Consider the following 124,728-nt stretch of genomic DNA (forward strand, 5'->3'; position numbering starts at 1 on the left):
ACAAATTATGCCATATTCATGAAGTGCGTTTACCATTAGGAAGCCGCCCACTCGCCCGACCGGCAACTCCAACTCGAAGGTGCACATGAGCAGTTTCACGAATGCACACAAGCATAAGAGCACTAAAGCTCAAGGCACGCAAGGGAGGAAATAATGGTTGCAATTATTTTCGGCCACCTTTAATTTTGTGCATCATTTTCAATTTGTTCGCTGCTCCGACTCTCGTTTGGTGCGCTCGGTTCGGCTTTGCTGCATCTGTTGCACCGTGGAGGAGTCGAAAAAAACGCTTCTGCACTGTGTCGATCGTCTGAGGCGGCGAAAAGTAGCGCACCTAATTGGGAGAGTCAGCTTCTATCCGGCGTTGCACAACTTCGAACCGTTGCGGCGACTACTGCTCTGAAATCGGCGATCCATGAAACCTTGGTGGAGGATGCACCTTTCCGGACAAGGACTGCCCCCCCAGGGGCTGTCCGTCTGAATGGATGGATGAACGGACGTTTCTGCATCGTCCTCCTTTCAGTTGCTCTCAAGGAAGATCTCATCCGTGAATGCCATCTTCGCGGTCACCTGTCGGTCGGCAAAGCCAAACTTCTATGTTGTCTCACTAAATTAGAATGTAGCAAGATATTTGAGGCGCGAAGAGAGGAGACGATAACGAAGAGCAAGGGAAGGATGGATGGTTTGAACGGTTCATTAAGTGCGACTGTTTTTGTACAATGAACTGTACTTTTAATTTTTGAAATGTGGTTAATATTGTAATCTGTGACGTTTACGAATCGAGAAACAAAAGCTCAGTGTCATGGAAAACGTAAAAGTGATAATATGTTCATTTGAAGAACAGGTTAAATTTTATTTAGTTTAGTTTAGAGCCTTTCATGCTCTTCACTTGATCATGCCTACATTTATTCCAATATGGAAGCAAAATTAGATGTTCTAACCATGCCACTCACTTACGGGTCACGGTTTTAAGCAGCCTAAGAAAGGATTTGCTGGAAGAGAATTTACAAATCTGTCTACATTTAAACCATCTCTTTCTTCTTGTTAGTAAAAACAACAGGGTCATCTGTAACCCTGTCCCAAGTGTTCACCAATGACGCAGATACATTTTCCGAAATTCTACGTTCCACGTGATATGAAGACAACAAAGCAGATTACTTTTCATTTGTCCCACATAAAACTAGCCATAATCGCCATCCACTAACCAACACCCTCGGTTGTACATAGACCTAGAAAGGGCAAACGTTCGATGAGTTCGATCGGTTCTTCCATCAAAGCTATCTCGGCTCGTTAAGCTCCACACGCCACTCTTGGCGATCCGGTTCGGTTTAACATAGCATAAGTAATTTCGACGAACGGTTAACCATTGCAATGGAGTGGTTGCTGTTGATACGGGGATGATGATGCTGCTGCTGCTGCTGTTGCTAATGTTGCTGATGGTGCTCGCCAATAAATAACTCATCGAGAGATAGATTACTAGCGGAGGCCCACGATGGACGATAGAGATTTTGCCTACTGCCAAAGCGGAGCAGCGAAATAGACGAAGCAGAAAAATATCGAGGAACCGTACGTCAGATCCTCGAAGGGGGAACTTGAAGGAACGGGGAGTGGTGCTGCGGTTGTGTTGGGTTTACTGTGCTGATTATTATTACACACGGCCCGGCAGAAAACGGGTTGCGGCCGCCGTTCCGGAATGTGAACCCTGGTCTAAATGGTGGGTGCTACCACGGCCAACTTCCAAGGCCTCCCCTACCTACGAGCAGGCTGCGGATGTCGATGGACGATGTGCCAGTCTGCAGCATAAGATCCGACACTCGTGGGGGGATCGAATCGAAGGAAAGAATCACGACAAAACGATCCTTTCATACACAGCTTCGTCGAGCCAGTGGCGCGTGAGGTTAGGGAAGCGAACGGAGGCTTGGCGAGGGTGCCTTGCCAGCTCCGGCTTCTGATGTAGTATTCCTGCAACACCTACGGCACTAGTAGCTCGCCAATTTTGCCAGCACGGAAATGGGCTTTTAATGCACCATGACGGGGTGGTGGCGGGTGGATGATATGAATATGAGATGATCGGAGCATCGTTCCCTCATTCGCTCCGTCTAGCATAAACGCCTTGCTGTAGCGTGCCAAACGTACCTCATCATCATGCTCGGGAGACCCGTGGTCACCGTCTGGAGGGTACTGTTAATGCCTTTTAATCAATGCGCTCTTTTGGTGGAAGTAGGACGGACGTCGCAGACCGGAGAGGTGTTCGATGAGTTGGAAGGAGTGCATGATGAAAGCCATGGTCTACCCGGTTAACTGATTCTAAGCCACCGTGAAACGAACCTATCTATCGGGAGTGAAGTAAATCCAGCACGTTACGAGACAGTATCGGATGGAAAGAGAATGATTTAATGAATAGCGTCGCGTAAGTAGCTGAACAGAATTTGAAACCATCTTCTCACTCACTTTAAATTATTTTTCATATGAAATCCTTAAAAACTTGCTTTTTTATGTCAAAATTTCATTGAGAAATTGGAGTTTTGCAAATGAAACTTAAAACATCCGATAATTAACAATCGTGTTGTCAATCAAACATTTTATTTGAGTTTGAGGATATCATAAAATATAGAGCTACAAACATAGACTCTCGGCGAGATTGATCCATATGAATCGTGCAACAAAAACAGGTGTATGCCTTTCTCATTATGACGACTTTGGGTGTATCAATAATCTTTTTCTTTCAACAATCATGAACTTTTATTAATAAATCTCCCATTTATATTACTGAATCTCATCAAAATCGAAGCAAAATGTCATTCAGCTTCATGAATCTGAATCTCTACTTCTCAGCTCTAGTTTTAAAGCAAAAGTCTTGGAATGTCCCATTTCATTACCAACGAATACACTACATTCAATCCAAATTAATTTTTGCGAATGCTCAATAGCGAATTTTTTTATGCGTGCTTCATAAAATAAGAAACAGTTCAAATTATTTAGGCACTACAGAAAAACCAGAATGGGAAGAATTTGATATTTACATGATGCTAAAACTTTGAACTTTGTTATTTTAAAATTGGCACAATAATTGATTTTTTTTGTAAATATTTGTTAGCTAACCTAGTCAACAAATTAAATTTCCTTAAATTGCGATTTCAATCATTAAAAAAACTAACTAATTTACGAAAGTCCCTCTTTCAATCAAGATATCACAGAAAACGATAGTAACCAACTCGCTTCAACCATTCACGATGTCCGAAAAAAGGATTCTTCAAAAGGATTCACCGCACGCTCGCTACCTTTTTACGAGCTACAACATTTGTGCTGATGTTTTGCGTCTCTTCAGTCCTTTTTTGGTCGAACTGAATGTCAGAGATTATTGCCGACCGAGCGAGACACAGCAGTGGTGTGGAGTATTTTAACCTAATTGGCTGCCAACTCGAACCGTAATGGATGGTGAGGTCTGTTCTTCTGCCGTGAACATAAGCGTGACATACATAAGCCGGCGTGATTAAAATCTTACTATGGAACCATTTCCCCCAACATTGGCTGATTGGGGCGGTGGGGGATAAACACTAAAAAACCATACAACGGACTGCATTGTGTTGGAGATCTTGCTTGTTGCAGTGAAAGGGGGAATGTTACCAGTTTTGTATGCGGACTTTATAGAGCTTTCCAGCCGATGATGATTTACTGAAAGCATACCAGCTGTAGAACGAATGGTCGGGCATTTCGTTACGCACGAACGCACAGTTAAAGTCCCCATTTTACTGCTTCGTCTTTTTAATTCTCGGTCCGTTTGTCATTCTTTATCCATTGGACCTTGGTGCACTTGAACATGGCCATGACAGAGAGCCACAATCGTTAAAGTTCACAACAGTAGAATCCAAAATAATCAATAGCAGGCCACTGAAAATGGTTGATCCAACTACAATATGCTGGATCAGCACCATCCACCACGCACGGTGCATAAACATACTTTGCATTCCACGGAGCATTCCTGCCACAAAAAAGGGTTAGATCATGATCGAGAGCCCATCAATAGAAGCAACCGTTCGGGGTTTCATACCGGCGCAAACAATAGTGAGCATCCCCCAAAAAAGAGGTGCGCATTGGAACACATCGTAAAGCTAATGGAAAATGCAACAGCCGCACACGGTTGTGACGGAAACGAACCGAAGAGAAACAACAAAGGGACGGACGTGCAAGTGATCGAAAATGATGGGTTCGATTGGATTGGGACAAATCGTTACGGACAGAAGTAGGACTACTTGCCTATCCCTTCCTGTTTATCTCATCCCTATGCTCAACTCCGTAGCTAATGCAGGCTGTACGGTCGGAGTTGCCTACGGTCTAAGCGCCGGGGAAAAAGGGAGAAGCAGAAGCAAAAAAAGGGGCGCTTCGTGTACGCCCGTCCAAATGCAAGCGCCATTATTGTGACCGCTGTGAACGTTTCCCCAAACCAACCACGAGAAAGAGGCCAGCGCGCGGTCCACACTCACACAAACGAGCGGCAGAAGTGCAGATGAACGGCTGCAGTAGCGTCGAGGGATAAAAAGAGGCGACTGCACCATGGGCAGTTACAATGGAAAAACGCAAGGAAAGTCTATTTAACCTATCAAAACTCCTGGATCCGTTTGAATCCATTTTGAAAACATTATGGAGGAGGTATTAAAATTTCTTATAAATTAATAATAAGATATTTTTTCTTAAAAATAAGGACTTCCAATTAAAACAACATATTCCAGTTGAACCGGTTCAGTGAGAAAGTTTGTAGTAGGCGTAGAATAAACTCACAAACAAAACTCTGGTTTCAGAAACCAATCAACTTGCAAGGAAAATAATAATAATCGTATCTAAAGCCAAACCACAATTTTGTAGCAATTGTGTGTAACCAGAAAAAGTCACATCGAAATTTGTCGACAGTGTGAGAGCAATGAACATAGGAGATAGGGAGAAGATTTCCTTATCTATAGCCCCAGAGTGATAATGTTCGGCGTTTGCTGCTTTTTGTTTTCCTCTGACAGCGGACCCACTGTGCAGAGACCGGGTAGCACTGGAAAAAATACTCGCTTTTGCAATTTGTTTGTTGTTCGTTGTCCGTCGAGCAACTCCACCTCAGCATCCGGAAATTAGCAACCGGGAGCAGAGACGAAAAGGCACTTTACAACACGCTAGCAGTCTCATCCTAATTGCACGAAGTAGGCTGATGATAGCTTCGCAACGAGAACTATCGCCAATGCCTGCCGACGTGGTGGAAGGAAGCTGTGTGTGCAGCAATCGATTATTCGCAATTTATCACAAACACGCGCAAACGTTCCTGGTTCAGCCACCCGAGGGAGGGAGATTTCTAGTTTGGGAACCTTTTTTTCATGGTCACCAGCGTTTGCAAAGGGGGTGTTGCTCCGCTGTTTTCCGGAGGAGATAGAACCGGGAGGGTGGTCGAATGGTTGGGAAATTGCTACTTTCCCGACCCTTCGTCGAGCGGGAAGATACGACCCATAGAGTGGATGTTGGAAAGCTTACCTTGGATCGCTATTCCATTCCGCTTCATCGGACGATACTCTTGTTCTACTTTCGTTTGCAGCTCCTTTAGCATTTGGGCATCATTTCATGCCACAGAACACATTGAACCGACGCCGATCTCCTCCATCCAATCATCCGTCAATTGCACGCTTTTCATCTTGAACTCGCTTGACGATGGCATCCTACTCTCGCACATATGATCCTTTTTCGCCTTTGCACAAACAGCACGCAATATTGCGATCAAATCCATCCGACGCAACCGAGAAAAAGGATACACGTCCTGGTTCCGTCGAGTGTGTGCGTGCTTTGATGCTAGTGTTTGTGCACTATTGCGTTACGATGATGTTGGTGTCGCCTTTCCCGATCCTGTGGGCTGCGCTTTGTCTTTTATCCTTTCCATCATCGTAGCAGCCAGCAAGCTTGATTGTGTACAGGCGAGTTGTGTGTTTTTCATCCTCACACCCGTCCTAATAACCCGGTGCGCACAAACGTGTGCGTAGGACGCGGTACAACACACTCCATCATTTTCGTCCATCCATGTTCACCGTTCGCTGCTGTCTCACTACAGTTCAGCTGCCGTTTCCCTTTAAGCACACTACCTGAAAGCACAAACACACACTCACAACACGGCACACGTCCGCTAGAACACACAATGCTTCGCATCGAACATTTGTTTCTTTTGTGTGTAGACGACTTTTGACTTCCTGATTTCCAGTAAAAAAAAACCATTGGACGCCGGAATATCGGTTTCCTTATTTCTGTAGATGCAGTTCACTAAACACTTCGCAGATTATTCAAACACCATGCCACCAAGCTGAAGTCATGCGTTTGTTGGTTCCGTTTTCTATTCCACGCAAATCAGCATTTTACCGCACCGAGGGGTCAAAGAGGCATTGGAAAACGAAGCGGCATTACCGTAGGAGAACTTTGCGACAAGAGAGGAATGGAGGAAAGTGTACGCAGTTGTCTGGATGAATATTCGTGGCAAAACGTCCCTCGGGAGAAGCTTTTAACAACAGTTTGCGTCGCTTCAAAAGTAACTGCACTTTAAATGGAAGTACACAGATGAACTCAAGAATAAAGCAAATTCTAATAGCAAACCGTGTTTCACTTCAAGCTGCTCCGTCGTCCAAACGTGATCTTACACCGTCGACATTCCGAACTGTACTGTTTCGGTAATCCAAGAACTACTTGCGGATTAAAATAGTTCCTGAAAAAAGAATCATGATTCCAGTTCCTGCGTACCGACTGAAAATGATGTTTAGTTCGTAAAAACATTCTTTAAATGAGGGATAACAGATATAGTATCATTCCACATGTGTCTCTCGCTCTGCTTTAATTGTTTTCTCTGTGAAATAAAACGGTACAAAACTATATTTTGATCTAAACTTTTTCTAGTTTGTAAACATTCGGTCTGATCCGAATCCGAAAAATGTTCTCCATCTCTAGTTTTAATTCGAACAGTAATCCACGCGATAATTACAATACTTTCGAAAATAAGTTCGAAACATTTTAACGAATCCCCCTTGTTTTTAATCATCTTGGTCGCCCAAAGACGTTTCAAAACAACATTCGAAATCGGTATTGGTTGATCAAAAGACTGTAAAGAAGTGATGATTTTTAGTATTACTTAGGTTCCCATTCTTCAACTGAAATACGTAAAACAACCAGTGGAATAAGTGCATTAATTGATTCACCTGAAAGAAGTCGTGAAAATTACAATCTTCAGGAACTAGGTACTTCGGTTTACTCGGTATATGGTTCGAGAATAAGTGGTTCCTTGTAGACGTGGTTCACTATCTCGAGTTCACAAATCGGTTGAAAGAATACAAAAATATTAATAAATGTGTCATTCCATTTGAAAATACCAACCAACTCGATTCCCAATAGAATCAAATCGTTAAATGGGATTCTATTCTTTAGAATCCGTCAAATGGGATTCGAATCTTTGGAATCCGTCTTAGGAGTGAATCTTCGAATCTTCCGAATCTCGAGTCTTCCAACACTAGTCTGGTTTGTTTTGTTTTGAATCCATCGTGGTACTTATAGGATCGTCATTCGCTATTTATATTTCTTCTTCTTCTTCAATTCGGCGAGGATTTACTCCAGTACGGCTATTGAATCCAGCTTCCTGGACTATTTATATTTCAATTTACATCGTTCAAGAGCAGCGCGCGGTTGTGCGGAGCTCGTGTCTCCGGAGAAAAGTTAAATCGTTCTACTAAGCCCACGGACTATCGCAGCACATCGCGGTTGGCACATCAAACCAAAACGTATGGAAGCAAGAAGCAAAATTTAAATAAAACTTGTTTTCAGGAGAGATTGGGTGTGTTTTGGTTTTGCGCAAGGCAATCGAAGGTGGTCCGCAGCTGATGTGCATCAAGTGAACGTGGCTTATCGTGGAAAAATATCAACGATTTCGAGCCCTTTACCTAGTTTACGTTTTGGTGACAATTTCAGGTGCAACAACTGTGCAGCAGCAAATAGTGTGATTGTGTGTTCATAAGTGGAAAGTGCAACCAAGTGTACCCTCAGTGCAAGTGCAGTAAGTGGTGCGAGGAGAGGTTTTCCAACAGCGAGGTGGTGCACCAACCGAACGAAATCGGTGTTTTGCATGCACTTCCAATCGTCCGAGTGCACTTCGATTATTCCTTGACCTTTGCTGCCTAGGCGCGCTTTGTGTAGTGACCGGTTTCTCGTTTACCCGTGGAAAGCCAGTTCGCGGCGCAATGGAGGAGAAAAGCCTACTGCTGAACGTGCACAGCAACCTGGAACCGCCGAAACCGGACGGAAGCACCTATCTGATGCGCGGCAACTATCACTACTACCATTACGGCTGCGATGGATTTCAGGACATGGTAACGTACCGCTTGCCGAGGGGCTTTGGGGTGGAGATTGTTTTCTGTGTTTCCTGTGGCCCAGTTTTCCTAAAAGTACTCCAAATGCGGAACGCTTCAATAACAGGTTTTCCACCACCTGTGCTGCATAAAACTTACAGTGCCATCCCGTTTTCGACAGTATCCATGTTTTCAACGCTTTCGTGGTACAATGTAGTTTAGTTTTACAAACAGCTTCAATGTATGTTTCATTGGTAATTGATTAAATTGTATGTTATGCTAAAGCATCATACACATATTAATATTTAAATACAGTTTGTGAATACATCTAAACATATAAACGGGCAAATCGAAGAGTATGGAGTCGAAGGTGTTGTCGAACAGGTTTACTAAATTGTTTATTGTACTGTGACTGGATAAAAATTTGTTCAATATGATCTAAGAAGAAATTCTTTCAGTGAGAGGTGTTAGTTTTTTAATTCGTATATGATTTAAATGATTTTCTTACACAACTTTTGTATAAGGCTTGAAAACCCTGCGATATAGATTTTCTATGATTTTCTCCAAATGAATAAAAGTTTGAAAATGTTTTACACGTACCAAATTGTTAAAATAGCATTACGAAACATAAAATTATTAATGGGTCATGCTCTCATGAAATAGTGCCAAAACGGAAAGGAAAATTTTTCAAATGAAGGTAAAGTGCAATGAAAACTTTTGCAACGGCGTATTGCGTTCTACTACTTCTTCTGTCTTTGATATTAATGTATTTGCATTCGATCTTTCGGGATTGAGAAACACAACTGAACCAAGCTGTGGGCAGAAACAGGGAACAGCACTGTGCCATTATTGTTTCCACTTCGGCCGGCCGACTGTTTGTGTTCTACATCTTGCGCCGTGTGGGCGCAGAGGACGTGCTCAAGCTTCGAGAGTGCAGTTTTTCTTCGTTCCGTTGTCTGTCGATCTTGTGTCCTTTCCATCCTACCCCTTTTCCCACCCGGACGTTGTGAGAAAGGTAGATACACAGACAGAGAGCGAGATAGTAGCATTTGTTTTCCACTGTTTGGATTTCCTATTAATAGAAAATCTCTTCGGACCCATGTCCGTTGATTACTGATTTTTCTCCGCTCCCTGGCATTGTACAACGGAGGCCTCCTGCAGGTTTTGTTTCACTTTCTTCCCCACTATCTGCTTCCTCCCTCCAACCGAGCCATTTTTCATTGTGTCCCCGTGGCTGGTAGCAAATTTTCCACTGTGAAGTCATAAATGTGTTTCCCACTGGGGTTCTCAGCTGGCCACCAAACACCAGTGAGTCATACGCCAGGCAAGGCAGAGGCAAGGCACCATAGAGTGTGACCCTTCCACACTCCTTCTTGGTGCTGGTTCAACGAACTTGTCGCTGTGTCGTGCAATTTTTCCAGGTCGAATCCTGTCTTGCCTGGCGGACTAGTAGCCAAACACATGCAGGCCCTTCCTAGGTGTAAGTAGGTCGGTGTTGTCCTCGCGAGCATGTGCTTGGGTTGGTTTTTCCTACCTAATATAGGGGAAGGGTGACAGGTGGCTGGGGGCGGGGAAATGCTTCCTCTGCACCACTTGTTTATACCTGTCCAATGTAGTCCAATGTCACTGCAACATCACCACCACCACGACTAAAGTCGGTGAGAAAAACCTACAAGTTTCTATGTGTCCGGTTGTTTTCTTTTCCCTTGGGACCAACCGCGGTTTTTCTCTCTTTTCCAATTCCTTCCCTGTGAGCCGCGGGGTTGGGTGTTATAAACAAAAATATGGATCATTTCATAATTGGCTTCTTGCCCAGCCACACAACGCCATCGAAATGTCCAAAGAAAAGTGCCTTTCGGTCTTTTACAACCAGCATTATTTTGCTTTAAAATATGATAATTTCCCCGTATCATTGGTCAAATAAAAAAAGGCAAAAATAAAAAAACAATATTCGCCTCGAAACATTTCGTTTTCTCCATCCAGTTTGTTTTGTAATGGTGCCAAAAAAATAAAATTTTCTCACAGCGGAAATCTAAACATAAAGCGCGTCGCAATGGAAATGGTAGATAAATGTAGAACCGGCACAAAAATAAACCTTTCCAACATTTTACCGTCTAATTATGATGTGGGTTTCTGTTGTTTACACGCATGTTCAGCGGGAACGCGAATTATGGTGTGTTTAGAAAAAAAAAGTAAGCGATGTTTTCCACGTATGACGTACGTACGCTACGTGCGCCACGTGCAGCTCTATCTCTATGTGTGTATTTTATTTTTCCATCCCAGAATTTCACCTTCACATTCGAAAAATGTGAAGGTTTGGCGTGCGCCGCCGCCGGGGGTTGCGATTTTTGCTGACCTCGCGTGGAGGTTAATGATTGACCGGTTGCTAAAATTATGCTCTACGGCCTGTACGGCGAGGTGTATATCACCCCGTGCTCTAACCCCGATCCGACGATTATGTAAACGTTAGGGGAGGAATAATGAGCTCTTACCTCGAGCCCCGCCACGCGCAGGGGATGAAAAATGTCTTTCTAATGAATGGCTACACATTACTGGTTGCAGTGTAGCTGCTACAAGGGGAAATCATACGAAATAGCAATAATCACACTACCTTCAACTACCCAGCATTCCTTAACAACTGTAGTTTACTCATGTTGGTGAATTAAGTTCACTTTTCTTCAGCTTGGTTTTACTGTACAGTTCGATTGTACCTTAATCTTTGATGTTGTGCCATTAAATTGCTTTACTGTTTATTTAATTCATTGTTTTGTTTGAAATTTATTGAACTGGTACTTTCCGGTGTTTGACAGAATTATCTTGCAAACCATTAAAGTTCGAACAAGTGTAGTGTTTGTTCCCATTATTTTTACTTTCTAACCAATTTATGTCCAGAAAAATTAGTAGGTAAAGCGAATGTTTTTTTTTTCATAATAATTCAAAGAATCAAAAGAAAAGTGTAGAAACAAGAGATTGCGTATGACCCCATCAATTACTCACTAAACAGTTTACATTCAGTCTCGAAAATGGGATCAATTGGAAGAGGTTAAGTTTGTTTGAAAACAGAATTGATAAGGTGTGCAAAGAACAAAATATTCAATGTTGAAACCCTTAATCTAAGCATTATCATATACATAACAAATAAAATCGCAATTACGAATGTTTCCATCATTTCAATTTATGTAACAAATTATGTTCAATGCAGAAAAAAGATTCATATCGGTGGAATATAAGGTTGTTTGAACAATAACAAACGTTATAAAGTATAAGTATTTATACCAGATTACGCATGTCCCCGTGAATAACTTACTAAACAGTTTACGTTTCGGTGCAGGAGCTGGGATCAATTGGCAGAGGTTAAGTTTGTTTGAATTCCAGTTGATAAGGTATGAAATGTTGAAAAGTAGGTTCGATTGTAAAATCTATGAAATAAGGGTGTTGTTTCGCACGGTGAACTCCTTTGGTTTTCTCAGAAATATAATCAACGCGAACATCAGGCAATATTTTTGTTATTTACATGATTGCATGCAACTTAAATCTTTAAATAATTTGTTTTACCAAATGTCTATTTTGATATTTAAATTATTAGCAATTTACTTGTTGATTTCATGCAATATTTGTTTCAACCATTTTCTGTTTTGGAAATTAAAAGAAAAGTTTGCAGTATACAGTATGGAATTCTTTACCTATTTCATTTTTTTCTAATTGTTGCAACACTAATAGTTTCATCTACCTTGATTTTAAAGTGTTTGTTTTGCTACGCATTGAAACCCCCAAACCTTTTTCAAAAAAATGTTTTCAAAAGCTAGTTTTTTTTTAGTACGAGCTTTCTCCTCTTCATTTCAGTGTTCAACAATCCACTTGCTAAATTAGCTGTCCTTTCGTTTTATTGTCATTTGGTCAGTAAATTAAAATAAAGGGCAAACCCGTTGAGCCGACAGTTAAACTGGCACTTGAACAGATCGATTCGATCGATCGGTTTAGATTTAAACCAAAGGCAAATGCAGTTCCTCTTGCCCCCCTCAGTGGTAATCAATTTCAACCGTTTGCGCTTGACTAGTCGCATGCGAGGCGTATCGTCGTAGGAACCTTTCCTAGTGACGGTCCCTAGAAGCCACCCTAGTGAAACGCCGTTTGCACCGAAACCGGGCCACAATCTTCCACTTAAACCACCGAGCTCGATCGATCGATCCGGAGAGGGAACGAATCGAAATTGAAATACGCACGAAAGCACAACCGGTGTGTTGTCGGTCACGGAATCATGGCTCGAGGCAAACCTTCCCTCCGTCCCGGAAATTGGGAAGACATGTATCGACGTCCCCGGTGACATTGAACCACTTACGAATGGTGCATTGTTTCGCGGTGGTGTCGTTGAAGCTGCTGCAGAACTATTGTGTTGTCCGCCGTTTTCCGTTTCCAGCACACACACACACACTAAGGGCCCCGTTCCGATTGTCAGGCAAGAAATAATGCTGCTGAACGGGAGAACATGTGCCGGATCGATCAACTGCTGTCTTAAGAAAGAAGGCGCACGATGGCGTGATTTACTTCCGGTCGTTTCTTTCTTCAACCGCGCGTAATTTTCCATTATTTATCGCCAACTGAAGAGGTTGCCTGGGCAACTGGGGAACTTATTTGTTTTTCTTTTTTATTTCTTCTAAGCGTGAGTAATTGTCGCTGCGAAACTTCATTTCCTCATTTTCCGCCGCTGACAGTTTTTGCAGCTGCAGTCTCGGTTGCTTTCGCTCTGGAATGCGCTTTTAGATGACAAGGCAAGGTGAATAATTTATTTCAAGAGAACTGGTTCCTCACGTTAACGGGAAGCCTTGATTGATGGTGTCAAGGTCAGGCTTTTACTGATGCTGCCCGGAAATGGATGAGTTTTGAAGAGGATTCTTTGGCATTTGTCTATCCTTACACTGTTTTCAGGGCCAGTTTGTTCGCATCAAGCTGCTCTTTAGTAGGCAGTGCCAGTAGTAGGCAGTGAATTACACGAGCAAGGTTTTTGTTTGGCATCGTTAGGAACCAGTTTGGGTTTGTTAAGTTTAACTTTGCCGTTATCGGTAGCAACATTGGCGCGACAACAACGCGACCTTTTCTCGTCGCACCAATGTTGCAACCGATAACGGCAAAGTTAAACTTGACAAGCCCAAAGTGCTTCCTAACGAAACCAAACAAAAACCGTGCGCGTGCAATTGACTGCCTACTACCAACAAAGAGCAGCTTGATGCCGACGAATTGGCCCTGAAAACAGTGTATAAGCTGCTGAAGATAGCTTTGGCCAAATAGATAGATTTATTTTAAATTTTAAATTGTATTACTATGAAATGAGAATTGTTATTTTATTTTATTTACGAAGACAACTTCAAAAATTCAAGGAAATCTTCAAACATCAATAAACTGTATTGCTAAGGTTGGACGGTTTGTTGTACAACCGCTCATATTAAACATGCGCACTAAAAGTATTTAGAAGCAAAACAATATTTTACAAGCACCAAAACAAAGTACGAACACTATCAAGTTGATGGAGAATTTGCCAGTTAGCGGAACAAAGGCCAATTTGACTGAAGAATTCCAAAATCGGTTGACAGTAAATAACTATCCTCATCTAATAAGGCATAAATTCGAAGACGCATAAAGAAACATGTATGTACTCTAGCATCTTCAAGGCGCGCCAGTAGTTGTCAGTGGACAGCTGGACAGAACCTCGACCTTGACACCCCCTCTAGGGGGATGGGGGGAGGCTAGACTGGTATTTCATGTGCGGACAGGCGAAACATTTCACGCCGTCAACGATTGTCACCGTTCGCGTCACCAGCATTGTCACGGCGTTGTGCTCCGGCTGAAATGTGATCGTGAGGGTATAGTTTACACCATCTTGAACATGTTTGTTTACAGCTTCTTGTTCCTCGAGCAATATGAATATTTTCCAAAACATGCACCAAAATATCGAATTTTAAAAACATGTTTTTACTACGAATTGATTACCTTTATGGTTTAATCATGTTGAGAAAATGTTACAATGTGGTTTAATAACTTATGTGTATTTTTCAAATATTATAAGTACGCTTTTTAATTATCTTAATTTATTAATTTGTTTTAATTTGAATTATTAATCTGTTTTAATAATTCTATCTTTTATGTTACACCTTAAAAATTTTGTATCATATCACTGTGACTTTTCAACTTTAAGCTTTTGATTGTTTCCCATGCGAGCACAACATCTGTTGACTAACCAGTTGACAAAACCCGAACTCCCCGGCACACGTACCTTTGTGATACACTAAAATAAGTACGAGTCAGCTTTCTGCAGAAAAACCTCCCTTTTCCTGGTTTTTATCGCTCATATTGTGCGAAACTACAGCGTTATCTTTTGCGCGAATAACCTTCTCGATCGTTGTTTCTTTCGCGTTACCGATTATCTTCTTCGTTGCATGCGATAAGATTGACGAATAAAATAAACACTTCCATAATTGCGGTTGCATAACACATCGAACGTGAGTGCATCTAATAAATCCACCGCAAGTGTTAATGAATCACTTCCGAATCGTTTGATTTTGTCATTTAGAGAGAGGTTCAAGATTTGTTTGTTTGCCTGTTTGGCAATTTCTCTTCACCATTGTGAGTCAAGGTGGGATTTGGTGCATTATGGGTATGCTTTGGATTGGATCTTGAGAGAGTTTACATTAGTCATTAGTAACGTGTCAACGTGTCGTCCGTTAGCTGAGACGCCGGAAACAAATACTTTCCCTTTTTATTTTGAAGTGTGTTTACTAAGAAATCGTATTCTAATAAAGCTTTGTCAAACAGTAACAGCTGTTGATGGTAATATTTGATGTAAAAGACTATAATCCCCGTATCTGAAGGAAAATCTCTTTTTCATCGGAAATTTGATATGACGACGGAAAAAATAGTTTCACTTTTTATTTTGAAGTGGGTTTACTAAGAAATCTTATTCTGATAAAGCTTCGTCAAACATTATCGTTCATGACAATATTTGACGTAAAAGACTATAATCCCCGTTTCTGACGGAAAATCTTTCTTTCATCGGAACTTTGATAGAACGACGGATAAATTAGTTTTCCGCTTTATTTTGAAGTGGGTTTACTTAGAAATAGTATTCTGATAAACCTTCGTCAGACAGTATCGTTAAGGGCAATATTTCATGCAAAGACTATAATCCCTATATATATAAAGGGAAATCTGTTTTTCAACGGAAATTTGATATGATTGATTTCCTCCAGAGCGGTATTCTTTAATCATTCGTGTGTTTATTTATCTTCTGATTCATTAACGGGAATTATTGCTGGCCGTGTTGTTTCCTTCTGATGGCAGTCTTAGTACAAATTTCCTACGTTTCCCCGGCGAGAAATGGCGTGCACTATGGGATGTTTTCTTTTCGAACAACCCGGAAAAGGAAACTAACGCCACTTTCGGTAGGGCCATGCTCTTGCGTGTGTTATCATCGCCGTTCGACAACGATACGTGATTTACGTCGGTTGATTGAAACGTATCCCTTTAAAAAAACCCTCCACGCACAAACCAAACACACCCGGTAGCCACGCGGCTTTTGTGGCCAATTACCATCATCCGGTGGTGTTCCGGGAGACCGCGACGACCCGGCCTCTCCAGTGCGCGGCTAGGCCAACTCCCTTCGTCCAGTTCTGGGTCATTCAACCGCCCGGCAAAACTCGCCAGTGACGGATGATTACGACGACGACGATGATGATGATGATGGTGGTGACGATATCGCGATGGTGTGTCGCAAACCGGGGGACGGGAAAAAAAGTCATCCGTCAACAGTATCCACAACATGAATGAGTAGGTTTGGTCTTACCCGGACCCGGTCGTGAACATTGTGCGTCCGAAGTTGCGTCACGGCTTGGAGTTGGTGGCAGCGGACGGACGGCGTCTGACACGATCCGAGGGTTTTGTGGTGTTGTGGTAGGCGAAAAAGCGTGGCCCCAGGCGAGCTGAACGTGGTGATGAACGAAATGTTTTCTCTAGGACGATCGCCGGACACCCCCCGGGTTGATTGCAGCACGATGAGGATGGGAGCGAAAGAACACAAACATGGCATGGATGGACGAGATATTCATTGGTTTATTTTAGAATTGATTGAAGGCGATTCCGGCACGATGGGATGCATGTTAAACCCGTTGTCACTCAAAAGTGGGTAAACATTTTCCAGTGTCCAGTGAGTGTGTGTGTATTTTACTTTCTTTTTATAATTTAGTTATACGTTGATATCATTTTAGAACATCGCAATCAGAACAAAGTTGATCGAACGTTTCACCACGTATTCCCATTTTTTCTTAAATTCCTTTCAAGTACAACCGTTTTTCTCGCAAAATTTCCCTTCAGTACCACTTCAGTCCTCCCCTCCCACAACGGGTGCGTCGAATGACGACCGCGGATGATGATGTCATGGTGGCTAACGCTAATGTTTGTTGATTTGGCTTTGCTGCGTTCCCCGTTCCCCCGGACAATTTCACTGTCGCGACGAACCGTTTGCTTTTTGATTTTTATTCAGCTTTTTTTTACATTTTGCCAACGATGTCAGTAGCCTTGAAAAGTGGCAAATTGGTGGATACGAAGGGAAAGATTAGCGTTAGGTACGTCGTTTGGCAAAGGCTACAATCAATATTGATATGAGAAACGCCAACCAACTGGATCGGGAATCTTTTCTATTTATATTACATATATGATATTTATGTTTTGATAATGTTCTAAAGAAAATATTAACAGGTTTATGATAATAGTTTTGTTGCACTACTGCGCGTGGTCACAAAATACTGTGTGTTGCCAAAATCCTCAAAATTTTTATGGTTTTCCTTTTTACTCGACGGCAACAGAAATTGATATTCAACATTGCCAAAATCAGCCTTACGGGTTTGTGAGTGCACCCTTTTGAGCGATCGACGTCTTTTGGGGACAACATGCTGAATCGTGTAGTGGTGATTCCATTTTCGATTATATTTTCTACTAAATCCTCCTTCCTGGCTCCTTTTCTATAACATCACGTGTTGCGTTTGTAAATTAATGTCACAAATCGCATAGTTTTTGTTACATCCACATATTGATGATCGTTTTGAAATAGGTTAGACAGACTTATTGTGCCACTTATCTAGTACACATGATGAGTTCTTGTGAATAAATGGTACGTGATAAGGTATTCTTAATTTTGTTCATGATTTTTGAAATAAATGCGATATTTAATAGAAGACTTCGATCAATAAGAAGCTCAATCAACTCATTAAAACTACATCAGTTATCTTTTAGTGTTTGTTTGAATTTACCATCAAAATATTCAGATTTTGAAAACGCCTCAAACGATCGTTTCAAAAACTTTCGTTCGTTTGAGGACTGGTATTATTATTTTATCAAAATACTAAAAACTACCTTATCATTTTCAAATATTCAATCCGCGGGATTGTTTGGCGTAATAAAGTTTAACGGATTAAATTTTGTTGAACTATTGTGTGGTCACAAGATACTGTGATCTATCAGATTCTTCAAAATCCTAAAAAACCTTTTATTGTTTGCCTTTCGAACGGAAAAATTGCCTTAGTAGTATTTTTTTAAATTATTATTTGCTTTTTGAAAGGTAAATTAAATAAATGGAAACAACCAAAATTTGTATGCTGTATTGATGCCAAAATTAACCTCATAAGTTTGTAAGTACATCCTTTGGAGTGATCGGTATGTTCTGGGGAAACATGCTGAATCGTGTAATCTTGTTTAAATAATCTTCTTTCTTGAAATTAGACATTTTCTTTTTGCACAAAACTTACCCTTTGGCTCTTTTGTAATAAATTCACGTGTTGCGTTTGTAATAAAAGTAATATGTCATCTAATATTTTTAATTTTGATGGTGATTTTTAAGATGACTACCAGTTGACATAAAGTTGAAGAAGCTAACAATGATGTCAATGGTTTATGGATACAACAATCAAATACCCAATGGATCTCGCCACCATGACAGATTCATATACCAGTGATAGGTTGTTTCCTTTAAATAATACTCATAACACATGTGTTTTGTATGAAAGCAATGATAATATTTCCTACACTCTATTGTTTTCGTATAAGCTTTTCTGTAGCTAATAAAATTAACGTGACCAACTGTTTATCACCAGTTCTCCTACCGGGGATGACTTTCGATGCACATTAGTGTAGCAGAAAGTTGGCTTTCCCCGTTCGCCATCAGTTCCGGAGGTGTCGGTACATTACCGTTTCCCACGAGAAACGACAGTAGGCCACATTTTCCTATTTCATCCCCATGACGATCGGTCGAACAGTCGTGTTCTGCCTGGAGCATCCCACGAAGCAAGGCGTAGCTTTCAAGCTCTTTCTTTAAAGTGTGTGGAAATTACTTCCATATGTTTTTTGGAACGCAAAAATCCAGCCATCGAGACTCTGCTTAGAGGATCTTATACCTTCTACCGCATTTCGCAACAGTTTTTTCTTAAAGAGGTAATCCCGACTACGTTCCTGACTCAAGTTCGTACGTGAAACCAGACGCGAAATACCACAGTTTTTGTCATTCATTTAAACGGAACTGACGACTCGGTCAGTGTGAATCAGCGCGAAATAATTACTTAATTACGTTCATTTAGCAGCACAAACCTACCGTCCCGCTTGCCAAGACCGACACCGGGACGCCGGAAGTACGACGACGGTGTAAAATTCCGTTCGGAATAATTCCGTATCGGAAAAACGACGATTTAACGACTATTCCGAGAACCGCCCTGACGTTGCCGTCGATGCAGTCCACGTGAGGTCTGTCTGCTGGTAGTGCATTGGGCTGTGGTGATTTAGCGGTGGCCAAGTGGTTTTTTTTCGCAAACCCAGAACGGGCAATGTCAAGAAGGGAAACCGAAGAAGGTATAATTACTGCATTAACGTCGATCGCGCGGCCACCGGTTTCGAGTCGTGCAAAGGCCCTCCCAAAGTGCAGCGAAATGATGTTTCCCTCCCATTTAACTGCAGCCCGCCCCCCGGGGGACACCTTATTCGGTCGTCGATGGTGGCAATGGATGGGAACCGGGTGATGGTTTGCGCGAGCCAACCGAATGTAATGAAATAAAATAAACTCCGCCGGGAGACGGATTAAATGCTTCTCTCGGGGAGGTGTGGAGAGGAGGGGCTGTTTCAAGGAAGGGTAAAAGAAGGTAAAAACTGGGATATTAAATTTCCCTCCCATTTGCTTCGACTACTCGGGGTTTTTTACTTCTGCTTTGCCAGCTGATTGTTTCAACATACTTCCACCAAGCATGACCTTGCCACGGACTTACAGCTGTAAATTACGAATGCTAGACATCGGTATCAACAAGCAAACAAATGGCTCAATACGCCGAGCATTACACGCCAAAGGCACGACGTGATGGACATTGTCGGTGTTGAGTCTGGTACCATGACAGAAAGCATTAATTAGAAATTCTCATTTCTAGTTCGACGCGGACGGTCTGGGGGTGGTTTGAGGGTAGAAAAAGGGTCACAAAGAATGCATTTTCCTGGATTGGAGCGCTCGTAAATGATGCTCGAAACTGCCATAACATGCATGGCTGGATGCGCACAACAAAGCACGCAGATTGTTTGAGAGACGCAGTTGCAAATTGTGTAGACAAAACAAGAAGTCGCGTGTGAGAAATGCTTTGCATTGCTTTGCGATAGAATTGACTCACAAAACTCTGTCTGGAGCAGTGCTGTGCGTACTGAGTAAGAATGAGTAAGTGAATGAAATCTCACTAGCAATCAAAACTTTTTTAATCTCAAAAGAATGCACAAGTAAGAAAAGGAGTTATTAATCAATAGAGGATATTTAAATAATCTAGCAGGGATTTACATCTCAAACAGGGAAGCGAGTATGAAATAGAAATTCCATTCCGAAACTAATATGGATAGGAGACCGAAGGGTGAATAAGATAGTTTAAGAGCAAATGAACTGAAGAGTCATTGGGAAAATTTTCTCTTTTCTTGTAAAAGTGAGTAAGTTTGTACATTTTACCATTTACTTTCACTTGTTCATTCGGCATCCAAATTCTTATTTTGGTTTCAAATCGTTTGGGTTATCAATTAAAATTTTTGTTTCCAATCATCTCAAGGACTTTTAGCTCGTTTTGCGTGTGTTATGATTATTCAGTCTAATTTCAATCCATTTCAAATAACTAAAAATACTTCTTCCTGTTCGTATATCCGTCTTGAGGTCTGTTAAAACAATTGTAACACTTTTTTTTTCGATCGGATCAAAGATCAGATGTTAGTTGTTTTACATTATTTTGTTTATAGCTGTTATCTAGAAATCATGCAGTTTATACATAAGTAGCAAACATAGAGAACATCATTTCTTTAAAATCAACTTTCTAATTTTTATCAGAAAACATCGCACAAAGCCCATTTATGAATCAATATTCATGGTGGTCAGCTTTACCATAAAGTAAAGAAAAAGATCGTTCAACCTGATCTAAATAATTTGAAACACATATAGGGAAATAATAAAATAATATACAAAAAATACTTAACACAACAAGGGAACAAAAGACATTGAACTGTAAAAAAGAGATCAAGTGTTGTAATAATAAATCATTTATATTCAAACTTATTATTCGAAAAAATTCCTAAAAACTTATTTAAATTTAGCCTTTGCATTCCAACTGATTAATAATTTCACACTGATAAACATCCATTACAAGTATATTAAAAAATACAATACAATAAACTCAATCCGGCCAACGGCAATCTGAAGCGCGTGGGTTCAATATGTACCGATGACGCGACGAGTGGCCGTCTTCATGTGCCAAAGCGAAGAAAAGAAAAGCCTCCCCCTTTTCTCGCCACCCATCAACCGATTCGAAGATGTGCATGAGAAATGCGCCAACGGGCGCGGCTTCGTACTTTGAGTGGAAAATTGATCTCCCCTTGTCCGGCCGCAGGGTAAATATCCAACATCAACCGTCCATACACGCGCACCGCCAATCCCCGGAGTGGCTCACCCTGAGGGAAATGAGGGTTTCGCTCGTCAACCGGGCGCCAGCGAGTGGGAAATGGATTCACTCAGCTTAGTGACGTACGCTGACTCGCCAGGTTTCGCCTGGTTCCGGCATCGATCGGAACAGCAGAACCGAAACCAAAACGCGCGCGTGGTTGGCAATGATCGCATCATGGGCGTTCGGCAGAAAAAAACAACAACGCTCGGGAAAGACGGAACCAAGAAAACACGGTTGAAGGGAAATATGATGTTTTTCTTTTGCCAGAAAGATTGCACTTTCATCACATCGAATAGGGGGGGTCTTCTGGTTTGTGGTGTTTTAATTTAGCTCCGTGTCCGCTCATAAGCACCGATCTTAACGGTCGACTTATCGAACGTTCTAGCGATTGGCTTTCATCGGTTCTATTACGGTCGTATGATGGGGTTTCAATTGTACGTGAAGGAAGTAATTAAAAATGAAATCCCTGGGGGGGAAACGGGATTGAGATCTTCTTATTTTGCCATAAGAAACTAGACCATAAGACTGAAATTGTCTATCCCATCGATCAGCAACAAGAAAGCTTGCTGAAGTTAGTAACAAACTTTACCAATAAAAGTTTAATTTAACCATCAAAAAGAATGAGTTATAAAAAACATCAGAAATTCAGATACTGAAAATATCAGCTGTACTTACTCGTGTATTTTGATATTTTGCCAATTTACTTCATGGATATAATTTTGAGAGCCCTGAAGTGACGCAATCTTCAGGAAGAAGCATGAGTTTTACTTTTTATTTCAAAAATAAACATTCTTCTGAAGCACATCCAAACAGTTATGGAAAAAAAAGGATATGACATAAACGACAAATAAAACTGTAAGTAATTTCAACATTTTCAGTGATCTGTTACGGATGAAATGAGGTTTTTGTTGACCTTTGTTTTTGAGATGCAAAAATGAGTAGTCACTCCCGAAAATTTTAAAAAATGAGCAATGGTTGATAGCAAACAACCACCGCATTTTCGTATTTATAAATATACTCTTGTGTAACATCTCCTCAGTAATTTTCATTCCCTTTAGCTAAAGAACGAAGTGTTTAGACACCATTTTTCTTTTTAAATGTTTTCTATACATAGTGGGTAGGTTATTTTGATAAATTTCTTTCTTTTGTACATATTTTCAACTATTTAAAAGCTTTGTTTCTCGTAAGTACTGAATAAAGAATTAATTTGCGAATTTTCCCATAAATTATTTTTATGAAACAGACACACACAGGCACAGTATTGAAAAATAACCATAAAACTCCTTTTCCCCCAACTAATATGAAACCATTTGCTAGAACAATCGAAAACTAAATGGGTTTCAATTTATTGCAATTAAAATATCTTGATCTGAAAAACATCTCCATTGTTTTTAATCGTTTATTACTTGAAATAGGGAATTCTTACAAATTAATTTGACTTTAACAATTGATCATGTTGTGAACAGTGTGTTCATGTACGTTCGTTACACGTTCGTTAAAGTTCACTATCGTTTATTTTTCCTATCAAAACAATTAGTGGAAAACAGTTAACTGTAAAAATTACAATTTTGGTGCCACTCTTATGCGAATCGATTAAATTTGGAAATCAAATGGAACGCCGCTGGCCAATTGTTTATTTATTGTTTGTGGCCGTATGAACGGGAATTTTCATGTCTGCTTTCCTCTTTCTCTTTTCGCTCCAGGGCTGGGGTTGCGGCTACCGCACGCTGCAGTCGATCTGTTCGTGGATCCTCCAGAACGGCGTCAGCCCGAAGGTGGCGGCAGATGGGACTGCGGGCAGCAGCGACGTGCCAAACATTCCCACCATCCAGCAGACGCTGGTCGAGATCAAGGACAAGCCGGAGCGGTTCTTCGGGTCGCGCGAGTGGATCGGTACGCTCGAGGCGATCTACGTGATCGACACGCTGTACGACGTGTCCTGTCGGGTGCTGCACGTGGGCCGCAGCGACAGCATCGCCAAGCATGCCGACACGCTGCGCGACTACTTCGAGCAGTACGGCGGGCTGATCATGATGGGCGGCGATCTGGACGCCGCGGCCAAGGGCATCGCCGGGATCCACGTGAGCGCGGACCAGGCCGACGTGTACCTGCTGGTGGTCGATCCGCACTACGTCGGGAAGATCCGCACCAAGGAGGAGCTGTACACGAAGCAATACGTCATGTGGCAGAAGGTGGACGACTTCGTCGATAGTTCGTTTTACAACCTCTGCCTGCCGATGGTCAAGAGCCGGGAGCTGGCGGCGTAGATAACCCCTCCCTCACACCAGCAGCCGTTCACATTCGCTTCCAGTATCATATCATCCGTGACATGGGAATGAAAGGAGTCTTTATTTTAAACCGTATTTAATCGACCCTGGTTTTGGTTGCCTCCAGTGTAGAGCATCCTGATATTTACCATTCGAGGACTTGTCGACGCTCTTATATCCAGCGTATTGAACGCCTCCATGGCAGACTCCGCGAATCGATTTCGAATTGATCAAGTTAGGCAAAACAGAAATTACATTTCGAAAAAAGAAAGTGTATTTATAAGGAAACAGTTCACCCAAAAAGCAACGCAGCAAGACGATGAAAGGAAAGGATATAACGAAAAGAGATTTTATTTAATATTTTTTATCATTGATGAAAAGCAACGCGTTGTTGAAACCTCATAAGCGGGTTGTTTTCGTACGTCGTCTTACCAAATAATGCAGCACAACATCTACGAAGGTCGCCAAACGAAAAAGCAAAGTCCTTTGCATCACAACACATTCACATTCACACTTAGATATTGTAGTAAAAATGTATTCCTCACCTTTCTCACACACGATCGATCGAAAATCCCCTCCTTACCAACAGGGACCAACGATGCAAGGGTGAAGGAAACACAGAGCAGAAATGGACAAAGGACCGACGATTGTTGCCATTAATGTGTACGAAACATTTAACTGTATCCTCTCGAAATGTAGCGTAAAAGATTAGTGCGTTAAAATGTGAACGTGTCATACAACAGCCAACAAACGAACTCGTACATGCGACAAACTTACCTACTCTTCTCTCCAGTTGTGATCCAGCTGTGTGGTGTCAATCGTTTTTAAAAGAGAGCAAAACTATAGTTAGAGGATCTCCTCCCCTGGTAACGTGTCCTGGGCAGATGGTTCTGCGCTACCCGGAACGAAACGCCACTGCCATAAAGTCTTTGCCCTTCTATTCGAATTGGCACAAAACTACCAAAATGAACCAAGGGAAGCTAGGGTTAAATGATACCTTCTCACATCGACTAAATGTGTAGGTGTGCGTTTGTGTGTTTGTATAACTGTGTACTAATTTAAAGCAAGTTAATTAGAAAAAAACATTGGCAGCCAGGCTCAAACTAGGGAAAACGAAACATAGTGAACTTAACTTACAACTGTAGAGAGCTTGTGAAAAATTGTGACACTACTATTGGATGTAGAGGAAAAATCCACCCCCACGACACTGTATTAGATAGAATTACCGCCCTTCCAAGAGTAGTAGTCGGGATTGTCTAGTGGACGTAACCGGTTCATTGTTCGATTGTGTTGTAACGTCTAGCGAAACGTCAAACGAGAGTTTTTATTTTATTTTACAACCCGTATTCGAAAATGTACCAAAACGAGCGCCGTCAGTGAGTGTAGCTAATTTATCTATTTACGTTGTTATGTATTTATAGATTTTAAGTGCCGTTTGGACAGTGGAAAATGATGAAAAATAAATATTTACTCTTTAATTGAAAAAAAGAACTAGAGCTACATTATTTTAGGACATCGTAGTGAAATGGTCACTAGATTGATAAATAACAAAACCGAAGCGAACGATAAAAACAACACAGTAGGCTTATTCTGGCATGGTGAGGGACTTTTTATTTCCGTTGTTAACCAGGGAAGGAGGTGTATAAAGTTTCATTTTAAAAGTATGTGTATCTGTGTGCGCGTGTGTGTGTGTGTGTGTTTGTGAGTCCGGTCAAACCTCTGTTTCTCAAAACCGTTTTTCGTTGCATCTGATGCGTCTGTCGTTCACTTCTGTTCATTTGCACTGCTGCTTTCTACTTATGTTTTGTTTTTCCTGTTTTTGCTTAACGTTCTTTTACGCAACCTTATCGCCGACGAAGCGAACTAGTGTTTTTCGTTTAGTTTACATTTGCTGTGTACGTTTCCTTTCGTGGGGATTTTGATGCACTACTTTGTCTAACCGTTTCCATAACTCTCAGCCCGTGGTGTTTCGGTCTGTGTTTTTTTCAGCTACTTGAGTAGATTAGTAAGTATAATAGAATATGATTGTGAATATTTGTTGATATTACACAATGCTTTCTCATCAACTTTAACAGTGTGTGTTTGTCGCGTGGGTGTTTTTGTTAATTTAGTTTAGTGTGGTTTTGCATTAACTTTAAGGTCCATGCGCACGGCGTACTGGAAATATGCGTAGGGTATGCTGTACATTCCCAATTTGAACAGGCTATCCAAGGTAAGAATCTTTCGGCTTATGCAGAACTTGTGGTATATGTGTTATTCTCTCTTTTTAATATTGTATCATTGTATTGTTTGTTTTCGATTTCATCGGTAACGTAATGCGTTGCTATGTTGGTATAAGATTTTCTTCTTACTTTATCTAGCGTATCGTTCGTTTCGAGTGATGTTCAGTATAATGGACCTGTTGCATGCCTGTTTCGCGTTGCTGCTTTTTGTTTTGCTATTTTTTTCTATTTATATTTGTTTTGAAATTTACTTGGCTTTCTATAACAAGCGCATCAAAGTACGAGAGATAATATGTTGTTTCATTGTGTTTTTGTTGTTGTCATTTTATTCTCCTTGTTGTTTGTTCGGCATTTTGTTGTAACTCTTTCGCGCAATAACGCCGTGCAGTAACGCGAAGCAAACGAAAGAGCTCAAAATATGGGTTTGCCTTTATATATATATTTTTATTATATAGGTATATAAATGTTTACATCCGCTCTACTCATACGACGATAACAGTGATGAATGACCTTCGTGGGCGTTGGTGTGCGATTTTTTTACTATGAATCAGGAAAAAACAAGAACCATATTCTACCACCTTTCTTGTACAATCGTTTGTTCAGCGTTAGAGCATGTTGTTTCACTTAAGACTTGTTGTTTCAATAGAAAATATGTTTGCTGTTAACAAGTACGGGGTCATTATCGTCTTTCTCTTGGGGTGTTTTTTCCCCCTTATCAGATCAGATCTCTCAGAAAACTCAATAACTGGCTATACATATTTTGTATCCGTAGTCCAACGTTCGTTTTTAAGTCAAGTTGCTACCCAACCAGTTTGCGTATCGCAATCGATTTGTAGCTTAACCAAACCATTCGGACAGATTAGATGTTGGTTGTATATCTTTACTCTTGCCACGGTTTAACAACTCTTTTGTTTGCTTCACTAACAGGCGTGTGGCTTATCCTCTTTGTATTCATCTGTTTTCCTCTTTCTCTCTCTCTGTATTTCTCTCCGTCAGTAGATCGCCCTGGACACGTAGGTTTGTTTCGCTACCTCATGTTTGTTTCCTGCTAAAGTTTTGCTCTATGTTATTTGTGCATATCACATTGTTTTGTTTTTTTTTATTGTTTTTCGTACTTTTTTTTCTTTTGCTATAACAACATTAGACTAAAACTGAGAACTTCAACATCATTTTCGACCGTTTCCATGCATTTTTGTTTTCCTCGACCGATTACTTTAAACGATTTATGAAAATCCTGTTACGAAGGAGATTATTGATGGGCTTATGTGCAGTGCTTGAATGAATCTAGAAACAAAACCAAGGAGATACTATCAAATGTGGTACACACCGTTTGCAACCAATCATTCGACCATTCGTCTGTCGCCCCCAAAGATGAATTTTTTCTTACGTACCGAGTATATGTTAGTGAGAATATAAACCCGACAAGTCGCTACGGGCAAATTATACGCTGAGATACGACCGATCACAAAAGCAAAACCATAACTGTAGTATAAAATTAACATAAAATGCCATTGTTCGAGGAGCGTTAGAGTTTAGAGGCTTCCGATTTCTATTTGCAGCAGGAAACGGGACGCACAGTTTGATGCAACTGTTTATTAATGTTCGTTCTAGTATCGTTTAAGGTTTCTTTTGCCCCTCATATATGTTTTCTACCGTCTCTTTTCTTTACCCTTATCTCTAGGATAACGTTTAAACTGGCAGCAATATGAGAAATTAAATGAAGAAAACAGAAAATATATTTTGTTACACTTTCATCATTCCGAAGACTTTTCTGCTTATCTCTAGTTTCTACTAATCCCTATCTTCACCTCAGTAGCATTAAATTATTGAACATTGCATGTATTGATTTTGTTTGTAATAGTAATAGTAATAATAGTAGTAATAGTAGTCTGCGTTGAGTGTATATAGATATCGGTATATCTTCATATATACTTACGATTCTTATCTACTAAGTGTTGCTACCATTGTTGGTGGTGTTATCATATTCGTTCGATTGCTATCTTTTACTATCCCGTTTCTCCAGCGTTAACCTATGCAGCAGAGGATTGGTGTAGATCCACGACTCCCCTACACCCTTGAAGTACTGGCGAAGGTAAAGAAAAAAAGAAAAAATGCTCATTACAGCCTGCGTTCCGTCGTCGGTAGCTCAGAGTTCCCTTTGCTTACCTTCGTTTCCCATTCGCCGTACGTTTCCTTTCGCTCTTTGGCTTCCTCGCGTTGCTTCTGCTCCACCTGGAACTTTGCATTCGTTGCCTTTTCGATGTCGTTCATCCTGAAAATGGGTGCAAAACGCAAAAATGAAACCAACTGGCGATAAAGATTCACCATCCGAGATCCGAGCCACTCACTTCAAACCGGCCGTCACCTCACGCCACACCTTCCGTGACTCGTTATCGTTCTGTTCTGCGACCGGGCGCACCTTCTTCTTGTAGATCGGTATGCTGTTGACATCGACGAACGTTTCAAACTTGGAGGGTTTACTACCGTCGTTGAATTTGTACTCCATTAGGCCGCTCCATTCGCCGCTAATGCTTAGGAAAGACTTTTTATCATTCGGTCCGTAGATCTGTGCGTGGCGGGAAGAAAGAAGGAATGATTGAGAATTAGTAGTACTGTTTATAAAAAAAGAAAACAAAAACACATAGATGATCACAAACCTCGCCCTGTATTCGATTCTTTTTGCCACCGTAGAATGGTTTCGTGATGAAATCAATGTCCGCCCGGTAGCCCGTCTTCGGGCAGGTGATGGTTATCGTGCCACCGAGCTCGATCCAGGGTATCGTCAGAATGGACCTGTACCAAACAACAACCAAAAGCAAAGAGTTAGATTGGAGTCATCATCGCAATCGGCCAGTGGAGTTCCACCGATTGCACCTACCGTCCATAGCCGTTCGGAAAAGTGACGATATAGTCTTCGTTGAGATCGCAAAGCGTTACCGTGCCCTGGCCGATGTTGTGCACGCCTATCGAGAGCCCGAGAAATTTGGACTTGGTCCACACGTGCGCGGAAAAGCTGATCTTCTTATCGTAGTGCTCAGCATAGAACGCTGATACTGGTGGACAAAGAAAACGGTTGGTAAGGCAGGGGAGTGCTAATGAAAAGCGAGCGCAGTAGAGACTTACTGGGAGGATGGTGCGAGACCTGCTCGGCTATAAACGTAAGTTGGTCCTTGCGACACCATGGTATGGGTCCTTCTTTTACCTCGTCATTCTGTGACTCATCGCTGGTCTCTAAGAATGGGAAAGAACGTGGCGGAGGACAAACGCATGAGAACTTTTTACAATGAGCCTCCCAACTGGCCGCCCTGATCGACACCTACCGAACTCCGGAATATCCCAGTGGCACTGGAAGATCTCGCCCAGGATCGGATTGTACGGCTTCTTGGCGACGGAGCTCTTACGGCCGGCATGGTACGCGCTCAGGTACCACCGGACGACCTGTATCATGCGCTCGCGCGGCTCCTTCAGGTCCGCTATCCGCAGAAACAGGTCCGGATGGGCGAAGTAGTCGGCGTACATCTCCAGCAGCGAGCGCCGCTCGAGTATGAACGTCGGCAGCACGACCTTCGTCAGGTCCATGCCGATCTTGACCTGTGACAGCAGGTGCGTCACCACCGAGCCGTGCGACTCCATCGACAGGTCGTTGTCGGACTCGTCTTCGTATAAGGCATCGTAGTCGAGGCTGCCATCGGTGCGGATCGGGAGGGCACGCGAGTCGTACGACTTGCGGGGCAGCACACTGGAGGAGGCCACCCCCGGTACGATGGCACCGCCGCCGCCCGCCCCGATCGGCGATGTGGACGGTGAGCTGCTGCCGGCGCTGACGTCCTGCTTCTTGAGCGACGCCGCCACGCTGCTGCCGGTGCTATCCTCCGCCGACGCATAGTGTTCCTCGGTCGACAGACGGGCAGTGTGCTCGGAGAGGGTGCGCGTGTTGCTGGAACGGTAAGAGATGGCGCAAAAAGAGATGTTAAAACATTGTTCAATTGCGAACTTTTACCCAAACTTTTACTCCCAAATTCTTCTTCAATACTTAAAAATCTTTATGCAACTTCGAAGGCATCGGTAGTCTGTAGGTAATATAAAATTTTCTATGAAAAAGTTCTATGTTGTTTAATTTGCTTATCTCTGGACTCTTAAATTGAAGAAATTATACAATAGATGAAAAAAGCATCAATCTCACGTCGCTCAATGCTTTGGAACTTTCCATAAATATTGTAAAATATTTTCTTCTTTCATTCTAGTAAATGATTGATAATTTAGAACGTAAAGATTGATATTTTAGAACGCCGATAAATTGTGAAAAAATTGTGTGTTAAAGAATGATCGCTTAATCTGTCGTCTAGCGATCATATTTGATTCATTTATCAATCGATTATCCAAAAATAATCGATCGTATAATTCAGAAAAAACGATCGTTTCGCACTCAGGATAATCCCAAAGTCTCAAGTCAATGGAAATTTATGATCGTATAACCATCGTTCAATTTAAACGATGCAATTCTGATGATTGCATTAAGAATTACAATTTTTTTCAAACGCTGAATTATATAGAAAGTTTTTAAAATGTAAGAAATGTTTTTAAATTTTAAATATGTACGATTTAATGCTTTTTCGATCTTGTAGTATCCATTCAAAAACCTCCAGACAACTTTAGCACGTGAGTATCGCTTTACAAATAAAAATAAAGACGTATACCATTTAGTTGTTGTTCGCTAAATGCGGTACAATTGAAAATGAACGGCCAGAACTGACCCCGCACAAGGTACTGGAGCGCCGGTGGACAGATCGACAAGGCCTGGAATCCATTTTAACGATTATTATAAAAAAAGCTTTTTACTACATATTTACGTGTTGCCTGTTCTTATACTTTATTAAGTTTTTTTTTTTTTTGAAAGAACGGCCTGGCGGAGCTAAAATATACTTTGATTAAACGTAAATATTGCAACTTAAAAGCCATTTCATTAAACTTTACATACAAGCATTTCACCTCGCAGGGGAATAAACAATAATTTTAAACCATTCTCGAAAAAAAAAATAAAGTTCGCCTTTTTATGCAACCGGGAAAGGCGACCGATTGGACTGAAAATATACTCCCGACAACGTTTGCACGTCCTCTGGCAATCAATAATAATCCGGTCGCGTTTTATTCCGCTCACGTGAACCAAATAATTGACCGCCGAGAGGAGGCCGCGCTTGCATAAATCCCTCCCTTTTTCGCGATGACTCGGTCGGTTGGTGCAAAATCGGAGAAAAGCTGCGAAACATGTGCGAATCTACTGCAGCGATAGGAAAAACAACAAACCAAAGCAAAGCGGGGGGTTAAAAAACAAAACCTTTAGAGAAAATAAATAAATTCCGATCTGCAGTGCTTTCGAATCACAGCGATTTATATGCCTCCCCGCGTTCACAATATATATTATGGATGAAATATATCGAATGTACTAAACAAATACCGAAGGAAGAAGGCAAAATAAAAGTGGACTTCACTCGGGGTCGATTTGGGAATCGTGTCTGGGGCGAAAATACGCCACTGCCGGTCTCGGGGAAAGCCCGACTGGCAGCGGGTGAATAAATGGCCAACTTAACACACCGACCGTTACAAGTGCCTGCGGCGGTTTGGCGATTGAAATGGGCCAACAACGAAAGAATGGCAAAAATGAGGTCGGAAAGCAACCAACGTCGGAGAACGTGTAGCAAAAGGACGAACCGAATAAGCAAACCTTTTGACCCAACCCGGAAGGAAAATGGTCCGCTCGGGTGTACGTGTGCACCGAGTTTTTACCGCCAGCGTTTGCGTGGATACAAACGGCACTCGGTTGCCGTTTATGTTTTATTCTGCTTACATTATGCTACCTTCTCCTGCCCCAGCATGGTTATGGGACCCGATTTGCAACGAGAAAATCGATATCTTTTCCTCCGAGATTTGCATCTACGGCGCTTAACGACGACGACGACGAGGACGACGACGAGGACGACGACGACAGTTTGTTGGGTTGCGGTTGAGGATTTTCCGCGAGTTTTCCCGCAAGTCAACATACGAGAAAACCCTTTTTTTGCGGCATCAAACCCCAAACAAGGTAGGCAGAGGGTAGGGGAAAGGGACATAAATCATACAACATGAGGTCTGTCGGAAATGAAAAATGTCTCGCCATAATTTTATATTCAAGGATTATAAGATTTGAAAATAACGAAACGTCAGGGATGGTAATTAACACGGCATTTAAAGAAAAACTCCATGCAAAATTCAGAACACACATTTGAGAACAAAAACCGTTTATTATGCTGTGTCATGCTTGTCAAAACTGTGACCGTCAGCGGTTAAACAGTATGCTTTAAGAGAGCTGTATAAAATGAAGGGTTTTTTTTTTTAATTTTTCATCATGTCAAAGAGACTGTTAAATTTGGTTTATATTTTTCATTTTCTATTTCAAATAGATTACCCTGGTTCACTTTTGTTTTTCTTTATAAGTTTTTAAAAGCAATAGTTCTATGTGTATTTTTTTATTGAAACCAACATAAAAAATCCAGGTTTAATACGTTTGTTCCACTCCAAACGCCTGTTGAGAAAGCTCAACAGAATAATGTAGAAGTTTTTAATGAACAGGTACAATATAAAAGTAGCACGACAAAGTGTACAAAAGGAAAAATTATGTGTCTAAATCAGAACTTCAAAAGCATAATTAATTAAAAAAACGAAAATATATAAATTAACCGAAAACTAAAAACATGAATTCTACAAAATAATTCATTGCTGTGATGTATTTTTTTTCCTCACGTTTACGTTTACATTCTCAATGTCTTACGACAAGGGAAAATTCCTTCAAGCGAAGTAAAATTGTTGCAAAAACTAAAGCATTAAAATATGCTTAGACATGTCGCTTTGCAGATTGTTTTTGGAAGCGATAAATTTAACCATCAAACACCCCGGGGAAGATATCTGCTTTTCGAATAACGTCGAAAGAGAAATTCCCCTGAAGGCACCCGCCAAAATATGGATTAATAAAAAATAATAAAAAATTTGATGAAAATTACGTGGCATTTCCATCATTTCGATATGCTGCCCTTTTGCGAACGTAACGTTTTTCCGTTGCCCAGTTCGCTGGTGCCGTGCAAGTAAGAACACGGTTTAGAAATACTTTCCCCCCCCCACAGCAGAGCATGTTCCGAATTGGTAGCAAAGTGCCGTCCTATCGAGGGTTATAAAGTGAAACCAGAACAAAGTGAGAAAAAAACAGAATAAAAACGTTGAGAAGCATGCATGTGGTGCTTGCAAAAAGTGCCATAAAATGTTGCCATTACTTCGGAAAAGCGGCACCAACAGCAGAAGGTGGACGCTGCGTGGAAAAAGTAAACATTAATGGCGACGTGGCAACAAGCATGCCGAGTTGAGTAAAATCTCGTGCGTATATGCAGGGGGCGACGTACGGCCCATGTGTATAGTGCCGTGTCGTTGGTTTCACGTGTTGTTTCATAGGGTAGGGGCCGTAATATCTTAATCCGCGCCACGGAGCGCTCCCCAAAAATGCACCTCCAAGCTGGGGTGGAAATTTGGAGAGGGCGGTCCTTTAGGGTCGGGCGGTGTGGGGGGGACGAAAAATGATAGCAGATGTCGACTAAAAATATAGCTAAAAACACACACAGCTGACCGACCGACCGACCGCGACCGGTCCCCGCCTTTCGAGTTTTCCAACTAGCAACAGGAAGGCAGAGGTAAACAAGGAATATGAGAAGGTGTGTGTTGGGGGGTTTGGAGTGGATGTTTGGATCGTCTAGGACGCCTCCGGTCTCTTCGAAGTTCGTGGAAAAATCGTTCCATTTTCCTTTTCATTCGACAACAGCATCCCCGCACCCGGCGGGAGGTTTATTGTATGGGAAATATTGAATAGACCCTCCACTTGAGGCGGGGTCAAGAGAAGTGGCTCATGTGGAGAGACGAGTAAAGGTTTATGGCGTCATTTCGTCGTTGCCGTCGTCGTCGTCGTCATCGTACTCGTCGCCCATCTACTGCAGTGGACGCCGGGCCAAGTATAGATGGAAAAGTTGCAAGGGTTTTCGATAGCGCCCTACACAGAACACACACAAACGAGTGTGTGTGTGTGTGTTCGGCACAATGCACCACAGAGAGAGCGAGACAGGGACGCGGTCCTATGTAGACGACGATGTGTATTAACCCTGAAAGGCAGAATTTTGTTTTCAAATAGCATACCGTTCACGTTGGGCCATTTTATGGGCTTTAAGTTTAGGGATAAATAATCCATTACAGTGATAATCTATGCTACTATTTACGACCCAAAAACTATAAGGATGGACCAACACACTCGTGAAAATGTGATACATTTTGTATGGAAAATGCTGGATTTTTGTGTTTAAAAATCTGAAACAAAATTTAAAAATAAGTTGAAAAATTGATAAAAACAGTTTAACTAACATATTTTAAATTTTTTAAAATGTGTTTTAGTTCAAATTTTCAAAATAAATTTGCGATAAAAATAAAATAAAAAAAAATAAATAAAAGAAATACGTTACAAACGGGTAAAAATTTTTGTTATTGTTTGTGTTGATGTTGATTAGTATCGATAACAAAAGGCCAAGTAATATGAAAATTATTTTAATACTAGGTTTAATGATTTAAAAACAATGAAACTAAACTACAACATAAAAATGTCTTCCTTTTATATCATGTGTGTAATGACTAGCTCGTACGAAAATAGTATAAACTATGCAAAAAGATTTGCACAATTCACCATATCGTTTTCAAAAACACTTGTAGAGCAACTACGTAAGAGAGTCGTTCATTTAATTAACTTTTTTATAAACGTCATGGTAAAGTATTGTTTACAAAACAATGTACGCATTTGTCTTGCTTCAAAAAAGTGCTTTAACATTGTGTTCCTTGAAGGGTTTAGGACGTCCTTCGGGGGATAAATTGTACGGTTCTTTCCTATTATTTCGTGACCAAACTTTTCTGAGTGCGTTTTTGGCAGACGGAAAGGCCGGATCGTAAAACCTTCTAGAAGCCAACCCGCGGCCATTCCAATATACCGTTGGTGTGGTGTGGGCGGAAAAACTTTGCCATTCGCTTACGGAATCGGAAAACCCTCCCCCCGGCGCACCAGTGGCACTTGTTTGGGATTAGAATTTACAATCGATGACATTTTTGGTCTCTGTCGTAAGTTTTGAATTTATTTTTAGTTCGCCGGTCGCCTCTCCGGCTGCGTTGGTGAGCTTTTGGATGGAATTAATTTTCCCGCCCAAAGAACGCCACCCGTTCCGTCCGTTGGTTGTCGGCGAATGCGGGCTGAAATCATACGGAATTTTTCGAAACAGTGATACGTAAGCGGAACCTATTTACCTATCGACCGTCACGGAGCTGGCGCGGCGGAAGGAAAATCGCTCCGCCAGTGATTTGAACATGGTTTTTCCTTTTTTGTTTTCTACTTCCGGGTAAGTTCGTTCAGCAAGCTTTCGGGCAAGAAAATCCTCCCGGCGCGCGCGATGATTGCGGGAAAAGTGTAAGCTCCGTGCAAGAAAAAGGTTCCGAATCAAAAGCAACGAACGATCACTTCCGCAACGAAATCGTTTTCCCTTTTTTCTCTAGGCACACACACGCACGCACACAAAAACATGTACACGGAGGGCTGCCAACTTCCGTTCTCTATCGTATTGCTTTTCACGGATCACATTTTTCGTATTCTTTGGTCGGTTCGTAACGATCACACTGTGGCGTTCCCTCTGCGGTGATGTTGACTCCTGCGTACTTTATTATCGTCATCATCATCAGCATCATCATCATCGCCGTGGTCGCCGCCTTCGTCGTTTTTTGGCAATCTGATAGGAGGGCTCCATTTTCCGCTGGGTGGATGTGAAAGTGTCCCGCTGCCGCTGCTTGGCCGTGTGCGTCGTCCACAGGCCAGAACCAGCAAGTTGGTAAATTTTTAAGTAGTTTCTAATGACTTTGAGCCGTGAGTGTATTCGTCTGTGGGCTTCGCTGGGAAGCTGACTTTGCTTCCCTTTCCCCTTCGATTCTTTCCGCGTTTGTTTTTCTTTTATTTTCTTTTACAACACGACCATTTCCAAAATCACTCTAACAAAAGGGAAAACACACTCACAGAAGATATCACAGGACTGGACCAGACATTGGTGCGATGTAAGGAAGGCAGGAAAAACTGTTAAACCACTTGCACTGGTAGACCGTCACACCGTCTTGTTTCCAGGACCATACACTACAGAGGCGAGCGACGGGTTGGAAAACTGTGACAAAGAAAAGCCAAAAACTAAAGCAACTTCAAGAATCGTGCCCGTCTATCTGCTGCTAATCGTCCAATCGATAACCCGACGCACGAAGCGAAACGCTCAATGTAACGAACTAGAGCATATCCTCCGTTTGGTCGCTTATGTTATGCACATACGGTTTTCCCAAACGAAGCCCCCCACTGATGATGGTGGTGGTGGTGGTAAAGTGGGATCATCATCACCATAGCAAGAAACGAGAACGTTCACTACTTTTTCTTCGCCCGAAGGGGAATGGTATTTTCACGCAAGGCAAATGATTTGTAGGTTCTAGAATGTGACGCATAACGCTCGCTTGTCCTACAGCGTGGTGATGTAGCTTCATCGGAAAGCAAATAGTAAAAGAATATGCATGAAAATCTTCCTCAACTGCCTCTGGTTTGCGAAGCGGAAAACTTTCACTCCGTGCAGATATTATGGTTTTAAATCCCAGCACACCACCACCATGTGTTTTGCACACCAGAGACAAACATGCGCTTTCCTCCGTTTAAAAAGACTGCGAACAGAAAGAGTAGGCCGTTGTATTTATTTTCACCACAATGTTGACAGTTAAAGAAGCAACAACACATGAGTGACACTTCATCGGTGCCTCTTTTCATTAGTGGAGGTTGCGCTTCGTTGGTTGGTATTTTTTCGTTTTTTAAACACACGGCAACTTTAATGACTCGCGATTTTCGAGCAGCTCGGGTACCGATCGACCGTAGGGCAGTGTGTTTTTGGCCTCCGCGGGAAGAACCCTTTCGTTCCGGATTGCACGAACCGCACGAGTACACGCAAAAACCGACCAGAACACAGGCGCAGATAATGGAAGACATAGATTGCAGTGAGCTATGGGGACCACAGAGAACCGTCGTGTCGGCGGCAACCCGTACTGTGGAGACGGGAGGTCCGAGATGGTGTCGTCGTCGGGTGTCGCCGGAAGCGCACGGGACACGGGCCCGTAGGGAAGCCAGCAGTGCCGAGTGCAGGCCAATAACAGCCAAACACACACTCCGTGGGCCGATCTCGTCCGACGGCCGGCGGGCAGTATACTGACGCCACTAGGTTCGTGGCGTGTGGTCCGCATGGCATTCCCAAGAATTCTCGGATGCGCGAACAGCGCTGTGCACGTCACGCGAACGCCACCAAACGGCCTCGCGCTCTCGCCATTGCATCGTCACACTCTCGTGGTGTCTCTCGGTTTTACGCCACATCAACTGATGTCCTCTCTTTGTTTCCGCTCTTAGAACGCAGATCGGTCAAAGAGTCGTATGGCCACGGACGGCCACGATTTGCCGCAGTTTACGAGGTTTCGGGTCGCGATAATATTATTCCTTTCCTTTCAGCCCTTTCTGTACGCCGAATAATCTGCGTTCGCCAATGTTGCAACCAGCGGCCCCCCCTTCATACACGCTCTCGTAGTTTTGCCGATTTCCTACGATAGAAATCTGTACCCAACTTCCCGACACACACAGAGCAGCAGAACGCTCCCCAGAGAACTCTGATGCATCAAATAATAAAATAAAATAAACGAAAGTGGCATGGCCAACGGGAAGGTCCCCACTGCTGGCGGAACGGGGGATTTGAGGGGAGCCAAAGCACGTCGTTGAATAATTTATTCCTAACGAGAGCATTGCGGCGCGTTGGCATCCACATAGGCACATAGTTTCGATGTGACTCTGCTTTGCCCCGCGCCAGAAGCATTGCTTGATTTGGTTGATTCCGTAAATTGGCCGTGCACCTTTCTCTCGGTTGCATGCTGCCGAAAGATTCACTTTTGACAGCCACCCTGACCTTCGGGGGTAAGCTCGGGCAGCGCCAGTGCTGCACGCTACAGCAACGATGGTTTCTAATAGCACAAGGCATTTTAATTTGATACACGCTGGTGCAATGTTGCAGATTGTGACATGAAGGTGAAATATGATAGTAAGCTGATGCAAAGTATTAGTTCAATAAAATTCGAATCTGATCAGTATTCAAAAATGTTGTTACACTACAAATAAGTCATGAATAAATACCCATTAAGTTAATCCAAATTGTGTCAGACTCAAGAACACATTTTTCTAAATGATTAATTTAAAAAAAATATTGCATGTGACGCATGTTAAAAATATTTTCCAAAACAAAAAAACTAATGGCTGAATAAACCAAATGTGAGTTATCCATTCGAGAGTCCGTGTTCGTTTACATGGTGTCGAATATATTCTCGTACAAATTCAAGCATCAGTTATTTTAATAACTGGCATTGAACTGCGCCAAAGCGGAAATGTAACTAAACACATTATCATCTTTCCTCTACTTTTATCTATTTAGGTCTTTTAGGGCATGCTGTAAAACCCACTATAGAAAATTAAACTTTGAGTTTTCAGTTTTGTGATGAAAACAAGTGGAATTTTTGACCATTTTATACCCCCTAAGCCATAGAGACACGGGATTTTGGAAACATGGAATTTTTCTGTTAATATACGGAAAATCCTTCGACCTATAAGACCACAATATGTCATTTTGAACAGTGTGGGATTGCTATAGGAGAAATAACTTGCATCGGAAACGACGAACTCTCTGCCAACGTGCCGCGGGAACGTTTCTTCATCTCCTTCCGGAATTCTTTAATATTTTTTTAAAAATATGTAGAAAGCGCATGAACTGTGGCACTACGGCTCGATGAAAAAAGTGTATGAGAAAATACTTTTTTGAATCATTGAGTTCGCGACTGTCTAAAATTGTTAGTAAAAACAATCAGCACACTCTTTCATTCGTAAACCACTATATACCGTAAAATCCATAAAGGCATCAATGGCAATTTTAAGCTCAAACATAATTCAAAACACCAATCAAGGGCCGATCAATAAAGTCGGGTGATGATCATAGCACACAGGAAAAAACCAAACAAACAAATACAAATCAAGGATACGACACTATTTCCCAAGCGGCAAATGAAATTATTTCCGTAATTGAGTTGCCATTAGGGGTGAGATGATTTCGTGAGTCGGGCTGAAGAAGTGAGGCTGAGGAAAGAACATCACTGGTGAGTGCAATCCTTTCTATTCGACACCGTACTGTGAATCAATGAGGCCTAATTAGGGCGAATGAATGTGCGATAATTATTTATCAGAAACCGATACTGGGCATTGTTCATCGATTGGTATGAAAACGGTACGATTATCAGCATTAAATGGGCCATAAAATAGCGTCAAGAGTTCTTCACAATTTTCATTTCTTTGTGTCTGCATATCCCTCAATATGAAGCGGTGCACTAACTGAAACTTAAATCAAAGTTGTAATTTAAAGAATAAAATGTTTTATAATGGCAGTTGGTTGGTGGAAACGCAAAATAAAAAAACTTTACAGCTATATCGAGCATGTGCATTTTAATCCACAGCGAAGTGGATTACTCATTTCATAATTTAACATCTTCATAATTAAACAGCAGCTGGCTGCGAGCCAGCAATGCGCCAACGCCAACCCACGAGCAAAACGGGAAGGTGGTACCCGATGTCCAGTCATAGTACTTTCCCACAAAAGCTAGCCAGTTGTTGGTGATGCCGCGTGAAACAAACACCCTGTTATAACTCACTCTCGGTAGGGAAAAGTTTAATAACTTATTCCACCAGTGGGTGGAAACTCCGAAAATCCAAAGCCAACTTCCGCTCGGCGTTTCATACCGGTTCCGTAGCACGCTGGATGGGCGCACGTGGCATGGACTTTCGGGCTTCCATTGCATCAATGCTGGAACTGTCAACAATTGACAACCAGTGCGGCGAAAGCACGTGCTAACGGAACTTCCGCATCGTGTGGCGCAATATGACCTTTTGGGAAAATTCAACGCTGGTGGGAAAGTTTATTGTTTAGAGAAACCGTTGAAGTTAAAACATAAAACCAAACGTTCAGGAGCATTTTGTGTTCAAACCACAGATGTCTAGCGTGCTGGAAGGGGATAGAGAAAGTTTCCGAAATCCTACATTGTACATTTCCCCCCGCTAGGCTACGAGTACATGATCACTTCCGAGACGATTTCCTTAGGATGCAACTAGATATACAGACTTACCTGGTCGGTGTGTTTAATTGACTAGACGAGAACGGGTCATCGTTGGCGTCGAAAAAGTCGTCCTCGCCCTCCGAGCTCGAGTAGGACGTTTCCGGCACTGTGGAGAAGGTATGGATCGGTTCGGTTATCATGACGATGCTCGGCCGCCCCCTGCGCCGTCGCCGCCGCCGTCGGTTGCGCTTTGCCGTCAGTAGTGCATGCCTCGCCAGTACCAACAGTAACACCAAGACCAGCGCCGCCAAGCTGCCGCACAGCAGAACACATACGCACTCCAACGCTTCACCGCTCGTCCTGCGAGCGGATCCAAACGAAGGTCAGCTCTAAACTACGCACCTACTCTGCGAAGTCACACTTGTTTACGGAATGTTAGTACGATACAGCCGGATAGCGTGCGTCCCTAAGGAGTGTCTTCTGGCGTGAGAATCCGATGGTTACCTGAGATAACGCCACGTCGTACAAAAATGCGTTGTCTAGTGGATCTAATAGCTACGGCTACAAGTCGAGTATCGTTTGGTCGACGGTGCTGTGCGTGTAATGCTATCATTTACTATGCACCGAAAGTTCCGATGTCAAAAAAGAAAACAAGAATCTTTCGCACAAATTCTACACCACACGACACTACTTTTGACGTTTGATTTCAAACACGAATTTTCCCCCGCGACCGTGCAAGGATATCTTCTTGCTTTGCCTCAGTGCGCCACTAGGATACCGCACTCGCACCACGAGAGACAGGCAGGACGTTCTCTCGGTAAATCGGACCACCAGGCACGCAGCATCCTCTACTTCTTCATCAAACTCTCGTGCCAAGGATAACACGGTGAAACCTCAGTAAACTCTCTCGTTCTCTTCTTTGTCCAAAAATGGATACTGGTTCGCGTGATCGTTAGGCCAGCTCCGGTTCCTTTCCAGCTAAGCTACTAGGTTTGTACTAATCATCCCGTGCGAACCGCGCTCTCCATCGACAGCTGCAACACTACACACTACAACTACTAAAACGGCACAACTAAGTTATCGCAATCCAAACACTGCCAAACGGTTTCCCTTTCAACGGTTCGTCGTAAAAAAGGCTCTCCTGCTGTGCTGCCCCGTGCCGAGGTGTCCGCACGCGCCGGAACAGGATACAATACTACCGCTGGCCCATTAATTGGCGGTCGCTGTAAACCCCCCGAACGTTGCGGCAGAGACCCGTTTTGGCAAGCAGTGGGAGCATACGAGAGCCCGCGGCGTTCGGTGATCGGGGAACCGTCCACTCTCTGCTCACCGCCACATCCCTCACGGTGCAAGGGATTCCCTTTCTTTTGCCGTTGGTTTTGTTTTTGCGCTCATTCGCCTCACATGCCGTGTCCTTTCCCCTCAAACACATACGAGGACACTAACAGGACCTCACAAGTTCAATTGGAGTTTTTCTCACCACCATCCGCTGTGTGTGTGTGTGTGTGTTTCTCTCTGTTTCTCTCTACGTCCACGTCCTGTCAGATGTCTGTGTCTGTCCTTTTCTGTTTACGTACAGTGTGCGCTGCAGTAAAATAAATCGATAACCACGTGATTTCTGTGAACTTACGCACTACTCCTCCCACCTGCATGGCGCCAAGTGCGAGCAGAACAGAGCATGATCGCGAGAGAGCAAAAGGGGGAGCCATTAGCCGGAGAGTGCTGGAAGCCACCGCTACAGAGAGATGCAAATATATTTGAGAGCGGTTGGGAAAATGGGGAAAAACGGTGGAAAACCTCCGTTTTCGGCACCAGTCGGTATATAGCGGCACAAGGTTCCGGCTCGGTTCGGTGGATTTTTCCGGACATTTCCAGCACAGCACCATTGCTAGGCTTAGCCGGGCCGCGGGCAGGTCGTGCATATGGATTCACCGGCCACCGACTAAAAAGTAGCAGGAAGATAAAAAAAACCCCTAATAACAATCTACACCTCCTCCCCCGGTCCCCCCATTACTCGCATTGCGGTGCTTTGTTGTTGGGTTGAAGGTGTCTAAACACTTTTCCAACTGATGTTCAATCGTATAACCGGAAAATTTGCCCCGCCGTAAGTGTGCCTTAGTGTGGTTGTATTTGTGAGTGTGTGTGTGGGTGCTACGGAAGGATTGAAGTGGAAGAGCAATTCCCCCGTCCCGGGCCCGGGGCCGGTTCTTGATGATGGACGTTCGTGTAAAAAAGTGATTATTGTTTCCGAAATGCAAAAATTCAGCCGCATTGTATGGCATGCTGCGGTTCTGTCGCTACCTAGGATACCAAAAATATGCGGCATAAATTGGTCTTACTTGTCGGTGAACTATCGTGCAAGATTGCGCAACTAAGAAGGGATCCTAGTTGCCCGCAAAATGGTCAAATGGAACCGGTTGGGTTCTTTTTTTTATTATATGTGCGTGCCGTGTTGCAGAGGCCTTTAGGAGCGCGTGTGCTCGACCGCCCTTGGTTCATCAGCAAGAGGCAAAATATTTTTGCTGTTGCAGCAAGAGTTGTTATGTGTCGCCAAAATATGTACAAGGCGTCGCGTCGCAACGTCGAATGTGCGGCAAAGATGGCCGCTAAAATATTTATATGCATTTAAATAGCGTGTAGGAAAGTTGGAACTAACCCCCTACCAAATGCAAGGTACCTGGGCCGCAAAAGGTAATAAACTGGTTTTTGAGCGTGGCAAGTGGAAAACTGTGCCACTGTTATCTGCAACCCTCCGTTTGCGATTGATTGCAACATCATGCAGACACATGCGCCCTCTATTCAATTAACGCAACAGCTGTTCAGTTCTTACAGCATACTACTCTGACCGTTTCGCACCACCGCTGATAGTCTCATGAAACCATTCAACACCGAGAACTCTTAATTGAAACACTCACATCCAGTGACTAGCGGCATCCCACAGTCACTGGCGGATGTTCTCCTAACGGATAGCATTCAGGTGACGGCTGGCGGTAGCTGTGGAGGCACAGTTTTTGTCTCGGCCATCGCGCACTACTGAAGACAAACGGTAAACCAACCCTCGCTATACATACCGCTAATGGAAGCGTGTGGAATGGTGGCCCGCCGGACACTTTCACGACACTCGTCGGCTACTTCAATGTCGGTGGCCAGCGATGAGGACAGCAAAACGGGTACAAGCCCTGGTCGTGGGCGAAAAGAAAGAATGTTATAGAAGATAATCATCGGATACGTCAAACTGTTGGTCCTGGTGGCGGAATGAAGCTACCTACCGGAGTCGCTCGTTTCCGTCTCCGTCTCCGACTTGCTCGATATGGGACCTTGGTAGATTCCGTTGATTGGATTTGCCGTGTTCTAGACAATCGAGGAAGCGAATGCATGTTTTTAGTAAATAAATCTTTCCCGAAAAATAATTGCACACCAAAACGGGTTAATGTCCGCGGATCGATAGAGCTTACCTTCGCTATTTGCAGCAACACTATCGAATGTTTTATGTTGTCCAGCAGGGCCTATGGTAGAAGGAGTAGTAGGAACAGAAATAAGGTTTGCAAATTGCCTCAAACACACGTGCTTGTCCGTTCCGTTCGTAACTTACATTCACGTGGTCGTTGATGGTTTTCAGCTGACCGGCTTCCTCCGTGTCGCCGAGCGTTTCCAGTCTTGCCTCCAGTTTCTGTTCGGGTGCGAAAACACACTATGTATATAGCTCCGACACATCCTTCCGTTCTTCTACCTACCGTTGTTTGCTCAATCATCAGCTGCAGGAAAGCGTCCGCCTCCGTTACCTTCCGATCGAACTGGACCAGATTGGCCGACCGGCGGGCGCTTGAACCGGGCGTTCCACCGCCACCCGCCATCCCACCGGGACCAACGGCCATCCCCGGTCCAACTCCGCCACCGCCAATACCACCGCTCAGTGCACTCGAGGCCCCACTGTTGCCGCCGTTGTTGTACTGCTGGTCCCAAAGGGCCCGGCTTCGGTTGGCGTGGCGCAGAATCGTGTCCTCCAGCCGGCGTACCCACTTTTCGCGCTCGTCCGCATCACGCGCCTGTGATGGTGGTGGATCGATTCCGAAGCCGGTACATTATTGTTGTTGTCGTGCCGACCGAACGTTGTTGTGTGTCGCCCGACGAACGGCGAAGAGTAATGAGAAATACGTACGTTTAATGACGCGTGAGAAAACGTGCCAGAAACCGAAAATGCCAATGGCACACGCGAGCGATAAGCAAGTGGAACACACTCCTACCTGAAAGTGAAACGTCTTGTGATCGACAGTGATCGTGAATGTGTTCACGTCCTGGTCATCGATACCGATGATGGCGCCCTTCAGTCGAACGCAGCCCCGCCGGACGCCCTTCATCATTTTTTCCTTGGACTGTAACGACGGAAAGAAAGGGAGAAAAATTCTGTAATGCTTCAGATGACAAGTGGTGTTTTCCTACATCAAAATTGCAAAAGGATGTGATTTTAAACTGCTTCACTTATTTATGAACGTGTACAGCACAGCGTAAAGTCGTATTTAATGCAACACTTGTGCTGGTTGTGAACTAGACCTTGTTTCTTATCCACAGGGCATATCAATACCAAACTGTGGAAAAAGATCACAAATTTGTTAAATACTTTGACTTTTTATGTACAATCACTTTTGATAAAATTTGGTTACAACATGAATTAAACCAACGGTTTTCGAAAATTAAGCAAAGATCAAGCTTCCCAAGGAATTAATTTTTGTAATAATTAATGTTGATGTGTTGCATTTTTATTTATTCATGGGGTAACACAATTTTTAGATCATGACAGCTGGCTATAGCAATATTAAATTGATTTGTTTTGTACTACGAATTGACGTCGAAGAATACGCAATAATATGTTGCGCTCTGTTTGATTATGATTAACGATTTGGTTGATCAAATTTATTAATATTTAATTGTTGGACGAAAGTAACATTCTTTTGATACTTAAGCAAAAGCAGCACTATCAAATGCTACACTAATTACTTATTAAAACGTAACGCACGAAAAAAAAAACAGGTACGGCGGAAACCACGAATGGTACAGGTTCGGCTGGGATTAAGAAGGTTTCCGAAGGTTTCCGAAGGTCGATCACATCGTTCTCGTTTCAGTTTTCGGTTTTTGTTTTGCAAACCGTGCAATCGGCATGGTAATTAAATGCAGTACAATAAAAACCCCGACGACGAGCGAAGAACCGGCCGAAAATCAGCGAGTCCCTACAGTTTGCTCTTCACTATCGCCGTACCATCTAATTGGAAGGGACGCGTACGGTATATAATGCGTACGCACTAGCAAGACTAATTAGAAAGAAGGGCAAATATCCTACGTCAGCCCGAGCCGGGCCGGTTTGCGACGACGGGGCTGAAATATTCATGGAGACCATTTTCGGTGATCTCTTGCGGAGTGTGATGGTGGAAATGGAGGTACAGCAAAGTCGTTCCTTTTTTATTTCTGCACGTGCAGTGAGCTTGTTGATCATCGTTAATGTATGGCGACCGGCGTCAAACACTCTTAGGTTACTGGCAGTAATTAGCCATAGTTTATGATTTTCGGGGGCGCTCCGGAATATTGACGGAAATAATGTTCAATGCTGCCGAACATCATTGCCACTTTGGGCGAGCGCTTCTCAATCGATACCGTCCGTTTCGTTACGGTGTATTTGTTTTCTCTCCTTTTATAGCCAAAAATGTGTCCCCGGAATGCCGATATGAGTGACAATCGAATGCTGCTGTTCGTGTGGAATCGCGTCCAATCCTAGACGAAGAACTAACGGAAGAACGCCTATCAGGTCCGCAGAAGGGAGCCCTCATTTCCTTCTCCACTGGTGTCCTTTGGTGGTGTCCCCTCACATACACACACAGCTACTTGGGAGGCCACAACTAAACGCTTAAAAACAAAATAAAACGATGCTCCTTCGCTCGCTCTCTCTCTCGCTCTCCCACTCACCCTCTGACGTACGGTAAGGTCCAGGGTCGACCGGAGGAGACCGAGTTCTGGCCGCGACCGAAAGAAGTGGAAAATGCCGCCGGTTCAAACTAATGTGCTTATAAACAGGCGCATGGCTGACGCGGACCCTCAGTACGAACGCAGCATTTCGACAAACTTGACGTCCACGGGGTGATGATGCCGATGCCGGTGCCAGTGTGTTGTTGAGTGCGAAAGAAAAAAAAAAGAACTACCACCTACCACCCTCAGCTGTGTGTGGGGGGAACACGGAGGGAAAGCCCGGCAGAAATCAAGTGACAAGTGAAATCCGCACGCCAAAACGGGGACAAGAATCGCTGCGTCGCGTGTTTTATGAGCAAAACAGAGCCGCCCGGGTCAGTTTGGTGGCGTGTGCGTGCGGGGGGGAAAAGTGGTTTGGAAAAGAAGTAGTAAATCAGCTGTAGGCACAGTGATCTCGCATGTTTGGTACGCACGGTTTTGGTGACGCAAGGTACGGACGAGATTGGGCAAAAACGGACGAAGGAGTTCACTCCACCATTAGAACGATCTCCCGCACCGTCCATAGTTTCTACCTCACCCCCCCAAAGTGTACCCTTGTGAGGAAGACAGTTTAGTAGTGTGTTCATTTTTTTTCGCCCCCCGAGCTACCTTGTTCGGTTACAACATCAAAATGGACCTGTACGAGTACTACATCTACCAAAATGCTGGTAAGTTTGGAGTTTGCGAATGCAATCCACCCGAAGAGGCTATAAACCGGATTTTGTAATGGTGCATGGTGCTCTTTACCTTTATTTTTTTTTCTTCCTTCGCACAGATCAACGAACTAAAGACTGGTTTCTGGCGGGGTCACCCTTTCCAATCGCTGGCATCATAATCGCTTATCTGGCCCTTGTATACTACATAGTACCATGGTAGCGGCACAGCACGATCAAAGGATCTTTGTGGTTTACATTAACACATGACTTTGCTTCTAGGTATATGCGGAATCGGGAGGCCTATCAGCTGAAAACGTTCATGGGCTTCTACAACCTGTCCCAGGTTGTGTACTGTGTCTTCCTGGTAGCGAATGTATGTCCCCGTGTGTGTCCTTTCTAGACTCTGACCGGATTTGTCTAACTTTGGCCATTTTTGCTATCCTCCATTTGTAGCTGGTGAAGGCTGGTTGGCGGCCGTACTACTTCTATCGGTGCGTCGAGACCGACTACTCCGACGACCCGAAGGCGGTGCGCATGGTCGAGACGACCTGGTACCTGATGATGATCAAGCTGTTCGAGTTGCTCGAGACGGTCCTGTTCGTGCTGCGAAAGAAGCAGAATCAGGTCACGGTGCTGCACGTCTATCATCATATCAGCACGTTTGTGATAGCTTACATCTACACCAAGTACATCGGAGGTATACGTTCGCTCGCTGCAAAGAACTACTCTGCAGAGCAGCCTACTCACTAGGGCTGCTCCTTTCGATGATTTGGAATCGAATTAATCTATCCTTCCCTTTTTTTCTAGGCGGCATGCTCACCTTCTCCATCGTGGCGAACTGCATCGTCCACATCATTATGTACTCGTACTACTTTATGTCCGCCTACGACGTGCCCATCTTCAAGTTTCTGGTGGCAAAGTACAAAAAGTACATCACCAAAATTCAACTGGTACGTGACAAGTGCACACGCCACTGAGGCACCTCAGATCTAGGGGGAGGCTGGTGACAGAGCCTAAACCATTCACTTTTGCTTGTGTTCTCCCCACAGATCCAGTTCTGTCTGATGATGGCAAACAACTTGCTTGGCCTCAATCCAAACTGCAACATTTCGCGCCCCTTCCTGGCGATGTACATACCGAATATACTGATCCTGACCTATCTGTTTTACGACTTCTACCAGAAAGCGTACACCAAATCCAAAGCCGCCAAAGCGAAGCAGTAATTCACCGGTGGCGACCTTCAACAGGAACAGGAACCAGAATGGTTGGTCAATCATACCAGGTCGACCGGGCTACAGACCTTGGCCGACAAGATAGATCGATTTTTCGGCCACCGCGGTGCATTTCTACCGTTACGAACGCGTGTTCCGGGAACGCTCACGGATAATATAAATATCGTTGTAATTTTGCCTTAGAGGGAAAGCTTTAATAAATGTGATTATATTTGCAAGGGGGAGGGAAGGTTTCGTTATCGAGGTTCCTTTGGAGGCCCGGGAAAATCGAATGGAAAACGTTGACAATGCAGAAAAGCGGGTTGTTTATGTTTGTTTTGTCATATTTTTTTATTACTAGTGTACGTAAAAAAACACAATTTCAAAAACCTTGCTGATGGCTGTGCAGTCATCAGTCCATCATTTGGAGCTTTTAAGTTCCACCTAAGGGATAGAGCTAGATCAATTAGCCTCTAGTGATAAAGTGTAACTTAAAATCATTAGGTAGCCGCTGCCGAAATCAAATATAACGAAACAAATCAAATCAATTTGCTACTTGCAATAAAGTTCAATTAAAATAATGCTGTATGACTATTTTCTCTTCAATTTTATATGTTCTTTAACTCCTTCAGTTGAAGATTTTTTTTTTTTAATATGTGTAACATTTGACAGCAAAAACTATTATATCTTGCAATTATAGACGTATTTGAAGAGAATCACAAAACAGGTAGGATTTATGTTCAGAACCGCTGAACTATGGATGATAATAAATCTTAAATCCATAATGAATGACAACAACTTTCATCGAATGGTAACTTTCAATCACTTGGATTCAAAGCAACGCGATAATTAACCAAGCGCCGAGGGGTGACAGAGAAATACAGTATTCGTCTCGTGTTCATCTAGTTTTGTTTCTTGATTTCAATTTTGTCTCTATCTAAAAACTTGGTTATTGAAAATTAATTTGTTATGAATTCAATTTAGAATGAAATAGTTAGTTAGAACCAAAATTATTTTGTGAAGCGGCCTACAAAAGGGAAATGGGGCAAAATTATTAACAAATATAAAGGTTGGTACTGACCAAAATTTGAAAAAATATACGGGACCGATTGTACATAAGAAAAACAAGTGACATTTTGCTGCTATGAAAATAAGTTTATATCCTAGAATTCATCGCTTCTGTGCGATGTTCGAAATGTTTGGGCTATCCACAAAAACTGATCAGTTAGAGACAAAGTCAGATGCGTTAGAGACATCATCTGATGAGCTATTTCAAAGATTGGTGCCTTCTAGACAATAGCTCCTGCTTTCATGGTTCTAGACAACAGCTCCTTGCCATGGTAATTTATGCTTGTTAACAAATCCTAGTTGAAGTTTTGACGTTTGGTGAAGCGTTTGACAACAAGCGTGAAGTGAAAGTTGTTATCGTTTAAATTGAACTTTATCGCTTGTCGAAATTACTGATACATTCAATCTAGTATACATTCGAAGTTCTATCGAATCTGCTAGCACTAATTAAAAATGCGTTCTTTACCACCGCTTAATTATTTTGAGGTGAAGAATGAACAACAAACACGCTTCATAAGTATTTGTCTAACTTTCTTTTTTTTTTATGCATTTAGAAGCAGCAAAAAAACGGCACTAAACAATTGCAGCATGTTAAATATATTGTTATAAACCTACGAGTTTATTATCAATAAAACCCCAACGAATTTACACACACATGGTTTACGAAAGTTTTTGAGCGCCGTTAAAGTTTTCGATTGTATAGCTATTTTATCTATCACTATGACCAAAAAGGCAGTTTTCGATTTTAATATCTCGAAAACGGCTGAATATTTTTACAAACAAAAATAAGGCTTTTCTTAAAATCCAAAGCTATATCTAAAACAAAAATTTCAGATTTTTCTGTTCGACCAATTCCGAGAACCAACTTGACTATACTTAGAATGCTTGCTCGGTGTATAGCAAAACCGGTCGAAATTGCGTTTTCCAGCTTTTATTCATTTAAAATCTTTGATGTAAATCTAGAAAAAAAAGTGTGCGCTAGAAAGTTAGTATGCTGAGCAACATTTTAAAAATAAAATCATATTTTTGCCATTACAAATGACTCCATAAGTTGGCCGCAAAGATTAAAAATAACGCCAATTCCCATTGTAACGCATCGCGCATAACGCTTCGAAACGCTCGCGTAACGGAACAAAGCACAGAACGGAAACTTCCTTTGGAAAATGTTAAAATCCACATCTTCAAGATCAATTTATGGCGTTTTTTGTTAATTTAAAAATAAGAAATGATTTATCAAAGGTAGCCTAATATATCAACATCATAGCGCACACTTTTTTCTGAATTTACATGATACATTTTGAAAGAATAAAAGTTGAAAAGGATTAAAACTCGACTCATATCGATCTTTTTTGCTATACACCGAGCTAGCGGAATGGTGAAGTGGTACATTAAAAAATTAAAAACGCCAAAAGATAGTCAATAAATATACTAAAACGTAACAGTTTACGGATTTGAAAATATTTAAAAATAATAAAGTTATAGCGTTTTCAAAAAAGGGGTCAAAATGACCCCTAAAAAGCATTCGGGCAAGTTTCCAAAGCAATGTATTCTAGTGTTAAACATAAAAAGTATCCACAGATGATACACGAAGGGTTAGTGTGCCGTTATCTATTTTTCCTCGTCTGTTCAAAATTGTACAATGTGGCATGCAATGTTGCACGCATCTAGTACGAAAGCTGAACGCAAGCCGTGTAGAAACTACGAAAGACATGTGACTCGGAAAGATTTAAAATCAGTTGAAAGGAACAAGTCGGTTTCAAAGCAACCAAGTGAAGACCTTAAGAAAATGGTCAAAATAGTGTAGGGATTGAGCCGAGTTAGATAGAACTGAAATAATTGAACGAATTGACCGGAATGAATGAGTGATGAAATTATTCGCAAGCTGAAAATTTGGAAGAGCTATGGCCTACTAAAACGGAAATAGATCTGCGTATTGGAACAAAGTAGGGAAAAGTAGATATATTGAAACGAGAACGAATGAATGGGCAGTCTTGTGATTGATGTTGATTTGAGCGGATGGAGATTGGATAAAGAAAAGGAGCTTAGCTAGGAAAAATTAGTCGATTTCGGAATTTCAAATATACATATAGAGAAATGTTTCGTGGAGATCATCACATAAAAAAGATATAAATAAAATTTACGAATCATATAAAGATATCAGTCGTTAGTGAATTAGGATAGCGTGATAGATGTTTATATTGTTTTCTGCAGATTACCTAAGTTCTATAGAAGTTCGGAGCGATCATAGACAAATACTAACTAGGATGGTATCAATTATGCATGGCGCACTCTGTTTAGTAATGTAACTATGTAACCTCAATTGTATCACACCTTTAATTTCTACCTTGATTTCATCTCTGTAGAATAAACTCGGTTAGAAGAGCATCTAGAAAGCCGGACCTTGACTGCCTCGTGTGCAGGACAATGCAATGAAAATGAAATCAGAATGAGATTTTCGTTGCATAAGTGCATGTTTACTTTAAGATTTCAAGGAATTGAGATACCTTCGACCAACGTAAACTATCGCCATGCTTGATGCTATCAATGCAGATTGCACATAATAGAAGGAGAAAATTGTCTATTTGCGTGCACAGCAAATTGATAGATAATCCACCACGTATTATTTGTACAACGTTGCGTTTAACCGATCATTTGTGCGCGATCTGTTCTGTTACGTTTCAATATAAGGAATGTGCGGGTGTTCGGTTACACCCCTGCATTTGGCCAGTGTAAACAAAATGGTATTACCATCTTTAAATCAACGGTGCTTTTTCACCCAGCACAATGAAATACATTTTGAGAGAAGTAAACGAAAAAAAACGGAATATGTTATACCTTATATCATATTTATATAACATAGTGCAAAACCGTCCAGATGAAGATGGAATGGTTTGAAAAGCATAATGTTTCCGAGCGCTTCTGTTGCATTAACCATATCGTCACGTATGAGAGTTTCACGAGAGATAATTCACTTTCCTCATGAAATTCCAAGCCAACGACCTGCGATCGTTTGGTGCCCAATTTATAGCTTTATCATTTTTTTTTTTTTTATTGTCAAAATAACATTCGGCTCGGCACACGGTAAAGGGAAAACTATGCCGAATCATCTTGTACGGACAAGAAAGCTCTTAGAGACGATTTTTCAACCGCTTATCCTTAAAGGAGCAGCCCAAGCGCAACATTCGACCAACCGCGGACCGCGCTGTGGGGTTCGACGTGCAGCTTCACACGCCGATTGGAATCGAAGTTACGCACGTATCCCCACGCCACACGCACGTCGTGTGACGGCTGGGCCCATGTAGCACGACATCTCGGCGCGGCCAGCACGAACCGAGTCGAGTCGACTACGCGGCCCCAATCTCGGTACAACACGCGACGCAGCACACACGGCGGCATACCGGCGGCTGGAACACGGCAACGACGACGACGACGACGACGACGGACAGAACCACGATCGCGATCGCAGCCGTCGCTGCAGTAGGGTGAGTTGTGGCAAAAATTAATTTCGCACCAGTTCGCGACCGTCGCACAGTTCGCTTCCGAACGGCATCCCAGTTGCACCATACCAGTGCTAGCTCCCTAGGCGGCCATCCGTGCGGTTCTGGAGTGTGTGAGTTTTGGGAGTTTTGATCGCTGCGGCTTTGTTCAGTTCGGTTTGTTGTTGGTGTACTCGCGCTCTTGTCCGGTTGGGGAACAGAATCGGATTAGGTGCGCTATCGATAGTGCATGAATACACCCCTGCTACTAGCATCGGTAGTTAGTGCGCACACGGGACCAACAATGGACTCCAACTACACCGGTGGAGGTAACCTCGGTGAGGTGATCCATCAGCAGCTCGACCAGTGGTACACCTTCCTGGTGGATGATCTGAGCGATAAACGTGGCGAAAACTTTCCATTCCTGCACAGCCCGCTATGGCCGGTGTCCGTGCTTACCGTCTACTTCCTGCTCGTGTTCTACTGGATACCGAAGTGAGTACAGGAGGAGGAGGAGGAGGATGAGGAGAGTGCAGCAGCACGTCATCAGTACGGGTGGTGACGTTTTTGGCAATCAAAATTCCTAACCACACACAACACACATGCCCCATCTCCTCTCTCCCTCGTATACGTTTCCTCCCCTAGCTTTATGCGCGACCGCAAACCGTACGATCTGCGCCGGCTGCTGGTGGCGTACAACGTATTCCAGGTGGTGGTCTGCTACTGCCTGATCCGGCAGCACGTCCGCCACGGCTGGACGTTCCGCTACATGTACACGTGCGAGCTGGCCGACTACTCGAACGGCAAGGACGCGATCGGGTTCCTGCACGGTTCCTACCTCAACTACCTGGTGAAGACGGCCGAGCTGAGCGAGACGGTGATGTTTGCGCTCCGGAAGAAGCGTAGCCAGATCTCCTTCCTGCACGTCTACCACCATGTGTTCACCTATGTGCTGGCCTGGATTTTTGCCAAATATGTCGGAGGTACGTGAAATTCTACCCCTCTGGTGCCTTTACCTTCCGCTACTAACAACCGCCCGGGACGATTTGCCTTTTCGTGTCCTTCGTCTATCGCTTTGATTCTCCACAGGAAGCATGCTGACCTACACGATCATCGTCAACTCGATGGTGCACATGTGCATGTACTCCTACTATCTGCTCGCCGTCATCCCCGACTACGTGCCGTTCCGGCTGAACAAGCTGAAGCGCTACATCACCTCGATCCAAATTGTAAGTACCAGCGGAGGGATGAGACCAGACTGCAAGGGAATTTACAACAAATGACGTACTTCGTTCAATCCACCCCTCATTCCCAAAAATCAATAGCATTGAGTCCCCCAAATTTATGATTGAAAAATATTCGTTAAAATGTATTCAGCTCTCATATTGTGTTGCTAAAAATTGGATAAACATGCAACATCCACGACACGTCAACTTCACATGTTTTATATACCATGCACATTTTGTGTGAACCTCCTTCGCCCTAATCTCCCCAGATCCAACTGGTAAGCATCCTGGTGAACATCCTCTTCGCCGCCCGTAGCAGCTGCGCCATCCCCCGCACCCACATTCTGCTCTACCTGCCCTACATGGTCGTGCTGATATCGATGTTCGTCAACTTCTACCTCAAGACGTACAGCGGGCTCAGTAAAACGCTCGGCGTCTGCTACATGGACGGTGGTAGCACCACAACCGCGGCCATCACCAAACCGCTCGCGAACGAAAGGAAAACACAATAAGCGCCAATGCGCCATAACATTGCGGGGAAAATGGCGATCTTCGAACGTTCTGGGCGATTGAGGTGATCAGAAAAAGGGAATTCAATTCCAACGTGGTACAACAATTCGAAAGAGAAACAGTAAAAGTTTAGAGAAAAAAAACTAAGTAGAAAGAGGGGGGGAGGGGGACGAAGTAGCAATCCGGAAGCATTACACAAACCGAACACGCAGTGATTAGGAAAAACTAAGTTCAGCGGGCGTACGCGGGGGAAGGAAAATTGAACCAGGTTTGAGGGTTAAGTGAACCTGGGCGAAGGGGAAACGGAAGTCCGTAGGGTTGCGACCGGATCCACCCCGCGCCGATCCCATACCTACGCGCCATCCATTTGCAGCGATAAGCAGATGCAAAATAATTGCCATACACACCACACACCGCCGATGCCGACTGGAGATAGCAATTCGCGAGCTCGCTGTGTGTGTGTGTGTGTATGGAGGGTGGGTGATTGTTTTTGTGATCAAAAGCTGACCAACATTTGTTATTTATCACTGCACTTTGATTCATTTGACGCTGAGCAGCTGGATAGCATAAGCGGTGCGATATTGAAGGGTACAACTTGGGCGAGAACGAAAGTGCCCCGAACAAACTGCAATCGTAGCAATGTACAATAAACGATTATTATAGAATTCCTGCGGGTGGAATTGTGGCTAAGAAATAAATTATCTTGTTAATCTGTAAGTGAGAGGGATGGTCAGGGCGGGAAATATAGAGAGAGAGAGCTAGAGAGTGAGAAAAGCAGATAGTACACAAAGCGATGTAAGCCAATGCATGTGATCAATCCTTGACTGTTTATGTCCTTCTTGTAGTGCTAGACTAAGTCACTTATTCTTCCGAATAAATAAATTACGATCATCGTCTGATACGATCATCAGAATCAATATTTAATTCAATGCTACAAAATTCAATTAAAAAGGTATGCTTTACACGTACATTAAAACTATACTACCGTATATTGTTCATTATTTTCCGCTCCATAGCTCGTTGCGTTGAATTCGCCGTTTTTGACAGCACCGAAAAATGTTTGCCTTGGACCTTATCATGCTAGACCAAGGCGATAGTCTGCAGCTGACTTTGAAACTGTAAACCCCTATTTTAAAGGTTAACCAGGTAATTTCCAATAAATGAACGCTTGTGATTTGCGCTCAATTCGCGACTATTTAGCCCATCGTTTTTCGAATGGGGAAAAAAAAGTCGATGCGCGATGTTGCCCAGAACATTCACCGACGTGAGAGCAAGAGACCAAGGCAAGTTTGTTTTTACTTTTGTGAACAGGCCGAAAAGTATTGCCTTGGGCTTCTCTCGGCGATATGCTGTATCGGCGTGGCCTTGGCGATATTCTGTCGCGACTTTAAAATTCTAGATTACTTCGTCCGATGCATTGCGAATACCATGGAAGTTTAAGAACAGTGTGGTCGAATGCATTCACAAACGGCGGGGGAAGACTACAGCAGGTTTATAAGCAAGTTAGCTTCGTTATTGTTCAGTACTGACAAAGGGAGACATGGCTTCAGTTCCTGGTTCTTAACCCCTTAGAGATCTACATCTCCAGGTAACCTTGAGAAGGCCCAGGAAGCTGGATTCAATTGCCGAACTGGTGTAAGAAGATCTGACAAGACTAGACCAGAAAAACAACATTCGAAAACCTTTTTAAAAACGTAAAAACAAACTTGCCTTGGTCTCTCGCTCGTAGGTGAATGCCCCCGACCACATCGATATCCTAAAACTTCCCTGCAGTTGGACGAAACATGCGGGATTGAGTTTTGCAGTCACGATCACTGGATCACTGGATTTTCCAGCAATTTACTGGATCAAAGAATAGGTTTTCTTAATTTTCAAAATTAGTAAATACAGTGTAATTCAGCATTTTCTAGTTCAGACTCTTGTCTTCTTTCCTACGCCTTTGGTAAATATTTCACCATTATCCCAAAGTTCGTATCAGTTTTTCGATGTATCTCAAATCGAATCTGATAGCAATTGAACTTGCTACGAAAATGGTAATTTAAAAAAAAACCCCTAAACTAAACGAAAGCGAAAACTGACCCAAAATGTATGTATCGCTAATGAATATTCATTCAAAACGCGTGGCACAAAGTTGCGCCTAAAATCAGCGTGTTTCGGTTCCGCAACTGATAGGGAAAGTATGTAATGTTTGCATAAAACATTCGATTCCGATTTTAATTCCTATTCTCTAGAAGCACCTTTTTGCCGGCAGCGCCAGTTCGCACAGAATATGGGGACTTTTAACATTTGGCCGTGAATGAATAAAACATAAATAGGCAACAGAGTTGGATTTGTTCTTTTGGCGATGTGTGATAACTATTTTTAACCTAACCAGACAGGACACAACTGTTTAGTGATCTGTGCAAAAACTTTACCTTGCGTCTACAGCATACTCGAGGTAGATAAACAAATTAGCTGGAAGGTCCTTGGAATGTATTAGAAAAACGAGACGTGACGAAATTAGCTTACGTTTATGCGCAGGCTAAATGTATCCCAGCAGCATCATTCTACGCGTTACTGTAAGGTCGTCTCGCCGCCACGTGTTAAAGAAAACTTTATTATAGCGAACATCATTCAGTTCAAGTAATTCCATTTCATGTTGTTGTTCCTGAGCTATGCGATGTGGTAAACTGTCCTCGAGAAGCTAGTGGACTAGCTGGAAGCAAACAACTAGTTAGAAGTTCAAGTATAATGAAATGGGGGAAAACCCTAGGCCCCACAAAAAAAGCACTGACTTATTTTATAAGCATCATACATTATTTAATCTCCGAACACTAATCTGAGGCGAACGCCTTTATTGGAGTCGCTCCGAGTTGGTAAGGTTATGTGAAGCAATAGGTAATTTTGAGCGAAACTCATTAATTTTTCGCAGTCCAGCCAAAACAAAATTACCCAAATTTTCCAAGGAAAAAGCTCTAAAACGGGAATAAAAACCAAGATTTTAATGCGCATTCTTTTTCTACGCGTTAGTAAAAATTCCGAGGACCACGAGACTTAAAGTTTTAACTGTTCTCTAATTCTCTATCTATCGGTAAAAACCGATGTTGACCATTGCTGGAAATTCTAATTAATTCTTTTTCTAAGTCCAAATGAAAATTCATTTTGCAAAAAGCAAGTTTTTGAATATTGAATAGTGAAATGTCGGACTAGTAATCATTTAAGGAAGCATAATAAGTACAACCTTTCGTTGTTCTAGTTTGGACACTATCAAATTTTACAAGTTTAAAGGCTTACGTGTTAACCATAAAGCGCATTCTGTCCAACGTGGCGTATTATCCTCGGATGAGAATGTTTTAATCCTTGCCACCTTTTTATTATTCGTTAATTATATAACGGAGCAATGGTACTTGATGAATGTCTGCTTGATTGCAATATCACATTTCAACATTTGTTATAGCTAACATTATCGCGAAGAAATCATATCTGATTTCCGACTACATTTGCTGTAACTTGTTTTCTATGTTAAATTTTAATACAATACAATACGTCGTGAAATGTCCATTGGTCGGTAATATACTTATTCTTTCGCTATCATTATTTGAAAATTGCATAATTGAACTAAAATTATGCCATTGCATCTTGCCCCACTTTCCCCTACTAATGAGATAATGAAAAAAAAAATTGTACAGTGTTTCTAAAACAGTGGAGAAGTTCTTAGCTGTTTTTTTTTGTATTTGTTTGTGCCCTTTTAAGTGTGGACCCATGACCCTGGCCCAGCACGCTTATGACACTTGCGAGTGGGGGGGAAATAGTAAATCACTGCATACATTGAAACGGACAGCCCTGGCGGAGTTGACCGATGAATCTAATGTAGGGACAAGCGGTTCGGTTTGCGTCATATAAACGGTTGCGCACTTCTCGTACTGCTAAAGGAAGTTCCTCGCCGCGGAAAGCACTGCCCCACGAACTCATCGCAAACCGGGGACCCGAGAAGTTCCTGGCCAGCGTTCGATTGACGTGCGTTGGCGCCCTAATATGCAGGATATACCTAATGGCCGTTTTAATTACTGCAGCTCGGGTGTGCTTTCGCCTCAATACGCGCATTTGTCTTCGCGCAATGGTTCACCACTAACAGCCGATGCGCACTCTCTCTCCCCCCCGCAAGACATTGCGCCATTCTGACGCCAATACGTAGCGTGCGCAAATCGTACGGATTCGTTTCGCTCGAATCAGGGCGCAACACGGAAAGTTTTCCCCAAAACACCAAGCCTGGAGGAAGAGCGAAATCTGTAACCCGACCGCCTCTGGGATTGCATAAGGCGCAGCATCAGCCATCAATGGCAGCGCTCGTCTTGACCACTTCTGGGGGGTGGTGCGACTCCCACAGAACAAAGCCACTCAAACCGTTTATGCAAACACCTCCGGGGATGGACCCGAGGGATGCTGGTGGATTAAATGATTCCCGGGCGTCATATTTACGTCTCGTCTCGGCAACACGTGGTATCCTAGATTCCGGCGCCCTTCCCTTTTGTTGATCCTGGGGCGCGGCGGTGTTTACGCCTGGGTCTGGGCATATTTTTTCGGCGAAGCGTCCACATCCATCCATCCGAAGGGGGCCAGTTATTTAATGTTTGTCTCTTGACCAATTATTGACCGACTAAACGGCTCGGCGCAAAAGTGCGTTTCAAATTCAGCACTTCAGCCGAACCCGCCGAAGATGGCGATCGAAACGGGGAAAAGGTGAAGTAAAAAACTAAAAGTGAAAGAAAACACGCCCTGGAGAAGTAACAAAAATGTATGCACGAACCAACAACAACAGCAACAACAACGCGTGCACACCATTATCGAATCGGTAAGAAAAATCGGTCTCACCAAAATCGAGCACTGGGATAACGCCGCCGAATGCCGCTCCCCGCACCGGCATGAGGTAATGCCGCCGGCCGGTCGGGCGCGTTACAGCGTTTTCCATCCATACTGTAGTGTTGATTTGGATTCCACAGTTATTCACCGATAAATCCACAGCGCCAGTTAATCCTACGTAAAATAACGTTATTCTGAGAAATATCACTCTCAGCAGGATGGAAAAATAATTGTACTTTCGTTTAGCTAAAACATTATAATTTTAAAGTTTTTACTTTCATGTCATGCAAACGGAAAATGTTAGATTTTTGTGGTCTGTGGTTTCTTCGAGTGGGCTATCATAGAAACAGAAACGTTTTTTGAAACAAGCTTCATAATGTTCAAAAGAACAATAGAAAAACCTGTTCATCTGTTAGTTGCAATATGTTTAATTCCTTATATTGTGTCATAAGTCCAAATCTAATTTTCTTGGAATTCAAATCAACGAAAATATTTTTTTATCAATCATTCTCAATAATAATAGGAGAGAGATAATAATATCTCAATAGGAGTCGTGCGATATAACCTGGAATGTTGTAGAAGTAAACCTTAAGAACAACACAAACGATCATTAAAAACACTAAACCGAACAGTAAAAATACTCTTCCGGCAAAACAAGAAACTGTTTAAGAAATGTAAATCATTTAATCCTATTGCGAAAAATATACATAAGATCAAGAACGCCTGATGGATTCCCATTACAAAGAATTACTTTGAAATATATTCGATCATCGATCAACAACTGTGTTCGACGATCACGCTGAACGCACCCAAAAATATTCCTTTGACAAATCTGAAACTGGTTGGTTGCTATTTGTTCACATTTTGCTGGAAAAATCACCCAGCTGGGCAACACTGTAATGGATTTTTCGAAAACTTGCAGCACCGAATCCATCGACCGGGCCGCGCTAGCGCCGATCTTCACACGTCGACAATGGGCGGCCGGTTTTTCCGCATTTACCCCGCGTTGGATTATGATTTTCGGCCGACCATGCTTTCCCACCCCAGCCTTCCACAGCAAATGTTTCTGGTCCGAACCCCCAGGCCTCCGATGTGCTAGATTTGGTTTAACCTACGGATGCGAGACGCTGTCAAAATCATCAAATTAAAACCCAACACCGTATCACTACGTGAAGGGTGGAGGAACGTGGGGAATCCACTCAGTCCCCTTTTTTATCCCCAGCTAGTTACAGCTCCGGTGGAGTAAAAAGAAATGCCGAAGAAACGTGTAACGAAAACGAAAGTAAGTCAAACTTTGTGCAAAATTACACAACGATTCCGATTCGCGTTAATCTTGAAACGAATAAATGAAAGAAAAAAGATAATGGGTGGTTCAGAAAAAAAAATCGAAGAGGTCTCAAATAACCGACTAATAGACCACTATTATAGAAACGGCCAGCGTAATAGGCACGCGACCGTGGAAACCTACCGCCGCCCCGCGATCACAGGCGATGGATCGTCTTGTGGTGGACGTTAGCCAAAAAGTAGCCAACTGTCAAAATGTGGTTGCCTTTTTTGATCATCTCCGCCCCGTTTAGGATGGCCCGCAGGTTAAAAACTAATCAAACTCGCATCAAGTGAATCGTTTCGCATGCAATGCGAAGGTACTTGGACGAAAGGACGCACTTACAATGTGCATACTTTTAAATTGAGGCCAAACAGCAGTTCGTGGGAATAATCGAGCGGGCTGAAGAAGAAACATAAATTACTTTCCTTGCTGATAGAAAATTAAATTGTCCTACTCGATAGCAGCAAACACCCATTTTTGAATGGTTAGTTGATAGATACCGCGGACAAAGCCTCCGTTGGCACATTGTTTGCAAAGAAAGTACATCATCGAATCAAATGGAAAAGGGAAAAGCTGAAAAGCACAGGAACGGGACCGATCGCGAGCTTTGCGAAAGATGTAAAATCCCTGGGTTTGAGAGAGGAGATGACGGATTTCGCGCAGGAACTAATTGTGAGCTCGAACCGGACGGTTGCCGAACAAAAGAGCATATTCTGCTGTTTTGAAGCCGATGAAAGTTAAAGCATTTATGTGTATGAGGGAGAAGGAGAAAGGGAGAGAGAGAGAGAAGGAGAGTGTGTAGACTTTCTCCCGTGGATGTCATCATGGATGCACTTCGCAGGGCGCCGAATGCACTTGAACCCTTCAAGTGAAGACATTTGTGGTTGTAAAACACAGCAAGTAAAGACAAATACAGTACAGATACCAAAGAAAGGGCACTCGGGCGCATTTCACTTTCTTCCCCACCCGCCATATACCGAATACCGTATTGTTGGTTATCGGATGCATTAATTGTTTGAAAATAATTTATGAAAAGCGATAAAATGCGTTAGCACAGGTGCGACGCTATAACAAACGGTTGTAACGAAACGGAGGTAGTAAAGCAAAGCTGGACAGCTGGGGCTCTGTCGTGAACTGGAGCCGAACCGGATGATCCTACCGAGACGGTTGCACGACAGAACAGGACCGCGTGACGCGTGAAGGAAAGTGAAACAGAGTTTGCGTGGGGTGTGCCGTGGTGCTGGTGGCCCGTGACCGTGGGGGAGGAGGGTGGGGGAGTGGGCGAGTGTTACAAGGCGTCTGAGGCTGGGAAATGGCCTTGCCAAAACTGCCACCGGTGACGCCGCCGACGACAATTTATGCTGCGTTGTTGTTACCTGATTAAAACGCTAAAGATCGCGTCACAAAAGACGCGAAACGAAAGCGAACGAAAGGTGGTTGGTGGGATGGGGTGGGGTATGAGGAAAACAAAACCACTTCAGACCCAAAAAATGGGAAAAAAACACCACAACCACACCAGCATCTCAAGTGACTTCGAACGAACGCGTTACGTCTAGTTACGGAACCGCGTTTCTTATTTTCGCCTTTTCGTGATGCACACCCGGCCGGGCTCGAACCGTCCCCCTGGCGATCTGGCCCCTGGCCCTGGCCTGGTAGGGCGGCCTCACGGTACGCGGCGGTAAATGAGATTGCTTGTCTTGTGTACACCGAGGGCTGTCCGTTGTAGGAGAAGATGAATCCCAAGCAATGGGATGTTTTTGTCGCTACAGCGAAAACAAAAAACCAGCACAACTGACCATAGGCTTTTGTATGAAATATTTGTTACAAGAAGAAGAGGAGGGCTGGAGGCCGGGTTGGGCGGGGGTACGGATTGGTTTTTAGTTTGGCTCGGTTTTCCCACACGCCAACGCGTGATTGGCACCATCGGGTTGTTTGTGTCGCCAAGGACGCGTGCGGCCTTAAAATACCCTCGTTAACTAGCAAAAATAACTAAACATCTTTGGTTTAATGTAGCGTAGAGCTAGGAAAAACTACTATGACATTCAATCTCTTCCATTAATACACATGATTAAATAGCAAACAAAAAAATCCAACTACCTACACCAAAAAAGAATCGCGCATTACTTGTAGGTAAACGAAATTCAACTGTTCGCACGATTAAATTGCTTCATTAAATGTAGTTGGGTATTACTTTTTTTTAGATCTTATCTAGGGATTGTTTCCATGTATGGCCGTGTCAATGTTTCTTTTGTTTATAGGTTTACAGAGGCCAGTGCAAAAAGTACTATTAAACTGATCGCCAAATAATCCACGTTTCTTACAAGATTTTTTTTAAAACGATGATCTCGGGAGCATAAACGAAGTGTAATCGCTAGTGCAATCGAAAATTACGCCCGTGTATCATTGATATTCGGGCCGAACGTAATCTGTACTTTGATAATGTGTCACATCCTTTGTGGTCGGCGTTTTATAAGCAACATTGTGTAAAAGTTATACCATATTTTTTCGAAGGTACGGCTATTATTTAGTAGTTTATTGTTGAAAAATACATACAATTATAGGGTATGAAAGCCAACATTCTTTTTGACAGATAGAACAGCGTAATTGCACGATTACACTAGCGATTACGCTTCGTTTCCCGTACCCTTCAGCCAGAAAAGCAAACCAGTCCGGTTTTTAACGAAGTATCAGATCAAGTCGTTTTCCGGTTTCTCTTGCTTCCTGTAAGACGACGTTCGAGAAAAAAATCTATGGTATTGATTCTCTTCCATTGCTACATATGCTTGATTTAGGAGCAAAACATCAACTACCTGTACCGTAAAAGATTTCCAATCAACTTTTAGATTTTACGTGGTGAAATTGAAGGCTGAACTGACATGAAACCGTTTTTACGAATATTAGTTGGTACACTAAAGAGACACACAGAGTTGGATAATGGTTGGTTTTGGTTTTGGTGTGACAGGAAACCTTTTATTTTCAAGGGTTCTATTTACAGACTGTTCTCTAGTATGTGTATAGTATCAATTGTTTATGAGCCTTTTAGCAGGATCTATTAAACTGTCCAAAACATTGATTCTTCTTTCTTACCGGGATTTTTGAAACGAGTTTTTAATGATGAGGATAAAAAGGAGGTTAAATTGTCAGACAGGAAGGCAGACTGGGACCTCTGGATACAGTATTTCTTCCAACAAAGCCTTATTTTAAGAATTCGTACAGTAAATTTGTTTTCCGGTTTCTCTTGCGTTGTTCAAGGCGACGTCTATAAGATCAGGAAATAAAACATAGCGTGGGCTAGAATTATAGCCTACGAATAACTAGGCATGTTTGGTTCAATTGGAAGTTTATAGCAAAGAAAAAAAAACTTGTTAAACTGGAATTTGGTTCCGGCATTATTTTAAACTCTCTCTTGCAGTCAATTGTTCAAACAGTTAAGTTAACAGTTCAGAAAGAACTATCAAAACTGTCCCACATATGATCTACGTTTCTTACGGAAATGTTTAAAGCTTTCGAAGAACCATAGCTAATGAAGATGAAACGGTTGTTGAAAGATGAAAATTGTAAGACAGCGAGGCAGACTGCGGCCAATGGATGCAGCGTGTTGCATAACCATTTTTTTAGAACTGTGGTAACTAGTCTTTTTTGCTTTTTTTTCATACACGGCGACATGTATAAGGCCAGGAAATAAAATAGTCAACATTAGTCATTAGTTTACAAGAATCATTAACCATTTTCAAAATTGTTCCAGTAGAATAATGCTAGCTTTACAAGTGACAAGTTTACTTTACTTCACACAAGAACGCAATTAGTTCTTGTATTTTGTTTTACCTAACAAAACAAATTTAAAATGGTTCCAAAGAATGTGTCCAATGAAGTAAGACAACCAAATTTTAAAAAATATAAATTTATTAATCACGTCGCCCCTGTGTAATCTGCAACCCCTCTCGCCACCCCCCCCCCCCCCCCCCCCCTCCCTTCCTAGCCCGTGTTCACATCTAACGTTTCATTGCTTTGGAGTTTTTGCCGTTCCACTTACTTCTTACTAAATTTGTTATGTACTATTCTTACACCTGCGACCCTGCTTTCACTTAACAGAAAAGAGGATAATTGATTTAATTTATTGTCACATTCATGTTTTAAATCTGCTTGTAACATATTTTAATCGCAGCTTCCCAGCAAGGAAGTAACGATGATACCACTATCCAGAAAGCTTGTCTTGTATAAATCAACCGATTCTGCGTGTGACCCCTGATGCATAGCAGCAAAGTCGTAATAAAGGAGGATTGGCCGGTAAAAACGTTAACATAACTTCACGAAGAAACCAAATAAGCCAAAGAACGTCTGTAGAAAGCCAGAACTTTTCCCCCGGGTGTACGTGACTTCGAACACGTTCAGTCAAGCGGGTCGGCGGTGATCAACCGTCGGCAAAATTGCCAAACCTATACCTACGATACCGGTTTTGCGGAAGCATTTGGTGGTCGTTAGCAGATAATGGTTTCGCACTGATTCGGTTAGAGATGAGTCCACGGGAAAGGATATAAACACTAATAATACCGGTGGGTACATTTGACGAAATGTCCGTCGTTTTTTGAGTTGCTCCGTACATGACATATCAAGAGGGATTTTTTTAAAGGAAAATTAGTTTCGTCAAATTGACACATACGGTTTAATAAGATAAACTATGTCCGGTTACAATAATGCAGAGATTTTTAACAAAAACATGCAAAATGTGGAAACAAATTGACCATCGTAGCAATCCACCAAAAATAGATCAACATCTTTGTAAATTTGAAGCACCGGTATAACACATGTCAATGACCTGAGTGATCATCGCTGGTTTTCTATAAACCTACGGATTCACTACCCTGGAGTAATCATAGAAAACCGGCCAAGATCTCGTTCTAGATCTAGAAAAAGGCCAGGATGTCGATCGGGCACAGGTGTGTGCTGTTGCCGGGTTCAGTTTGCCAGAATCGAGAACAAATATAACTTCGCAAAAACTAAACCATTACCTAAGGCAGAATGACCGGTGATGAACGAAAAAGCTTAAGGATCTTTTGATGGTGATTTTAGCATATCTAGCATAAATTACCAAAAATAACTTTAACGTGGGTCCAAAAGTCCATATCTCGAAACGAAAGGAAGGCAAAGTGGATCACAAAATTATTACCATAAAAATGTCTTCCCCTTAGAAACAATCGTTTTACGGACTTGTCATATCGGAGTGAGAATTTTACCAACATTTTTTTTTACCTAGAAAACACTACACTACTAATTAAATCAGTTAAGTGTGAGTAAGTAATCGTTTATCTCATCTTAATTCTCTCCATTCGCTTCCGGAACCTGGTAAATGCAGTTTTGGATACAACCCCACGATCAGCGAAGGTGCATCAGGTTACGTCCGGGCTGATTTTGATCGCAGTTCAAAAATTCGATCTCTTTGTTACTGAAGCGCTCATTTTACATCGAATTAGTCAGTAAATCTTAACCGATAGAGATCGTATTGAGGCACCGTAGCAAAACGGCAGTCGAAAAAATACGCTCCACGAGATGATTCTCACTCTTCATTGCATTCATCCGATGAGATCGAGTTTCGGCAAAATAAAAATAACTCGCTGCGTATATTGCTATGATAGATTTTAGGACTCTCAACGTACTGAAAGGCAATAATTCTCTAAATAATTTTATATTCTATCCTTGTATAAGTTGTCTCAGTAGCGTAGGCGAATTAGGTTATATTTTGTTTGAAGGTAATAAAGTTATGGTCAAGAGAAAAAACAGATAAAAATCGTATAGGGAAAATTACTAAGATGGATAATAAGCGATAAACGAAAAGAATCAACAGACTTGGCAATCAATAAGATTCTCGGAATCTGCGAATCCGCTTCAAATACTTGATAAAAAGATCCCGAGGGATCCTACCCCCCAATCCAAAAATGTACAGATTTATCTCCTAAGAGATTTGAACTGAGATCCTGAGATCCTGGATGTATAACCCAATTCAGGTTCCCGGATCCAGAGAATCTAGTACTTCCATCCTAGAACCCTCTACGGATCCAAGTTTCGAACACAAAATGTTAATTATTTTCATCAATATGGGAGAGACAAAATTATAGGGAAGATAATCGAAATACGCAAAGAACGGAATAGAGCATGTGGAATATTTTCCTCTTAATATTACGTAGTATCAACGTTAATTTGTATAAAACTACAAGCACATAGGTGAAGCACATAGTTTTTCATTGTTTTCATTGCGACTCATTGAAGTGCATTTCATCGTAACGACGTGATGTGTGGGACAAATTGAGATGGCATTGAGGCACCGTGGAAAAACGATAATCGGAAAATGACGGTCAACGAGACGATGCTCGATACAACACTGGCGGATGGGAACTAACCACCCGCTACGATCGAGATCAGCCTAAATGCATTCGATACGCACATGAAGCACCTGAAGGTTCAAAGTTACGGTCAAGGATAAACTAGAAGCAACTACCGTGAGAGGAGGGAAGTACTTCGTTCCAGAAAGATGTTTAAGATTGGTAGAAACTTGTTTGTAAAGCTCTACCTCTGAAGGTATTGGAACAAACGTTACGACGTTTGCAAATTTCCAAAAATCAAAACACCTGCGAAAATTTTTAAAAGAACTTTTGACAAATTCATTCCATTTCAAACGGAAAACGCAACGAACGCACTGTTTCATATCGTTTCCCAATCAATGAATTCGCCTCGTGCCGCGATGTCAATGCCTTGCCGATAGGTCGCTATCATCGTAGTTCCCCCCGTGTTCGTGAACTCAACAAACACACAGTCCCCGGGTGGTTATATAGTTTTGTTTGTCCTTCTCGAGCTTTTCTGCGGCCAAATTTCTCCGCCCTGTTCCGGCGGTGCAAGGTGCATGGAAGACAAGTGAAAATAGGTCGACCGAAGGTGAAAAGCGCAATGCGTTTCTCCCATTCCCGTCCGCGAGCACGAGGCCGAACGATGTGTGGGTTGTGGGAGGTGCGGTGACCAAAGGGCAAAACCCTTCCACATCCGTAAAGCAGGATGGCAACGCAACTGATTCGGTCCCGACCCCCGGCGAAAGTGAAATGATGCAGCGATCTACGCCAGATATGTTCACCAGACTATGGTGAGTCGTCCGTTCCGCCGGGATAGCTGCGAGTGCAGAATCCTTCCTTCGCGTCCATCTCGTCGACCGAACCGTCCGCGCCGTGACGAAGAAAAACTGTTGCGCGATACACTTCGCTGTGGCCTTCGACGAAGAAAAAAAAAACACATCATCATCCCAGGCCGCGGTACGCGTGGATCGTACAACACGGCGCTGCTCGCGATCGCCACACAACACCCCATCGCGAAACACTCGCGCGCGCTCGAATCTAGCTTTCCAGGCCATCGGCAAGCCGGGGCGCTCGCAGTTTACAGCTGAAACGTGTCGCGTGTGGACGCGCACTCGCCTGAACAAACCCGCCTGGGAAAACGTGGATCCGCGCCACCATCACCACCCGTTCGACCACCCGATCGAAAGACTTCAATCTTCCGACTGCTGCTGCATATCCTCCCACTTCCCGAAGGGTCGAAGTTTGTGCTTGTGTTTGTGTGTGGGTGTGTGTGTGTGAGGGTGTCCGTGTTTGTGTGTATGCACACGAACGAGTGCATGTGTGGTTCCAGAGGGGTGTTTGCTAGCCGGGAAGGCAGAAATCACGCTCGACACAGCGGCAAGCGACGAACCCCCGTACGCATTTTGCGGAAGCCCTATCGAGCGAGTAGCGAATAATTAAAGCCGTGTTTTTCGGTCGCAACCGAACCCAACGCGCACAGTTCGGCCGCGTTGGGCTAGATTTTGAGTCCCTTCCGCAAAGGTCCCGGTAATTTTGGGGACAGCACACCAAACCAGCGGGTCGGTAAACCGCGATCGACGGACGTGATCGGAAAAGTGGCACGGTGTGTTGAATACGAAACGGAACGCACCACAACCTAAGTGACCATCGATTCGAACCGACGCTTCCTTCCTTCCGTTCCGCTCGGTGATACGCCAACGAGCTAGCGATCGGCGTCTGTGATAGAACTTTAACGGGTTGAACCTAAAATACTCGAGTACGATACCGGCAAGCGTTCGGTAGGCACCACATTTGGGGGTTTGTGGTTTTGCTCGTGACACACGCACCAACCCACACATACACGCCTATTCCACGTTCCTAAACGGTAGCCCGGTTCCTCCGCACATCACGCCACCCCCTGCCAGGATGGATTTTCTTCAGCAGATGAACCTCACCGACTTCACGATCTACGATCTCTTCAAAGTCAAAGGAGTCGGTAAGTCGGCGAACACACATATTTTCCGTGCTGCACCCAGGGTACCCGGGAGAGATTTCGGTGTGCTACAAAGAAAAAAAGGCAAAAAGATAGTAGTGGCTGATGACACAAACATTAAACCAACTGTTTGACTAACTGTTGTTTCCGAAAACCAACCGCAACACCTACCGGGTGGTGGGCTGGCATTTGATGCGGTGCAGGCAAAAACATTCCTACAGCAACAACCGGTAGAAAGGGGGTAGGGCCCAGTGATAAACATACACCAAACACACACACACACACCGTATACCATCGTTCTACACCGGGGTTTTCCGTTTTGCAGTGTGAACTTTTGCAATATCAGCACCTAGCGCGCCCGTTGCTTCGTAAGGAAACGTTTCACTCGCCCGATCGCAGCCAAAGGTGGCAAAAGAATGTTAAAGAAAGGTGACGAGGGGGGAGGGGCTTGGGGACATCTTTATTTTTCCCTACTGGGAGAAATTAACCAAAAAGCATTTGGATTTCGAAGGTGCACACCAACGGAATGACGACAGGAGATACGCGGGGGGGGGCAAAGAAAAGAAGGATGAGCAAAATTTTCCTTGCACGGGACGTTTCCCCAAAAGAGACCCATCAAGCCACATGCATACCAATCACACTGGTTGGCCGAAGAACGCATTTCTGTCCAGACTATGTCCAATATGTAATAGGCAATTTAATTTTGCCTGTCCAAAACATTCGTCAACCGTCTGCCGATTCGTTTGCGCTATTTAGGGGAGGGTGATCAGAGGCCCCCACGATCAGGAAAGGATTGGAAACTGGAAGACGAATAAGAAGCCTGCACCACCTCTCGCGGTCCACTTGCGTATGCTGCGCATGCGCAAAACCGAGCCGGATAACTTTGGGCGATGGGTGAAAATTTATCATACGAGACAGAACGTCACGTTATCGATTCGTTTTTGTTGCTAAGCTCGATTGGTTTCTGCCTTTTGTTTTATCATATGAAAACGAAATGTATGTCGACGAAATGTATTAGCACTTCAAATTGTCCCTTCTCTTCGCTTTCGGATGGATCTTCTTCGCAGTGTGTGTCTGACATTGGAAACAGCTTTCTAATATATTTGGTCTTTCGACAGATGGCGATACTCATGAACGTGATCGAGAATATAAATTATTGTAATTTTGGAAAAGTCTTTTAAAACCATAACATGTTTATACTTCCATTTGATGAATCAGCTATTACGTATGTTATCGTTTGAATTGATAGGATTCGGAAGCTTTTTTTAACACAAGTTTACCGAATGTTATGAAGAATCAATATCTATTCGCTCTGAAAGGGACAAGGATAATTTGAATAAATGATGTAGAAAAATATAGCTTTCATGTAACTAACATATGGCACCCGTGAGTTTACACCCTTATTAACTACATTTGAAAACTATTATGTGTTAGGATTGAATACTTTATTATGCTTGAGCATAGTTCAAATTGCAAGACATTAATTCAAATCAAAAACCTCGTCAAGCTAATGCATATTTCAGACATACTACGTAACTTGGTTCTCAAGTGCTTGACCTTGAATAAGTATAAGTGCTAACACTTTAGCAACACTTAAATTCAACCAGCAAAAACAAACCTTGAATCCGAACTCTTTCTCACAACGGAACAAAAAGTTTACTGAGTTTTAATTCAGTAACTAAAATTTAACAGTTCGGGGAAAGAAGGATTTAACAGTTCGGGCACAAAAAAAAAGGCTAATTAAATTTCCACTTAAGAGGACACCCGTACTCAAATATACGCAACTGCGATGGTAAATGCAAAGGAATTAGCAAAAAGTAATTGATGGGTCACCTAAAACAAACAACACACAAAAACAACGACGAAAAAACATAATATGCCAAAAAACCCACCAACACACCACAAGCTAATTAATTATTAATGGGTGCACTTGAAGTAGCGCAGGTTTAATTATGCACCTCTGAATATGCAACTTACCAAAGGTGTAAGCTTTTCTTTGGTAAAACCGAACCTCGTTGCTTCCTCGCGAATGTTACTTTCATACGCGTTTCTGCCATGTCATGACCTTTGCCTTCGTTAGTTTGGGTTCTTTGGTAGGCTACTAAAGGTCTCTCTCTCTATCTAGCCGAGAGCAACTCGTTTAAGTATAGAGTAAGTACGCCTAGCTAATTGTTTAATTCTCGCACGATTGACGTCAGTTGATGGTAACGTTAAAAAATCAAATTAGTTTCAACTCCTAAAGCGCTCGCAAGGATCATCAGCGATTAAGTAGGATCAAGGATCAAGCAGTCGTTCGGAATGCAGCATATAAATACTAGCGGTCACGCATGATTCACATGGTTTTGAGGGATTTAAAATTCCATTCGTACCGTACCGAGAAACCCGGCACATGCAAGCACGAGCAGAAGGCACTAAATTTACAAACGATACGCTATTTAATGAGACCTACTCGTCTCTCAGGTCCCTTCGGTTTCGCTTTGAATTTTGCTCGATCGTCAATAATTCGATGCTTCCCACCGAAACTTCACCGATTGGCGACAGATTAGCTTGTGCAGCAGCAGCAGAAGCAGTGGCCGATCATATGATCCGTCTTCCTTTTAAGTGACAACGTTTTCACCCTGCCCCCCGTTCGCGAAATCACACTATTCGGTCTCAGCACTTCATCTTTTCTTTGTTTTGCTTCAAATTTATTCTACCATGCCATACTTGCCGTATTGAAACTCCTCGCCGACGCATGCGTTCCGTATGACGCATTCGCAACACCAACCACTCAACAGAGGAACACATCGATGCCTACCCTTTGATGGCATCGCCCGTGCCGAGCTCCATCGTGATTGCCATATACCTCTACTTCGTCTACAAATATGGACCAAGGTAAGTTTGCACGCGGGATCTTCTTCTCGTCACCACGCGGAAAGCGCTCTGCTCTTTTTTTTTTCACTCTCCGTTTATGATGTACAGAAGAAAAAAAAAAATTCATTCTCACGCAGTGTCGTGGCATGGAGCAACCTGATTAGAATTAAAATGATCCCTTGTGCCATGCGCCTGAAATGCCGCCCCGATAACAAAGGGCCTAAAAGTACGGGGCATAAGATTCAAACGGCTACTAAAATCACATAGTATAAATTAACCACTTTTTGATAACGCTCCCCTCGCAGCTACATGGAGAACCGGAAGCCGTACAACCTGCGATGGATCATTGCGGCCTACAACATCTTCCAGGTGGTGGCGTGCGCCTATCTGGTTCTTAATGTAAGTATCGTCAAAGACAAATACAGGGTGCTTGATGAGTTTTTGCGGTACATTTGAACAAATTGTTTCTCATCTTTAAGTCACAATATTAAGATTCATTTGAAAGCACTGGAATGGTTATTATGTAAGGCAGGGGTTGGGATACATTTTCTAAAAAGAGCCAAATGATTAAAAGGAAACCGAAGGTGCGGGCCGGATACTTTACACGATCATTTAATGTTTTCAAAGTAGTACCATTTGAATGAAGTTTTAACTTTCCAAATAATATAGTTACATAAAAAGTGGCAAAAGATAAAATATTTGAAATTTTATTGTTAAACTTTTTCAAACATTTTCATACTTATTTTCGTTGAATTTTGATTTTTGCCACAACACCTCGTTAAACAATTTGAATCTTTGTTTTTTGGAAGAAAACAAACGAGACATCGTGAACAAATCCGATGAAAATTGAGATGGGCTTTTTGTATAAATCACTAACATTTTCTTACGGGCCGCATAAATTCAGTTGGACTTTGCCGACCCCTGGTGTAAGGCATAAGAAAAAAATAACCAGGGATTACTTGACGAAAACGATGCCGCACTGAGAGAACGATGGGTTGACCATCGTCATTACATTTTGCACCTGCTATTAAAACATAAAGGACATATGAATGAGCAGTTTGAACGAGTTTTTAAATGAAGAGTGCAAGGCTTAAAGTCATTCTCCGTCTTTTAACTACGAAAACTAGTCGTTATCCACGTTAGCGATACAGTTACACCCATCAGGGCATCTTTGAACTTCGGTTCTGTCAGGATTTGTCCTAACGAGCGTAGGGAAAAAAGTACGCAAAGAAATTAATTGGAACGCTTGCTCGAGCAAACCACAAATGCTGTCCTTTTGTCCGTACTGTAGTTTTCTTCAACTGCCTGATTTTGCCCTCACACGTACTAGTTTTTTAAATTCCACCCGGTGTCGATGGCCGACCTCAGGGGGTCATCGATCGGCGACGAATCAGTGGATCGCCGAAGTTCTCCGTTAGGCGTTTACATTATCAATCGTGACAGCCCTTCGTTGGGCTATCTTTTCTGAGCCGAATTGACAGATGGCGTTAGGAACGAAAGTGTTTCTAGCAGGTAACAAATCGGTAACGTTGATTGGGTTAAACGAAACGAAACGTTGCTATTTAAACTGCATTAGAAAATTGCAAGACGATTTGCTATAATTTTTTACACTTAAAAACCAAACCGACTTCCAATATTATAATTTGCTAAAGAAGTTCAAAAACACCCTATTGAGTATTATTGATTTGGCACCAAGATGTAACGATCCCTTGATGGATTTACCGGTGCCCTAGTCAGGGTTAAATCAGGTGAGACGGTCCACGAAAGTCGATCCATCTCAAAACCTCGACGGCTTCGGTTAGAATCCAAACTGATACCGGAGCACCCTCTGTACGAGAGGACTGACTGTCCACGTACTTAAAAAGGGAACCCATAACGGGAAGACATAACCAAGAAGTCGTTACGCCAAGCAGAAGAAGAATCAGGGTTAACAACTATTTTTCGAAATTTAAGGGTACACTCTACTTTTCTTGAGTTTCCAAATAAAATCACTGTAAACCGATGTTTCCAATACTTTCGCCATCGACACAAAATAAAATGATGGTAGTGGACCGATTGCTCGCTTAGTTCGATATAAATGCGATAAAGATGATGTCTAGTAATTTTTAAATATATTGTTTTATACCTAACCTTTCCAGTGCGTCAAATGGTTCAGATTTATGGCAAAAAATCGTCGCGCACCTTGTACAACATATAGTATATATGAAAACTATGTTCAAAATATTGTTCGTGTCCATAAACATGGCAACTGTAACTCATCGCACGCCGCTGTTACTCAAGATCTTGAAGTTAAATAATGTTTACAATTGCAACCCGAAAAAAGTTTCCTTTTCTTGCTCCTTCTGTTGCTGTGTTGTGCCTGATGTAATCAGCTATGACTCACACAGGAGAGATTCCTTCGTAACTTTTCCGTGCAATCTATGAACGTTCATTTTATGCAAATACGCACACACACATTGCGTCATAGCGTTGAACACACCTGAATCCGCTTTGCAAAGTACGAAACAAGCGACGACTCATCTGTACTCCGTCTTCCTTTCGTTCGTTTTGAACCAGTACATTAAGGTAGGATTCGAGTTCAACTTCATCGGAAGATGCACCCCGAAGCTGCCGGTGACCGAGTACGAGCACGGACTGGACGCAGTTTACTATGGCTGGCTTGCGATGTGCCTGCGCATGATCGAGTTCATCGAGACGGTGTTCTTCGTCCTGCGCAAGAAGCAGAACCAAGTGTCGACGCTGCACGTCTACCATCACATCAGCACGTTCCTGATCGTCTGGTGGAGCCTGAAGCTGAGTTTGTGTACGTAATGCATAGCCGCATCTAAAGGCCGTATTATATCATTGTTATTTTTCCCGTTTTCTTTGGAATTGCAGCATACCAAGAGATGTCCATCATGGTGCTGAACTCAATCGTGCACATGATCATGTATTCGTACTACTTCCTGTCGTCGTTCAAGCCCTGCCAGCCGTTCACCAACCGCGTCAAGCCGGCCATCACCATCATTCAGTTGGCGCAGCTGGTCACGATGCTGGTGCACGTCCATGCCGCCCTTCAGCCGTCCTGTGCCGCCAACAAGACAATCTACACCCTGCACGCCGTCAACCTTGTCATTCTTATCAGTCTCTTCACCAACTTCTACATCCAAACGTACGTCCGGAAGGCGCGAAAGCTGAAGCAAAACTAATCACTTTCCCGACCTGAGCTGAGAGCGCGCCTACATTTTGCGGGCGATGGATCACCAGTTCCAGCATGGGAGGCGGCTAGAGAAAGCCTTCGGAAAATTTAGTTTTGGACGTGAGATAGATATGTTAGAAAGTAAGAAAAGGGGTCATAAGGGGGCCAAATCACCTTACAGATAGCGTAGGTTCTTAGGGGAGAGCTGAAGTAAGAAAATACAAACCACCAGGGTCCAGGGATCGTTGTTACGTTGCATGCACGATAACAATTCCTTCCCGTCATACCTTCTCTTGCTAAAATATCAACAAACCACTTGAAACCAACCTTTCGACATTCTTGCCGTACCGGCGTTCCACCGGGACACATTAAACGTGAATACGCAATTTGTAAACTCTGTATGTCGAATGAATCAGGTTCGAAAGGGAAAGTGACTTTTTTTTTGTTTGCTAGGTAGCGCTTTTGCTCATATTTATAAGTACTTCATGATCCTACTGTGTGTTTGGTGGTTTTTTTTTCAACAGTCGTTTCTGTTTCGCATGCTCGAATCGAGATTGTGAACAAGAAATGCAAACTAAAATCACCTTAGCTCTCTCCGTATTGGTCGAACGTTTTATTTATGTTTCTTCATTCCCTACTGGCATCGGCCTTATGTAATACGGTTTTCATTGATAAAAAGAATAAAAATATTGAAAACAACACCACTACAGTTACTCACTTACGATCAATTTGGGGCACAATATGAGTGAATAACCCCCAACCCAAAGTATGGGCCGATCAGTCAAGACACGAAGCATCTGATGATAATCAGTTTATTTTTACCACTCCGAGACACTATCGTTATCAAAAGTGCTAAAAATCGCGATCAAATTCAGAGAATTCTTATCTATTTCTGCCGAGCGCCGAAAGCGTCAGGGAGCTGATAAGCGAATTCGGGCATGCGTAAACATAATCTTGACGTATCTGGAGATTTTATCGAAGAACCGAGTTGAACAGGGAAACTTTGCTCAACGGATCCATCCGAAATAAATGGAGTGCAAAAAGATGATCGATGCGGTTATAAGCTTTCTAAAATAGATGTAAATGAAAGTGGTTAAGTATGGAATGGCGAAACATAGAATAAATCTTAATCACGTTTAGATAAGAAAGCAGTTTGCTCAAAGACCTTTTGCAAAAAAAAAAGTTACTCTTGTTATCACATCGCTACTGTACCGCTACTACTGATAGGCCTGTGCGTGCACTTAACGCCATGTATGCCATATGGTACAAGGAAACAGTTATTAATAACATTCATAAATTGTGCCAAGACTTCTTGATTAAAACGGGTACCGTTTAGTTAGAAGCTCGTGGAATCATACGCAACAAAAATTTATCATGGAAGGATGGAGAATTTTGTTGATGTAATGTACGGCCATGTGACCATGTTCGGGCTCAAAGAATGTTCTCGACAGATGCTTTGAATAGCACCACATCACGATAGTGAATTATTGTTTTTGTGCGCTTTATCGCGTGCGCTATACTATACCGCGTCTTTTTGTGATCTACATACTGAGTCCCAAAATGCTAGGAGAACCATACCAGTTATGTATGCGTGGAGTTATGACATCATTGAGAAAAATCAGATCCAGACGCCGTCGGTTCATTCTACGATCTTGGACTCTTCTTTCAGAGCTGCCCCATGTGTTGATAAGATAATTTTGTGTTACTTAGTGCAAGCCACATCTGCCTGATCGCTGCGCTTCATCTTCACATAAATGAGCATAGAGAAAGAATCAACCAGCGAGTTTCTGTTCATCTACAAGTTGAAAACAAACATAAATTGCCTTTCGTAGAGTATGGTTAGCATCTTTACAAGAAAACAATCTTGCAGCAAAAATGACAACAAACAGCTTTCACGGTAGAAACGGTGCGAAAATGGGGCCAACAGTGCGGTTTCTCCGACTTCACATCACCCTCCTCGCCTTCAATGCAACGGTGAAGTAGTTCATGCATGGTCAACTTACGGTGTAATACGACAGTAATCCGGCGTACTCATCCAGAACGAACCACCGATACTGCCATCCTTTCATGACGTTCGTCCATTTGGACAGTGTTCCCTCCAGCATCGCCATTGCCAGCGAATGTAAGCTTCAGAAGAAGACGCAGGTTCGAAAGCTTCTCTGCTGCTAAGCTGCAGCCCTCAGAATGGACGAAAAGTGCTTCACTTGAACTGATTGCACCGAAACACTGATTTTTGTCGCCTTCGGACGATTGTTTCGCGAACAAATTGCACCACCGGACGACCCGCACGAAAACGATTCTGCAAGGCAAAACAACAAAGTACACGCTAGTGTTGGCAGAATCGAAATTCGGAAGATCCGAAGACTCCTTTCCATGACGGATTCTACCGGATTGGGTCCCATTTGACGGATTCGAAAATACTCGATTCCAACTCGATGTGACTCGATTAATACACGATGCTTTTCGAAATGTAGTAGAATTCAACAAATGATAGAAATAATTGGCAAATTGGATGTGCAAATGTTGGATAAGACGAATTGGGATTTGGTTTTGGAGATCCTGATCTAAGATCGGATTTGATTCAAAATATTGGAATCCCTACAGGAGTTTGATTATTCCACCACTAGTCACCAGCAAATGAAATGACATTCGGTATCTCTCGCGCGGCCTCGAAAAGTCATACTTTGATGATTTAAAACCGAGTCTCTATGAGCATCACTAAACAAAGCTTTGCGATTCTTTGCAGAAAAATCACAAAGTATAGAAAAATTCAATCATATTATACCTAATTGATAACCTATCCGTATGAGCGTTTTAATGTTTAGCATTCAATCTATTAACTTCGTTTATAACGATCGACAAATAGTGTATTTCTTGCATCTCTTCAAACCGTTCGGTTAACGTTCAAATCGTCTACCGTTAACCGTTGTAAACCGGTTGACCTATCTGGCACGTAACGCTATGTGTAACGTATCGAAAGCAATTCGATTTCATATTCAAAATACAAATGTGATACCCCATGGCTTATAAGCCATATATTATATAATCTTTTTCTTCTTGGCGTAACGACCTCTTGGTCATGCCTGCCCAAGGGCTTACGCGACTTATTTCCCTGTTGTACGTGGATAGTCAGTACTCTCGTACAGGGGAGGGGGTCCGGTCTCGGTTGGGATTCGAACCCACGCCGAAACCCATATTAGGCCGCGTCCACACTGCATCGTAGCGTAGCGATTTTGACACTCCGTCGTAGTGTCAACTATTTTTTATGGCCGTGGCTAAGGCCTCTCGACCAACATTTACACTACGACGGAGGGTCAAAATCCCTACGCTACTATGCCGTGTGGACGCGGGGTTATATAATATGTATATTAATTTGATTATTATATAATATGTATTTGCGGGGGGTCCGCGACAGCCGAGCGGTAGCGCCGGCTAGAAAATCGGCCCATGAGCGCCGGGGCTCACCACCTCGACAGCGTGGGTTCGAATCCCAACCGAGACCGGACCCTCCCCTATACGAGAGGACTGACTATCCACGTACAACAGGGAAACAAGTCTCGTAAGCCCTTAACGGGCAGGCATGACCAAGAGGTCGTTACGCCAAGAAGAAGAAGAAGAAGTATATTAATTTGATTGATTTTAATCATTTAGGTAGGAGAACATTAGATTTTAAATGATCATTTTCGCGTGAATTTGCCTGCATGGTACTTGAAGTCCAAGCATGTGCGTATCACCTTCACACGTGGAATTGAGTTTAATTTTTTTCGCCATTTTCAGATTGATTGTTTCAAATGATAAATGATTAAATTGTCAGATATAGTGAGTCATATTACTTTATTTAGTGTTTCAAATAATTAAAAAAATAAATATATCAAAACGTTAAGCATTAATTGTCAGAATCTATTGCTTCGACAGAAGGTATGGTCCAATTGGCTGATGAAAACCCACGTGGTGGTGTTACGTCGAACTGAATGAGAAACACCAAATACATAGCCATTGCCGATAGCATCTGAAAGCAACCCAGTCATATGGATCAGCAGAAACAATTCATTCTATATAACTTACCGAAAACTTACCGATCCAAAAAGGTTCCAGTCAAAATGAAACAATCCACAAGAGAAAGACATATCCCTCATTTTGATTTGCAACGATAGTGTCGAAAGCTGAAATACAAAAGACACGTTACTGAATTATTACACTAGTTCGCCACCAAGGTGCCAATTTCAGTATTTTTATAATAAAAAAAATTATTTCGATACCCGTTCGATGACTTCATCGGAGAAATTTTTCTGATGCTTTCGGATGATTTGATGAACGATGTCCCCCAGTGCCCGACCAGTATCTTGTGTGACTGTTGTGCTTGTGATAACTACTACAATACTCAACAAATAGAAAACAATCCACGTAGTGTTTGCGAACGCCATCGCTTGAAACGCCCAGGAGCCGGAATTAAATGCTCTAAGGGAGAAAAATTTGTTTCTTTAATTATTCGATCGGTCATTAAAGGATACGGAAATTGGCGAATCTTCTAATACTTACTTATAGATGGTGAATAATCCAAACACAAGAAACACAAACATCGCGCCAAAGTGAAACATTAGCTGGAGTGAACCAATTCTATTAACCAGCCTGATCGCGTCGCACAGATGGTAGTGAAGGACGGACAAACGATTGATGGTTTTTAACAACGATTCCATGTTTGACTGCTTATCTACCGTCAGTTTCGTGACGTAACTAAATAGGAAGATATGGGTATACAATTCAATTCATTGATCGAAGTTGATCTGAAAAGTTACTAAGGATCCGCAGATCTGGCTTACGTGTTATAGACAGTGTCCATCGACAGTTTGTTGAATCCAGCCGATGCAGGAGCGACCATAGTAATTTTCGGAAGGGCGGTACGCTTGGTAGTATGCTGGGCTCCAGCAACTTCTGATCCACGGTCCTTCGTGGGTTTCCCATAGATTGTAAAGATCTCGTCGTATGCGATGGTAGGTGTTCTACTTTTCCGGTTCTGATCAAGTAAAATCGTCTCACTGTTGGATTCTTCCAAAAGTAACTGCTTCATAAGTCGGTTAACGACTGAGAAAAGGCGGCGTATGTGTACAGCGAAATAGGTGTATTCATTCAACAACGCCAATGTTGTGACATTCATTAAATAGTATGACGCATAAAAGTAAGAAGTTTTTATCTCAAGGGTTCTATCGATCATGATGTAGTATCCGACGAGAATCACTATGAGGTAGACATTCTCAGCAATTACGACACACCAAATAAACCTTGAAGAATTGTAATCAATATATTAACACCTTTGCGAATAAGCTTCACAATGAGAACTTAGTTCTTACGTTTGAACAACTCGTACTGGATTCTTAACATAAAACTCCTGCTCTACTATCTTTGTGATGCTGTCCAGCAAGCTCATGTACTCCCATTTTCGCTTATACTGCACAATATTAATGGTGATGATTACCAAACCTAATAAACAAAATCCACAGCTCATTAGAGGCATTCCTCTTGCGCACTATATCCAGTGCATCACTTCCGCTTACCCAGATAGAGCCCGTTCACGATATGCGTTTGCAATCCGTACCGCAAAATATCCGACCCGAACGGCTGCATGTAGTAGTCCCACAACTTCCCGTTGGAATTAACGAGAATACAGAAAATAAACATGGCGTACAGTACCGCCAGATAGGCTATGTCGAGCACTGTGGTCCCGGGAGATGCAGGCAGGAACGATTGTGGCCACAATCCGGATACCTTCGAGACGAAGAAGATCGGTTTCATTATCTGGCAGAAGGTGCTGTCGGTAGGTTTAACGTTTCCGTTGCTCATGTTGTCTTATGCACGTAACTCGTGGTGTGCCTCAAACTTCTTGCTGATAACTCTTTCGACTGGAATGAACAAAACTAGACTACATCCACCGGTTTATAGCTCGAGTTCTTCCGTTAGATCAATTAAAACAATTGGTTTTTGGTAGATAAAAATCAAATTCTTTTACACTTTATTGGTTATTAATCTTATCAACTCCATCTAATCCTAGGGTAAAAAAAAGAACTATACAACACTACACCATGTCGAAAACGAACTAAATTGGTACTGTAGTTTCGTATCAAACCGAACCAAACGTTAAACATTAACACACGTGGATTGGTGAAAATGCGTGGAAATGGAAGAAATTTGGATCTACTAGTACCCACCAAACGAACCAAACGAAGGGGTGGATAGAAATGGTTTGAATTAGGGAGAAAACAATGTAACGCCGGCAACGGGGTATGATAATCTAACCCGCACGAACGACACCCAGGCCGGTATCGTGCTATGGGCAACTATGGATTAATTGCACCTAATCAAAAGAAAAACAAACGGTGGAACGGCGGGCTGCTTCTCCTGGGTCTGGTAACCCGCGGTGTCACCGAGTTAGACTGCGGTACGGTACGACGACGGCGGCAACAAGTGGCAGTCGCTGCGAACGGGAGCGTGGCTAGAACACGGACGCAAACAGCAGCGAGTAGAGCGCCTTCCCGATGTAGTAAATGAGCCCACCGTAGATTAATGTCTTACATATCTTGTCGACCCACCACATGCTGGTTTTGGTGAACCGGAAATCGTACCGGAAAAGTGTAAGATAAAAGAAATTTATGAGTTAGTGAAAGGTGATGTTGACCAACAAAAGATATACAAGTGGAAGTCGATATTACACCAATATCCAGTACTTACACTCTCATGTGTCTCTTGGCGGCGGGAATAGTGTCGTCGGTTTCTTTAAGAATGTACCACCGTGCGGCTCGTATACAGTTCTCAAAGTACTCCTGGATTTCCACACCTATTTGATGATTGGTAAAATAAATAGAATAATAAGAAGCAAATTAGTTCATGCTTCTGACACCTGTGCATTGTAAAGAATTTAGTTACCTCCAGCGTCTATTTTAAATTTCACCTTCTCCTCGTCGTTAATAATTGTTCTTAGGTACAGCACGGTGGCGTTATCAAAGTCCCACTGGTTGTTGGCGTAGTACTCGAACACTTCAAAACCCTTGGCAATACGCTGATGTATCCTCCATAGTCTGCGAGCATTTAAGGAAAGAAACAACTTATAAATCCATGCCGAATGTATTCTACTTGCTTCGCAACACTTACATTGGCTTATATCCGAAGCAGTAGAGCAGACAATCGATGAAAAACGCCGGTATCCAGTGGAAGAATAACGCCGCCAGGTTGTGCTCCCATCGGGTACGCTTCATCGAACCACCCGGATACCAGAGAACGCCATTCAGTGGGATCTTGTTCGAGACAATCCATTTGCCCCGCTCGATGATGCCCTCCCAGGATACCTTGATCTCGGCCGAGCTGACCAGATGGTAGATGTTTCGCTTGAAGTCCCTGGAAAAAAGGTTTATCAAAGTGAGTCCTCCAGATTCCCAGACTACATGAATGTTCTAGCAAGCTTACTTGTTTCCAACGTAGTTCCAAGTGCAGACACACATGGCGCTAACGGCAAAGTCAACCGGCAGGTAGTCTCCATATCCGGTCGAGTTGCAGTACATTGAACGGATGACACCCTTGCCGGCACCGATCAGTAATCCCACCGGTCCGTTGATGTTGTCCGTCCATCCGGGAATTGGCTCCCGCCAGGTGGGAATGACGATCGACGGCCGGAAGATGACTGCCGGAATTTCGCTCATCGACTCTACCACCAGGGCTTCCGCGAGGGCTTTGGTGTAGGCGTATGTATTCGGACAGTCGCCCAAAATTCTGTCGACGGAAGCAAATCGTTAGAGATCTAAATGCCTTTGAATGTATGATAGAAACCTACTTTGCGGTCATGCCGTCGACGACGCTTTCCTCGAGCCACTCGACGGCTTTGATGACCTTGTGCGGATCGGCCGGCGGTGGGTACGGTTTCTCGAGCAACAGCTTTTCGTTCAGGTGACAGTAGGAGGTGGAAACGTAGCCAAACATCTGCCGAAACATATTGCCACAGTGGTACAGTCAGTACACGCCTCTCAAGTCACACTCCTTTCCCCACGCCCCCCTACTTACGTCCAACTTTTTACACTGCTTCGCCAAATCGATCATAAACTTGGTGCCTCGCGTGTTTAGCATGACCGCCTTCTTGAGCGTTTCGTCGAAGCGGATCGTGGCGGCGCAGTGGTAGATGATGGAGACATTTTCCGCAATCAGCTTGCGATCCTCGGGCGAAATGGCCAGCTCCGGCTCCGTCACGTCACCACCGATCACGACACATTGGCTTATCAATGTATCGAGACCGCGCAGACCTTTGACAGTCTCGAACAGCTACGCAACAAGCGTATAGGTGAGGTGCGTTAAAAACGATATAAAGAAAAGGAAAAGTAATTAATTTATAAATTCCCTTGCCAGTTTCTCTGTGCCCCCTAAAACTGGGTGCGCTGTGCGGGGCAACACCTTGGCTATGTTTTATAACAGCGAAACTTATTCGCCAATTTTCGCTAATGGTGTATCAGCGATTTTTATCTGATTACAAACGGCCTTTCGATCGACTTTCATTATGGTGTATCATTTGTGTACATTTTCTCTAAATTGATAAATAAATAGTATTGTGAAACCTAGATTGAGGATATTCGTTGAACCTACTATTCGTTGAACCTGCTATTTTTAAATGCGGATAAAAACTATGCGGATTCTATAGCAGATAAAGATTTAAACATGACCTAACTAAAACAACAACTTGTTGTTCAAGGTAATACAGCAAAAAATATACAAATGTGGCAGAACCACATGCCCAGGTGTTTAGGTCAATGTAAATTGTAAAAAAATTAACCTTCATACCTCTGCTAAGCTGAACTAAAAAGTTCACGGTCTCATTAAAATAGCTAAAGTATACAAAAAAATCAAACCTACTATGATCCCCAAAACCAGACCAACTAAGTTGTTAGAAGCACAAACTTGTACGTTAAAGTTGTCGAAATGGCCGGTTTTGCGACAACGTTTGGTTTGCAAAGGCAAAGGCCAAGGAAAAGTCGACGCCGGCATCGGACTTGATGGGTTGTAAGATTAATGGGTTTGCGTGGCCGTGTAGGTTTTGGATTGAGAAAGAGTGCTTCGTGATGGATATGTAAGTGCTCACTTTGTGATAGTGAAATTTAATAGGTTCGTATCCTTCTACGATTAACGTCATATGCTATAAAACCTGTAAGAACTGGTGCACTAAGTGTTTAGTTGATTTTAACTAGTTGTAAGAACTAGTTTTTGTTTAGTTGATTTTTAATGTTCTGCTCTCGGTCTGTGATTTGATTTGATAAATGTATTTTCATAACAGACTTTGTCGCATACATTCCAACTCCGTCTAAACGATAACAATTCCTATATAAACTGTTAGTTTTATCACCTATTAGACTTGATATGAAAGATTCGATCAAATGTATTCCAACATCTCGTCGGGAAATGTGCCACGCTGCCATTCCCAATCGTGAAGCTATGCGGCATGCTGTCAATTTACGTCACACCCTTTCACAGAGGGCAAGCGAACCCCTGCCAACCCCCGGATGTGCAGCAAATAGAATTTCACGTAACCACTTTTCCCGACCCACCGAAAGGGTGCATGCAAAATATTCGACGGCAGGTAATGTGCTGCAATTATGCGTAATTGAGGACTCGATCAATTTTCACTTGCGCTAGCATTGGTGCGACCAGACTGATGTATCGGGTTGGATGTATTTCTTGATACCGCGCTATTGCGTGTCCATAGGAGATACCAGTTTTACCAGGGAAAAACCACCCCGGGTACGCAAAGGTGTGCGTGCGTGTTTGCCGTGGAATGGAATTATTCATCGCTTTAGTGCAATTTGACCTACTGCCGTGGGCCGATCGTAAACGTAGGTAATATATCCTGCCGTACTGGAAAAAATGTTATAACTTGCTTTGACACGTTGTAAAAAGAGGTTAGATTATTTTCTTACGAGATAATCTAAAGCTCTAACAATTTCCTTTGGTCTTGTATAGTTCTGGATTTGCATTTCTGAAAGTCCTCATCGTAAAGGAGGAGAATTTTTATGGTCACATCTAGATAAATAATGAGTTTGGCTGAGAAATTTTAGATTGATTTGGGTCCATAGTTCATAGGCCGAAGGTTCATAGGTTCAAGCTGTCGAAAAAGGCCATTCGTTGGTTCGGAGTTCAATATTTTCAACACCATGTAGTAGTGCTCCAAAGTCAATAGAAAGAAATAACATATATTGATTCAACACGAAATGCATACAATATATACAGTATGAAAACACCATAAAAAACGAATACTTTCAGTAGCCACACCTGGTATACCAGGTGAAAAACTAAAGCATTCATCTTGAATTTGTTTCACCCCGTTTCTTAAAAAATCATCATTTAATCGATCATGGTCACACAAATCTTTTGAATTGGGTTCTTCAAAAAACATGCTTCTCACCTGCCTGATCGGGTTACCCAAATGTACCGTGTGTTGATGTGAACCCTACGGTTGAAATCCCGCGACCTGAGGGTCGAAAAACCCGGCTGCACGATGTGGCATCGTACCGGCGATGGCAACGGAACCAACTGGCGGGCGCATGCAACCAGACGGCGTGTGCTAACGATTGCCACGGCGATTGCCCCATCTGACGCTCAAATGAGTGGTTCAAATATTCCACCGCTTCTGCACAAGCGTAAGAAAAATAAGAGCAGCAGCATCCCTACCACCCGTGGCGCTTGATGGACGGGTTGCCCAACTCAAGGTTGGCTTCTTATGCGACCCAGCGTCGAGGCGCCCGCCCGTCCTTTCCATAAAAAACCGTTACTTGGTGTGCATGATTTTTGAGTGCCGATGTGGAGAAACTTGAACCAATAGAAAGATTTTCTGTGTATGTGTCTGGGGGTGTGTGTTTGTGTGTGTGCGTGTGTGATGTGTTTGAATGTTTGGTACTGAAGCTGGGGGAGCGGTTTAAATAGGGGTGGATGGGGTAATACGCACCCCTTAAGGAAAACTATAAAATTTTCTAACAACTTGGCTCTTGATTGTTGATTTCATCACTGAATTGGATTCATTAAGGTTCAAACTAGTTACCAGTTCAGGAATTTTTGCTTTTTTTGCTAAGAAAAACGTAATTTTTTCAGTTTTGAAAAAGTTCAATTTTTGATCGATCTGTATCTGGTTGAGGCAAAACGCACCTTTGCTAGGGGCAATACGCACCACAACAAAGGGGCAATACGCACCACAACAAAGGGGCAATACGCACCACAACAAAGGGGCAATACGCACCACAACAAAGGGGCAATACGCACCACAACAAAGAGGCAACATCCACCGTCAATTAAAGATACAATTCACTCCTCAAAAAACAGTTTTGGATCATTTAAAAAGCTCAAAAATATCCTGTGATTTGACCGGAAGCTAATGAAATTCAACAAGTCAATGCTTTTATAAATCAACATTTTTATTTGGAACGATTAAAAATGTTAACATTTACTTCTAAGTTCGAGATCATAATTCATTCCATATTATAATTATAATGATGATAATGATTAAAGTAATAAAGATAAAAGGAACAATAATAGTAATCAATTTAATATTTTACAGTATAATTCATTGCATGTAATAATAATAATAATAATAATAATGATAATAATAACTGTAATAATGGTAAAAATATTCATGACCATAACTAATCCAACATATATTACAGTTTACATCACTTCTTAGTTCAGTTATCACTTCTATCTTCGAGATCATAATTCTTTGCTTATAATAATAAAAACAAAAAAGGTAATAATAATAATAAAGAATTCAATATTTCACAGTCCAGATGTAGATCAGCACTCATCACACTTCTCCACGGTCTCAGCACAAATCGCATGATACCACCCTTGACAATAAATGCAATTGGACCACCCATTTCCTTTCGCTGACTGTGAAAACATTTCCCCGCATTTGAAGCAAAGCACATCGTCTATCTTGTCGGATGATTTTGATTTCTGGCTTGTGCGCTTCCGACCTATTTTTTTAATGTTGGAAATGTCCTTTAGTGCAGTGGTTTCTGTTAGTTTTTTTCGGTAGGGTGATGATGTGAGTTCAACAGCACCTTCGCTTTTCTTCCCATCTTTCTTGCAACGACTGATACGAGGCTTTTCCTTCATTTTGCAGATTGTACTCGGAGATATGCTGAAATTCTTTGGCACAGTCTTATTTGCATGCTTTTCCCGGTTGTGGTCCCAGCGAACTTTTTTTACAGGATCATCAGATGCTCTGTTCAGAGCAGTGGCATCGACAAGAGGACTTAATGTTGTCGATGCTTCTGGGCAAACCGAAGAGTCACACAATGCATCTGATAAATCGGTTGGTTCCGTCTGCGTGTGTTGCTCAGTAAAAGAGCATGCGAGACTCACAGGTTCTCCCTCTGTACATGTATTTGTGCTGCTCATCGACATTGGTCCCAGCTCATTTTGCTCAGCGAATGAATGGCCACTGAAGCTGGTTGTAGGATGGTCAACCAATTGGTCCACAATCTCTGAAGATTTGTTCTTGGTTGCCAACAAATAATTTGCACCAGCGAAATCAGCCTCAGGAAAAATTGATCGATTGAAAGGATGAATACCGGTGGCACGAAATCCGTTTTGAGCTGTCTGCATGGTAGCTGCTTTCACAAAAGCTTGTTTGACCAGCGCACAGATGTTGTATGGTGTCACTGCTTTTCCTGCAAATAAATTTTAAATAAATCTTGTACTTCTAAAATTGCCGTCATTTTCATTAATACCTGGATTATGCTTATGAAAGTTTCCAACTGCCGTTGCATAGTATGTTTTTAGTGGACCCATCATTGAGACGTCTAGCGGTTGTACTTTGTGCGATGTGTGCGGTGGAATACAAAGGAGGCGCACATGATTCCGTTTGGCCTTTTCCAGCATTCGCAAATTTTTTGTATGGGTTGAATGTCCATCCATCACTAATAGTACTGGTGATTCAGCAGTTGGTCGTGTACGTTCCACAAAATGATCAAACCATTGATCCATCGTAGTGCACGTGCTCCAGCCAGTAGGATTGCACGCGAAAATGGATCCTTCAGGGGCACCAACTTTCAGACTGTCGTTCATTCGCATTCTGGCGAAGATAAACATAAGGTCTAAGAATTCCCCGGCAGCTGACATGGCCACGACCACCGTTGTGTTTATACCTCGCTCGCCTGACGAAATACCCGACACTTGATGCTGCCCTTTTTTGGCTAAAATTTTTGATGACCTTGTTGGAACCTAAAATTGAATATTTATTATGAAATCCGGAATAGTACAACAACTAGATCACTTACCGTAGAAAAACCAGTCTCATCCATGTTCCATATGCGATGAGCTGGATATTGATGCTCTTCCAAAATGTGCTCCAAAAGATTGAAAAATGTTCCAACACTCGTCTGATTAAATCCGTTTGCTCTTGCCAGGGACGTTCTTTCAGCAGTCCGCAACGAAAGCGCCGGATGCCTTTTCAAAAAGCCCCTAAGCCACTCGTGACCCGCTAACTTTTCAGACTGGTCGAAGGGATGCGGGATTCCGTTCATGTCAGCAAGTTCGAAAGCCAAACTTCTAACATCCCGTGGCGTAAGCCCGTAGAAACATTCGCTCATTTCCAAAATGTGAGCCATCAGTTCATTCTCTTGTTCTACAGTGAAGATCGATTGGAAACTTCCAAACCTGGACACAGAAGGTGGAAGCTCCATCTTGGATAAATATCGCAGTAGCGTTTTTTTTGGAATACCGTATTCCCGAGCAGCACTATTCTTTGGAAATCCATTGCGAACCGCAATTATCGCCCGCCGCAATTGCTCCAGGCTCCACGATTGCCGATTTGACTTCCGGATGTAATTGCGAACCATTTCTGCCAAAGAAAGCTAACGTCATTCTAGTTTGTTTACAAACTGGTGCATTTTACCCCGACATACTGGGTGCATATTGCCCCCATTCATAGTTGAACACATTTTCAACTAAAATATGAGTAAATATGCATACTTACCGAAATTTTCATGACCAGTCTCGAGCACCGATTCACAATCAACTAAACTTCACATTCCTCGTGGGTAAATAACTGTTTTGGCACTTACTATTCCTTAGCGGAATGGTACGTCAAATTATAACAAAAACTGTCAGAGCTGAGAATGATTTTGTTTTGCGTTTATTTCGCGTTTTTGTTGATGTAGAGCTGCCAAACTCACAGGGGGACCATATTTTAGATTGATCTTACAGGGTGACTACTTTTTACGCGTTAAAAACTCGTCTTTCAAGGAAAATTGGAAGGGGTGCGTATTGCCCCAGGGGTGCGTATTACCCCAGCCACCCCTACACCTGTATCGGCACGCGAACACACTCTCGGCTCCGAGGAGCAACGCGCGCAGACGGTCACTCATTATGCTGCGAAAGCATGGCGTATACCCGCGACAACTTTCAGCCCCATCATCGGCCAACTACCAGAAGGCGTACGTTTGACCGCAATGTTTCCCCCAGTACCGCGAGAGGCTGCGTACATCCTTGTACCCAATTCGGTACGATCATCAGCGGGGTTACAAGGCCGAACGCTGGAGTCATCGCTGACACTTTAGCTGCCGAAGGTTGCGGAGTTGCGTACGCAATCCCCCTGGAACCAGGGAAGTGACTTACCGGATTGGCAAAGATGTCCTCCAAGCGTTGGCGTGGCGACTTGCCCTTCTTCGCTCTGACTAGAAGATAGATCTTGCCGACCTCCGGACAGCATCTGGCACGGGTAAAAACAGAGTAGTAGTAAGTAATGAGGTGATGTTTTCTAGTTCTATCATAAGTCGGTTACTTACCGGAGTAGCTTCTCAATCAGCGCCTTGCCGAGGAATCCCGTTCCGCCCGTGATCAGCACGTGGCGATCTTTGAACATTGGCGCGATACGGTCGCGTCCGTCATTCAGGTCGACGTCCATCACGTTGGCAGGAAAAGCTAGATGGTAATGATGAAAACACCATGATGTGTGAGATAAAATAATTACAGCGATGATGATGGGGCGTAATCATGACGCCATTTAAACAGCGTCGTGATTACCGTAACTCTCAAATAACGGATTGAAACGGAAAGTACAGTAGCGATGTGCTAATTTATTCAACATGAACTACACACGGCGACCGTGAGCGTTGTTTGCATTGCCCGATTGCATAATAAGTAGCTGCAAACATCGTGGGTTTCTTTTCCCACAGACGGATTGCACACCGGATCGCTTCCGAAGGCTTTGCTGCGACGATACACAGGAACTTACGATTCACAGCCACCACAACGATAAGCAAAATATTGAATGAACTGATGTCAATATTTTCAATATCAAAATACCTAAATTTAATCATTGTAATTAAGGTAAACATTGTATTGGGGGACTTTCAGAAGGAAATATAATAGCAGAGAGGAAAAGTTAGACCATGTCAAATGTTCTCCGATAGATAAATGGTTTGTTGATTCAAAATAAGACGATTCAAAGCTAACCTATCCTGTAATTATTGATTGAGATAGTAATCTTTTCCTTGATTAAAAATAAAACATATTTACTTTGAACATTTGAACTCTTTTTTATTCGATAATAAAACAAAATGAAAAGCAAAAAAGTTTAAAAATCCTTTTTTTATTGCACATTCGAAAATAAAGGTCGCTCCATTTGGTTATTTTGGTTGATCAGTGTGAAATCAAGTCTAAAAATATGTTTTAAGTGCTGGTTAGAGATAGAGAAGTAACGAAAACAAAAACAAAAAAACCCGGACAATCTCAGATGGAAAGCTGGCTTCAATTATCGCAACCGGTTACGTGCTTGAAAGATATGATATTCAAACATGAAAAAATTACCTCTTCCCTTGTTTTGTTACAGTCCATTTGTTATTTGGATTTTTCTCATAAGTTATAATTATTTCATAAAGAAATTGTTTGAAATTTGTGATATAACACAAATGAAATTTGTAAATCTCTCGTGTATAACATTGAATCGAGTCGAAATAAGATCCTAGCGGTAAAATAAATAATAAATTGGCAAACCAGGGAATGACATTTTCTGATTTGATAAATCGTCTTTGAAATTTGGGAGGCTATATTGTGTTTTTATCAACCTGTTTTCCTTTTAATGATAATGAAGATATAATTCCTCTTATCATGCTATCGGCTTCCGAACACTTGGTTTGATCGAAGGAGACACTTGGTTTGATTGATTGAGGGAACATGTTTGCTTTACCAGCCATCCGAAAGATTAATGGAAGAGATTATACAATGGTGGACGCTCGCGAAGTGTGCATATACATTTTACAAAGTGGACTTTTGTTCGTCTGCCTTGCGTGTAGAAGCTTGTTAGGTTTAACTTTAACTAGCATAGCTTAAGGTTGTCATTACGTTTGTTCTCAATTTCCCCTCCCCTCCTCAAAGTAATTGAGGTGCCGGAATGGAAAACGGTGTCGTTGATCGTCAAGTGAACGGTGACGCAGCATAAACGAGAGTGTATCACGTTTCGGATCAAGTAAAGATCGAATTCTTTTGGAGTCTTATAGTTCCCCCGAAGCTCTTTCGAGATTCCATCTTCCTAGTCAGCTGAACCAGTTGGCATCAATATTCATCTCCACTCCGAATGCTCCCATCACACGCAGCGTACGTGCGTATCCGTTGCAGGTTAGCAGGTTTTTCGGCCCAAAAAGAGCATTCAAACGGCATTCCGTCGTTAGTTTCGTTCGTTTTCTTGCTATTAACCGCTTGACAAATGCGGTCGCTAGTCGTCCAGCATAAAGGGACAACCTTGACAAGTATTGGTATGGATCTCCAGTTGGGCAGCTATATATATATATATAAAAACAAACAAATCTAACAACCGTATGGCTTCTCGAGACCCGTGGCACAGTTTACCGCTCGCCGCGTAAAGCGTTTGTTCACCTCGCCTAACAAGCCACAATCGGCGGCCAACGGTTAATTGGTTGAATATTTTTTATTCTTCGACCTCAGCCGTGGCACCGGTGCGCCGAAGGAGATGAAATAAAACAACGCCAGCAGAGGAAGCAACAGAGATAACAAACACACAGAGAAAAGCCTCCCTGTCGCCCTTAACATACACGCTGCAGAAGGGTTTGGTTTGTGGTTATTTATCTAGCTTTTCTAGCGATTCTCATGGGGACGACCTTCGCCCAGTGCGGTCGCCTTTAATCTCTGGCCGATTAATAGGCAAAATGTCCAAGACCCACATCGGGAGGTCCGGTGTTCCGTGACCGTCAAGACATGGTTGAAATGACCTGCAGCAGTGCCAGAAGATTTGGACATGTTGGATAGGTCCAGATGGCCTTACGGATAGTTACTAGAGGTGTGCCTTATGATACTTTTAGGGAGATTCATTTTTATGAATCTTGCAACCAAGATTGATTCATTGATCTACGAGAAATCGATTCTTAAAACATGAATGAATCTTTGGACACATTCATGAATATGCATCAATCTTCAATGAATCGTTCATGAATCTTCATTATTCTTTCGTGGGCATGATCGATTTTTTGTGTGATACGTCGGGTTTCCATTAAACTGTTATTCTTAGATCTATGAATCTTTCTCCTTATATCTTAAACAAATACCATCCATGTTTGTCTGACAAGACTAACTATATTTAGAAGAAAAGCAATAAAAGTGTATTTGAGTTGTTGAATCGCTTGCGGTTGTAGGTTTAGCTTTTTCAACTTTTTTTTTATTGTTTTTATTTGTTTTCTATAACCAAGAGTTGAACCTGGTGAAATTGTTTATCCTTCGCATTTTTAATTCTGTGTTTATCTTACTTCATTATTCAACTCCGTCGATATCAAAAATGCATTTACTCAACAACTTCGACTACTCGACATTTTTTGCAAAATGTGTGATTTGCAATTCGATCATTGAGATTATCAACTCATGACAATTCAGTTACGAGGTTCCCAAAAACCATCCTTCAACTAATGCAAATGCTCTGTCTCGGGTCGCTTGTTTACGATAACATACATACTAAAATATGCCGGCTACAGTTCCCTACGGCATCTATAGATAGTGTCGTCGGGAGGTCGCGTGAGATAAGGCCCTCAACATGTGACGATCGATCTTCGCAAGGATTGGAGACAGTGCTAAATGTTTTTGGACCTTCCCTGTTATCAAACCTACGCGTGGTAACATAAAACCCCGCGAAATACCTACGAGACGTCCTTGGCCACCAATTTCCAATGACCCACTTTGTATTAAGCCGCCTATCGAAATTATTCACTGAAAAAGAAACACTTTCGGCTGCGCTCGAATGCTTATCCTTAATGACGAGAAACATACTCGTTTAGTGTATCGAGGCAGGCGACGGAATTTCGAATGTGTTGTTGATAGTTCCAAGATTGATCGGACATTTTCAAATTAATGCCGCTCACTAGTTTTCCTCCCCAATAAAGTCGTTGATTACCTTGTAAGTTCAGACGTTAGTTAAATAAGAAATAGTCACGCATCGATGCTAATCGACGATCTGCCATTCGACCGTTACGTCAGAGACTATAGGAAATAAGCTCAAAATATTACGCACCATCACTTTAGTTTAACGATCTGTTCGAAAAGTCAACCACAAAGGTTTTCCAAAATCTTCCGCAAGCCTGATTTCACGTGAGATCCGAATGCGAGAGCGTCACCTGGAACGACTACGTCAGGAAACGTGCTTTCCAAACCAAACCCAAATGCGGGAGCGGCTGAGGTTTGCAAAAAAAAAAAACCAACCCTACACCTTCAAGGTCAATGTCGGCAAGATCCGTGCAAGGTTAGTGCGGACGAAAGTGGAGCAGGTGGTACCCGAAGACTACGTCAGGAGAAACTAAAAGCGAACTAAGGGAATGACTTAGCGATCGCACGTGCGTCGTTCGTTGCTTCGCTACGCCGCTAATTAATCATTTCGTCAATTTTGATTGCCTTTTTATTTAAATTTCGTGTATCATCATCGCAAAGCGGATGTGGAGGAGAGAAAAGGGAAAACATAGCTAGGAAACAAACTAAAAGTTGATGATAAATTTTCCCTCATCATCAAATAAATTTGGAACGTCGCTTTACAAGTTCAAAACAAATATGTTTAAGATGGATCATGTTGCTGAAAGTTGCACTTTGCAAGTCGAATTTTTAAAAAGCCCCAAAAATTTGTGAAATTCCAGGAAACGTTTTTCATATTACATTCATTAAAATTATTCAAATTCTTGAAAATCTTAAAATGTAATCGTAATATGAAATTTCATTCTAACCATTAAACAGTGCAAACGTGAAGTGTGAAACCTGAAGAGTTATTTTCACCCAACCTAAGGTAATGATCTAACAGCGAACCCACTCAAAAATCTAGCACAGAGAAATCGCACTAAAATATGCTGAAAAACCAATTTTCATCCATTTCCTGTTACCAACCAACAACAACGATTCACCCCCGACTAACCATATTCATCGTACGATCACCTCGTCGGCGAAGGTCAATGACATCAGAGGCGGCATCCGTAATACAAGCCGTGGCCAGTTGGAACCAAAATTTAGAAAATGCAGCCTCCCGCGATCCACCGACCGTGAGACGATATCGAAGGGTACAACACCTTGAGGATGACAAATCGATGTCCGCCGATAAACTCAAGCGCTCCGCCTTAGCTTCGGAGTAGCTTGGTCGAAACAGTTAAAACTAAAACACGTCATCGACTGACAAACGAAACGGACAAAAACAAGTTTCTTCGGGGTGCTTTTGGGACATTCGAACGGGGTCGAAAACACATCGACTAAACCGGCATCGCCGGATGCCACATGCGACGTAACCTTGACCAACGGGGGTCGCATTCGCTTCGGCAATCGGGAAGGTGGAAGCAGGATCTGAATTCGGTTGGAGTCACATGATCCCCGTGTATTGGAAGGAAGATGAAGAAAAAAAGACATGCAGGAAGTGTTTGAAAGTTGACTAAAGACGATGAAAATGTATCTTTGAATCAAATATATTTAATTTGTTAGGAAGCTGTACTCACAGACAGTGGTACAACGAGGCGCCCTAAAACACACGGTGTTGATTATTTATCGATCAGACACAGAGCTAATCGAGAAATGAATTAGCAAACAACGCAAACATTCAATTAACTAAATTGTACAGGCCAGCGCCATTGATTACCTAAGGTAGCGAAATTGTGGCTTCCTTTTGGGATGTTCAACGATTCCAAACCGCTTGCCGAAGCGGCAACGTTACGTAATCAGTTTTTGGAAGGGTAATGAACGTACTGGAAACATTCCGGTTCCTTTGAAACCTCCGCCACGTGCGCCTCGTTGCAGAATGTCGCAAGAATCGACGGTTGCTGAAGTCGACAGCGTGATTTCACTTCTTCCGCGCGAGTGCAACTGAAAACAAGAAATGCACACCGAGGGTAGTTTGGTTCAACGACCATGGACCACGAGAGGCATAGTCGCTAAGCCCACCGCATGATCTTGCATGCGCCGAATTGCATCATTCCGCTGGCAGGAAACAAGTGGGGTTAGGAAAGGTGCTACTCGAACACGTGCAGACGTTCTGCACGGTGCAGCAGATTTAGAAATGCGTGTCGGTCGGTTGGAAGTTTGGATCGTAGTTGGGCGAACGGTCCTATGCACATTCGTAAGCACTACCAACCACTTTCGGTTTACTCTCCTTGGGTGGAATAACATTCCGGACAAACAGGTACGGGCAGTTGGTACCTCTCCAAAAAGGGTGCGCAACTAAGACCGGGGGATTGGAGCACGACATAGTGCGCGCTGGAGTTGGCATGGACTTTACGATCTTTTGCTACTGAGGTAGGTGGTGGTTTAGTTAGATTTATACTTTTAGGTCACCAAGAGGAATGGAGACACCTGAAGTTTTTTAGAGGCACAGTGTAGAAATTGTAGAAAGTAAAAGCTAATCGATCAATGAATCACAATTAAAGTTTTTGGTACCAAAACATTGGCAACAAATGACCAAATCGGGTGAACTCGTCAAGATCGTAGATGGCGGATGTTGTCAGACTTTTACGATGCAATTTTAAGCAGCTTCTATTGACCACAAAATAACGGCAGATCAAGATTGGTCGCATTTTGTGGAATGAAACAAAACAGGTTACGGGCCAACAGCTGAGAAACGTTACAACCCGAAACCGTTCGAAATAGTTTCTTCGTTCGATTTTTTTTGTGAGCTACTACATCTTCTCCGCGTCTCTGAAGCCGTGTTTTTCTCCATGGATTTCTCGATCGTCTTCCAAATCTAACACCTTTGGACGAGTAATGAAACGCGCCGCATACTCTGAATGTCGACGCTGGCCAAGCAAACGTAACCTTTACGTTTTGGCCATTCGAGGTACAGCGCAAAAGTGTAGCGATGCTGCCCGGTACCGATTCTCTGCCGAATATTTGCCGAAAGATGGGTGTGCGATGATGAGCAATGGCGAAAGAGAGCTCTCCCGCGCTAGCCCGCGCAGAGCTCGAAGTCCGCCGCCATGCTGCCTTTGATGGCTGACCTACCTTGCTGGAGGCTTTTTTTAACACCTGATTTTTTCGTCTATTCCAAAGCACTCTCGGTTGTTTACGATCACGCTAAACTCACGCAATCTTTCGAAATACTCAAACAACCGAATGGCAGCACAAACACTTTTCGAAAGTCTGCTTATTGTTAGAGGAAATAAACTAAAACTTCGCTTCCACAAATGAACGTTGACTCTCTGTAGGTCTCTCTAAGTCACAGTACAAGAAATTTAATCTTTAAGACCATACATTGGAACTCAAAAAACAAGGCTCGTTAACCTAATAACACTTTCCGGCTTGGTTGGTCCACGTCAATTGCACAATCCATCGGTGCTAGGAAACATGGAACACGGTTCGACTCCAAGCAGCACACTGCAGGATTACATTCACTCAAGAGTAGCGCACCACTCCACTGACGCCTCACCCATGACCCAAACTTACTTCTTGCACTTGACTTGCTGCTTGCAGAGTTTAGTGGCACTTTGGTTAACCGTTAGAACACCACAGAATCAGACAGCTGCGTACCGAACCGCTCACCAGTGAATCTACCGATCGACTGACCGACGGATCCTACGCGATCGAGCTCCAAACCGCGATCGCGAGATTCGAAACCAGTGCGTAGTGGAGTGGATGTAGTGTTTTACGGTGGCTGGTGCTTTTCTCACAAGGTCTCCCCACCACGGCTCGCTTTGATTTCAGCAGATATCAAGCTTCGCGCCAACAAAGAACGGTGAGCGGTTGGAAAATCCGATCCAAAGGCTGCGAGTCGACGTCATTTCGGGCAACATACAAGCGGACTCGTTCAATCCGCGGCCATCGCACATATGTAGGCACTATATCTCTTTTCCACCCACAGGCAGCGAACGCGTTGTAGCGATGAGGCAATCTTCTGGGAGTGTTTTTGATGCTTTCAGACATGCCTGCGCAGCCTTCTCTGCTCGCAATGACCCGCGCACATCGCGACTTTCCACGATCGACGTAAGGCTTTGTATTCAACTGTACCTAAGCCGCCTAGGTTTCCTTGCAAATGCACCGTTGACTACCAAAGCTCGCGTTTTCGGCATGCACACTTATTCGTTGAGCTTTGCGATCGTGCGAGCTTTTCGCGGTGATGCTCTGAACGATGGGTTTTGGGCCAGGTTTCTCTCTGCCTGCCATGGTTGTTTTTCTTCTCCGTGGGGCACGCTCGATCAACCGTGATTGCGCACGTGTCGGAAGCTATTGTGACTTTGGAATCGGTGGATATTGCGCAGAAATTATCACAATGAGAAGGTTCACAGCGCACGGGGTTACGTCGACCTCGTGTTCAACTTTCAATGGTGATTAACGTGCTCTAATCAAAGAGAGTAAGCAAATCCATTCGCAACGGCATTTTTATGTATCAGCAATATCATTAATTAATCTAAGGCAAGCCAAAGTTTCACCAACTATGGCAGAGTATGGCCCCTTGTAAACACAGTGCTAAATAAAAAGCTAGACAATAATTGACACAACCAATTACAGGTGAAACGATCAATTCAGCAAAAACATTAACAAAAAAGAAAAGTAAACGAAAAAAAGATTAAACTAACTCTACATGAACCCACAGAAAAACAAAAGGTTTCAGCCTGTAACATGTGAAAAAAATGTTAATACATGAATGAATTCATATGAAAATAAATTAATAGTTCATAATGATAAATTAAAATAATATAATATTGTAAAATTGTTATCAAGAAACTTCCCTTTTTGTCTTGAGGAGCTATCTTCTTCTTCTTCTTCGTTTCGTCGAGGATTTACTCCAGTACGGCTATTGAATCCAGCTTCCTGGGCCTTCGCAAGCTAACCTGGAGACATAGACCTCTTTAGGTTAAGGACTGGCAACTAAAGGCCATATGTCCTGATTTTCTGTGGTTTTCGATTTTCTGTAGGCGTCGCCTTTTGACTGCCACCATGCGGCCAGGAGCACTGCTAGCCAACCACGCTAGTGCGCAGTCAAAATGCGGCTGTTCACCCGCCGTAACGAAAGGAATATTTCCTTTCGTTTGTCAGATCGCACGAAACTCGTGATCCGCTTGATTACTCAAACAGCACGAGATGTGCGTCGGCTAGGATTTCTCTGACTTGAGCTATCTATGTAATGAAAACCATAAAAGAAAAATTCAAAACGTCAAAACAAAAATTAAACATTAAATTACAAAGTTGAACCAATCGGAAACTTTGCAATAAAGTTTCGTGATGTATGCATCAATACAATGTTTTGAATCTTAACAAAGTAATTTAAACTCCTTCGTCCTCTTCTTTTTGTTACCAAGAATTTACCTTAGAGCTTCATTATAACTGTTGACAAATCTAATCTGTTTGGTCAATTTATTAAATTACAGACAGACATGTAGTGCTAGTGTTATTTTTCCCTTTCCTTTGTAGCAGCAAATATTTAATAGATTATCAACACAAAGCCCAGGGTTGAAACTTTGTTTTCAAACCAAATAAACCAAAGCTCCTGCCAACCACGGAAGGTCGAACATATTGTCCAAATATTCGCAACTATTGGAAGGCCACTCCAGTGGCAGCCAGCTGGATAATATATTCGATGTGAACAAAATACACTGCTCCACTCCAATATTCTCTTTCGCACACATACACACACACACACATCCATAAACTCTCCTCATCCCACCAAACCGGATGCAGACAGGATCGGATCGGCAACGACGAGGTGCCCAAAACCGACAATGATGATTGAAAATCGATTGACTATCGACCAAGCCACAAACGCAAAAGCCAGACATCAGCAAAGATAAAGAAAACATCAAGCGGTACTGGGCGCTGGGAAAAATCGAACGAAACCGTATTGCGCTTATCGGACTCATTGCCGGTTCGGGAGTCAGTTTGTTGCTTTTCCTGCATCTGAATCCCGGCGTCCGGAACGCATTTTCTTCGAGCTCGTGCGAGTTTTCATCCAGACCGTTGTCTTGGCAGGTTTCTTTCTTCACTTTCTGTTTCATTTCTCGTATCGCTGAATAGCGTTAATGATGCGTGCACACGAATTTTGTTGCTGATGTTCGATTCGGTGGTGCAAATTGTAGTGTACACCAACGGTGATGGTTACTATAGATGATGTATTTTTTTTTTCTTCATCCCAACGAGCCAAGCGATTTTTATTGCAAAATAGTGATGTGCATAAATCAATAGCATTCCCGTGAACAAATCGTCTAAAGAAATCGCACAGGACGAACAGCCGTCCAAAAGATAAAAATCTGGTTTTTCTTTGTGCTAGATAAAAGAGTAACATGCTTAAAAAATTGCTTCATTTTGTATTTTTTTTTTCATTAGCTGATTTAAAACTCGTGCGTGGAGCATAGTTATTGAATTAAAGAACTTGTACTGCATATTCCTTCGGGATTTGTTTTTTATTCTATTGTATTAAACGAAGTAACTTGTGAAACTATTATGAAAAACAATCATTTTTACGTTCTAATTCTGAATCTTATTTATAATCCATCAATTTAAAAACATACAAAATAGTTAGTTTTTCCTTCTGTGTGGTTAGATGTTGTTGTAATTTACCATCAGTTACATTTTGGATAATTTTCTCTAACATGAACGAACCAAAGCAGAGTATTTTTAAATAATATTTATGCCTCGCAAAAGGTTCACCTCCTACCACGGCAACTCTGACTTTATTTTCTCCCAATTCAAAAACTTGTGATGGCCAAGAACATTTTATAGCCCTGCATTGAATCCCATTCACCGCATTGGCCACTTCCGCTAATCGATTTCGCGAACAACCTCTATGAAATCGACCTTTTGGGAGTTTTCCTGATGCAATTAAATCTTCCACATTACCACTTACGCGAAGTGTGTTGAACTGGCATGTTCGACGTGTATCATTGTAAAACGTACATGGCATTAAATGTCATATAAGCCAAGGTAGTGAAACGGAGTATAAAATTATTGTTGGCCATTCAATTGATGACAAAGCTTAGGAACTTTGTTCATGTTTAAAACCACCGTCATTTCTGATGCTAAGATTGTAATTGAGATGTACGTACATAATTAACATTTGTCTTGCGTGTTTGAAGTATGTTATAGGTATTATAAACGTAGAAAACATGAAAATTTAACATAAAGTTTTGAGCACACACGGTCTTTTGTCGCTGTCATCAGTTCCGTTTTGAGACGTAAACCGGGGACGGTATGTATAGCATTGCTCGTGGCCGTTATGAACAACGGGTTAATGGCTTCCTAATGGTAAACAATTTTTATAGAACGTAATGTTTTGTTTTTTTTTCCTAAGATGTACTCTTTGCATTGTGATAATACATTCATTGCTGATGTAAACGTTCGTACACTTTTTTTGTCACATACTCCAGGATGAAGAAAGCCACCTCCACAAAGCTGATAAAACTACATCCGAGAAAAAGTGCTGCACTACCACCGAAGGCAACTGAAATGAAAACGTGCTTAGTTAAAAGATAGTAAACAATGAATTCTCCGGAAAATGTACCGATCAGGTTGCTTAGATCGTACAGAACGTCACGCTTCATTCGCATCCTTGGATAGATGATCTGTGTTTCCAGCTTGCTGTTGGCCTGTTCCAGTACCTGTTGCAACAAAGCTTATGAGTGGCCCTTAACCTTCAACGGACTGGGACTGAATTTCCCCTAGCTTACCTTTTTCTTCACCGACACTTGCCGCAGAGAGAGGGACTCGCAAAGCTGCGGGCAGACACAAGTATCGTTGGGCGTATACCAGTTCTTGCGCGACAAGCAGTATAGGCCGGCCGGGTTGCAGATTCGCTTCCCTACATTGGTGTTTGCAAAAAGAATGAGGTACAAATTTTCATTATTAATAGTGCGAATCATTATACCACTCTGGAGACCTACCTATATTGTAGAAGAAGGGAACACACTTGCACATCTTTAGTGCGGCCTCGATCCGGCAGTTTATTCGACACAAATTGATGGTGTAAACCTTTCTTGCAGGAAAGTGGACGATAAGTGGCGTATTTCCGGTACAGGATATGCATACTTACGCTGAAATAGGGGAGACGTTCGTTCGGCAGGCGACATTTGCGCCGACGGGGCGACAACTGCTTGAGGGCCTTCGATGCGACCACCTGTTCCACCGAAAGTGTCGAGCTGATGATGTCGTGCTCGCCGAGTGTGTAATGGATCGGACTATCGCCCGTCATCACGTCCTGCTCGATATGAATGTACTGGAAAGGGAACATGTTTGAGAAAGTGAGGATCACTAATCTAATAATTGTATGAACAACACGATTATCGTAATCTATCAAATTTTTTCATGAAAAGATATAAACTTAAAACAGCTTTATGGCGAATATCAATCTTACAGAAACATCTAAATAATAGATTGCATACAAACATTCTTACTACTACACTCAATCAGCCAGCAGTCGTGGCCGAGTGGTTAAGGCGTCTGACTAGAAATCAGATTCCCTCTGGGAGCGTAGGTTCGAATCCTACCGACTGCGTGCTCAAAAACCTCTTTTATTTATTCCCTTGCCATGTTTTAATACCATTAATGCAAGTTTTTCTTGTTGTATGTAAGTTTTTTGCACACCTTTTTTAAACTAAACCAATAGTCTTATGCAATCGGCACTTACCACGTCGTTTCTTTTCGATTCCACATGACTCATCGCCACCATCGTTCGACAAACGTCCAGCGTGAAGCAATCAGGGGATTTCTCCTTCGAATAGTTTCCCAGCGAGCTAATCGTCAATGGTTAAGAGAACTAGTTAAGATCACTTCCATATTGTACTCGTACCAAATCGGTGCCTACCGAAGGCTGTCGGGACGCTGGAAGCGATAGAGCATCGTCGAGGAGTAACAGATGCCGACCTCGGTCAGGACGGGCGCAAACGTTTTCCAGGGTGACGTCAGCGGATCGTTCATTTCGCGCACCAACGAGAGGATATCGATCTTGGCCAGTGACGTATCGTTTGCGTACTCCTCAAAGTCGGCTAAGCTGTCGAACCGGGCGCGGTTCACCGTCAGCAGGTAATTCCGGTAGTGATTGTATCTTGTGTGGTTGCTGTCCACGTCCCAGTAGCTGTCGAAGTTCGACAATAGTTGGGAATTGTATGAAAATATGAACGAGTGAACGTTAAATCATCAAGAATTAAAATTGATTAAAGTATCTCACCGCTTCAGCAGCTGTTCCAGCTTCTGCTCGTTGACGTGGTCGGAGCAGACGGTGGCGGCCGGCGGTCGAAACACCCAGTTAAGGTAGTTCGTCTCGACGTTCAGCACGGTCGCGTTCTCATTGAAGCGCTCCCAGTGACTGTTGCAGATGCTGACCGAGCAGACGACGGACACGGTCAGCATTACCAGCCAGAACACCTTCTCCAGCAAGTTCGTACGCTGGCGCACCAGGTGGGAAAGGCCGTGGATGGACGATTCGCTCGCGAAGGTATACAGCAGATCCATAATTCCACCGGACTTCCTACTAGACGGAGGATAAGATTCGAACTGACCAAAATTAGGAAGCAGTAAAATGTAGAGCTTACGTTTACGATTTTATCAACACAAATTAATTTTTAATGTTCGGTGCATTTGATAATGGGCGATGAAATTTGCGTGGCCATGTTACTATTTCAAGCCAATTATTTAATTGAAATTTCAAGACGTTATTCTGTTGAATGTTTTAGTTTGTTTTGTTTTTAGTATAGTTGATATAACTTTCAGCTTGACGTTTTTTATAATAACTCAAGCATCATCCCATTGTCCTGTCACACCTTAAACTGTACAATGAAAATGCATTAATGTAAATGAAACGACGTTTTTCGGAAGCTAATCGAAAATGCATGCCATTCTGCAGCCCATAATTATGAATGACCACACGAACGACACGTTCACCGCTAATCCAAAGCATTCACTTCGGTGGGGTTTTCACCTTCGTCACTGAAAGACGTCACGGTGCAATCCGGTGTCGAAGTTATGCTGTAACGGTTTCGTCCAAATTAATGTTCTGTGCTTCAGCATGAGCAAAAGGGCGAAGGAAAAAATGCATCGAAGTAGCAGCAAATGTGCTTCTTAACGGAATGCAGTCGTTGCAGTTTGTTGATGAAGTCGGCAGAAGGGAATGATTGATTTACTGCATTATGCAATCGAGAAGACCGTCTTTAATGGAAAATAGTAAAAGGGCTTTTGGAAATGGTGATGGTTTTGATTTCGCGTACATACAACTATCTGTCAGCAAGTAATTATAAGCATTAATTTAAAATGCCATGGCTGTAGATAAGAGACATCTCTTTTGACAAACAGATATTTCATAAAATCTGCAAAATATGTTTAGTTGTTTACATTATCCATGAAAATCTCTATTGATCAGTATAAAACATATAAATGTATTAGAGCTTCCCAATCAACAGTTTCATTTTATTTGATTTGAAATCTAATGCATTCAATTTCTAAAACAACAAAACTGTAGAACTTCGGGTCAATATGACCACGTTAGGTCAAAATATCGCTTTGTATCAACGCACACAAATTTTAAAGTTATTTTTTGTTGTATATGGACTTTTCTGTAACTGGAATTAAACTGTTTTGGGATATGTCATTAGAAAATTAACAAGATGATCAACTATAACAACAACATGTATTTATTAGTTTAGTAAAGCGGAATATACAGCGGGATATTGTTATTGGGATATAATGAGATATTGGAATATTATTTTGGCAGCAATAAAAAGAAATAAAGCGTTCTATAACGATTATGACTATGAAAGAATAACATGAGCTATTCGTTTATGACAAAAGAAATTCTTAAAGAAAGTTTTCCTTGAGAACCAGAAACAGCACATTGAAACTAATAAAAACAAACGCTTCTAGGTTCGCAAACACTGTAACAAACAATGATGAACCAAATAAAATAGACCATCAAACTATATTTTAAGAACTGGATGATGTTGTTTTTGGAGAAGGTTTTATAAATATTGGAAAATTTAAAATAAAATAAATCAAGAAGGAAAAATACCTACTTGCATTCCGAGCTCACAACACACTGCTTCGAACTGAACTGAAACATGATGACGCAGGTGTGGAAATGTATGAAAAATGTTTCAAGTGGTACTAAACCTTCCCAAAACTACTTCCTCACTTACCAAAGAATAGGGTGTTGCTCCGGTTGCCATCATTATGCCGTTTTCCAGATAATGAACTCTTAGCACACACGCTACGAAGCCGTCCTCCGGCGCTCGTCATAGCTGGAAGGAGTGCAGGGTGTCTATTTAGACCCGTGTCAGCCTTCGATACTTGAGGAGGATGACTTCTTCCCCCGGCTGAAGCTGTCCGTCCGGCTAGAGTCCGTGTGGCTAGAAAGCATTAAATGAGCCATGACGTTACTTCTTGAGCAAAAGATGAGTCCACTAACTCCCCTACGCGCACGGTCCACCAATGCAGCCAGGTCTACCCTTCCATGTGGACTTAAGTGCGGTCGGTCTGACGACACTTCGTGCTTTCGCAAGCGTTTGCGTGAAGAAGGTCGGCCTTTTGCGCTAGCCTCCCCTAGCGAAGGGAAAGCAATTGAAGGGTTTTCCACGCCGCCCCGAGGGAGTAAATGTGTGTACCAAACGCGGCCATATATCATGCCTTCGGTGCACACCTCCGAAGAGGAAAAGTACAATAGGAAAGAATGGCCATATGTTCGCTGTTTGGATACTGGCGGGAAGAGAAAAAGAAAGAAGTCTCTATTAGCAAGGAGCATTGGCAGGATTACATCGGACGACAAAGGTCACCCGAAAGCGGAGTGAGCCGGCAGTGGCTTTCGTTTTTCATCGCACAGGGCTCATCTTACCGGGGAGGTTTGATAAATCACACACCCGCCAACCTAGCCGGAGCGTGCATGGAAAGCAGGCCGGGTAAAGGTGGCTAGGCTCCGGTATCGGGTGGTTCCAACAAAGACTCGCTGCACGCACGAGATGAAGAAACCAAGGCGTCTCTAAACGAGTGAGAAAAACGGAGGAGTCGAGCAAGTAAAAAGTGAGATCATAAAGCGGTTATTTGTTGGCTGTTGGTTGGAGGGAAAATTAAAATTAACTTCTTTAATTACAAACCACATCCGACACCCAGGGGGTTCCGCCTGCATGGGCTGCTGGCTTTCGAGCTAGTCGGGCAAACCGAACGACCCCCGACCACGTGCGGCGGTTATTATTGATAACGGTTCCGATAACAATGATAGATGGTGTGTCTTAGGCGTTGGCGAAAAATCGCGCGCCCGAGAGACCTGGCGGCAGGAATTAGCCGGATCATCCGATACTTTCTCATATTAGCCCGGTCCGAGATTGTGGCCCATGGCTACCCTCGGTATGGAGTCTAATTTGCAGGCGCCAGCTGTATCGAAGGGGGCTTGTAAAGTATCCTGTTTTTCACTTTCCCACCACCAGCAAGTCAAAGTAATGTACAGGAAGTAATAATTTGGCCAATGCGTGCGTAGGAAGAACCGTCGGTTATAAAATCGTTCGAATATGGACCCGAAGAGTTCAGAAGTTCGTCACTGTCGGAACGGGTCAGCAACGGTTTTTCTTTAAAAACAAAACCCGGCAGGAGCTCCTGTCATCGTGACAAAGCGAATAAAATATTCGAGTCGTGCAAACCTATAGACTGAAAGTTTTGTTTACGAAAAGTGAGTGGATTAAAACATAAATAGTTTTCCCCAAAGTGCCTCCAAGTTGTGAAGTCCTTAGACTGTACCGTAGCGAAACAAAGAAAGTTAAAATACTGAACGAAATCGAAGCTAAAACGTAAGATTCTTATAACATAGAGTGCCTTATTTTGTTCAATTCATATCTGAGCCATAGTATACATAATGCTACAACATCGTGTCAAAAATATTGAAATGATTTTCTTTACAATAACAAAATGAAATACTGCTACAGCTGTTCAAAGTTAATTTCCATGATATGTGTTTGTAAAGCAAATGCTCGCTTAATTTATTAAAACTAGCATTGTCATAAAGAACTGCTTATATTACAAAGCAAATACATACTCTGAAGTCGTTGTCCATGTTTAGGTTATAAATAGAAAACATTTGATTTGAAATATTTTCTAGACCTGTGTAACGAACAAATTGTTCTAAATTTACGAGATTTCATGAAACAATCGTGTATTGAAAGTACAGTTATATTGCATTTTACCTTCTTCGCTTTCGATAAATTGTTCATGAAAACTTGTTTTAATGTACCGTTATTACCTTCTTATTGTATGTATATTTCATTTTTATCCGTACGGTTGTGCGTTTCTTGTAACGGTTATCATTTGAAGTGTGTTCGTTAAACAAACTACTCCCAAACGTCTACACCAACAAAAACGTTCCAAATCAATGGAACACGCGACAAATCTAAGCGATTGTCGCTCAAACTTTGATAGCATCAGTTCTTTGCCCCAAACCCTGGCGTGAAAGCAATCAAGTTTGAATGACGACAATAAACATATCCTTCTTGTCATGATGTTCCGCGTCTATGGCCGTCTATTTCACTGTAATCTCTTCCCCCTTCCGTGGTATTTGGAAATATGAATGATTTATGACACAATTCTCTCCCCATCCGGATCCATTTGGGTGACTGAAAGCACGTGTCGTCACTTTATTTGCGTTGCATCTTCAGCGCGCTGTGATCAAAATGTGGGCAGCTCAGATTGAGTCAACTGAACAACTCGAACGAATGATTGTTGCAAAGAAGTGATGGAGAAGGAACCTGGCAAATCTATCTCGGTTGTCGAAAAGATTTTATTTACATTTTTCTAGAAGAACGAGATGAGTTCGAACCATTTTCAAAACCCTTAACCTCCGGCTAATGGCCATACCTTTTCACAATCATTCCGGTAGCTTTTCGAACTATAGCAATTTGAAGGGCACCGCCAGTCAAAACTATTCGTTGCACTGCGCTGCTACCGGAATGCATTTGCAAGCAGCACTGCACCGGTTGAGGTGGAGCAATCTGCAACCTTACCTAGCACGCTTTCCCTCACTCGGACGCGTTTGAAACAAGGCACATTCACAAATTCGTTCCTTGGCATCGAAACCATCGCTTTAGGTATTCTATGGCGAAAATCAGCGAGAAGCGAAAGGAAAACGACGATCGATTGAACGTAAGGAGAAAAAAGAAGTGTTGGCATTGGAAGTGGATGCACTAAAAGTGCACTACAACACGCCTGCAGTCGGAAGGAAACTTATGCTTACTCACCTACTTTTGCAACTACTCTTCCTACCTGAAACGGGAGTGGTTGTTCCCGCAGTCCTTGGGGTGCACTAAATCTCGATCTTGGATCGCAGGAGCGGCCATCGGTCACTCGGGAGGTTCGGAGGTGACTCTCTCGATGACCTTCCAACATGGAGAAACATGATGATAAAACGCCCCGTTCTTCTTTTCGTTCCAAGCAACGGTTGCTTCGATGTACTTGAAACTTTACAATAAAATTATAAATCTCATCAGCACACATTCCTGCTGCCTTGGGAAACTTTGAAGACTAAGTGCGCCGAAAGCCCACGCAGAAGCTCTCTCTCTCTCACACACACACACAAACGCTCGCCCAAACGAAGGATCGCTACCCAAATGCGCAGCGGAGTTCATCTTTTGACTTTCCGACAATGGAGCAAAGACAACGCAACATGTAGAAATGAAAAGAAAATCCATCCTGGAAGCGGCTTGGGAACGAAGAGTGTATGACACTGTTTGGGAACATTTTCATTGTTCCCTGCACGGGAACCTTCAGTAAGATGGCCGTACGTAATTGGGAAGGTGTCCCTGCACGAGTCTCACACCCTGCATTTACCTCTCTGTCGCTCTAAGGGTTGGTGTTAGTCGATCGAGACCCAAGCCAACCAATGCCCAGCACCGTGTCAGCACAAAGAGCACAATGTCATATGAAAACACCTTCCCTCCCCGACGATGTTGGAGGGAAAGGAAAACCCCGGTGAAAAGTTCATCCTGTCCTGTATACGGAGCTAGTTTATGGACGATGTCCAAGTGCGACCATGTGTTCGACGCTCGTAAAAAGAGTGTCAGCCAAATCTGAGTAGAAAAGTTTCCTTTTTAATGTCCTCGCACCCACGCATCGTCATGTGTGGATGTGTGCGGCTGTAAACATTCAATGGGTACGAGTTTGGGAAATTTATGAGATGTCTGTGTTTCTTTTTTTCATTTCAACTTCACCAGAGTAGCCGCAAAATGAAAACGGCACTTTAAATAAATTCTCATGAGCATTAGCGTGTTTATGTGGCTAGCAAATTGATGAAATCGGCAGTTTAGTTGCGTGAAAAACTCATCATCTGTTATTTTCGGCCGGTTTATTATCCGACAGTCTATAGGCTTGTACTTTGCGAGATTCTTTTTTGAAGCATAAGTTACTGTAGCTGCCAGCAATTTGTGACCAATTCGTTGGAACTGCTAGAAACACTTAGTGTGTCATCAAAACGATGAGTAAATTTATAGTTGAATTGCTTCAGAGCATTTACCAAAATAAAACACTATTCAGCGAAGGAGGCTAGAGCTCGCTACTGCTATTTTTACAGCTTTACGAAATTGAAAAACATACAAATTTATTCCATTAATACAACTGAAGCATCGTAACGTAAAATGAAAGTTAAAGTATAGCGAAAAATATAGAGCAGATAAATTTATCTGAAAACATTGAACAAACCGGTCACAAAATAAAAAGAATTAGTTGTAGTTCAAAATAACCAAACAAAGCAACGACAAAGTTTTGAATATTGATAAAACTAGAAGTTCTTGATCTACAAAACAGTATTTTAAACATTGTATCATTTTGTTGAATTCCAACTGTCTATTAAATTATCATGTTCTTCTAAACTATAGTGAAATGTTTTCATTTTTAGTTTCTCAACCTTCTTTTACTCTTATTTTTGGAGCGCTACACTTGAATGGAAAACTGTTTTATTTTGAAGAATAAAATTAGTAAAGCCAGTAACCGTGGTTCCGTCAAGCACGTTGCTCAATTTTCGTAATCATAATTAGCAATAGCTCAAAAGAATCACCGGGAAATACTTCCATTTTCCCAAGCTTCAGCTGCATTTTCTCCATCTGTTAACGACCACAGAACGAGCACCCATCCCCCTTCATCGCGACCTTCACTGAGTATTTGAGCCGAGAGTTGCGCTGCAAATGAAAGTTTGGAGAACGATAAAGTTTTCCTTCGACGGCCTCCGACGTCCCTGTGCTAACCATACGTGCATTGGAAAAGCATGGGAGCTGCTTAGGGACAGCGAAAAAAACCCCAGCGAACCGAACGAGTCCCAAACACGTCCTTCACCGTGACGTGTTTCCCCGTGCGGAAGTAGAACAATCTCCGCCACTATCGGCCACAAAACGAGTTATATGCACGGCTTTTCACGTACACCGTTCGAGTTTGGCAACAGTCGACGGCAACAGGTTTTCTGCTCCAGGAGAAACGTGAAGCTACCTTACGAGATTGAGTTTATTTTTATTATTATTACTTTTTTTTGTAATAACCTGCGAAATTTCTTTTTCATTTTGATTTCAAACTCCCCTTCATTGATGATGCGCTTTCCTTTTCGCTCGCAAATATAAGCTGCGAGGATAAGCTGCGAAGCGTGCCGGCTCGATCCTGACGGTTAACTGCTTGCGACAGGTTTCTCAAAAAAGACGTGCTCCGCCTTCAGAAAAATTTGACCCATCCACCACACCGGGGTTGCTTCTCGATTTTGTTTAAAGATTGTTCATAATTTACTTTGCACAAAGTTTTCACGCGTGCCTCAAGGAACAGTGAAGCTTAACAATCTTCCAGCAGGAGAAAGCTGCTACTTGTTGCTCCCAGCTTGTTGAGGGAAAATAATACGTTGCTCGATAATGCAGTTGACACCCGCTTTTCACCTACGTTTATTACACTAACCGAGTAAGGCGATCCATTTGCTCGTACTTAGATTTAGCAAAAGTCGTTTGGTAAAGTTTTCTACTCGATTTTTGGGATCCGTTTCGTTTTCTTTTTTCTTCCATACGCTGTAACAGTCTTCGATGGCCAACACCCTGGTCTTGGCTGACCAAGTGTAGGCGCTTTTCCGAGCCTATTAATGTTTTATTTTGTTTGCTTGTGTATGAAATGTGATAACTGAGAGTGGGGGAATTGTTTTCGAGCCTCGTATCGCCCGATGGACGCTGATCAAAAGTGATGTGAAGGATTTTCACGGATTAGATTTCCCAAAATATCAGTATTTGGTATGTATTTTTATTGCTCCCTCACATTTGAGGCCAATTTTATTTAGTTTGCTTATGATGGAGGCGCCTAGTACAAACAGCGGGTACAAAATATTACAGCACCTTCCACAGTAGATTTTGAACACGAAATTTTTAATCTATGGATTGGAGGTCGGCAAAGTTCGACCCGCGGGCCAAATTCAGCTGAATCTACCCAGCCCGTAAGAAAATATTAGAGCTTCATACAAAAAAAAAACCATTTCAATTTTTATCGAATTTGATCACGATGTCAGGTTTGTTTTCTTCCCAAAAATGAAGATTAAATTTTGTCAATACCAGGTGACTTTCTCGTATACTTTTCGTTCGTTTTTTTTCTATCGTACTCGCATTATTGAGCGTTCTCAAATTTCCTAGTCTCGTGAGTCTCGTCCAAAATCCGACGGCAATAACACGTTTACTTTGCATCCAAAATAGCTTCATTCAATGCAATTTCCATAAACATTACGACATAAAATAAAGCTTACAATATTAAAAACTTCTCGAAGCTGAATTATTTTAGTTACTGAGAGTACGCCAGTAAATCCAAGATACTTTAATTTATTAGAGTAGAAGATTAATTTCAAGCACAATTGAAAAAAATTTAACATTTTATCTTTTATTATTTTTATGTAACTTTAGTATTTAGAAAGTTAATCAAGGGTACCAGTTTAGAAACATTAAATTATCGTTTAAGGTATCCGGTTCGCGCTGTCCGTTTCATTTTAATCATCTGGCCGATTTTAGGAAATGCATGCCAATCCCTGCTATAAATTCAAAAATTAATTAGGAAGTTAAATTCTGTGCATTGTTAAAATGATATTGAAAATATAATTTACATTTTTGACGACTGAACATTTTTAAACATTTTCAAAACCAATCAACTGACAAAGAAATGGTTTCTGATTAATGCAAACAAAAGTGAATTCGAAATAAACAAATTTCATTCTTCTCCAATGAGGAATACCATCAATACATCATTTAGAATGAAGAGGTTTTGTGAGCGCAAAAAAGTTCTTGAAAACACGTGAAATTGTTTGCCAGTCTGTTGTTAAACCAAGATCAACATTCTCATTCTTTGCAACATCGTTTACAACACCGCTTCAGTACAGTGTCTGGTTAGTTTTTACCACAGGAACTGGCGAATGAATGTCATGGCAAAAGATAAGTAGTGCTCAGAAGAAAAACATCGGAAAATCCTCCACACCGATTCCGGTATGGCTAAGCTACGTTCTCGGGTTCGGTAGGTGTACTTTCGCTGGCCCTGCCGGGTGCGGTAACTAGTTTTTCCAGCGATCGGCCACAGGAAGTCCTGCCACAATGGCTCGCAACGGCACGGAATCCTAGCAACGCCAGGTCGCGGCAGAAACGGGCACGATTGCGGCCGCCGGCGATGCTGGTTTGCACTACAATAAAAGCTTCTTTTACGCGCGCCAAAGTAAATCTCTATTAAATACATTCTTCTCCAGACCCACACGACCCCTCCAAGACGACCGGGAAGGCTCTGGCCGCGTGCTAGGTTTTTGTGAAATGCTCCGGAATGCTACTCTTCCAGTAGCAGCTCGAAGGAAGCGGAAAAAAAACATGCAGCCTTCTTGTCGCTTGTTACGGTCGGATTGTTGGCACTAGGTGTTCTTTTCTTCTTCAGCCCGTGTGGCTTTTACATTTTGTTGCAACCACAATTTCCTTCCGGTGTGCGTGTGTATGCGGTTCTGTGTTTAGTGGATGGTTTTTTTTATTATGCTTCCCTTCGTTTGTTACAGTTTTGACTTGCAGGCAATGAAAAAGATTGTATTATTTTTCTAAATACATTTTTCACATTGCAAAACATTTAAGACACTTTGCTTTTCTCATACTTTTTTATCATTTCTTTTACCGAAAACTGCACTACAAATTGAAAGTCATTAGCTGTCATTTTTCAAAATATTACATAGCACAGCCAAACGAGACCGAAGCCATTGGCTTCCTAAGCAAAGAAAATGGTTACTGACAACTATCGAAAAAAGGCGAAACAAACAACAAAGATCAACATGCTCTCTGAAGGCCGTTCAAGTGTGAGTGCCAAAAAATGGACCATAAAATAAATCCCACTCGAAGCGACAATCCCAAGCACCGGGACGTGGTGCGCTGGTACATTGTGCCATTGCATTGTGTAATATTTTCCTTTGGCATCCTTAGGCCAACCCCTACTCCTAATACGCGAGCTGAGAGACTCGTTGGCGTTGGCGTTGGCGGGAAAATTAACACATCCTGCCGCACACCACCGGTTATGGTTCATTAATGGCAAATTGCTAATGCCGTAACCGTATCATCGATCATGGTTGCATTGGACATGATCGGCGTGGAACAATCCGCACTTCCGTTGTGGAAGGGAAGACAGTTTCGAGACGCATTTTCTGCGCATCCCGCCTGTCCGAGCGTTGTCGCACTGACTGACAGCTGAGAAGAAAGGGACAACCACGAAGCGCCCAGCATGTTCCACTAATGCAGCCTCTTACGAATTACGCTGGAACGAGATGCGCGTCACCACGTGGTGATTGAAAGTAATGTCGCATGCCGCATATATGGCAGCTGGCTCTGTACCATACCTAAGGAACCTTCGTCTTCCGTTTCAGCGATACACCGTGGGCAAAAGGAACTAAAGTAAGCGTAGAGTTTCACATTCCGCCTACGTTCGCTTCATGGCCGCAATTAGTGTGACTGGCATGCATACATATATGTACATCAAAAGTCGATCATCCTGGCCGACATGATCCGTTGGAAAATAAACCAAAAGCTTATCCCACAGTAAGCTTACTTTTTCCGGAGCCTGATGGTATCTTGCAATGGGAGGAGGAAAAGCGTAAAGATGACGAAAAATTGTAATGATTCAACTCATAATGCGATACGCTTATCCCTTGTTAGACTTTGATAATGTAAGTTATTTCACCTCAACTTAATGAAATCAAACCGTACAGAGGGAATTTCGCTGAATCATTCAATTTAGTTAATAAATACGCTTTGACATTTTAACTTACTTGCTTAGAACTTTATTTGACGAATAATGAAGGAACGAGCGTATAAACCGATTTTTAATAAAAATTTGAATCATTCCTGTATGTTCATAACATATTTATTTCACACGAAAAACAAATTGGTTTGTGGATACAGTAGTTCCCGTAAGAGAAAAATTACCTTAACAATATATTTTATAATTAAAATCATAACAAACAGATATTATTTGTTAAATCAAGTAGTAGTCAATTGTATATTTCATTAGGATACGCATTAAAATTAACAGATTTTTAGTAAACTCTGTTTTAGGTAAGAACACTACAATATGGGTAAGGAAACTAATCAATTAAAAACCAAATGGATAAATGAAAGCTAGAGAAGAGACACGATACACATCTCTCTGTATCCTCGACGTCAGAAGGATAAATGGTTTAATGCCGTAAATCTATTTAATTATTTTCAATTTGCTCCTTTTCCCGATGAAACACTTTACTGTTTTCATGCTTTTTGTATTGTTTCTCAGTTAAAGTTGTAGTCGGCCTTTTCTTTTGCGTGGATTGATCATGCTGTTAAAAATATCCTTGCAGCTGTAAAATAGATTCTGTATAGCTTAAATTGAGCAATTATGTAACTATTCTAGTATTAATGGTAAGTCTAAAAAAACTAAAAACTTTTGTATGGTGTTCTTTGGATTAACTAAAAAGCTTTAGCAAGTTTTACCAGATGCGGTATGAATAAGACTAGTATAAAGGTTAGTACGGACATCATTACCTTCGTTTTAATGTTCGGTTTCCGGACGGCAATCCCACATTATCCTGCCTAATGAACACATCCCATCGGTACGAAAATACTCTAACGATAGGCAGACGCATGTTTATTTTCAACCCACGAGTAGTTTGGTACATAGAAAAAGCTGGAGGAGTGGATAACTTACTAGGACCGTGCGAAAATGGTTTCCCAACGACTTGCCGCCTGAAAAACATCGACCACCGGAACTGGCGCCATCGGTATGAAAAATTCCCATTGTTGACCGCAACATAAATCCGCAAAAATGTGTTTCGTGAAACTCGATTAGTCGTGAAAATCATTGTGAGTGTGGGCGGTGTATAAAGCTTAAACCAAAACCTTTCCCCTTAAGTCTCAACCGAAGTATCATCGAACAGGCCAGTCCCGATGACCTGTTGCTCAAAAAGGTGAAACGGTGATAGTGTTTCTAATGCACGCCGCCTGAATTCCGGTACTAATTATCAAACCCAATGGCCACTGGACGCACCGTCGCGTTGGCGGCTAACGATGGTTGGTGGACGCACTTTTCGGGGACATAAATTCTGAAACATCGCTAACCTCTGTCGCTAACCAGCCGACCGGTCGAGGCCTTTGTACCGCCAACGTTTCGGTAGGCTCCATCCGTAGGGATTTTAACTAATGAACTTCCGTCATCAGCAGCGTTCCCGGTAACCGGCACTGTGGCCCAGTATATTGTACCGGGGATCTACAAGAATAAGCAATAGAGCAAATTGTCAAACGGTATACTTTGTATAACCTAATAGACAGTAAGAGGAATAAAAGTAGTACAACAGGATAGTATTAGGATAAACAAGAGTAAGGGCATTAAAAACACCCTCAATAAATCAATAATTGCATAAATATTAATCATTAAATGAATATGATAGTTAAGTTCAACCGAAACCAGTATTTCCATAGGAAAAAAAACTAATTTTGTACTCATACTGAAGCTTTTAAATGACCAACATATTTTTAGCAGGCCGTGTATGGTTTACCCTAGTGGGACGGCAACTACAAGGTAAATAATTTAATTAAACCCAAAATGAGACTAGACAGTTTCCATCCGTATGATTAATAGACATATCGTAAAAATTATCAAAGAAACTGGTGAAACCAACACCACAAAAACACGGATTACAAATTCCCCACCATTCATTATCCTGAAATGGTGAAAATGTGGGACACATTTATTCATTACCACTAGCTGACCATTAGCTTTTCCCGTTTTTCATCCGGTTTTTGGGGCAATTCGATCGAACAACAGGCACAGGGATGTTGTGTCTCCTGCAGTTTCTGTGATGTAACGAGTTCGACGAATTTGGACAGATTAACCTCCCAAAAATCCTACAACTAAGTGTAACAACAAAGTAAATCCATCCGGAATAAATACGACAGCTATATGTAACTAAGTAAAATAGTGTAAAACGTTTTTGTATTTCATGCAAACTATACACGAAAAGTATCATAGGCAAGGGAAAAAATACTACACACACCCAACAAATTATTACTCTGTCACAGCACAGATCATTGATAACACCGAATATACGGTTTAAGCTTAAGGCCTGCAATATACAATCCTGGGTTAAAACCACCAAAATTCAAAAAAAGAAAACCAAAGTTTACAGGCTAAAATTGGCTACATGGCATCAGCCCGCCTGGACACCATCAAAATGCGGTATCGACCGTAAACTGTTGGGATTAAATTTAATTGGCAACTACCGACGGTTGGCAGGGAAAGAAGAAAAAACAGAACTAGTGTCCAAAACCCACAACAAAAACCCTTCCGCTGCACTTTCACCCACACTTGGGCATATTTTTGCCACGGTGCGGCTCATGTGAGGACGAACGACCCGGATCCCGACCCAGACCTAGCAAAAAAGCCACCGAACTATTTTCTTTTGATTATCCAACCCCCGCCTTGAAAATGAGTTCCTCCATCGGTACATGTGATGCTGGCAAATAACCTTGTCGTAGATTATATAAATTTTTGTGCTAGATTGTTTTTATCTTTCCAACCAGTACAGTCGTCCTTAGTAGCAGCAATATCGGATAACATCCTTTGGATTGATTTTTATTTTAATATTGGTTAATCCTGTTTTTCATTCCAGCTTTCACGGGAACCAAACCTTTGGCACTTTCGGTTTTTGGTTCTTTTGGAAAACGTTTTCATTTGTTTTCCCCTCTTTTTTTGTTCAGCATGAATGCGCGACGTGGTTATTTTATAAATTGATTTTATGTTGAAATGTTGTTTTGATTTATTCTTTTTCGTACATAATCAATAACTGAGAACCTTTTTCTATGTTATTATTTTCTACTGCCGTTTTCTATCCTTGACACTAACGCGGGTGTTTTGGCACTAGTTCCCTTGCTTTATTATGTATACATATTTTCCTATTCGTCATTCACCACTGACGAGACGACGGTGGTGCCACCCATTGTTCTAACCAAAAAAAGGTTTTTTTTCATCCACTTGCTTTCTTAAAACTCAAACTCAACTTATACCCAACGGGGGAAAGCGAAAGCCATCCTGAAAATGACTATACTACTATGAATGAAAAATAAAACTATCCATCCCCGTTTGCGCCCAGTGACTCATTCGAGAACTATAAAAGCAACCGCGTCTTAGAGACGTCGATGGGTCGCTGATTCAGATGAAGATTCTCATCGTTCTTGGCGTCATTGGCCGACGGAAGGATTTGTTGATGTAAAGTGGCTAAAACGCAGTCAATGAATGCCGTTCGTCACGAGATTTTTCAACAGAGAAGGGCCACTGATTCGTTCCAATACGCAAAAGAACGATTGAAAGTGCCGGTTATTTTTTGTATTTGTGAAGCTTATTATGGGTTTATACCGTCACTTGGAGGTTTATTTTCAGCGGCTAGTCTTAATTAATGTTTGATGTAAGCAAATTGTTTACTGATGCTGAGAGAGCAGTCTACCAACGAATATTGAGCGCAATCGGTTTCAAAATTCCATTTACTTTTTCCAAATAAGGCTATAGCTTTCGTAATCGTCAACGTACATTCAACGTTTTTGAGATACTTTAAGTACACCATTGTCAATTATTTGTAAAAAAATGAAGAATTGTTTCATAGTCTTCGAAATGGTGTGTATCACAGTGAAATCATACCGAACTTTATAAAGTTAAAACCTTTAACATTGTCCCTTTTCGTTGATAGTTTTTTTTTTAATTTAAGAGACAGAAACGCACTATAGATATTTTTATTTCCGAGTAACTGCCGAACTGGCTACAAACCACCACCCATCGTATTAACTTTTCCTATCAAATGCACTTTCCGTCACGATGTCCGAGCATCTCAACTGCCATATCATTGCTACGTACCCACTCATGTGCGCCAATAACGACCTAAAAAGTCAATCGAGCCCAGAACAGCACCGAGAACGCACCGTGCAGGGCAACGGAAAATCCCATTTTTATTGAGAACTGCATTAAAAATCGCCCTGCAAACAGACCCGCCGACGACGACAACGACGACGACAACGGGCCAGTCTTTCGGGAACCGCGAGGGCCACATGGCCATTTGCACCGGTCTTATGACCGATGGCGAGGAATAGAGGAAGCTCGAGTTTTCTCCTTCCTGTTTTTTTTTTGCAAGAGTCCCATTGTTGAAACCCACTTTCGTCTCCTGGTGGCTTACTGGCCTGCAGCTGCAGTTGCAGATGCGATGATGATGCATCGGCGTCTGTTGGCGCCAAAAAGTATGCACTGGTGGGTGTTATTGCAATGGCTCGGGAAAGCTTTTGGGGAAAGTCATACCAACTCGCCGTCGTTGGGCGAGTCGTTTTACCCACGCATTATGCGACACTTGCCTAGCCTAGATAGGTCTAGCTAGGCAAACATATTGAACGGAACCAATTGAACCACGGGAAAAAACAATCCTTCAGGTCCTGTTTCGATATTTGAAATGTACGTTGAAATTTACCACGAATTGCATACTCAAGGAGCGAAATCGCTCTCCTTACTAACTCGGGGACAATTCGATCTACATGAAAGATCTGAAGTGTGATCGGGGATCATATAAAAAAGTAACAGCTATCGAAAAAACACATAACGTAACAAAACTGACCCACCGACAACATACGCGCTAGGAAACGGAAGAAAAATAAAAATCCTGAAGCTGAAAACAAACAAAAAATCAGAAAGAGCGAATATCAAACATCGTCGGTTTTCGTGTCCTTCCGTAAGCGGATACCATCAGTTCTAGCCCCGAAGTTGGAGGAAAGATAGTGGGACGATACTGGAAGCTTTCTACGCGGTACAGTGGTCGATGAGGTGGCCAAAGTTTGTAACAATTTTAGAGTTAGTAGATTTGTAAAATAAATATTCTTACACATGTGTCAATTGATTACGATTTCCAAACATGTTAAATAGTATAGTAAATATTTAAATGAAAGTTAAAACCAATACAAACTGCTAGCATGATCAGTTCTTTCAGAAGCTTTTCATTGCCGTGAAGCTTTATGTTGTTGGAATCGAGTTCTATCTGTAACACTAGGACTAGCGGTATTTGGCATATATAATTCCAACGCAACCAGGCAAAATAACTGTTGGTTTGTGATTTAGTTTGTTTTTGCACGAAATGTACATTTATTGTCATAACTCATAAATTGATATTTTGTTAATATTCGCATTGAATATGGCAGAGTGAATACCAAAGCAGTGTAAAATGAAGTTCTAGTATTAAATTTGGGCTGGTTCATATTGAATCCTGATTCTAACACTATCAATATGATAGTAATACGATGTAGTGAAGTTAGGTAAGAATAATTTTTATAACTAATTTTAAGTGGGGGTCCACGACAGCCGAGCGGTAGCGCCGGTTAAAAAATCGGCCCATGAGCGCCGGGGCTACCCACCTCGACAGCGTGGGTTCGAATCCCAACCGAGACCGGACCCTTCCCTGTCCTCTCGTACAGGCTATCCACGAACAACAGGGAAACAAGTCTCGTAAGCCCTTAACGGGCAGGCATGACCAAGAGGTCGTTACGCCAAGAAGAACTAATTTTACATGAAGAACACATTTACAAAGAAGAACATTTTACACAATTCATGTTTTCTAAACCTAAAATTTGTTCAACTCTTGAATTGTCTGTAAATTGATCAACTATATTTATTTGAATTATGTAATTTCACAATTCTTTTCGAATGTACAGATATGAGTTGGATATATTTTCGGATGCATTAAACATCCAAATTTCATCAATCCTCCTGTAGCTGTTCTCACTGTGCGCGGCTCGAAGATGATACCGAGTGCGTGTTTATGTGCGTGTGTACTGTTCGGTGCACGCATACGCAAGGCCACCACCGAAGCGAATTGGCCTCGACCACGACCGAGTACGACGAAAGTCGAGCCGACCACCGCAGGACAAAAACCGGCAGGAGCAGTTAAAAAGCCACGATGGCGTCCGTTTTGCTTTCAGTGTCGCCACGGAAGAGCACGCGAATCGACGCGGTGGGAAACGGAACCAAAACGGCCGAATCGGTCCCCGAACAAACACGCACCAGAGCGTCTAGAAGTAGGTGTAGGTCTTAAACCGAGCAACCACGCGGCCGAGTGACTTGGTTTAGTTTCAGTAGACTTGGCGTCTCCATCGCAGGCGAACGTCACCATCGGAGGGTCCTTCAGGCCCAACGGGTGGCCCAGCGTGGCTTGTGTGCGCTCGCTTCTCCGAGTTTACAAAATAAGGCAGTATAATTTTATGTTTTTAGATCCAAGCAAACCGAAAAGTGTCACTAACGTGGATTTAAATTTCAACCGCTTTTTCGCCGCTCCCGAAATGAATTTATTGCCGCTGGGTGTCCGTCGCTAGGCAAAGTGTGGATTCGCGGTGAGGTTTGTGTTTGGTATGCGAGTGCTTCTGGTGCGTGAAACCCGCGAAAAGACGAGTGGAAACGCCGGGCAGTGAATGATTGACAAATGTGCCCGCTGTCGGCGAGCCGGAGTGTCGGAGTTTTTCACGTTTCGCACCGCCGTCCCGTGCCGAAGGAGGCAAAGCCTGCGGGCAGTTCACAGTGACCTGACAGTGAAACCGGAGTAACGTGCGAAATGTTTCCATGCGCTGGTAATGCGGCCCGAGAGGCTTTCCGTGGTTCTCCCTGTTTTCCCCCAACATCCATAATTGGCAATCGACATTTTTATTTGCTAAAAACATCCACCCCCACAAAGTAAAGGAAAACCAGACGGGCTTGAATTTCCTCGTAGGTTTATTTTCGTAGTCCTTCTAAATTAAGCCAAAGACGAGCAACCGCTCGGGGAAGTGGAGGCAATAGTTTGTCCAAAAAATTAGGACAAATCCAACAGAGCAAATATGTACCCATATGCAGACCTCGTTCGCAATGGGTGGTCCTTCTAAATACGGAAAAAATCTTTCTATGACTCCTTTGACGTTTCCGCCGGGCAGAAATCAGGACAAGATAACTTTCACCAAAACTATCCTGAATTAAATTTGCCAAATCTCAGTGTCTGTGTTGTGTCATGGAGTGAACCAATACTAGCATTTTGCTTTTTTTTATTTCCGTTTTGACTTTCTTTACTCTGTTTTTTTTCCTTTTTATTTTCATTAAAATCAGTTTTGCTAAACTTTGCATTTCTTCTCCCAAAAAATATTTGTCTCTAAGTGTCATCGGACGTTCTTTGTTTTTTTTTCTTTTTCTATTTTTTTTTTCATTCATTCCTTCTTTAACTTGCTCCATTCTATCTTAGCTCCATTTCGACTTTCTTTACATCATTTCCATTTTCAATCTCATTGATTTCAGTGTTTCTAAATTTTGAATTTCTCTTCCCAAAAACTATTTTCCTTTATTTCCCATCGATACATTCTATGTTTGTTTGAGTTGTTCTATGAAAGCCCCTGCCTGCTAATTTCCTTCCCTCGCCCCACACACCTACTTGTTTGTGAATGATTTATTGATCGAAATTTTGTTGGCACTCGGTCAATTTTCGTCGGCATTTCGTCGGTCCGAGATGCATCCTATTCCGCCAAACGGCCAAAAGAAACGTCATAAAGCGACGGACACCGTGGCGTCACACTCCCGTGTCTGTGAGTGTGTATGCACACAGAGAGAGATAGAGAAAGAGTGAAATTTGGCAAAAGGCCGTTAAAATCTGACGCACGAGATGGTTCTTTACTTTTGCCTTTTTTTCATCGCGCCCAACCAAAAGTGTAGGAAATCAGTTCTTTAGCTCCGGGTCGGGGGAGGGGAGTTCGTGCATGTTTTAGCAGATTACAATCGTAATCGTGACCGAGCGAAAGATGCTCCAATCTCAGCAAAAAGGGAAAGGGTGAAGTTCCAGTGTCAAGTTTCCGGACGTACGCCGTACACTTTCATAATTTGTGCGTTTTTTCCGACTATAAAGGGAGATTTTCTTTCCTGCTATCTATAGATAGATATATTTAGAAGAAAAATACTACAGCCTCTGGAATGTGCCAATTCTCGTGTTTCGATACTTTTCTGCAACTGCTTAACGATCATAGGTTGTACTAATTTCGTAATTAAATGCGCACAACCGTTTTGACCATGATGGTGAGGAATGAAAGTTGTTTATAGTGATTCATACGCTATGCGAAATAACTTCTTCTCTTCTGTCGGTATATGGAAGAAAAACTATGATGGACAACGTGAATATACTTTAGGTCCTTGGGGAGTATTGATATCCGCCGAGGATGAAGATGTATAATTAATTGTAGCTCATTTTTACAAGAGCGATGTTGAACGTGCATTCAAAACGGTTGCTTCCAAGAATGCATTAATAAGTAGGAAAAGTTTCAAAGGTTTACTGTAAAGCAAATACTATTGAAATCCGTTCAAAGTAAAAGCTCATTAGTTTATAACTAGAAAATTATTCGTTTACCGAAAGTAGATAAAATTCACTCTTTCGAAGTTTTGAACGGATCCGATAACTCGCATGGCGTCAGTTATACAAGCGAAATCCCATGTTCTAGTTTATTTTTAGGTCAAGGAAAATTAAAAACTACCATCATACGATGCGTGCTTCCTTGAGTCTAGTTTACGAGTCGAGGCGAGCAATTGAATCGAATTGAACAGTTTTATATCGTGCCAGTGCCAAAAACACCCTATCCTTAGTAAAACATATGGGAATATATGCAACGGAACAGCAAAGCATAAAGTTGCGCGTTTATGTGCTTCCTGTTTGTGTGCTCCCGGGGAAAATTCATGGTCAACCCCAGTCGATGTGCATTGAATGTAGGTTTGGAAGACACAGTTTTTTCCTAGCGACATTGAAAGTGAGAGAAAAACCAGATGATACCATAAACAACGCGGAAAACGTGTTTTTTTTTTAAAGAATACGAAACTGTTGCATCACCACAGTTTGACGTTTCCGCCAACATTATCGTCTATGTTTGGTTGGATTCGATGAACATTTTTAGAATGTTGTCTTGCAGAGAATATAATACATTGGATTTTTCTATTTTATGTATTCTTCAAATATTGCCGAATTTATTTGCTCCTCTCCCGTGTTAAAGTCAAAACATCCCGAAATACCTTCGATGCGATCCCACGTTTCTTTTCCGCTCAGCGAAAACGTATAAAACACCTTCATAAAATGAACGCGTAAGCTTTACCTTTCCACCGTCGGTAAATTTAGGAATAAATGTGCTCAAGCTGTTCAACGACGTGAGAATGGAACACTGAACCTGACACACACTCTGGTGAGGAAAAACCACTTGTTACGCCCGCAAAACGGCTCGCCGCCAACCGATCGAGACGAAAAGTCAACATCAAACAAATGGTCGCCGTCGGGGAAAAATATCTAGCGATGGGCTGGTTCATTTTTCTTTTCTCTTGCTTGACACCACCACCATATCGCACCTTCATTTCTGGCCACCATTTCCCGCGTCATTCGAACCATTTTTTCCCGGACCACGTGGTGGTTTTCGGTTGCACATGGCTGGGGAAAAAATTGGTTCCATAGAAACCAACGGGCGAGAAGAAAAGTGAGCCACGGTTGACCTACGCGAAACTCTTTCCTTTGAGGTATACTTTTCCCGATATCTGCTAGTGAAGAAAGCATTTCTTGGAATCGAATTGTAAAGCTACCGTACGCCGAAAAGTACATAAATGGTGTGTCTGCCATCAGCGACCGCAGCGAAAAATTATACATAGAATAAAATATAATAACAACTGCAGACAAATAGGAATATAAATATTTATGCTCGTTTTGGCACCCGAACACCGAATGATTTGAAAAATCATTAAACAGCTTACGGATTAATCTATTTTTAGCGTGATGCAAAAATACCCCAAATTGATTCCTCAAGAAACACATCTGAATTTTTCTCAGGCACAACATCTGGCAACATTGCTGACTTTTAAGATTTTAAAGAATGTGCCATCAATCGTGTTCACAAAGTAAACAGATAGTGTATAAGTTCGTGGGGGAATATGGAATGAGAAAGAATCGAAGATACTCCCTTTTAGTTAAAAAAGTACCAAACTTCAGTTAAGTGGGTCGTTATAACTTTTCGATTCTAGCTCAATGAATTTAAGCTAGAGTTAATTCAATTTATGCAGTTAGTGATGACAAGAATAGTGTTAGTGATGAAATTGACTATTACGTTACTGATAATGTGTTTGAAAACACCAGCGAAGGCGATATGGAACAATATTATCTACTGTAATGTAAATTGTGAATTGAATCAGTAGAATTGTCAAAAGACTAAAAGTCTTTTTTCCTAAACATTATTCATAATTGTTTTCTGAAAAAATAATAAAAAACATTCATAATTGTCAATGGAGGTTGCAAACCCATTGGAGCTTGTTTTACTAGGTAAAAGGCGGTAGTTTTCAAGAACATCTACTTCTGTCATAGGGAAGAAAAAAATCGATTGTGTTCCCGAACATTGACAAAACATTAGAATTAGCAAAAGAATGAAAAAGAATAAATTTGTTGAATTTATTCTTCGTGTTTTATTTAGAATTTGTTGCATCACAAGTTCATTAATAAATACAAATCAAACAAAACAAATCGCTTATTTGCTGACATCAACTGAATATTTAGCAATACATCAGTCAAAAACAAAAAAACTAAAGTTTTACAATTACATGGAACTTTACGTTTAAATTTTCTTTAATAGATGAAAATATTTGAATCCAAATCATGCACATTAATCTTCGTCCGTTCGAGGTTCTGCATAAATTTTCATCCAGTATTTCTACTGATTCATACGCGGGAGAATCTTTCGTTATTGTCAATGGCAGCGTTTTTGTGTTCTTTCCTACTGTTCTCTTTATTTTGTGGGAAATGCAGGAAGAGGAGTTGTCGCAAAACTGGTTATTAATAGTCGCACTTTTTAACTTCCGTCCCTTTACGTATGGAGATAATCATAAAGATTCCGAAACAAAACGACCCCAAGGGAGGAGTGTGAACTTTGCTATTCAAACACCTACTTAAAATCTTAACAATTATCTTGACCGAATTCGATGTACTGGAGCCGCACCACAGCAACAGGAAAGGGCGAAAGAACTAAAAAAAGGCACATTTATATGCCGTTA

General features: G+C 42.3%; 7 protein-coding genes and 1 non-coding gene across 8 annotated transcripts; 4 read left to right on the top strand and 4 right to left on the bottom strand.

Moving 5' to 3' along the window:
- The first annotated feature begins 7,693 nt into the window (after positions 1–7,693).
- Positions 7,694–23,696, top strand: LOC131281438 (probable Ufm1-specific protease 1). Its single transcript, XM_058310770.1, has 2 exons — positions 7,694–8,363; positions 23,032–23,696. The coding sequence occupies exons 1-2, from the start codon at positions 8,235–8,237 to the stop codon at positions 23,593–23,595; spliced, it is 693 nt and encodes a 230-aa protein (XP_058166753.1). The 5' UTR covers positions 7,694–8,234; the 3' UTR covers positions 23,596–23,696.
- Positions 23,697–27,200: 3,504 nt separating this feature from the next.
- LOC131294490 (oxysterol-binding protein-related protein 9) lies at positions 27,201–77,007 on the bottom strand. The gene is made up of 15 exons (XM_058322540.1): positions 76,719–77,007; positions 44,312–44,440; positions 43,802–44,113; positions 43,660–43,737; positions 43,523–43,573; positions 43,337–43,418; positions 43,139–43,246; positions 40,137–40,233; positions 29,138–29,754; positions 28,941–29,048; positions 28,696–28,870; positions 28,475–28,610; positions 28,166–28,383; positions 27,984–28,089; positions 27,201–27,900 (listed from the first exon to the last, which is right to left on the bottom strand). The coding sequence occupies exons 1-15, from the start codon at positions 76,824–76,826 to the stop codon at positions 27,814–27,816; spliced, it is 2,412 nt and encodes an 803-aa protein (XP_058178523.1). The 5' UTR covers positions 76,827–77,007; the 3' UTR covers positions 27,201–27,813.
- Positions 46,693–47,940, top strand: LOC131294523 (elongation of very long chain fatty acids protein AAEL008004-like). The gene is made up of 6 exons (XM_058322573.1): positions 46,693–46,729; positions 46,837–46,933; positions 46,997–47,090; positions 47,171–47,414; positions 47,525–47,667; positions 47,767–47,940. Exons 1-6 carry the CDS (start codon positions 46,693–46,695, stop codon positions 47,938–47,940), a joined length of 789 nt encoding a protein of 262 aa, XP_058178556.1.
- On the top strand, positions 68,618–74,725 carry LOC131294512 (elongation of very long chain fatty acids protein 1-like). Its single transcript, XM_058322562.1, has 5 exons — positions 68,618–68,687; positions 71,462–71,558; positions 71,843–71,936; positions 74,094–74,340; positions 74,415–74,725. The coding sequence occupies exons 1-5, from the start codon at positions 68,618–68,620 to the stop codon at positions 74,723–74,725; spliced, it is 819 nt and encodes a 272-aa protein (XP_058178545.1).
- A 1,594-nt stretch (positions 77,008–78,601) lies between the features above and the next one.
- LOC131294035 (uncharacterized) lies at positions 78,602–80,553 on the bottom strand. The gene is made up of 7 exons (XM_058322082.1): positions 80,268–80,553; positions 80,064–80,193; positions 79,536–79,994; positions 79,255–79,449; positions 78,975–79,173; positions 78,792–78,878; positions 78,602–78,724 (listed from the first exon to the last, which is right to left on the bottom strand). The coding sequence occupies exons 1-7, from the start codon at positions 80,551–80,553 to the stop codon at positions 78,602–78,604; spliced, it is 1,479 nt and encodes a 492-aa protein (XP_058178065.1).
- Positions 80,554–81,091: 538 nt separating this feature from the next.
- On the bottom strand, positions 81,092–96,701 carry LOC131294501 (putative fatty acyl-CoA reductase CG5065). Its single transcript, XM_058322551.1, has 10 exons — positions 96,640–96,701; positions 89,523–89,658; positions 89,353–89,446; positions 82,762–83,016; positions 82,535–82,680; positions 82,171–82,473; positions 81,859–82,101; positions 81,634–81,785; positions 81,439–81,544; positions 81,092–81,305 (listed from the first exon to the last, which is right to left on the bottom strand). The coding sequence occupies exons 2-10, from the start codon at positions 89,639–89,641 to the stop codon at positions 81,203–81,205; spliced, it is 1,521 nt and encodes a 506-aa protein (XP_058178534.1). The 5' UTR covers positions 89,642–89,658; positions 96,640–96,701; the 3' UTR covers positions 81,092–81,202.
- Positions 96,702–100,505: 3,804 nt separating this feature from the next.
- Positions 100,506–102,633, bottom strand: LOC131294036 (sodium channel protein Nach). Its single transcript, XM_058322083.1, has 8 exons — positions 102,350–102,633; positions 101,987–102,256; positions 101,810–101,915; positions 101,216–101,398; positions 101,067–101,154; positions 100,854–100,984; positions 100,688–100,784; positions 100,506–100,627 (listed from the first exon to the last, which is right to left on the bottom strand). Exons 1-8 carry the CDS (start codon positions 102,631–102,633, stop codon positions 100,506–100,508), a joined length of 1,281 nt encoding a protein of 426 aa, XP_058178066.1.
- Positions 101,596–101,677, top strand: Trnas-aga (transfer RNA serine (anticodon AGA)). The gene has a single exon. It is a non-coding gene; the product is annotated as a tRNA-Ser (tRNA).
- Positions 102,634–124,728: the final 22,095 nt, after the last annotated feature.

This window comes from Anopheles ziemanni, chromosome 2, assembly GCF_943734765.1.
Source record: "Anopheles ziemanni chromosome 2, idAnoZiCoDA_A2_x.2, whole genome shotgun sequence".
Classification (NCBI taxonomy): Eukaryota; Metazoa; Arthropoda; class Insecta; order Diptera; family Culicidae; genus Anopheles; species Anopheles ziemanni.

Coding starts and splice junctions, on each gene's coding strand:
- LOC131281438 (XM_058310770.1), top strand. CDS start 8,235: ATGGAGGAGAAAAGCCTACTGCTGAACGTGCACAGCAACCTGGAACCG. Junction 8,364..23,031: donor GCGATGGATTTCAGGACATG/GTAACGTACCGC, acceptor TTTTCGCTCCAG/GGCTGGGGTTGCGGCTACCG.
- LOC131294523 (XM_058322573.1), top strand. CDS start 46,693: ATGGACCTGTACGAGTACTACATCTACCAAAATGCTG. Junction 47,091..47,170: donor GTGTCTTCCTGGTAGCGAAT/GTATGTCCCCGT, acceptor CTCCATTTGTAG/CTGGTGAAGGCTGGTTGGCG. Junction 47,415..47,524: donor CTACACCAAGTACATCGGAG/GTATACGTTCGC, acceptor CTTTTTTTCTAG/GCGGCATGCTCACCTTCTCC.
- LOC131294512 (XM_058322562.1), top strand. CDS start 68,618: ATGGATTTTCTTCAGCAGATGAACCTCACCGACTTCACGATCTACGAT. Junction 68,688..71,461: donor CTTCAAAGTCAAAGGAGTCG/GTAAGTCGGCGA, acceptor ACCACTCAACAG/AGGAACACATCGATGCCTAC. Junction 74,341..74,414: donor GAGCCTGAAGCTGAGTTTGT/GTACGTAATGCA, acceptor TTGGAATTGCAG/CATACCAAGAGATGTCCATC.
- LOC131294490 (XM_058322540.1), bottom strand. CDS start 76,826: ATGGCGATGCTGGAGGGAACACTGTCCAAATGGACGAACGTCATGAAA. Junction 29,755..40,136: donor CAATTAAACACACCGACCAG/GTAAGTCTGTAT, acceptor TTACCGTTCCAG/CAACACGCGCACCCTCTCCG. Junction 27,901..27,983: donor ACGGCGAATGGGAAACGAAG/GTAAGCAAAGGG, acceptor TACCTTCGCCAG/TACTTCAAGGGTGTAGGGGA.
- LOC131294035 (XM_058322082.1), bottom strand. CDS start 80,553: ATGAGCAACGGAAACGTTAAACCTACCGACAGCACCTTCTGCCAGATA. Junction 80,194..80,267: donor CGTGAACGGGCTCTATCTGG/GTAAGCGGAAGT, acceptor TTTGTTTATTAG/GTTTGGTAATCATCACCATT. Junction 79,450..79,535: donor ATGGACACTGTCTATAACAC/GTAAGCCAGATC, acceptor CTTCCTATTTAG/TTACGTCACGAAACTGACGG.
- LOC131294501 (XM_058322551.1), bottom strand. CDS start 89,641: ATGGACGTCGACCTGAATGACGGACGCGACCGTATCGCGCCAATGTTC. Junction 83,017..89,352: donor AGGACATCTTTGCCAATCCG/GTAAGTCACTTC, acceptor CTTGTTGCGTAG/CTGTTCGAGACTGTCAAAGG. Junction 81,545..81,633: donor ATTTAAAATAGACGCTGGAG/GTAACTAAATTC, acceptor ATCATCAAATAG/GTGTGGAAATCCAGGAGTAC.
- LOC131294036 (XM_058322083.1), bottom strand. CDS start 102,633: ATGGATCTGCTGTATACCTTCGCGAGCGAATCGTCCATCCACGGCCTT. Junction 102,257..102,349: donor CTGGAACAGCTGCTGAAGCG/GTGAGATACTTT, acceptor GAACTTCGACAG/CTACTGGGACGTGGACAGCA. Junction 101,155..101,215: donor AACGTCTCCCCTATTTCAGC/GTAAGTATGCAT, acceptor CCTGCAAGAAAG/GTTTACACCATCAATTTGTG.